Source organism: Phyllobates terribilis, unplaced genomic scaffold (assembly GCF_046119375.1).
Source record: "Phyllobates terribilis strain yellow unplaced genomic scaffold, ASM4611937v1 Scaffold_11__3_contigs__length_659146591, whole genome shotgun sequence".
NCBI lineage: Eukaryota > Metazoa > Chordata > Amphibia > Anura > Dendrobatidae > Phyllobates > Phyllobates terribilis.
The window spans coordinates 116,282,893-116,405,731 of NW_027362771.1; the positions used below are offsets into that span (position 1 = coordinate 116,282,893).

At 43.2% G+C, this 122,839-nt stretch overlaps 2 protein-coding genes across 2 annotated transcripts; one reads left to right on the forward strand and one right to left on the reverse strand.

The window, feature by feature from the left end:
• Positions 1–14,540: 14,540 nt before the first annotated feature.
• On the reverse strand, positions 14,541–95,989 carry LOC141165705 (tetratricopeptide repeat protein 41-like). Its single transcript, XM_073651534.1, has 16 exons — positions 95,796–95,989; positions 92,000–92,888; positions 78,851–79,034; positions 77,073–77,278; positions 75,571–75,734; positions 72,543–72,996; positions 69,215–69,445; positions 68,517–68,715; positions 64,847–64,983; positions 55,622–55,740; positions 42,899–43,079; positions 41,222–41,372; positions 39,345–39,494; positions 38,050–38,183; positions 31,616–31,739; positions 14,541–17,676 (listed from the first exon to the last, which is right to left on the reverse strand). The coding sequence occupies exons 2-16, from the start codon at positions 92,799–92,801 to the stop codon at positions 17,091–17,093; spliced, it is 3,822 nt and encodes a 1,273-aa protein (XP_073507635.1). The 5' UTR covers positions 92,802–92,888; positions 95,796–95,989; the 3' UTR covers positions 14,541–17,090.
• Positions 95,990–96,198: 209 nt separating this feature from the next.
• On the forward strand, positions 96,199–106,373 carry HSP90B1 (heat shock protein 90 beta family member 1). The gene is made up of 18 exons (XM_073651535.1): positions 96,199–96,375; positions 98,392–98,494; positions 98,683–98,824; positions 98,901–99,017; positions 100,515–100,846; positions 101,298–101,409; positions 101,493–101,615; positions 101,763–101,879; positions 101,974–102,111; positions 102,212–102,289; positions 102,590–102,655; positions 102,951–103,220; positions 103,300–103,545; positions 103,638–103,774; positions 103,898–103,976; positions 104,128–104,283; positions 104,897–105,025; positions 105,820–106,373. The coding sequence occupies exons 1-18, from the start codon at positions 96,264–96,266 to the stop codon at positions 105,847–105,849; spliced, it is 2,487 nt and encodes an 828-aa protein (XP_073507636.1). The 5' UTR covers positions 96,199–96,263; the 3' UTR covers positions 105,850–106,373.
• The last annotated feature ends 16,466 nt before the right edge of the window (positions 106,374–122,839 follow it).

The following is a 122,839-nucleotide window of genomic DNA, read 5'->3' on the forward strand; positions in this document are numbered from 1 at the left end:
ATTCTAGGTTCTTCAAAGTAGCCACCTTTTGCTTTGATGACTGCTTTGCACACTCTTGGCATTCTCTTGATGAGCTTCAAGAGGTAGTCACCGGAAATGGTTTTCTCTTCACAGGTGTGCCCTGTCAGGTTTAATAAGTGGGATTTCTTGCCTTATAAATGGGGTTGGGACCATCAGTTGTGTTGTGCAGAAGTCAGGTGGATACACAGCTGATAGTCCTACTGAATAGACTGTTAGAATTGGTATTATGGCAAGAAAAAAGCAGCTAAGTAAAGAAAAACAAGTGGCCATCATTACTTTAAGAAATGAAGGTCAGTCAGTCTGAAAAATTGGGCAAACTTTGAATGTGTCCCCAAGTGCAGTTGCAAAAAACATCAAGCGCTACAAAGAAACTGGCTCACATGAGGACCGCCCCAGGAAAGGAAGACCAAGAGTCACCTCTGCTTCTGAGGATAAGTTTATCCGAGTCACCAGCCTCAGAAATCACAGGTTAACAGCAGCTCAGATTAGAGACCAGGTCAATGCCACACAGAGTTCTAGCAGCAGACACATCTCTTCAACAACTGTTAAGAGGAGACTTTGTGCAGCAGGCCTTCATGGTAAAATAGCTGCTAGGAAACCACTGCTAAGGACAGGCAACAAGCAGAAGAGACTTGTTTGGGCTAAGGAACACAAGGAATGGACATTAGACCAGTGGAAGTCTGTGCTTTGGTCTGATGAGTCCAAATTTGAGAACTTTGGTTCCAACCACAGTGTCTATTTGCAACGCAGAAAAGGTGAACGGATGGATTCTACATGCCTGGTTCCCACCGTGAAGCATGGAGGAGGAGGTGTGATGGCGTGGGGGTGCTTTGCTGGTGACACTGCTGGGGATTTATTCAAAATTGAAGGCATACTGAACCAGCATGACTACCACAGCATCTTGCATCGGCATGCTATTCCATCCGGTTTGCGTTTAGTTGGACCATCATTTTATTTTTCAACAGGACAATGACCCCAAACACACCTCCAGGCTGTGTAAGGGCTATTTGACCAAGAGGGAGAGTGATGGGGTGCTACGCCAGATGACCTGGCCTCCACAGTCACCAGACCTGAACCCAATCGAGATGGTTTGGGGTGAGCTGGACCGCAGAGTGAAGGCAAAAGGGCCAACAAGTGCTAAGCATCTCTGGGAACTCTGGGAACCATTTCCGGTGACTACCTCTTGAAGCTCATCAAGAGAATGCCAAGAGTGTGCAAAGCAGTCATCAAAGCAAAAGGTGGCTACTTTGAAGAACCTAGAATATAAGACATTTTCAGTTGTTTCACACTTTTTTGTTAAGTATATAATTCCACATGTGTTAATTCATAGTTTTGATGCCTTCAGTGTGAATGTACAATTTGCATAGTCATGAAAATACAGAAAAATCTATAAATGAGAAGGTGTGTCCAAACTTTTGGTCTGTACTGTAGGTCTAAAAAAAAAAATCAAATCTTATGCACATCACCTGTATTGCATTTGATTGTAACAGATATATTTCATTTATTAACATAGGAAACTGTATTTGGTCTTGTACATTTTATTTACTGCTGATATATTAAAACCTATGATGCATGGATGTCCTCTGGAAGTATGAAATGGAAATATGGATGACACATAGATGGAATACCGATGACAATATGGATAAAAATTGTCCGGTTTTTTTTCTGGATGTAAATCAGATTTTTTCAGAAACTCAGCTTTATACCGACAGAAAGCCCATTAGCCTGTTAGTACTAAGCTCATGTCTATGGCAGCATCTTTCATTAAATCTTCATGTTAAAAAGAAGAAATCATGCAAATAAACAAGTTATTATGTGACTGATAATAGTGAAGTTTATCACTTGAGAACCTACCTCTTTCGTTTCCTAGAAAATAGTGTAAATCACTTTGCAAAGAGCATGCTAAAAACTCATCAGATTGCCATTGTGTGAATTTCGCACCAATCTCAGAGACATTAGGATCTAATACTGATTTCCCAGAGGCCAAGAACTACAGATCTGAAGAGATATCATTTTCTTCTCAGGACAGGGCCATTACAGTATGTAAAAAAACAGGAAACAGAGAAGAGGAATAACCTGGGACCAGAAGATATTCGACTCAGAGTATGAAACAGTAATGAATAATCTAAGCTGCCTATCGGACAGTGTTATCAAATTGTCACTATCACTGCCAGTAGCACAAAGAGACACCTTGGCAAAGGGACTGAACTTTGTGCCAATACAAAATGTTGACCTTTTTAGCACTATTCTGGATGTAAATAGATGTATTCTGGATGTAAGCTGTTTTTTTTTCCATTTGCTGAAGTTGTTGACCTGGACTATCCTCCGGATAGGTCATCAATATCTGATCTGTGGGGGGCGACATGCATCAGATGGAGGTGTTCAGTTATGAAGCTAAAAGCACAGCTCTGTCAAATGTATTGAATAGGAGGCAGATGTACAGTACCCGACCATGACACTATACAGTTGACAGTGATGTGAACAGCTGATCAGCGGGGGTGCTGGGTGTCGCATCCCAACCAATCACATATTCATCCTACGGACAGGCCATCAATGTAAAATATTTTTTTTCGCTGGAAATGAGGAAAGTGGTATAGTAAACAATGATAAAAATGAAACATTGATAATTATTATAGGGGTGACATTATATACCCTAAATGGAAAAATTAATATGCTGGATATGATGGAAAAATTAATATGGTAAATATGGCCATGTGAGGGCTTATTTTTTGCGGGACGAGTTGTACTTTTGAACGACGTCACTGGTTTTACCATATCATGTACTGGAGAACGGGAAACAAATTCCAAGTGCTGTGAAATTGCAAAAAACTGCAATTCCACAGTTGTTTTTTTTACCACGTTTACTGCTAAAACTGACCTGCTATTATTATTCTCCAGTAAAAAAATATCCAAAGTTTGCTAAAAATATAAAAAATGGCGCCATTTTCCGAGACCCATAGCGTCTCCATTTTTCGTGATCTTGAGCCGGGTGAGGGCTTACTTTTTGTGCACCGAGCTGACGTTTTCATTGATACCATTTTGGAGTAGATCCGATGTTTTAATCGCCCGTTATCGCATTTTATTGCAATGTTGCAGCAACCAAAAAAACGTAATTCTGGCATTTAGAATTTTTTTCTCGTTACACCGTTTACGGATTGGATTCTTTTTTTATATTGAGAGATCAGGCAATTCTGAAAGCGGCGATACCAAATATGTGTGTTTTTTATTGTTTTATTTTGAATGGGGCGAAAGGGGGTGATTTAAACTTTTATTTTTTTTTATATATATTTTTTTTTTATTTTTTTACACTTTTTGCTTGCTTCAATAGTCTCCATAGGAGACTAGAAGCGGCACTTGTCAGATCTCATCTGCTACACACGGGCAATGATCAGATCGCCTGTATGTAGCAGATTTGCTCACTTGCTATGAGCGCCGACCACTGGGCGGGTCTCATAGCAATCTGGCCATGACAACCACAGGGGTCTGCTGCAGACCTCAGGTTGTCATGCCAACCCATCGGTGGCCCGCGATCATGTGACAGGGTCACCAATGGGCTGGGTAAGTGATTCACATACGGTTTGCGCGAGTTAAATGCCGCTGTCAGAGATTGCATCAATTACTGTATTAATGTGGCGTGGCATGGAGGCGATCAGCCTGTGGCACTGCTGAGGTATTATAGAAGCCCAGGTTGCTTTGATAGCAGCCTTCAGCTCATCTGCATTGTTGGGTCTGGTGTCTCTCATCTTCCTCTTGACAATACCCCATAGATTCTCTATGGGGTTAAGGTCAGGCGAGTTTGCTGGCCAATCAAGCACAGTGATACTGTTGTTTTTAAACCAGGTATTGGTACTTTTGGCAGTGTGGACAGGTGCCAAGTCCTGCTGCAGAATGATATTTCCATCTCCAAAAAGCTTGTTGGCACAGGAAAGCATGAAGTGCTATAAAATTTCCTGGTAGACGACCTTGATTTCCAAATGAAATGCAAAATTTACTTTTATCTGAAAACAACACCTTGCGCCACTGAGCATCAGTCCAGGTCTGTTTAGCCTTGGCCCAGGTAAGACTCTTCTGGCATTGTCTATCGGCATTGAGTGGCTTGACACAATGAATGTGACCCTTGTAGCCCATGTCCTGGATACGTCTGTGTGTGGTGGCTCTTGAAGCAATGACTCCAGCAGCAGTCCACTCCTTGTGAATCTCCCCCAAATGTTTGAATGGCCTTTTCTTAACAATCCTTTCAAGGCTGCGGTTATCCCAGTTGCTTGTGCACCTTTTTCTACCACACTTTTTCCTTCCACTCAACTTTCCATTAATATGCTTGGCTACAGCACTCTGTGAACAGCCAACTTCTTTAGCAATGACCCTTTGTTGCTTACCCTCCTTGTGGAGTGTGTCAATGACTGCCTTCTGGACATCTGTCAAGTCAGCAGTCTTCCCCATGATTGTGAAGCCTACTGAAACAGACTAAGGGACCTTTTTAAATGCTTCGGAAGCCTTTGCAGGTGTTTTTTGTTAATTATTCTAATTTACTGAGATAATGACTTTCCATTGGCTGTAAGCCATAATCATTAACATTAACAGAAATAAACACTTGAAATAGATCACTCTGCTTGTAATGACTCTATATAATATGAGTTTCACTTTTTGTATTGAAGAACTGAAATAAATTAACTTTTTGATGATATTCTAATTTAGTGAGAAGCACTTGTATTACTTGCAAGCCAGCTAGAAGCCCGTAGTTTCTTATTGTTGCATAGATGGAAGCGAGCAGATAAGCCCATGTCTTGTACGTCGTCAGATCTTCATGGCAGACCTGAAGGCTTTTGTTAGTCCCCATGCTGCCAAGACAGTTTATCAGCACTGTGTGATCGTGTTGGGCTGTGATGGATTTACAAAGCTAGCTCCTTCCCTCTGTAAATCCTATTAGATGTACTTGTCACTACTGACCATGGTACAGGGGCGGACACAGACTGTAGTGGGCCCCTGTGCAAGAAATTTTTGGGGGCCCCCCCCCCCTGCGCTTCATAAGGCAACAAAGTTATGTAAACATAACCCCCCCATGTGCAGCTCTCATCCCCCCCATGTGCAGCTCACCCCCCCCGATGCATCTCTCATCCCCCCCCGTGCATCTCTCACCCCATGTGCATCTCTCACCCCCCCATGTACATCTCTCACCTCCCCATGTGCATCTCTCACCCCCCCATGTGCATCTCTCACCCCCCCATGTGCATCTCTCACCCCCCATGTGCATCTCTCACCCCCCCATGTGCATCTCTCATCCCCCCCATGTGCATCTCTCATCCCCCCCATGTGCATCTCTCATCCCCCCCCATGTGCATCTCTCATCCCCCCCATGTGCATCTCTCATCCCCCCCATGTGCATCTCTCATCCCCCCCATGTGCATCTCTCATCCCCCCCATGTGCATCTCTCATCCCCCCCATGTGCATCTCTCATCCCCCCCCATGTGCATCTCTCATCCCCCCCATGTGCATCTCTCATCCCCCCCATGTGCATCTCTCATCCCCCCCATGTGCATCTCTCATCCCCCCCATGTGCATCTCTCATCCCCCCCATGTGCATCTCTCATCCCCCCCATGTGCATCTCTCATCCCCCCCATGTGCATCTCTCATCCCCCCCATGTGCATCTCTCATCCCCCCATGTGCATCTCTCATCCCCCCCATGTGCATCTCTCATCCCCCCCATGTGCATCTCTCATCCCCCCCATGTGCATCTCTCATCCCCCCATGTGCATCTCTCATCCCCCCCATGTGCATCTCTCATCCCCCCCATGTGCATCTCTCATCCCCCCCATGTGCATCTCTCATCCCCCCCCATGTGCATCTCTCATCCCCCCCATGTGCATCTCTCATCCCCCCCATGTGCATCTCTCATCCCCCCCATGTGCATCTCTCATCCCCCCCATGTGCATCTCTCATCCCCCCCACTCCTAGTTAATTAATTGTATTTAAGAAAAATAAAACTTGTTATACTTACCCCCATGCGATCCCTGCAGAATCCTGGCGCTCGTCCACGTCGCTGCCACCAGGCTCTCCTGACGTTCGGCCATGTGACGGTGCCACATACATAGCCAACAGCTTTTGTTTTGGCCAAAAGATTTTTAAAGCCGCCACCACGATAAGGTAGACTCTTCTGGCCGGGCCCTACTATAACCTATTAAAATTTTCTTAAAATATCCAATACTCTTTTTAGATATATTTTTATTTAGTTTTCTTTAAGGGAATGTGTCATATACATTTTTTTTTTAAATGACCAATAATACCACATACAGGGAATACCGCCACACCATCACCAGACCACATATTACCACAACATAGTGACCGAATAATACCACACAGAAGGGAGAAAAACTGCCACACCATGACCAGACCACATATTACCACCACATTACTAATATTACCACCACATTACTAATATTACCATAAGTGTCATTATACACGGGAGCTCTATACATGGTATGTATAATGTAAGTGTCCAGGTAATCTAGTGATCACCAGTGACATTATACACAGGAGCTCTGTATATAGTGTCAGTGTACAGGTAATACAGTGATCACCAGTGACATTATACACAGGAGCTCTGTATATAGTGTACAGGTAATACAGTGATCACCAGTGACATTATACACAGGAGCCCGGTACATAGTATATAGTGTAAGTGTACATGTAATGCACTGACTCACTGGTGACGTCTCTAGGTGAAGTCCTTCAGCTACGCTTTTCTCCTTCATCCAGCACAGACCGCCATCACGTCTTCCAGCCAGAACTCGTCTCTGCATAAAATAACACAGTTATCTAGAGCACATTCCCCAACTTCTACATTACGCAGCTGAATACAGACGTGCATCCACCATCAATATATGGTTAGTTATTATGCCACCTACCATTCCAAATATAAATTGTAATCCACCACGGTGCCCCCATTAACTGTAAATAGGCACTTAATATATAATTTAATTAGAACCTCTACTCTATACTTCCTGCTCCCCGCATTCATTATTTACATGCACCCCCTGCCCCAATTCATTATATCATGTCCGTGCTCTCCCCACCCCATCGTCATTTATCATTTACTCTCCCCCACCCCACATTCATTATGTGCAGCTCATTATCCCCCTACTCCCAATTCCCCCATGTGCAGCTCATTTTCTCCCAATTCCCCCATGTGCAGCTATCACCCCCCCATGAGCAGCTCTCACCACCCCCCCATGTGCACATCTCTCATCCCCCTCCCCCACATGTGCCCCTCTCTCATCCCCCTCCCCCACATGTGCCCCTCTCTCATCCCCCTCCCCCACATGTGCCCCTCTCTCATCCCCCCCATGTGCAGCTCTCACCACCCCCCCATGTGCCCCTCTCTCATCCCTCTCCCCCACATGTGCCCCTCTCTCATCCCCCTCCCCCACATGTGCCCCTCTCTCATCCCCCTCCCCCACATGTGCCCCTCTCTCATCCCCCCCATGTGCATCTCTCATCCCCACCATGTGCACATCTCTCATCCCCCTCCCCCACATGTGCACCTCTCTCACCCCCCCATGTGCATCTCTTATCTCCCCCCCATGTGCATCTCTTATCCCCCTCCCCCATGTGCATCTCTTATCCCCCTCCCCCATGTGCATCTCTTATCTCCCCCCCATGTGGATCTCTTATCCCCCCCCCCACATGTGCACCTCTCTCACCACCCCCACCCCATGTGCATCTTTTATCATCCCCCCCCCACGTGCACCTCTCTCATCCCCCTCCCCCCCACGTGCACCTCTCTCATCCCCCTCCCCCCACATGTGCACCTCTCTCATCCCCCCCACCCCATGTGCATCTTTTATCATCTCCCCCCCCCCCCCATGCATCTCTTATCACACACACACACACCTCCCATTCCCCCCACTCCTAGTAAATTGTATTTTGAAAAAAACAAAACTTGTTATACTTACCCCCATGCGATCCCTGCAGAATCCTGGCGCTCGTCCAAATCGCTGACACCAGGTTCTCCTGACTTCCGGCCATGTGACGGCGCCGTCACATGACCGGAAATCAGGGGAATCATGAAGGCGCTGCCGCAGGAGCGCAGCGCAGCGCTGAGATGTCCCGGACCCGGCGCTTAGCATGGGGCCGGGGGCCCCATGAGGAGAGAGACTCACAAGAGGGGGCCCCCAACGGGGCTCCAAGGGGGCCCCTACCGGCTGGGCCCCACACTGGAGTCAGGGCAGATGCGGCCCTGCTGGAGGCTGGAGGGGCCCCCTCTCCCTCGGGGCCCCCGTTCAATGAACCGGCTGCACGGGCGGTAGTTCCGCCCCTGCCATGGTATCTAAAAGGTTAAACAGAGGGATCAAAACTTCGGCTATGCAGCAAGTTGTCGGCTGTATGTCACAAATGACACCTATTGCTGACAGTGCAGGCTCAGCGTCTGAGCCATCTTCACACTGTACATTTAAGGCGCTGGCACAGATCACTACCCGTAGTAAATTCCAATGATTTCCTTCTTTCCTATTTTTCACATCTTTAGTGTAGGGTAGGTTGTATTTTTTGTGTGGTAGAAGTATTTCTTTCATTGTCTGAATTTTGGTCATGTTATATCTCATTCTCTTAAATCGGGAACTTCTCTGTATTTTCGAATATCAATTGCTGTTGGCTGTGAACTTTTCTGATTTTAGGTTTCCTCGTGTGTCATGTTTATCATAAGACCAACACTAACTAAATGTGCTGCTGTCACAAGATATGAATGGACGGCCTATATCTGTGCAACTGAACAGCTATATTAAGTATCTGGTATTTCCCACTGCTAAGTATTAGCCAGGTAACATGAGATTCCTCTTTGCTGTAACACGGGTCCTTCCTAAAGTATCATGTTGCTAAGCAACAACAAGCGTGTCTGACATTAGTCTTTCACAACAAGTAATTTTTGTATCAGTCAGGTCATAGCATGTTACAACTACTGGATTATTTAGCCCCCAATTACAGAACTATTTACATAAAGGGACATTATGTTGTACTGTGATCAAAGTACCAGTATTGATGAATCAAAAGTATCATTAGTGAAAAGATAGGACAGGGAACCTCACTGCATGGACATAAAAAGTGCACTTATATTCACAATGCTAAAGTGATCTTATAGATCGGTGGGATGTGACCACTGGAGTCCACTTCAATTGGAAGAATAGCAAATTTTTATTTAGTAAGAAGTGGCAGTGCACATGGTCGACCACTTATCCAATAATTCTATGGGTCTGCTGAGTGTTGCTGGAGTGGTGCCTGTTGCTCCATTTTGCAATGAGGATAAAAGTGCTCCATCGGGGATAATTACCCATTTTGTCGATCGGTGCGGTCCCCCACAATCAGTAAGTGCCTGCGGATAGGCGTTAAAGCAAACCCCATAAGTATGAGCATCCAGCTAAACTACTGAGAATAAAACTAGCATAAAATAGCAACAAAAGTTTTACAGATACGTCATCAAGTTTTTAAAATTATGACTCTTTATTATGATATATGATGATGCAGCTTAAAGCAAACCTGTCAGCAGGATTTATCTCTATAAACTAAAAGCATGGCTATAATGGCGCTGTGATGCTGATTAATATAATACCTGATGTGAAGGGCTCCACTCAGTGGCTGCTAAATACTGACCTTTTGAAGTTTTCAGAAAATGACGTCTTGTGTGCTTCGGGATGGGATGAGGGGGCAGGGTCATCTTCTCATTCTCCAGCCTCCATCAGCCTGCTCTGTTTCTTGCGCAGGTCACTGATTATTCAGTGACCCCCACCAGCCTCCTAGGTTTTTGGTGCAGGTCACTAATTATTCAGTTACCTGCCTTTTTAAAATTCCGCGCTGCCGCCATCATTGTGTGGTCATCATCTCAGTTCAGAGCCGAAATCTCGATCTGAGCATGTGCCTCCTCCGACACCATTTTATTGAAGTCCTGCACACAGGACGCCTGCTCCCACTATGCATGCGCCGCCCACACAATGATGGCAGCGGCGTGGAATTTCAGAAAGGAGGCCGGTAAAGGAATAATTAGTGACCTAGAACTAGGAGGCTGGAGGGGGTGGGGGGGGCAGAGAATGAGAAGAAGATCCGGCTCGCACTTCCAACCCCGAAACACATTGGAACACACGAGACGTCATCTTCTGAAAACTTCATAAGGTGAGTATTCAGCAGCCACTGAGTGGATCCCTTCGCATCAGCTTTCATATTATTCAGCATCACAGCGCCATTATAGCCATGCCTTTAGTTTATAGGGGTAATTCCTGCTGACAGGTTCGCTTTAAGTTTTTATTGCAGTGCTTGAGTTCCATGGTATAATAGTGGCTATGTCCATGGTCATCAGACAGCTTTAAATAGGGCTTCCACGTACTAGCTTTGCACAAGATACATTGATTATGAGGTCCCAGGGCACCTTCTAGGAAATTAAATTCCTCAACAGCCCACTTGATTGCCAACAATTCACGATTACCGATATCGTAGCTTCTTTCAGCAGATGAAAACTTTCATGAAAAATAGGCACACAGATGTAGTTGATTAAGAGTCTTGTGATAACATTGCACCAACCCCAACCTCTTAGGCATCAACCTCCACTACAAATGGACACTCTAGGTCAGGCTGGACAGGGTCTGATGAGAAGTGTTCCTTCAACTCAGTGAAGGCACAGACTGCCTTAAGTTTCCTATAAACCACATCTGCCCCCTTGTTATTCAAGTCAGTCAATGGTTAAGCAATCTTGAAAACATTTTTAATAAATTGATGACAGCAGTTTGCAACTCAAGAACATGCTGGGTTGCACCCAATCCTTAACAACTTCAACCTTTGAGAGATCCATACAGAAACCTTCAGCGGACAAGATATACCCCAGGAAATTTACTTTTTGAACCAAGAAAACACATTTTTCAAGTTTAGCAAATAAAGAATTGTCTCTGAGTTTTTGGAGTACACTACATACATGTCGGATGTGTGACTTATAGTCAAGTGAATAAACCAAGATGTCAGCCAGAAACACAACCACTGATGACTTCTCTGAATATTTGATTAACTGAATTTAGAAAAACCACTGGGGCATTATTTAGCCCAAAAGACATCACAAGAAACTCGTCATGACCCTCAGATGTGTTAAATGCTATCTTCCACTCATCTTCTTCTCTTAAGCTATATTCACACAAGCGTTTTTTTCAGCCTTCTTTATTGCTTTTTTATGCAAATTTGTACCTTCGTTTTACAGTAGCAGCAAAGTCTATGACATTTCAGAAATCTCATTCATTAGCTTGGTTATTTGTGCAAAACCTTGGTTTTTGCAAAACGCAGCATGTCATTTCTTTCAGCGTTTTTCAGCATTTTTCCCCCATTGAAAGCAATGGGTGGTGGCTGAAAAAACGCAGGTAGGAGGCTATGCCTCCTATTTCCATGGAATTCCTTTTTATCTAATAAAAGATTTTTGCAATTTAGGAAGCTGGAACATACCTCATTTTTCTATTGCTGCAAGTGGTCCGCTGGGTTCCGTGCTTCAGGACACCAAGGAGCGTGGATGAGCTGTTGTCTTTCTTTACTAGAGGTGTGTTCCTGTCTGTGTTCATGCAAGGGGTTAGAGGCAGAGGGGCCATGACCAAGTCAAGGTTGGCAGAAGGAGGGATCTGTACTAACTATGCTAAATAAGGAAGGGAAAAAGGAGAGTCAGCTCACCGGTTTCAGGTGCACCTTGTCAGCTTGAGTCTCATGGCACAGAGCCGCCCTAGTCCAGGCCAGAAATGTAGAAGAACAGAAGAAATTCTCCAACGATGATCAATCAGGTAAGTATAAAACTTCACATGTATTTACATAACATCATATTTGGCAATCCAGACAGACTAAACCATGCGTTTTGGCTTACGACTTAGTCATGGTTTATCTAAATCTCTGCCTTGTTGATCTTATATGTATAAACCCGTTGAATAGTTAACCAACACCTGGGGACCAAAAAAATGTAAACCCTATTCTATGAAAAACAATGCAAATCTATTATAAAAACTAATCAAATCCTATCTGAAACAAGCTAGTTATATTGAAGAATTAAATCTTGTCTAATATTCATTCCCATTGGAATTCTTGTATGGAGAATAAATATCCAGTAAGACTCTCTGTTTAATATTTTCCTTTTTATGTCACCCCCTCTTATAGGTTTGTAAAACTTTTCAATACCTGCAAATCTTAAAGACGTTATTGCATCCCCTTTATGTACCTGTGAAAACTGTTTGAAAACAGCAGACACATTAACCGCTGCGGGATTAGCCGCATCTGACTAATGTCTTCGGCTGGTTGTACATCCTACGTATTGTTTTATGCATGTCACACAATCAATCAATTAGGTATATAACACCAGCCATGTTGCAGTTAACAAAGCTATTTATGGGGAAATATTGTCCTATGTTGAAGGAAATTTTTTTTTTACATTTATATGCATGATTACATGATATGCATTGAGTATGTATACATTTAAAAGGAGAGCCATGTGGACATCATCTTTGGAACTGTACTAACGTCCTTAATTTAAAGTCCAGTATGAAATCGATGGCGAAGGACCTGGTCATTCCGCTGTGAATCTATGGCCTAGCACCGGAACTCAGTACAATATTTTTCACGTCACCCCTGACATAGAGAGGGTGATTTATTCTGCGCTAAAGTTACACAGTCAGGGACATCATACTAGAGCCTAAGGGCCTCAAAGAAAGAGTCCACTGTTGAGTGTTCTGAAGCAATAGGAGATAGCGAAAAGGTCCAAGCCTGGGGGTCACCCTGCAACAGAGAAACAATGAGTCCCACTCTCTTTGTACCAGATGACTTTAGGAGTAGTCTGAAGTACATCCAAAAATTTTCTATAAAAGGTAAAAAAATATTTTCGGGCACCAGAAAATGGTCTAGTAAGTTTTCCTTTGCTTCTGGTCAGCGGTACTTCAGTGGCAGCTTCATAATGCTGAATTAGCACAGCAAGTTCCTGAAACAACTGGCTCAGGATTTGCATTTTTGCATTTGATCAAGCACCGGCGGTGATCCATGATTTTTGGGCCAATTATACAATAGTAGTGATTCTGTCCGTGGTCGCCTGGCAGCTCTAAATAGAGCTTCCACAGACAGGGTTTGTGCAAGCTATCAAGCCCCATTCCTGTTCAGCAGGGGTGGGGAACCTCAGGCTGGGGGCCATTTACAGCCATCGATTAAATTTTATCCGGCCCCCGGGCAGCTTCCCGGGGACCGTAGTGCTTGGGCCGTCAGCTGTATTTTGACGGCCGCTGGCACTTTAATTTCTTTTTGCTCTGTGAGCACGTGCACGCAGTGTTCACTACTGAATTCTGAGGCACGTGCCATGAAAGATTACATCCTGACACCAGTACCAACGTCAGGACGTACTTTGTGGGCGGAGTTAGAGTGCGATTTGTATGGCCCCCGAAGGATGGAATAAATATCCAAATGGCCTTTCGAAGAAAAAAGACTCCCCACCCCTGCTGTACAGGAATGTAGAATTATACCGGGGCCTTGGGTTGAGTTCTCAGAGTAGTACTGGACGGTGGAGTAGGCTGGTAGGAATGGTAAGGTAGCTGGGTCAGAACCAGAAGAGTAGACAAGGGACAAAATCGTGAGTCAGTAAAATGGGCAGTTAATTGGCCGAGGTTAAAAGGAGAATCAGAAAGGCAAAGCAAGAGCATAACACTGAATTCTAAGTAAGCTGGCAGTTTTAGTAGGGTGTGGTCCTGTCCCATTGACCAAATGACGAAGCTGATTACTCCAACTAGACAGCACACACCCATATTGCCAGACTGTATGGTACTACATGTCTCAGCCACCCTAGTTTTTGTAGGTGGACAGAGCCTGCATTGTCAAGAGCATCAGGCTGACATCTCCTCTATCATGAGTGTCACCCACAGAATAAATATGGTGGCACCTAGTGACAGAAGCAGATAACACTGGAGATGTGATAGTTCCCCTCCCTCATAAGAGGTGTCTCTAGACTGTTAGGACCAGGTTTACCTAGAAACAACAGATGAAGCCTCCTGATCAGGTTGTTGAAATGTATATTACTCGCCACAACACAGGATCCCTCCAATACACCATAAGAACCCCCTCACCCTGCAAGGATTTAGAATTTTCTGTACCTCATACTCCACTATGCCTTTGATTATTATGGGAGGATAATCTCTGACAGGGTGAATAGGCGAAATGTCTTGAGTAGGAACTTGCAAGACACATTAGGTATGTGTATGCATGCCTTTTTTTTAACTGTATAGAAAGACCTGAAATACTTTTTCTTATTGGGTACCATACTGCATAGATAAGCGTGATACCACGTCTTTGTAAACAGTTACAAAAAGGCATACAGACACATACCGGCGCTGCATTTGCGAAAGACAATGTGTTGGCATACACAGGATGTGTGGGGGCTTCTTGGCTATCTTTGATAAGTTTGATTTGATTCACACCAAAAAGAGGTGTGAAAAAAGCCTAAATTAACAAGAAATTAGGAGCAAATGAAAAGAAACAGCATAACATGTTTTTTTTTTATATTTTTGTACAATACAGAACAAGTTATTAAGCAACATGAAAGCAAATACAATATATACTATGTAAAGTAAATAAAAAGATACAACTAAGAATATAAAAATGTTCTTCATATGTACCAAGGGAAAAATATTTATATTATTTCGCAAGAAGGGGACAGGAGGGAGAAATTCACAAATCACCCTAGAAACGATTTTACCCTTAAACTTAAAGAGTTGTTGCCCTTCATTATCCAGCCATATCACTTCCTTTATTTTGGGAATGTTCAGGAATTACCAGTAACGAGCTAATGTCCTACGTACTGCATTTAGCTCCCTCAGTGCTACCCTTCTTAAATGTTAATGTTTTGGTATCAGCTTTAAGTTTTAAAATAGTAAGGCCAGCTCGGCTGAGGAGAGATCGGCTGGAGGGTCAGTTTAGAAATAACCACAAAAACATCTATCCAAAACTAAATCATGCAAGGACAGAACTGTCATATATGTAGTATATCCCCAACTTTACCACATTCTCTTCAACATAAGTTCGATCTTGTTGGGTATCACTTAAAGTTGTAGATAGCAGGGATCATACCATCTCTTGTAGTTCTTTCTCCATCTCTAAGAGAGTGTAATATAGACAATCTTACAGCTTGGTACCATTCTAATTCATTGTTTCATACCACTGCCATTTTTAATTTCTCAGCTCTATACATTTGACATACATGCACATCTCATGTCAGAGGAGGTTAAAGTCCCTTTCCGATTTATATATGCTCTCAAATTTACAAGAGTGAGATAAAGTGTTAAAATTCAGTAACACAGACTTGAAAAAAAAAGTAATTATAAGGTCTTAAGGCTTTACTAATAAGGACTCGTTCAGACAAGTGTATAATTTGACCATATCTTGTACATAAGCAAAAAAGATAGCAAACAGCCAGCGCTCTAACCAATGCAAGTCAAAGTGGTAGTTCACATAGACTAATTTACACACAAACTGATAATAGTAAAATAAAATAATTGCAGCACGCACTACTCTAATCCGTTTTTCGTAACAGACTCACTCATGATACTCAATGGGAGCATTAAAATAACAGACAACCATGAATATGGCATTGATTTTGTACTGATCCATTGAAATTAGGGTACTAACATAGGAAACTGTATTTGGCCTTTCACTATTAATTAAATTGTTAATGTAAAAACTGGACAATTTTGCATATGCTTGTCTGAATCCAAACTAAAGTTGAGTGTAGACCAAAAAGTTTTCATCAAATTTGGATAGAGACCATACTCACTTGAGAGTTACTAGCATATGAATATGAAAATCTAATTGCATGAATATCGCAACCTGTCTTAGGTACTAGCTTTCCGCCAGCATTTAATAATTTCTGCAACCGTAACTCAATATGTGAAATCCTCATTACTCAGTTTTGGACACAATTTTACATAAGAAATTCTAGCTTTATATCCCCCCCTCCCAAATAAATGTAAAAAGAGTAGTTTAAGTTTACTTTCCTAAATAGAAACAGATGTGTTTTCTCCAGATTTCTGTCGTAAAACACGTTGAAAAGTCATGGAATTTTTGTGTGACTTTTGGCGTTTTCAAGTCAGTTTCGCCCGGCTCTGCCGAAATGGGCAGAGTTGGGTCAGGATAGGAGCGTGACGTCACACCTCATGTTATGCATGACAAGCTGTGGTGTACCTTATTCCAGAAATCTTATTCCAGTCCTTGACTGAAGTAAGATTTGAGGCGAAGCGCACGCCACTTTTCAGACGCACCTGAGGCATGTGACTCTTAATGAATCAGGGGCATCTGACTCAAACATGACCCCTCATCAAGACCGGAGTTGTTCATGCCAACCTTGATGTATTGGGGCCATAGAGTTTTGGGAATAGTAGATATTTGAATTTAACTGATTCTTGTTATTGATAAGAGACTTATGGATCTCCTTTCAATCAGATCCACAGTCACTACATCTACAAGGACCTTTAGTTTCAATTGGATCTTCTCACAATTACATGTGTTTACATTAATTGGTAGTAGCTGAAATGTCTTTTTTTTATAATTGTTGGCATATGAATGAGGCACATGTTTATCTTTGTAGTATATCTCAAAAAAGAAATGTGAACACAGCCTTAAACAACTGATCAGAGCGTTCAAGTGTATGGGGGAGTTGGGAAAGATAGCTGTAGAGTTCGCTTGACAGTTATATAGGGTGTATGAGCACCCTTTGTGTGATTGCAGAACAGATGAAAGAAGTATAACTGCACGATCAGTTTCTATAGGAGCTGTAAACACAGTGATTGGATATTTATTTTTTTATTGCATTGAAGCAATTTAACAAAATGCATGGAAAGGTGGACATAGCCTTTACAGAATATAAATTAATTGATATAGGAAGAAAAGTAATCAGTTTAATTACTAGAAGGCGATAAAATAGTGGAGCCAAATAATGTTTGATTAACCAGATAGACCTTCGTAGAGATCAGATATATATAACAGGCTACACAACATGTGAGTGACAATTCTGTGACACCGGAAAAACTAAACAAGGAGTGTTAGGTGGCTTTATGGATTTGATGTCTCTTGGGTGGAAAAGGAGATTGCAACGTTGGATAACGTCCAGGAACGTGGTACCAGGCAGACTTATGAACTAACCTACAATGCTCGGATTTTGCTGATGACCCATTAAGAGAAACTAAAGACAGAAGATCACTATGGGGACCTGACATAGAGGCCTGACAAGCACTCTCTGGACGAGAACATAGGCTGTGTGTCAGGCAGCTTGTCACTGACGCAGGCCTTTTTCCGAAAGACTTTAATAATGGAAACACAGAGGCTGCTTCTGAATAGTTGATTTGCTCACATAATATTTCTTCCTCTTGATTAAACTTCAAGTTATGGTTCTTGAGAAGAGAATGAGTCCTGAGTTTTCGGCTGCTATTTCCCCTTATGAAGAAGTCGTCTGATCTACTTTCTGGGGACTTTCTGCCATATTGAGAAGTAAGGTGGCGTCTTATTGGTTGAGCACTGTATGATTTCCTCTGTGTTACTGCACTTTTAACTGGAGGTTCTTTATCATCTTCCACCAATGCAGTCACTTTGCTGAGCCAGTGGGGCCTACAATGCAATTCTTTCAGACAGCTAAACAATAAAACACAATGGTTAGCAATAAAATCCTATAATATAAGGAAATAACACTTAACCAACCACTAGCATCTTTTTTAAATAATTATTATTAATTTAAAATGCATTGTTATAAAATGAATTAGAGAAGACAATCCCCATTGGATTGTTGGTATCACACATCCATAACATATCATAATGAATTTATGCAGCCATTTCTTGTAAAGTGTAATCACAGTATAATGAAAACAGATGTAACATTTTCAACACTTAGGGGAGAAATTACCAAGAACTTTACGTAACTTTTATAGAGTAAAAAGTAAAAAAAAAAATTTGGAGCACACCTTTTTTGTATAAAAAAATTATGACTTTTTATTACTTTCACTCTTATTAATAGTGACCATAAAAAGGGGCTTATAGCAGAAGTAGATTTCAAGTTCAGGAACACATTCAGCGATAAATTTAGAACATACTATTCAACAGCACATCGATTTGAGACTGGCTTCAATTCTCTTTTTAGACAATGAAAACAGGACAATTTCTATCCTGTAGGTTTGCCACATTGCAGGTAAGGCTGAATTCACAATGATGTTCCACAGATCTGTCTCAGATCACAGACAATAGAAAAGGAGGAAAATTCCCATACTTTACCTATGGAAATGTTTTATACGCTTGTCTTTTTTCGTAACACTGACTAGGAGAATGTAACTTCAAAACAATGTGATTGTGGTCTAGATGATATCAGCCCTTGCTTTAAAGAAGCACTCTCATCAAAGTTTTTATCCTCTTAATATATTGCAATCATCATATTATATAGCTCTGTGTACTTACAATTGATCATTTTGCCTTTCTACCCTGATAATTCTTCTGTTTTCTCAGCTTTATGTAGAAACAGGAAGTCTCTTGTGTCTACAGAAATCATCTTCCTCTTCAACTCCTGACTCAGCTGCTCCCTTCTCCCCCTGCCAGGGACTTTTGCAGTTACTGATGAGTCATACAGGGAAGATTGACCTCCTGTTTCTACATAGATTCAGCTAGTCAGTATTTAATCAAGTGGTGTCATAGACCTAATGGAAAAGAGAAGAATTAAATGGGTAAAAGGGCAAAATGAGCAATTGTAAGTACACATAGCCATATAACATGATAACTGTAATACATTAAGAGGATAAACATTTTGATGGGATAACTTTAATGCATATGTATAATGCCTGTGCTTTTTCCACTTTTAATGCATTCACTAGACATCCTCCTCCAGGCCTTAAGGTTTCAACTATAATGTTGTTTGATTTGCTGTTAAGCTCTAAAAACGTGCTGCGATTTAGCTATGAAAATCATTGAAAGCACAGGCAGGTCACATGCAAACATAACGTTTTATGCGATCCAGCAGAGTTGGATTTTTTTGTGATGGTTGTGTCACAGCCTTGGTAATTCGAGGAATGCAACGTGATCCCACTGATAATCATTAGATGCGATTTCACAATTATGCTCCAAGTGTAGCCCTAGGCTTAGTTACTTGTATGAAATACAAATATACAGAATGACACTTATTACTCCATGTGAATTTTATATGTATCTATGTAGACGCCTCAACAGTGAAATTGCAAAACCAAGAAAGAAAAGTCATGGAACTACTGAATTCAGAGGCTGGATAGACATGTTAATGATATGTAAATGATGAAAAAATGGAAATAACATTTTCAAACATCTCGATTTATCCAGTTTCGAGTATGAGCACCAGGAGCAGAAATACATGTATACTTAGATGCCTTGGCATGCTATCAATGAGGTTATTGATGGTGTCTGAGGAAGGTTCTCCCAGGCTGATTGTGCTTTGCTCACACAAATAATAAAGATCCGCTGCTGGCAGCTCCCTTTACAATTGCTGACCAATGACATTACAGATGTGCTCGATGGGATTAGCAACAAAGCATATAAAATGCTATATATACAGGTGCTTCTCACAAAATTAGAAAATCATCAAAAAGTTAATTTATTTCAGCTTTTCAATTCAAAAAGTGAAACTCATATATTATATAGAGTCATTACTAACAGAGTGATCTATTTCAAGTTTTTATTTCTGTTAATGTTGATGATTATGGCTTACAGCCAATGAAAACACAAAAGTCATTATCTCAGTAAATTAGAATAATTAACAAAAGACACCTGCAAAGGATTCCTAAGCGTTTAAAAAGGTCCCTTAGTCTGCTTAAGTATGCTCCACAATCATGGGGAAGACTGCTGACTTGACAGATGTCCAGAAGGCAGTCATTGACACACTCCACAAGGAGGGTAAGCCACAAAAGGTCATTGCTAAAGAAGCTGGCTGTTCACAGAGTGCTGTATCCAAGCATATTAATGGAAAGTTGAGTGGAAGGAAAAAGTGTGGTAGAAAAAGGTGCACAAGCAATCGGGATAACCGCAGCCTTGAAAGGATTGTTAAGAAAAGGCCATTCAAAAATTTGGGGGAGATTCACAAGGAGTGGACTGCTGCTGGAGTCATAGCTTCAAGAGCCACCACACACAGTCGTATCCAGGACATGGGCTACAAGGGTCACATTCATTGTGTCAAGCCATTCATGACCAATAGACAACGCCAGAAGCGTCTTACCTGGGCCAAGGAGAAAAAGACCTGGACTGTTTCTCAGTGGTCCACGGTGTTGTTTTTAGATTAAAGTAAATTTTGCATTTCATTTGGAAATCAAGGTCCCAGAGTCTGGAGGAAGAGCGGAGAGGCCACAATCCAAGCTGCTTGCGGTCTAGTGTGAAGTTTCCACAATCAGTGATGGTTTGGGGAGCCATGTCATCTGCTGGTGTAGGTCCACTGTGTTTTATCAACGTGTTTTATCTCGAGCAGGACTTGGCAGCTGTTCACACTGCCAAAAATACCAATACCTAGTGTAAAAACAACAGTATCACTGTGCTTAATTGGGATGCACACTCGCCTGACCTTAACCTCATAGAGAATCTATGGAGTATTGTCAAGAGGAAGATGAGAGACACCAGACCCAACAATGCAGACGAGCTGAAGGCTACTATCAAAGCAACCTGGGCTTCCATAACACCTCAGCAGTGCCACAGGCTGATCGCTTCCATGCCACGCTGCATTGATGCAGTAATTGATGCAAAAGGAGCCCCGACCAAGTACTGGGTGCATTTACTGAACATACATTTCATTAGGCCAACATTTCGGATTTTAAAAACATTTTCAAGCTGTTGTTATGAAATATTCTAATTTACTGAGATAATAACTTTGGTGCTTTCATTGGCTGTAAGCCATAATCATCAACATTAACAGAAATAAACACTTGAAATAGATCACTCTGTTTGTAATGACTCTATATAATATATGAATTTCACTTTTTGTATTGAAGAACTGAAATAAATTAACTTTGATGATATTCTAATTTTGTGAGAAGCACCTGTATATACCGACTGGTACATACCCAATACAACATATAAATCTTAGAAAAAGGGAAACGTTACCCAAAATATAGAAAATCAATTCATCTTTATTAAATATACAGCTCTGGCAAAAATTAAGAGACCACTGCACAATTTTCTAAAAATCTCCATCTGTACATGTCTGACAGCCATTCCTTTCCAGTGTCAGTTGAATTCCAACCAAAGCCCACCTCATTCTACTTAATGTGCTTCTGATTAGGAGATCACCTGAACCAAATCTCATGTAACAAGGGAAAGTATAAAAAACACTGCTGTGGTCTTCACAATCATTTTGCAATAGGACAAGCTGGATGGCAAAACAAGTGCTAGGAATAGCCCAAAAGTAATTTGAATGAAAAAAATAACTTTTAACCACGCCAAAGAAGTTGAAAAGAAAAGTCTTGAGTGAGGAAAAGAAGAGCTCAATTCTGGCTTTACTAGCAGAGGGATACAGTAAGGCTGTGTGCCCACTATGCGTTTTTTTAAGCGTTTCCGCAGTGGCAATTCCACTGCAGAAACGCTTAAAAAATGCTTGGTAGAAGGCCTGCCATGTTCCCCAATGATAATCCACCTGTGCTGTGCACATGCTGCGGAAATTTCCGCTGCGTATTATTATTTTGTAAAAATAGGCAGCACTACCAATTATTTTGCAGAAGCGCTGCATTTTCACCGCCATTGACTTGCATTGGAACGCATGGAATCCCCATCACTGCATCTGTACATGCGGAATCCAAGCGTTTCAATGTGCGGATGGTACCCGGGTTTGGAGAAGAGGAGACTCTCCTCCGGACCCGGGTACCATAGTACCTGTAAAAAAAAGAATAAAATAAAAAATAAATACTATACTTACCTTCTGATGGCCCCTGGAGTCCTTGTCTCTGCTTGCCGGCAGCTCGCGGTAGACTAAAGGACCTGCGCTGACGTCATTTAGTCATGTGACGGGTCACGCGACCGCTGACGTCGGCAGGTCCTTAAATCTACTGCGAGCTGCCGGCAAGCGGAGACAAGGACTCTGGGGGCCATCAGAAGGTAAGTATATATTTATTTTTTACCATTCTTTTAGTCACACTATATAAATCCATGCTGTTTGCATGGATTTATATAGTGTGACCAAGTTGTCAAGCACTTTCCAAGTGATGCTATAATCGCTTGGAAAGCACTTGACAACCCGCATGCGGAAATGCATGTGAAGAACGCTTCACTTCCGCTTGTCCCTGGCAGGAAAACGCATGTACAATCCGCATGTACAATCCGCAGGCGTTTTTTCTGCCAGGGAGATGCAGAAACACTCAGGAAAAAATCCAGAGCATTTCTGCATTGTGGGCACATAGCCTGAGCATCATGTTGCCTCCATCCTTAAAATTTCGAAGACGGCAGTTTATTACAACAAGGTCAAGCAGCAGACATTGTGGACAACAAAGCTACAGCCCAGCAGAGGGTGAAAGTGACTCTCCACTGACCGGGATGACTGTCATCTTATTCGAATGTCATTCAGCAACCGCAGGATGACATCAAGTGACCTACAAAAGGAATGGCAAATGGCAGCTCGGGTGAAGTGCACGGCAAGAACAGTTCATAACAGGCTCCTAGAGGCAGGCCTCAAGTCATGTAAAGCTAGAAAAAAGTCTTTCATCAATGAGAAGCAAAGGAGAGCCAGGCTGAAGTTTGCCAAAGACCATAAGGATTGGTCCATAGATGACTGGAGTAATGTAATCTTCTCTGATGAGTCTAATTTTTAGCTTTGCGCAACACCTGGTCGTCTAAAGGTTAGACGGAGACCTGGAGAGGCATACAAGTCACAGTGTTTTGCACCCACTGTGAAATTTGGAGGAGGATCGGTGATGATCTGGGGATGCTTCAGCAAGGCTGGAATTGGGCAGGTTAATCTTTGCGAAGGACGTACAAATCGAGCCGCATACAAGGTTACCCTTGAAAAACACTTGCTTCCTTCTGCTCAGGCAATGTTCCCCAACTCTGAGGACTGTTTTTTCCAGCAGGACAATGCCCCATGCCACACAGCTGAGTCAATCAATATGTGGATGAAGGGGCACCATATCAAGACCCTGTCATGGCCAGCCCAATCTCCAGACCTGAACTCAATTGAAAACCTCTGGAATGTAATCAAGAGGAAGATGGATAGTCACAAGCCATCAAACAAAGAAGAACTGCTTAAATATTGTGCCAGGAGCGGCATAAGGTCACCCAAAAGCAGTGTGAAAGACTGGTGGAAAGCATGCCAAGACGCATGAAAGATGGGATTAACAATCATGGTTATTCCACCAAATACTGATTTTCTGAACTCTTCCTGAGTTAAAACATGAGTATTGTTGTTTCTAAATGAATAAGAACTTGTTTTCTTTGCATTATTTGAGGTCTGAAAGCACTGTTTCTTTTTTTAGTATTTATCATTTGCTGCAAATAAATACAAAATTTTTGCTTTGAATTTCGGAGACATGTTGTCAGTAGTTTATAGACTAAAACAACAATGTACATTTTACTCAAAAATATACCTAGAAAGAGAAAAATCTGAGAAACTGAAAATTTTGCAGTGGTCTCTTAATTTTTGCCAGAGCTGTATATGAATAGTAAAAAATAGGGGGGTATTAAACACAAAATAAAATAATCACTAAGTGGGAGATACATCTTCACATAATTATATGCATAATCATCTAGTAGAAACAGTATATAGCTGACACTGAGATATTTAAAGTACACTGAAATCAAGTAAAAAACAAATCCAAGTAATGCATAATGCTAGTTTTGGCACAAAACCTTTTGGCTCTGCAGGCACTCCATTAGCGCAAAACTCATATGTCAACAGTGCATATTATCTATCAGTCATTATGTAGGGAGTATCTATAAAGTGCAAACAGTGCAGCATACAGATAATAAGATGACATAAGCAATAAGACATGTATATGTACAGACCTCACACATAGAACAGACCCCAACGAACATTTCGCAACATTATTGCGCTCCAATAGGAATGCATGGTACTTCCGTTCTACGGGTTGCGCATGCGTTTCAGTTTGGAATGCATGGCACTTCTGGCCCGATGTCATATCCAGGCTAGGTGACACACTCACACAGAGCTACATCTGGGACACAGCTATTCATTGGATCGTTCAGTTAACATGGACAGTTAACAGCTGTTAAGAATCATTCCAATGATGCTATTGGTCCTCCATGAAATACATACCTGGTCCTTTGGTTTTCTGAGCTACTTCCCTTGTAAAAGCCAGGCAGGCAAAACATACCTCGGGATCTGTTCTATGTGTGAGGTCTGTACATATACACTTCTTATTGCTTATGTCATCTTATTATCTGTATGCTGCACTGTTTGCACTTTATAGATACTCCCTACATAATGACTGATAGATAATATGCACTGTTGACATATGAGTTTTGCGCTAATGGAGTGCCTGCAGAGCCAAAAGGTTTTGTGCCAAAACTAGCATTATGCATTATATGGAATTGTTTTTTCCTTGATTTCAGTGTACTTTAAATATCTCAGTGTCAGCTATATACTGTTTCTACTTAATGATTATACATTAATTACGTAAAGATGTACCTCCCACTTAGTGATCATTTTATTTTGTGTGCAAAACCCTTCTTTTTACTATTCATATATATTTAGTAAATATGAACTGATTTTCTACATTTTGGGTAACATTCCCTTTTTGTAGGATTTATATGTGCTCGATGGGAGTCAAGTCTGGAGACGCTGCAGGTCATGGCACACATGCTACACATCCCCGGCTTTCTCTTCCACGCTGTTATACGTGTCCAAAATGACTCAAGGTAATGGATAACTCTTATATTCTTAGCACACTTGATTGAACTGACAGTGCAGTGCGCATGCTTGTATATTATATCCATAGCCTAGAGTTAAAAGAGATTAATCTGTCCATTTGGACAACAGTATTTCCCTGAATATCATTATATTAATTGGCTGGTAGAGTATGCTGACGTTAAGTGGATGCAGGTCTCTTTGCAGGTTTTACTACCTACAGCCTGCCTTTTTAGCTCCCCCCCCCCAACGTTCATCCCTATATCATTAATATTTGAGTGTTTTTGTGAATAAATTATATATTTTATGTCAATAAAAAATATTTACATGGCTAAATCCCTTTTGTATTGTCTTGGAGGAATCTTATATGGTGATTAATTATTATAATTTATTATTTTCCTTCATTACTTTCTTTTTGGCTACATGGCAGAATGTTTAGGCTAAGCAGGCTGCTCACAGTAGCACGAGCAATATGAGGCCTGGTGTTTTCATGTTAAAAATCGGCACCTCTTATACTGTGTATATATACACAGTACTCTGCAAAACGTTTAGGCAGGTGTTGAAAAAATGCTTTAAAGTAAGAATACTTTAAAAAAAACAGTACTGTTCATAGTTTATTTTTATCAATTAACAAAATGCAAAGTAAATTAACAAAAATGACATTTAAATCAAATTTGGTGTGACGATCCTTTGCCTTCAAAACAGCACCATAGCATCAATTCCTCTAGGTACACTTGCACACAGTTTTTGAAGAAGCTTGGCAGGGAGGTTGTTCCAAACATCTTTTTAAACTAACCAAATACCTTCTGTAGACTTATGTTTGCAAAAATCATTCTATCTCTTCATTTAATCCCTCACAGATTCGATGATGTTGAGGGCTCTCTGGGGCCATATCATCACTTCCAGGACTCCTTGTTCTACTTTACGATGAAGATAATTCTTAATGACATTGGCTTTATGTTTGGGGTTGTTGTCCTGCCAAAGAATAGATTTGGAGCCAATCAGATGCCTCCCTGATTGTATTTCATGATGGATAAGTACCTACCTGTATTTCTCAGCATTAAGGACACAATAATCCTGAACAAATCCCCAACTCCATTTGCTGAAATGTAGCCTCAAACTTGCAAGAAACCTCCACAATACTTCATTATTGCCTGCAGTCAGTCATTATTGAACCGCTCTTCAGCCATTTGGCAAAGAGACCATCTTCAGTTACAGCCAAATATTTCACATTTTGACTCATCAGTTCAGAGCACCTGCTGCTATTTTTTTTCACAACCCATTTCCTATGTTTTCATGCATAGTTAAGTTGCTGGGCCTTGTTTCCATGTTGAAGGTTTTTGCCCACAATTCTTCCATGAAGACCACTTTTTGCCAAACTTCTCCGAACAGTAGGTCAGTAGAGAGGTGTAGCTGGGTCCCACTGGTTGCTGCCAGTTTTGAATTGATGGCACTGCTGGACATGATTTAGAAGAGAAGCATGATGTGTCTTTCATGTGCTGCACTAAGTTTCTTTGGTAGATCACAGCATATAGTGCACACAACCTTGATCATTTCTTGGTGTCCTCAATTCTGAGGAATACAGGACGATACTTAAACATCATACAATACCATCAGGGAAGCGTCTGGCTCCAAATTTATTCTGCAGAAAAACAAGGACTCCAAACATACAGCCAATGTGATTAAGAACTATCTTTAGCGTAAAGAAGAACAAGGAGTTCTGGAAGTGATCGTATGGCCCCTAGAGATCGCTTATCTCAATTTCATCGATTGGGATTATATGAAGAGATAGAAAGATTTGCACAAGCCTATATCAACAAAAGATCAGTTAGGTCTTTAAGATGTTTGTCAGAGCACCTCTCTGCTGAATACTGCTTGCCAGTGTACCTAGAAGAATTGATGCTTTGATGCTGTTTTTAAGGCAAAGATGGTCAAATCAAATTGTTTTGATTTAGATTTCTCTTTTGTTCATTTACTTTGCTTTTTGTCAATTGATACAAATAAACTACACTGCTCAAAAAAAATAAAAGGAGCACTCAAGTAACACATCCTAGATCTGAATGAATGAAATATTCTCATTGAATACATTGTTCTGTACAAAGTTGAATGAGCTGACAACAAAATCACACAAAAATCATCAATGGAAATCTAATTTATTAACCAATGGAGGCCTGGATTTGGAGTCACCCCCAAAATTAAAGTGGAAAAACACACTACAGGCTGATCCAACTTTGATGTAATGTCCTTAAAACAAGTCAAAATGAGGCTCAGTATCGTGTGTGGCCTCCACGTGCCTGTATGACCTCCCTACAATGCCTGGGCATGCTCCTGATGAGGTTGCGGATGGTCTCCTGTGGGATCTCCTCCCAGACCTGGACTAAAGCATCCGCCAACCCCTGGACAGTCTGTGGTGCAACTGTTGGTGGATGGAGCGAGACATGATGTCCCAGATGTGTTCAATCGGATTCAGGTCTGGAGAACGGGTGGGCCAGTCCATAGCTTCAATGCCTTCATCTTGCAGGAACTGCTGACACACTCCAGCCACATGAGGTCTGGCATTGTCCTGCATTAGGAGGAACCCAGGGCCAACCGCACCAGCATATGGTCTAACAAGGGGTCTGAGGATCTCATCTCGGTACCTAATGGCAGTCAGGCTACCTCTGGCAAGCACATGGAGGGCTGTGCGGCCCTCCAAACAAATGCCACCCCACACCATTACTAACCCACTGCCAAACCGGTCATGCTGAAGGATGTTGCAGGCAGCGGATCGCTCTCCACGGCGTCTCTAGATTCTGTCACGTCTGTCACATGTGCTCAGTGTGAACCAGCTTTCATCTGTGAAGAGCACAGGGCGCCAGTGGTGACTTTGCCAATCCTGGTGTTCTGTGGCAAATGCCAAGCGTCCTGCACAGTGTTGGCTTGGAGAACAACCCCCATCTGTGGACGTCGGGCCCTCATACCACCCTCATGGAGTCGGTTTCTAACCGTTTGTGCAGACACATGCACATTTATGGTCCGCTGGAGGTCATTTTGCAGGGCTCTGGCAGTGCTCCTCCTGTTTCTCCTTGCACAAAGGCAGAGGTAACGGTCCTGCAGCTGGGTTGTTGCCCTCCTATGGCCCCCTCCAAGTCTCCTGGTGTACTGGCCTGTCACCTGGTAGCACCTCCAGCCTCTGAACACTACGCTGACAGACACAGCAAACCTTCTTGCCACAGCTCACATTGATGTGCCATCCAGGATGAGCTGCAATACCTGAGCAACTTCTGTGGGTTGTAGAGTCCGTCTCATGCTACCACGAGTGTGAAAGCACAACCAACATTCAAAAGTGACCAAAGCATCAGCCAGAAAGCATTGGTACTGAGATGTGGTCTGTGGTCCCCACCTGCAGAACCACTCCTTTATTGAGGGTGTCTTGATAATTGCCAATAATTTCCATCTATTGTTTATTCCATTTGCACAACAGCATGTGAAATTGATTGTCAATCAGTGTTGCTTTCTAAGTGGACAGTTTGATTTCACAGAAGTCTGATTTACTTGGAGTTATATTCTGTTTTGTAAGTGCTCCCTTTATTTTTTTGAGCAGTGTATAAAAACGTCTATATTTGAATATTTGAAAGCATTCTTAGTTTGCAGCTTTTTTTTGCACACTTGCCTAAGTCTTTTGCCTAGTCCTATATATTGCAGTTTTTTTCCATTGGCTACAATAAGAAACAATGCTATTAAAGTGTCCTTTCCTCTGAGCCGCTGTGTTATTAGTCAGTTACATAAAAACGCCACAAGCGCTTTGTGTGAAATTTCACTGTACCATTATAGAAGCTGCACTGTTGGCAGACACAACATAAAGTGCCAAGATAGGATGCACATACATATGGATAACTTACTTATCATACATTATATCCAGTGGAAAATAAAAAAAAAAGGTAGAATTCCCCCCAAAAAACAGAACTCTGTTTCCTAGAAAAGATTTGCTATTTTCTAGAACTGAGGGTACAACACTGTGAAATCTGTAAGCCAGCTTGATTTAATTTCCACCATATGTTGACCAGGTGTTACTGAGTCAGTCATAGTCAGTCATGCATTTAGTAGTTAGTATTACATGTTAAATTAATATCTAAAGGGTTTTATCTGTGAAGGCGAACACAATGGAGAAATGCTCAAAAGGAACATTTGGGGCCTGATTTATTAAGACTGGTATAAGATCTGCCTAATTCATGAAGAGGTGCACATCTTAATGAATTAAGCACATCTTACAAGTGTTGTGCGCCTCTGCCAGAAATGTTACTCCAATTACAGACTGGAGTATGTCTCTGGCATAATTTAGGCCACTGCAATGTCATAGGCTGCGTGCCCACGTTGCGGATTACAAGCGTTTTTGATGCGGAATTTCCGCAGCGGAAACGCTTGTAAAACGCTTGTTAATCCGCACCCAATGGTCCCCAATGGGATTCCGCAAGTTCTATGCCCATGCTGCGGATTTTTCCGCAGCGTTTATGCTGCGTTCAAAAATCCGCAGCATGTCAATTAATTTTGCGTTTCCGCAAGCGGAATTGCCTTTGTCCAATGCATAAAAAACGCAAGGCAATTCCGCATGTGGAAAACGCGCGATAAACGCAAGAAAAACATGCGTTTTTCCGGGAGAGGACTGGCAGAAATGAAGCAGAAATTTTCTGCTTCATTTCTGCAACGTGGGCACATAGCCATAAAGTTAGATAATTTGACTTAAAGTGATTCCTGGGGAATAGATAACAATAAGAAAAATAAAATGTCATTAAGAAACAATTCCTAAAAACCTTTGATTAGCAAATCACACTCATTTTGACTTTAGTATATTAACCCCTTCCTGATAGGACGATTTTCCATTTTTGCTCATTTGTTATTTCCTGCCCTTCTTCCAAGAGCCATAACTTTTTTTATTTATCTGTTGACACAGACATGTTAGGGACAGCTTTTTGCAAGATGAGTTGTACATCTGAACAACAACGTACTGGAAAGAGAGAAAAAAATTCTAAGTGCTGCAAAAAAAAACAAGCAATTCCACCATTGTTCTTTGGGTTTTATTTTTTCAGTACTCATTATAAGATAAAAATTACTTTTCTTCTCTTCTTCTACAACCCCTAACTTTTTTTTTATTTTTCCATCAACATAGCTGCATGATTTTTGCGCAATGAGCTTTATTTTTGAAGGATTTGATTCATTTTACCATACAATGTATTGGAAAACAGGGAAAAAATTCCAAGTAGCATGAATTGATGAAAAAAAGCCATTCTGCTCTTGTTTGTTTTAGTTTTGTTTTTATGTCATTTATTGTGCAGTAAAAATGACCTAGAAACATGATTGTCCAGGTCAGAACAATTACAGTGATACCAAACTTGAATTGATCATTTCTATTTAAATGATGAAAAAAATTCAGAATTTTGTAAAAAAAAAAAAAAGTTCTTGCTTTGTGTCACAATTTTCTGAGGTCCTTAATGTTTTATGTTGATAGAGCTGTGTGGGGGCTTGTGCGTGGTGACTCTAAGTTTTTAGTGATAGAAATTTGGGGTACATACAACAGTTTGTTGGTCTGTTATTGCACTTTTTTTGCACTTTTTTTTAGGGATGTGAGGTGTCCAAACAAAACAATTCTGACAATTGTTTTTTTTCTCATTAAAATGTTTACCACTCGGGTTAATTAACTTTAAATTTTGATAGACCAGACTTTTATGGACATGGCAATACCAAATATGTATTTTTTTCCTTTATTTATTTTCATATCTTTAAAGGCCAGTTTTTTTATTTTTTAGCCCCCTTAGGGGACTTTAACTTGCTATATAATGTATATAGCAAAAATCATGGTCTCCTATCAAGCTCAGCCTATGTCTGAGCTTCACAGGAGTACTAAGATAGCAGGCCACTGGCTGCCATGCTAACCTCGTGGGGGGCCGATGGAAGCCAGTACTATAGGAACCTGCAACTGGCCAATTTAAATGCCATTGCTAGAGATTGACAGTGGTCAATTAAGTGGTTAACAGCAATTGTTAGACAAAGATGCTGGCTATGTAACATAGGCAGCATCTATCGCGTGTGTAGCAGGCTTACCTCCTGAGCCCCTTTCACACTTGCAGAGCTCAGCCCAGGACATTAATTCACGTCATAATGCGGGAAGGGGTCAAAATGTCATAGAAACCTGTCCTAGAATATTGGTAGGACAGGTGTCTGTGAGCATGTGCAGTGAAGGTGATACAGGTATCACTGGGTCACAGCAGCGGAGTTTTCTACTGCACATGCTCATGGGCACCTGATCAATCCTAAAATTCTAAGACAGGTTTCTCTCAATGTAACAAGGCAGTGGCCTTTTAATGTACAGTAATGATTACCTTCCAAGACAAAGTGAGAGTGATTTGCTAATTAAAGGTATTTAGGAATTTATCCATAACGATATTTTATGTGTTTATTTTTTTCATTCCCAGAGAACACCTTTATGGATTAAAGGATTTGTCCCAACTAGACAACTTTTTAAAAAAAAGTGGATGTGATGATCAACTAATCACAATAAACTCCAGAAGTTCCCACCAATTAGCTGACATGTTTAATGGATACGTTCACCTCCGAGAACTACAATACAGTTTACATATATATACTATTACTACTCATAAAGTAGAAAACAAGTAGAAAATTTGTACAAAACACATTGCATAACCTCAAAGTACTAAGCACTGATTTAGGAAACGCTTAAATGAAACTTACAGCTGAACTTCATAGTTCAAAGGGTGATCCGTGCCAAAAATGCTGGTTCTGAGGTCCAGAGATCTCTGAAGCATTTCAACCGACTCTTTCCTGTTTCCTAAATTATCATTTAAAAGTAGCTTTCCTATTGGAATTGATGACAAATAAATTAAAAAGAAATAAATATATGATTGTCTGAAAACATTTTATAAATTACCACGCTAAAAGAGTTCTCCAGTTTAGTGCTGAGTAACCATTGTTTTAATTTTTATTTCATAAATCAATAGTACACATGAAAATGAGCAGCTTTGTAATATATCTTATCAGAGAAATCTGCATGTTTCACTAATTGATCAGTCGTTATCAAAACTCTCAATTAAGAGGTAAAATCTGGATTCAGTGAAGACAGACTTTCCCATTACTGAGATAAGAGATGGCAGCTGCTAATGATGAGATTCTATGTAGGTAGGAGGGAGAGGAGGAGGAGGGAGGAGCTCTGTCTCTATCGCCTCCCTTCTCGCATCTACATAGAATCTCACCAGTAGCAGCTGCCATCTCCTATCTCAGTAATGGGAAAGTCTGTCTTCACTGAATACAGATATTACCTCAATTGAGAATTTTGATAATGATCAATTCTGGTGGAGAAAGAAGCATATTTCTCAGATAAGATTTATTACAAAGTTGCTCATTTTCACGTGTGCTATTGATTTATGAAATAAAAATTAAAATGACAGTTATGCTTTAACCCCTTCGCAACCTTGGGTTTTGTCGTTTTTGCTTTTTCGTTTTTTGCTCCCCTTGTTCCCAGAGCCATAGCGCTTTTATTTTTTGGACAATATGGCCGTGTGAGGGCTTATTTTTTGCGGGACAAGTTGTACTTTTCAACGCCATTACTAGTTTTACCATATCGTGTACGGGAAAACGGGAAAAAAATTCCAAGTGCGGTAAAATTGCAAAAAAAGTGCAATACCACAGTTGTTTTTTTTTTGTTTTTTTTTACCACGTTCACTGAATGCTAAAACTGACCTGCCATTCTTATTCTCCAGGTCATTACGAGTTTGTAGACACCAAACATGTATAGGTTATTTTATATTTAAGTGGTGAAAAAAAATTCCAAAATTTGGTAAAAAAAATAAAAAAAATAGCGCCATTTTCCAAGACCTGTAACGTCTCCATTTTTCGTGATCCGGGGCTGGGTGAGGGCTTATTTTTTGCGCGCCGAGCTGACGTTTTTATTGATAACATTTTGGGGTAGATCCGATGTTTTGATCGCCCGTTATTGCATTTTATTGAAATTTTGCGGCGACCAAAAAACGTAATTCTGGCGTTTAGAATTTTTTTCTCGTTACACCGTTTACCGATCGGATTAATTCTTTTTTTATATTGTTAGATGGGGCGATTCTGAACGCGGCAATACCAAATATGTGTATGTGGTTTTTTTTTTATAGATTTTATTTTCAATGGGGCGAAAGGGGGGTGATTTAAACTTTTATATTTTTTTTATTTTTTTTATATTTTTAAAAACATTTTTTTTTCACTTACTGCATGCTTCAATAGTCTCCATAGGAGACTAGAAGCAGCAGTTGTCTGATCGTCTCTGCTACATACAGGGGACGAGCAGATCCCCTGTATGCAGCAGAAATGGTCCTGTGCTATGAGCGCCGACCACTAGGTGGCGCTCATAGCGACCAGATCATGACAACCACAGGCGTCTGCTGCAGACTCTGGGTTGTCATGCCCACCCATCGGTGACCCGCGATCACGTGACGGGGTCGCCGATGGGCGGGGCTTATGACGCGCAACCCGGAAGCGCACGTTAAATGCCACTGTCGGAGATTGACAGCGGCATTTAACTGGTTAACAGCCGCGGGTGGATCGCGATTCCACCCGCGGCTGTTGCGGGCACATGTCAGCTGTAATAATCAGCTGACATGTGCTCGGTTCAGTGAGGGCTCAGCGCAGCAGCCCTCACTGAAGCGGGGGTACGCAAATGTGCGTACTAATACGGCAAGGGTTGGAAAGGGGTTAAAGCGTGTCGTTTCAATTTTTATCTAATAATAATGTAGAGCAAGCGATTTTAACCCCTTAACCCCTAGGCCATTTCCTGTTTTTGCGCTTTTGTTTTTTGCTCCTCTTCTTCCCAGAGCCATAACTTTTTTATTTTTTGGTCAATATGGCCACGTGAGGGCTTATTTTTTGCATGACAAATTGTTGTTTTGAATGATATGGTTTTACCATATTGTGTACTGGAAAACGGGAAAAAAATTCCAAGTGCGGTGAAATTGCAAAAAAAGTGCAATTCGTGTTTTTTTTTGTTTTTTAACATGTTCACTAAATGGTAAAACTGACTTGCCATTATGATTCTCCAGGTCATTACGAGTTTGTAGATACCAAACATGTATAGGTTCTTTTTTATTTAATTGGCGACGCGTAGCATCTTCATTTTTCGTGATCTGGGGCCAGGTTAGAGATTATTTTTTGCGTGACGAGCTGACGTTTTTATTGATAGCATTTTGGGGTAGATACGATGTTTTGATCGCCTGTTATTACATTTTATTGCAATGTTGCGGCGACCAAAAAAACGTAATTCTAGCGTTTTGATTTTTTTTCTCATTACGATCGGATTAATTCTCCTGCAGACCTGGGGTTGTGATGCCAACTCATCGGTGACCAGCAGTCATGTGACACATGCGCCGATGGGCGGGACTAGTGACATCCTTCCGCTGCGGCCATGTTAAATGCTGCTGTCAGAGAAGGACAGCGGCATTTAACATGTTAACAGCCGCGGGTGGATCGTGATTCCACCCACGGCTGTTAGAGGCACATGACAGCTGATCAGATCAGCTGTCATGTCCCCGGAAAGGTGTGGGCTCATCGCCGGAGCCAGCGCCAAAGGACACGGCCCATGTCGTGAATGGGTTAATGACCATCAATTCCTTCTTTAACTGACCTGAAATATAAGGGACTAGCATCCCCCAATGGGTGACAATCCAGCAGCTGTCAGTTGTACACTATAGCTGACAACTTGCTGCAACAGCCATAATCAGTGTTGGCACCAACCATTGCCGTTTAACCCCTTAGATGCTGCTGTCAAAAGTGACTACAGCACCTAGATGGTTAACAGAGTATGGGGGCTCCCTTTTTTAATCTCACCGGCACCCCGAGATTGTGAATGTGTGCTCCCGATGGTTGCCATGCCAATTCATAGCCAAATAATGGCCTCATAGTCTGCCGGCTATAGCAACCTGTTCAAAAGTTTGCATTATTTAGGTGGTAAAAAAAAAAATTTTCATTCCTTTCATGCCATTTTGCATTAATTCCTGAAAAGCACCTGAAGGGTTAATAAACTACTTGACAGCAGTTTTAAATATGTTGAGGGCACTGTTTTTAAAATGGTATCACTTTTGGGGGTTTTCTAATATATAAGCCCCCCAAGTCACTTCAAAACTGAGCAGGTCCCTAAAAAAGTAGGTTTTGTAAATTTCCTTGAAAAAAATTAAAAATTGCTGCAACATTTTTAAACTTTCTAACATGCTAACAAAATAAAAGAATACTTTACAAACGGTGCTGATCTAAAGCAGACATGGGGGAAATGTGATTTATTAATGTTTTTGTGCGGTATGACTATTGGGATTAAAGGGATAATCATTCAAAGATTGAAAATTGCTAATTTTTTGAAATTTGTCAAATTTCTGATATTTTTATAAAAAAATACAAAAATAACCTGAATGTATCATTATCATAAAGTGCAATGTGTCACAAAGAAACAATCTTAAAATCACTGGGATATGCTGAAGCGTTCCAGAGTTATTACTACATAAAGTGACACTGGTCAGATTTAAAAAAAAACTAACCCGGTTACTAAGGGGTTAATAATCTTTCAGACATACCTTATAAATGAAATCAGAAAGAAAACCTTTCAAAAACCTCCTAGCAGATGTTCCCCTATGCTGTTTCTGAAGCAAATCCATATCCAGCTCCACACACTGAATACACTTTTCTAAGGGTGGGGCGGAGCCTACACAGTGCGCACTCTCCTGGCTGAATCCCATGCACTGTATGTCAGTGCAGCGGCAGGTTACCTCAGTCACACAGTGCACAGTGCTGAGCTCAGTCAGCTGTTGGTTGTGGCACACAGCTCCTCTGCCTGTCAGCTGGTTCCTGTGTGCTCAGTGACATTGGCACTTCTCAGTGTATAGCACAGACACAGAGGACAGTCAGCTGACAGGGCAGAATGAGCTCAGTAACATCGGCACTTCCCCTCAGTGATTACCACACTGCTCCTCATGCCCTGTCAAATGGTTCCCGTGAGTTCAGTGACATCGGCAGTTCTAGTGTTATTCAGGCACCTTTGCTGCCTGTGAGTGATGGAAATTCATGAAAATGTGCCTCAGGACAATGACTAACACAGAAAAGTGCCGATGTCATTGAGCATGCAGAAACCAGCTGACAGGGCAGAAGGGTCTGTGTGATAAACACTGAGGGGAAGTGCCGATGTTACTGCACTCCTTCTGCTCTGTCATCTGATTGTCCTGTGTGTCTGTGCTATACGCTGCGGAAAACTGACATCACTGAGAACACGGGAACCAACTGACAAGCAGAGGAGCTGTGTGCCGACAACCAAGAGCTGACAGAGCTGGAGCACTGTGTGACTGAGGTAACCTGCCGCTGCAGTGACATACAGTGCATGGGTTTCAGCCAGGAGAGCGCATGCTGTGTAGGCTCCAGTGCACCACTAAAAGCTGTATTTAGTGTGTGTGGAACTGAGCACGGATTTGCTTCCGAAACAGCATAGGGGAACATCTGCTAGAAGGTTTTTGAAAGGTTTTCTTTCGGGTTTCATTTATAAGGTGTTTTTGAAAGATTATTAAAATCACCTGCGCTACATTATTTATTTAATAAAAATTAAAACAACAGTTATGCTTTAAGCCCCCTATTCACTTTAGATCAGGGACCTGAACCTGTGGCTTGCTGGCCCATGATGTGTGGCGTGCCACTGTCTGCCAGCTTGGTGCACCTCGTCTAGCAAACAGCTATGAAGAGAAGGTCTACAGATGGTGACTTTGTGAGTAGCCCCACATAGAAGAACAGATCTGGATGCGCATATACTGGCCTTGAGGTGGAGAGATAATTCAAGTAAGTGCTAAGCTGGACATAGATTAGACTGATACTGCCAGATACAGGAGGTAATTGAAGCTGGATGCGATAGTGTGGTGGGAGTGCTTGATGTGAGAATACCCAATGTGGGTAAGGTGGGTATTCCTTGATGCAAGTATATTCCCTTGGAGTGATTTATGTTGGGAAGCTCTGGTTGTCATTATACAAATAATCGGGGCTCTGGGTGTCACTACTGTAGGAGAGGCAGAAGCTAAATGTCACTAGTCGGGAGTGGGGTTGTCTCTGGATGTGGCTTGCAACCCTTTTTAAGAGCTGAATATAGCTTGTAAGGTAAGAAAGGTTGGGGAAAACCGATTTCGATAATTGATGGCCAAATGATGATTCGGCCAATCGTTCGGACAACAGCTATTTCACCCGACTCTCCCACACACAGGGGCACTCTGGCAGTGGTTTATTTCTTAAAGAACAAAAGGATTGGCAATCCGAAATCAGACACGCCTGATCCTTAAATCCCCCAGCCATCATCAGTCAGGGGCCGCCATGCACATTAGACTGTCGGCCAATCTCATCGATACCGGCGGGTTCATCTAATGAGTATAGGAGCATTTAGGTTTTTATTCTCATGATTAGAGACAGTTCCCAAAGTCAGAAAGTGACCGCATTTCATTCCTTATAACATGTCATCACTTTATAATACAGGAATATCCCTGTAAGCAGTGTAATTACTTTAATGTTTGGCGATTTGTACACTATCTGACAAACCACCATTGAGGGGTTCCAACAAAAAGGAACTGCACAAGTCATCATCCAAGATAGGGGACCATATGTACAGTATATTGGCACCTACTCCGAGAGACCTAAACCCCAGAAGACATTTTTACTGCAGTTTTAGGTAGAGATACAGTATGTGTATTTCACAATGCAATGTCTTGTGTTTCATTAAAGTTAATAAATAATAAAAAAAAGCTACCAGATGAAAATCTCTATTACTTATTCTTTGGCTGCTAGGCAAATTGCTTGATATAAAGGTCTGTCATATGTCTGGTATGTTAAACAGGTAGTAATTCATTTCTTAACAAGTATAACTCAAGTCGCATTCTTCAGAAATGATTAACCCAAATCCATCACAGCCTGTGTACTGTGCAGGACTTTCTTAAGATACATGTCCTGCAGACTAGAATTCCAACATAAAATTACACTAACATTTCTGGAACATTGTGTTCTATAAAAATCAGGAGGAAGGTTTTTCTTTCCCAATATACAGTAAATAAATCCTCATCAAGAAAAACATAAGTGAAATATACAGCATTAAAACAAAGTCAAATACTCCATGTTACCTGATTTCACTAATGTATGGCTAAGACTTAACCTGAGATTCTTCCTTATCTCTGGGGATAAAGAGCGGTTTTCGGTCTCTTCCTTGATCTTGATAACATGCCTGTAGTTTTCAATTGCATTTTGCCTTTGCGAGCTGAAAATATAGTAAATTAAACACGTTACAAAATTATTATTAGTCATTGTGGCTGATTTAACTCCTTCTTAATGCAGCCAATTTTCATTTTTGTGCCTCACTTCCCTAATTTCAAGAGCCATAACTTTTTTATTTTGCCATCCACATAGCCATGCGAGGGTTTATTTATTTTTTTTGCAGGGCGAGTTACAATTTTGGACAACACCATTCATTTTAGCAAAAAATGTACTTGAAAATGGAAAAAAATATCCAAGTGCACTAAAATTGTGGGGAAAATAAACGCAACTAAGACAATTGTTTTTTGGGGTTTTTGTTTTTATGGTAAAAATTACCTGGCATCATGATTTTCCAGGTCACCACAATTACGGCAATACTAAATGTGTCCAGTTTTTTATTATTTTAGTAGTAAAAAATAATTTTTGTTTGTGTTAGCATGGCCTTATATTTTTCTTTTGATAGATGTGTGATGGCTTGTTTTTTTAAGGACAAGCTGACATTTTTATTGATACCACTTTGGGGTACATATAATGTTTTTATTGCATTTTTTTTTTACTTATATTTGTAAAAATCATGCTCTTTTATGAAGCAGGCTGGGTTTCACAGGAGAACCATCAAGGCAGACACAAAGGCCTTCAGCAGGCCACCAGCTGGTTTGGCAACCCATCAGTACCTTGCGATCGCATTACAGGTGGCCTGATGAGTGCATAGGATTGGGCACCCTTTGGACCTCGCACTTTAAATACCACTGTCAGAGACTGACAGCGGCATTTAACATGTTACCAGCAATGGGTAGAGCTCAGCTCCACTTGCTCCTGTTGGAGGCAGATGCTGGCTGTTTAACACAGCCAGCAGCTGCCTAGTATGGTGCGGGCTCAGCACCTTAGCCCGCTACAAACACCAGCTCCTGACTTTCGCCGGAAACTCTCCCCCTCCCATTTTGAGAATGAAGGACTGCAGAATTGATTGAGAAGTTTTTCTATGTTGGGAATATCTCCTCAAAAGAAAACAAAAATTTACATGCCATACAGTGTTATTTTTTCCTTCAAAAACAATGTAATCTGCTATGAAGGTTCATGTTATTGAATCGGATGTAAATGCGAACATGGTCTAAAAATGTTTCTTTCAAGCTCACAGATCCGTATACAAACACCAATATCTTACTAGTTCCTGGATCCTAAATGAATTTGTATGTCTGCTATGTACTCCTGGATTTCTCCACACAAGATGTGGTTCTTGCCGTACAGCTTGCGTCTGACCTCCAAACAATCGACCAGACATTTTTCTGATTCAGAAATGTGCCCAATACAAAACCTAAAGAATAAATGTCTGGGTGTAAAAAACAAGTTTTTGATACAAAACATAAAAGCGTAATTCCTGAAATAACAAGTCATCCTCAATCCAGTAATAGGACCCCCAGTGATCCCATGATTGTGGCTCTGGAACACGGGAACCTGCCTCTCCAGAGCCCTGTCCTAAATGGAGGTAGCCTCCGCTCCATTCATTGTCTATGGGACTCTTTGAAAAATATAAGTTATACATAATACAGTTTTATTTAACCGTTTTTAAGTCCAGACTTGGATATTTTGTGCTGAATTGATCTACAGTCTATACTGCTGTCATATCATATTCCTGGCCTAGGGAAAAGTGTAGGGCATTGTGTAATAAAGAAAATTACTAAAGTGGTTAGGGTGTAAAGATACATAGTTAGAAAATACATTTTAGGTGCCGGACTACCTTTTTAAGTGGGTAAGTGGATGGTCCAAATTTTTATGTTGTTCAATTGCATGTTGCATGTTCTACATACTGCAATAGCGCTCACTCAACAGATATAGAAAGATGACAGTAACAGGGGTGTTCAGCGGGCACCTGGCCACCTATGAAAATGTTTGGGACTCCGCAATCATGACTTCAGGGGTTGGAAAGGCACCTGAATGGATGCCTGGGCAGGATTATGCACCTTAAATGTGTCTGTCAAAAATTGACAATGGCATTCAAGGGGTTAAACAGCAGTGATGGACACTAGCTCCAGTCACTGGCTTTTATAAGCAGATGCCAGCTGTATAACTCAGCCAGCGCCTGCTCCATACACCTGTACCTTACATAGGACATCCTGTGACATACTAGGATGGGAAGAGGTTAAACGGAGCCAGTCAGCACAAACGAATAGTATAAACTAAGCACATAGCCTTGTAGCTGATATAGGCACTATAAAAATCACACCTTTAGTTTTATAACTGCTGCTTCCATTCTACAGAAAATGTAGATTGATCAAGTATAGTAATTAGTTGCTCGGTGCCCCCATAGTCTGGCCAAGAGCCTCAGTGATCCAATCCTCCCACAGGATTTACATTTCTGCCTCCTTCACCGGTGACTGACAGGGCTGGTCCAAGCGTTCTCACTCCAGGCAAGCCAGCACTGTCAATCATTAGGGAGGGAGGGATATACTTGCAAAATCAGTGGGAGGAGCGGTGCACTGAGCCCCTTGCTCAAGCCATGGCTGCACCGAGCACACTAATTTGCATGTTTGATCAAACTTTAGTTTTGGAGAATGGAGGCAGCACTAAAGGTGCAATTTGTACTAGAGCGATCTCACCTCCAAGGGTAAATGTTTAGTTGAGTTTGGGCTGACAGATTCCCTTTAATAGGGTCTTTTAAGTTGACAAGTTTACTTTACACTTTACCATTCCCCCCTTCAAAGCAGTTTTGTGCATAATACAAAGGCAAACAAAACTGTAAGAATGCTATAAGAATTGCTTTTTGTGACCGTCTTACCCTACATAAGGAACAAGTGATGAAATGTAGTCCCTTTTATAGTAGTTACATCACCACTCAGCTATGACATCACTACTTAGCAAATGGTCACATCATAGAATATAAAGGGCTTTGTATAATCTACAGGCATCTAGAACCCCATTATAGTGAGTACATAATGCACTGTAAGGCTGCATTTGTAATGAATATTCTGTAATATTTATAATGGTGTAAGGTTTTATTGTCACCTCAGTTAAGCTGTAATCTTATTAGGAAAATAAGCTTACTTGTAGAGACCTTGACAAAGTTTTAGTGCGGCTTGTTCATAAGGCCCTGTTGTGTGGGACTGGAGCTGGTCTGTAGGCTTTTTAAGCATCTTACTCCGATCTTCGTAGCACAGTTTGGCTTCCAATGTTGCTTTTAAACACAACAGCTTACCTAAAGAGTGAGACACGGGAACTAAATACAACTCGAATTTATGTCATTACATGCAAAAAAGAATCTTAGAAGTCATTCTGTGATTCGTTCAAGCTCTTTACGATGTACCTGGCATGTCAATTCTGGATATGTTTATACATTTTTTTACAAGTCTTACATGGGTTTCTTAAAGGGTGTTTTGATATAACATGACTAAATTATCCAATACAAGCACATATACTAATAAGGGCATTTCCATGTTCACAACTGGACACTAATATTACACCAGCAATCAAAGGGTTTTCCAATTAATTTCTTAAAAAATTATCAACATAGCATAAAAAGGGGATACGTCACCAATCCCGACACTGCTGCTCTGTCAGTTTCCATTTCCAGCTAAAGCAATTGTGCCCCAAAACAGGAACCTGCTGCAGCCCATCACTGGAGGAGGTAGGCTACAGCTACAGCCGTTAGTGTTGAATTGATCGAGCGTGTATTGTTAACCCGAGTAGTTTCGGCGCGCTCGGCATCTGTTAGTGTCGCCGCGGTAGCATGTGTCACTGCTGTTAGACAGCTGTGGCACATGCAGGGATGCAGTGGCAGAGCCGAAGAGCCGCCCCACAGTCCCGCCCCGATGCACAAAAAGTTTAGGAATCCAAAACTTCTAATGTCGATTTAACAAAAACCAGGCTGCAGATTTCTACACTGAATCAGAATGACAGCGCCATTATGGCCATACCTTTAGTTTAACATGGCTAATCCTGGCTAAAGGTTCTCTTTAAAAACATCTCTTGGAATAAAAATAAGTTCCACAATTTGATATGTTAAAAAACTGTGTCTGTGCTGAGGTAATCTTATAAATGTGCCGCTGCTGTGTACTGTGTAATGGCTGTGTCTGACAGTGCAGGGATATGGTCTGATCATAGCCCAGCTCCTGGGCAGGGGAGGGAGAAAAAGACTATACAGACAGGACAGCATAGGATATAAGATTATCTCAGCACAGGAACATTTTTTACCCCATCCAATTATGGAAATTATTATTATTCCAAGATCTATTTATTAAAATGTACTTTGTTTGTGGGAAAACCCCTTTAAATGTCTCACAAGAGAAAGCTTGATCTTTGGGACCTTCTCTATGGGCGTGTTCTTTTTTTATCTCTGTATGACACCTCCTGCGTATGATTGATTAAAAAAGTCTTAGAATAAATCAGAATCTAAACTTTATAAGCTAATATCTCTATAACTAAAATGAGAAATTAATTAAAAAATCACAACCTTCATTTTACTCAGCTCTGCAGCCACTATTCCATGATGTAGCCAGATTAACAGCTAAAACTGGTGAAAGGTCCTCTTTAATGGCCATCCGAGGTCATTGGTCATTAAAGGGTAAATTAAATTGAATAGATATTTATTGAAACAATATGTCTAATAAAATTTACATATTTTATATGAATTAGGTCTTTATATTCAACATTCTGTATAATCATTGGGGTATATTGGATCTATTTTTCTCTATTATTTTCTCAAATTATTGAAACAAAGTCTACCTTTGAGTCTCAGCAGTTTGTTATTATTTTTTAGGTTATTCTTGTTAAGACACTGAAGGTTATCTAACGCCTTCTCATAATAAATGATTGCTTCTTGCCAGGAGCCAATGTCTCGATACAGATCTCCAGACATTTTTTGTGACCACATCAAGACTTTATTGTTCCTGTTTTCTGCAGATTCCTAAATAATACAGAAAAGAGAGGTAAAATGAAAAGATATATGAAAATGTCCATACAGTGTTTGTGATCTTTCCATTTGATTCTCAAATTTGAGCAGGATTTCACTTACTCCATATTTTGTGACTGTACTAATTTAGGTGCATGTTACCAGTAGTGTGCTTTTATACTTTGTCGTATGACAGTGATTTTATGTTTGTTTGTTTTTTTAATTCATTGTTGATAGTAATTGTCTGTTACACACTCAACTTAAATAAATAAACAATTTTGGGTCAAACTCCGGTTGGTGTCACTAGATCTGGAACAGTGCCTCGTTTTTTTCTCTGATTATCTGCTGTGGGTGTAACCCCTTCATGCACCCTTGCTGTACATGTACGTCACAGCTAGGGTGCGCATGTATAGAGCAGGCTCAGGAACTGTGCCTGCTCCATACAAGCAAACACCATCTGTAATACATAGTCGGCATCTTTCTGTAACAGCATTGATTGGGGGTAGCCACACTGCTGCTTATTTAACCCCTTCCTGACATGGCCATTTTCCTTTTTTTTTTTTAGTTTTCTTTTCTTCCTCTCCTCCGTCCAAGAGCCATTTACATAGCCATATGAGGGCTTGTTTTTTTGCAGGACGAGTTGTATTTTTGAGTGACACCAGTCATTTTATCATGTGATGAATTGGAAAGCGGGTAAAAAAAATTCCAAGTGTGGCGAAATTCAATATAGGGTAAAAATGACTCAGTAATATGATTCTCCAGATCAGTTTTTTTTATTTCAGTGCTGAAAAAAAATTCAGAAATTTGTAAAAAAATAAATAAATTATGTTGCCATTTTCTTAGACCTGTAACGTTTCAAATTTTTGGTCAATTTAGCTGTGTAAGGGCTTGTTTTTTGCGCCTTGAGTCAATGTTTTTATTGATACAATTTTGGTGTATATATGAAGTTTTGATTGCCCGTTATTCCATTTTTGTGCAGGTTTGCAGTGGCCGGAAAAAAACTTATTTCTGGAGTTTCTATTTTTTTCTTCATTCCGCTGTTTACCGCCGTTACAGACATACAGTAGCAATGCCAAATAGGTGTAATTTTTTTAATTCTTCATTTTTAATAATGGAAAACGAAGTTGATTTGAACTTTTGTATTTTTTTCATATTTTTAAAAACTTTTTTTTTTTCACTTTCTAATGTATTTATTAGTCCCCTAAGGGGACTTGAACCTGTCATCACCAAATCGATTGTACTACTGCTGTGTACAGCGAAAAATCACAGCATGCTTTGAACGTCAGCTACAGGCCGGCTTTCACAGGAGTCCCGTCATGACTGTCACAGACCCCCAGCCATCATGGCAACTCATCACGCCCGGTGATTGTGTCGTGGCAGCGCTGATGGGGGCATATAATGACGCGCCCATTTACCAGTGCGCAGTAAATGCCACTGTTAGAGATTGACAGCAGCATTTAACGGTTAACAGCCATTGGTGGATCGGCCGGACAATAAGGGGATAAGGGAAGCCATCTCCTACCATAGCACGCCCCACCTACATGCTGTTCAAATGCTATTCACAGGATTGTACCAGTCTCTGGCATGACATGGGCTTGTACCTTCAATGGTGCATGTGACAGTTACACCATAACTCTATTCTGGAATTACTCCTGACAACTGACAGCTGCACGCTTGTTGCATGCACACACCAAGACTTGCACATTAAAGAGAATCTGTCAGGTCCCCTAACCATCTGAAACTACCACCATAAAATTAAATATGTCTATCGCTGAACGCCAATACAATCCTATTAACTTTTAATGTTCATCACATGCAAATGAGCAGGACTGGGCCAGCATGGCGTTATTTCCCTCAGATTAGTCGTTCCTCGGATCCTATAATCATGCTGCCCTAAACATGATTGACGTCCTCTATACAGTATAATCCACGTCAAAGTAGTTCCGCAGAAAATCAGAAGCACGGAGTCGTTTTTGCCAGTGACTCTACCATCATGTAGGACAAGTGCAGATTACCTCCCTTACAGCAGCATTTTCTGGAGCATCAAATTGACAGCAAACAGCCATTTATATGATAAAGTTGTATGATAAGGTAGATCATAATACATACAGTGGCATGTAAAAGTTTGGGCACCCCTGGTAAAATTGTTATTGTAAATAGTTAACCAAATTCAAGATGAAAAGGCCTAAAGTTAACCCCTTTACAACCCAAGGTGGTTTGCACGTTAATGACCAGGCCAATTTTTACCATTCTGACCACTGTCACTTTATGAGGTAATTACTCTGGAACGCTTCAACGGATCCCCCTGATTCTGAGAATGTTTTTTCGTGACATATTGTACTTCATGATTGTGGTAAAATTTCTTCGATATCACTTGCATTTATTTGTGAAAAAAATGGAAATTTGGCGAAAATCTTGAAAATTTTGCAATTTTCAAAATTTGAATTTTTATGCCCTTAAATCAGAGAGATATGTCACACAAAATAGTTAATAAATAACATTTCCCACATGTTTACTTTACATCAGCACAATTTTGGAACCAAAATTTTTTTTTGTTATGGAGCTATAAGGGTTAAAGTTGACCAGCGATTTCTCATTTTTCCAACAAAATTTACAAAACCATTTTTCTAGGGACCACATCACATTTGAAGTCACTTTGAGGGGTCTTTATGACAGAAAATACCCAAAAGTGACACCATTCTAAAAACTGCACCCCTCAAGGTGCTCAAAACCACATTCAAGAACTTTATGAACCCTTCAGGTGCTTCACAGGAATTTTTGGAATGTGGAAGAAAAAAATGAACATTTAACTTTTTTCACAAAAATGTTACTTTAGACCCAATTTTTTTTTATTTTCGCAGGGGTAACAGAAAAAAATGGACCCCAAAATTTGTTGTGCAATTTCCCCTGGGCACACATATGGGGTAAAAAACACTGTTTGGGCGCACGGCAGGGCTCGGAAAGGAAGGAGCGCCATTTGAATTTTCGATTGTAAAATTTGCTTGAATAATTAGCGGACGCCATGTTGCGTTTGGAGAGCCCCTGATGTGCCTAAACAGTGGAAACCCCCCACAAATGACCCCATTTTGGAAACTAGACCCCCCTGGGAACTTATCTAGATGGGTGGTGAGCATTTTGAACCTCCAGGTGCTTCACAAATTAATCCGTAAAAATTAAAAAGTATTTTTTTTTCCACTTTTTCATTTTTACGAATCAATTTGTGAAGCACCTGGGGGTTCCAAGTGCTCACTATGCATCTAGATAGGTGCCTTTGGGGGTCTAGTTTCCAAAATGGGGTCACTTGTGGGGGAGCTCCAATGTTTAGGCACATAGGGGCTCTCCAAACGCGACATGGTGTCCGCTAACAAATTGAATGGAAAATCGGCTCAAATTGTTAGCGGACACCATGTTGCGTTTGGAGAGCCCCTGTGTGCCTAAACATTGGAGCTCCCCCACAAGTGACCCCATTTTAGAAACTAGACCCCCAAGGCACCTATCTAGATGCATAGTGAGCACTTGGAACCCCCAGGTGCTTCACAAATTGATTCATAAAAATGAAAAAGTGGAAAAAAAAACACTTTTTTATTTTTACGGATTAATTTGTGAAGCACCTGGGGGTTCCAAGTGCTCACTATGCATCTAGATAGGTGCCTTTGGGGGTCTAATTTCCAAAATGGGGTCACTTGTGGGGGAGCTCCAATGTTTAGGCACACAGGGGCTCTCCAAACGCGACATGGTGTCCGCTAACAAATTGGAACCATGTCGCGTTTGGAGAGCCCCTGTGTGTCTAAACATTGGAGCTCCCCCACAAGTGACCCCATTTTGGAAACTAGACCCCCCAAGGCACCTATCTAGATGCATAGTGAGCACTTGGAACCCCCAGGTGCTTCACAAATTGATTCTTAAAAATGAAAAAGTATTTTTTTTTCCACTTTTTCATTTTTACGAATCAATTTGTGAAGCACCTGGGGGTTCCAAGTGCTCACTATGCATCTAGATAGGTGCCTTGGGGGGTCTAGTTTCCAAAATGGGGTCACTTGTGGGGGAGCTCCAATGTTTAGGCACACAGGGGCTCTCCAAACGCAACATAGTGTCCGCTAACAATTTGAGCCGATTTTCCATTCAATTTGTTAGCGGACACCATGCCGCGTTTGGAGGGCCCCTGTGTGCCTAAACAGTGGAAACACCCACAAGTGACCCCATTTTGGAAACTAGACCCCTCAAGGATTTTATCAAGGGGTATACACTGTGTTCCAAATTATTATGCAAATAATATTTTCTCAGATTTTCCCAAATTACCTATATGAATTGCAGTCATTGTAATTTTCCAGTCAAATAACTATTAGAGTACAATTGAAAGGTTTTTGTACAAACTGCCTATGATAACAGCATATTTTAAAAAAAATAAAAAAACTCAAACTGCACTCAAAATGCATGTTCCAAATTATTATGCACAGCAGAGTTTTCAACCTTTTCATTTTAATAAAGAACAAAAAAATTATCATTTTTGAAATTATAAGCATTAGCAGGTTATTACAAACTGAAATCAAACAGTTTTCAACTCAAAACTTTATTCTAGGTGATGTTACATTTGCACATAGGACCGCTTGTTCGAAAGGAGCTTCTGAACTCTCTCGTCCATTGAATTTGTCAGGTTTTGGATGGTTTCTGCTTCAATTGTTTTGCATGAGGACAGAATACCCTCCCAGAGCTGTTGCTTAGATGTGAACTGCCTCCCGCCATCATAGACACTCCTTTTGATGATGCTCCAGAGGTTCTCAATGGGGTTGAGGTCAGGGGAGCATGGGTGCCACACCATAAGTTTGTCCCCTTTTATGCCCACAGCAGCCAGAGATGCAGATGTGTTATGTGCAGCATGAAACGGGGCATTATCATGCATGAAAATGATCTTGCTGCGGAATGCACGGTTCTTCTTCTTGAATCATGGAAGGAAGTGCTGTTTGAGAAACTCAACATACATTATGGAGTTCATCTTTACCCCTTCAGGGATCCTAAAAGGGCCAACAATCTCTCTCCCCATGATTCCAGCCCAAAACATTACTCCACCTCCTCCTTGTTAGCGCCGTAGCCGTGTTTGCATGGGGTGTCCATCAACCAGCCATCCTCCACTCCATCCATCTGGACCATCGAGATCATTTCATGCATGATAATGCCCCGTCTCATGCTGCACATAACACATCTGCATCTCTGGCTGCTGTGGGCATAAAAGGGGACAAACTTATGGTGTGGCACCCATGCTCCCCTGACCTCAACCCCATTGAGAACCTCTGGAGCATCATCAAAAGGAGTGTCTATGATGGCGGGAGGCAGTTCACATCTAAGCAACAGCACTGGGAGGGTATTCTGTCCTCATGCAAAACAAAGCAGAAACCATCCAAAACCTGACAAATTCAATGGACGAGAGAGTTCAGAAGCTCCTTTCGAACAAGGGGTCCTATGTGCAAATGTAACATCACCTAGAATAAAGTTTTGAGTTGAAAACTGTTTGATTTCAGTTTGTAATAACCAGCTAATGCTTATAATTTCAAAAATGACAATTTTTTTTTTTCATTATTAAAATGAAAAGGTTGAAAACTCTGCTGTGCATAATAATTTGGAACATGCATTTTGAGTGCAGTTTGAGTTTTTTATTTTTTAAAAAATAAACTGTTATCATTGGCAGTTTGTACAAAAACCTTTCAATTGTACTCTAATAGTTATTTGACTGGAAAATTACAATGACTGCAATTCATATAGGTATTTTGGGAAAATCTGAGAAAATATTATTTGCATAATAATTTGGAACACAGTGTAGTGAACATTTTGAGCCCAGAGGTACGACAAAGAATTTGATAACATTAGGTCATCATATTGAATAAGTTGTCATTAGTCTTGAGCGCAAGTGCTCGCTACTTGAGTTTGCATCGGATACTCAGGTATGCACCATGTACTGTGTGTGCTCGAGTGACATGCTCGAGTCCCTGCCCCGCATGTTTCACGGTTATTAGACACCCAAAAAAAACCATGCGGGGATCGCTCGTGCATGGCAGGCAATCCCCGCAAAGTTTTTTTGTCTGCGAAGCATATGGGGCGGAGACTCGAGCATGTCACTCAAATACCCACGATACTCAATGCATACCAGAGCACCCAATGCAAATTCAAGTAGCGAGCACTTGCGTTCAACACTAGTCGCCATATCGTCATCTTTTTTTCTTACTTTTGAAAAAAATCCCAACCCCAGCCCTAACCCTAGCCCTAGCACAACCCTAACCCTAGCACAACCCTAACCCGAGAGTTTATTTTTTACGCCGTTCCTCGTGCGGTATAAGTGATTAGACGACTTTATTCTTCGGGTCGGTGCGATTACAGCGATACCAGAATCATATGGGGTTTTTATGATTGACAGCTGTCACACACTAAAAGACGCATTTTTTGTAAAATCTAGTTTTTGCATAGCCATATTTTGAGAGCTATAGTTTTTCCATATTTTGGCAGACAGAGTCATGTGATGGCTTGTTTTTTGCGGGATGAGTTGACGTTTTTATTGATGCCATTTTCAGGCACGTGACATGTTTTGATCGCTTTCTATTCCGATTTTTGGGAGGCAGAATAAACAAAAACCACCAATTCAGGAATTGTTTTTTTTTTTTTTTTTTTTTTATTCTGTTCCGCGTGTGGTAAAATTGATAAGGGAGCTTTATTCTTCGGGTCAGTACGTTTACAACGGTACCACATTTATATCGTTTTTCTATGTTTTGGCGCTTTTACACAATAAAAGCTATTTTATAGAAAAAATAATTTTTTTGCATCGCTTTATTCTGAGAGCTATAACTTTTTGATTTTTCGGATGATGGAGCTGTATAGCGGCTTGTTTTTTTGCGGGACACGATGATGTTTTCAGCGGTATCATTTTTATTTATATTCGTCTTTTTGATCGCGTGTTATTCCATTTTTGTTTGGCGGTATGGTGATAAAGCATTGTTTTTTGCTTTGTTTTTTATTTTTATTTTTTTACCGTGTTCACTGAAGGGATTAACTAGTGGGACAGTTTTATAGGTCAGGTCGTTCCAGACGCGGCGATACCAAATATGTGTACTTTTATTGTTTGTTTGCTTTTTTTTCATAATAATATTTATTGATGGGTACATTATATTTTTATTTTTGGTGGATTATTTTTTTTAAAATATTTTTACAATTTTTTTTTTTTTTTTCACTTTCTGGGAGTTTTTACACTTTTTTACTTTGTCCCACTCTGGGACTTTCACTTTCTTTATTATGATCGCCTGCATAGCATAGGGATGGAGCACCATCCCTGTGCCATGCAGGCAGTCAGCGCTGCACAGTGAGAACATTGTTTGGTCGTGCACTGCGCATGACCAAACAATGTTCCTGCTGTCTGGTGACCCGGATGTTGTCATGACGACATCGGGTCGTCATGGCAACACCCGGGAAGCCGCGGCAGACAGCGCTGGAGGCCGGAAGAGGAGGTGAGTATACCGCTCCCTGCACATAGTACCGGGTGTCAGCTGTGACAATCAGCTGACACCCGGCGGCAATCGCGCCCGCACAGCCTGTGTGCGCGCACAATCGTGATGACGTACTAATACGGGTCAGGCTCTTAAAGCCCAGGGCACAGACGCGTATTAGTACGTCATGGGCTGTAAAGGGGTTAAAGATGACATATTTCCTTAAAATTTTAGGCCAAAAAAAATATTTTCATCTTTTACATTTTAAAAATTACAAAAAAGGAAAATGGGCAGATGTAAATGCTTGGACCCACTGCATGGTTAGTACCTAGTAGCATTCCCTTTAGCAAGTATCACAGCTTGTAAACGCTTTTTGTAGCCAGACAATAGTCTTTCAATTCTTGTTTGAGGGATTTTCATCCATTCTTCCTTGGGAAATTCTTCCAGTTCTGTGAGATTCCTGGGTCATCTTGCATGCACTGCTATTTTGAGGTCTAGCCACAGATTTTCAATAATGTTCATATCAGGGGACTGTGAGGGCCATTGTAAAACCTTCAGCTGGCGCCTTTTGAGGTAGTCTTTTTGTCATGTGTTTAAGATCATTATCCATTTGTAGAAGCAATCCTCTTTTCAACTTCAGCTTTTTTACAGATGGTGTTATGTTTGCATCAAGAATTTGTTGAAATTTCATTGAATCCATTGTTCCCTCTACCCATGAAATGTTCCCCGTGCCATTGGCAGCAACACAACCCGAAAGCATGATCCACCCCCATGCTTAAAGGGCACCTGAAAGATGCAGAGAGATGCTACAGCGCAAGCACAGTCGGCAGCGCCATATTGCTGCAGCCAAATTTTATTTCCTTCAGCAAAATGGTGCCTGTGGGTACACAGTAGCATCTATCGCTTGCCGATAGATGATACTAGGCAAGCGCCACTAGGGTGCCGTTTTGTTGGAGGAAAAAATGAGCCTGCAGCAATATGGCGCCACCGGTCACACTTGCGCAGTAGCATCTATGGGCAAGCGATAGATGCTACTGCGCACGTGCGGGCACCATTTTGCTAAAGGAAAAAAAAATTGGATACAACAATATGGCACCACAAGTCGCGCTTGCGCAGCAGCATCTCTTGGCAACCAAGAGATGCTACTGCGCATGCGTGGGTGGCAGGGCTATTTTGCTGCATGTAAATTTCTGGATTTGTATCACAGAATTACACATGCAGTATTTAAAATAGGAGGCAGGTCACTGAAGGCACAGAGACTTGTCAGAAGGAATATAGTGGAATACATAAGAAGAGCACCAGATAAAGGCCCCCCGAAGCACGAGAATATCATTATCTCAAAACTGAAAATAAAGATTAAGAAAGAACCACGGGACGGATTTCATCATCCAGGGTATCATTTTAATCAGTGTAACGGCACCAACCTGACACTGAATGTGGTTTACTGAGCACAATCCTGCTGACAGGTGCACTTTAATGATTGACGAGATGTTCTTTTCCTGAAATTCTGTGCCCTTTTTTCTCCACACATACCTTTGATCATTGTGGCCAAATTGTTCTATTTTAACCTCATTGGTCCACAGGACTAGTTTCCAAAATGCATCAGGCTTGTTTAGATGTTATTTTGCATGCGTCTGACGCTGAATTTTATGATGAAGATGCAGGAGAGGTTTTCTTCTGATGACTCTTCCATGAAGGCCATATTTGTTCAGGTGTCTCTGAACAGTAAAACAATGTACCACAACTCCAGAGTCTGCTAAATTTTTCTGAAGATCTTTTGCAGTCAAGCGAGGGTTCTGATTTGCCTCTCTAGCAATCCTACAAGCAGCTCTCACTGAAATTTAGCTTGGTCTTGCAGACCTTATCTTCACCTCTACTGTTCCTGTTAACTTAATTACATTTCAAACTGAGGAAAAGGGCAACTTGAAAATGCTTTGCTATCTTCTTATAGCCTTCTCCTGCTTTGTGGGCCTCCACCATTTTCATTTTCAGAGTGCTAGGTAGCTGCTTAGAAGAACCCATGACTTCTGTTTTTGGCACAAGGTTAGAGGAGGCTGGGTTTTTATAAAGTTGGGAAATTTGCATCACCTGGTCTTTCCTGATGATGATAGTGAACAAGCCATAACCCTACAGCCTAATTAAGGTCTGATACCTTGGTCAAAGTTATCTGAACACACAAATCTCCAAGGGTGCTCAAACTTTTGCATCGGCCCATTTTCCTTTTTGTAATTTTTAAAATGTAAAAGATTAAAATATTTTTTTTGCCTAAAATACAAAGGAAATGTGTCATCACTTTAGGCCTTTTAGAGATCATTTCATTTTCAGCTTGCTTAAAGAGGTTGTCCACTACCTTTACATTGATTGCCTATCCTTAAGATAGGTCAGCAATGTCTTATCGGCCGGGGCCAACATCCGACACCCCCGCTGATAAGCTGTTATTGGTGGTGGCGGCGGCCGCCAGTACTTATTTGCGGAGCTGGCCGTCTACTTGTAGTGGCTTCTGCAGGGTACTGCACATCTGCCTTGATTAGAATAGGAGGCAGATGTGTAGCACTAAGCCTCAGCCACTACAATTAGACGGCCAGCTCAGCAAGTAAGTACTTTCGGCTGACGGCCGCCATCGCCACCGATAACGGCTGATTGGTGGGGGTGCCAAGTGTCGGACCCTGGCCGATCAGACATTGATGACATATCTTAAGGATAGGCCATTAATGTAAAAGTAGAGAACAACTTATTTAACTGTTCACAGTTACAATAATTTTGACCAGGGGTGCCCAAACTTTTACATGCCACTGTACCAATATACTGCTATATACAGTCAGATACAAGGTTTAAGGTGCACACAGCAAAAGTGATTCATCTAGATTGGCATTTCTACGTCAGTCCTCTTTCAAGGTATGCTGGGGTATGATGCTTCAAATTCAATAACAGATGTGCACCTCTCACTGAATTTGGTGGATCTTTCAGCTGCCATCTGCCAGAAGGTACTCCAGTCATGGATTGGAGTACATTTCTGTTTTAATTTACACCACATTTGTCTGATGATGATTCTAACTGTGAATAACGTTTTTCAAGTGGAGTTTAAAGAGGTTGTCCACTACTTTAGCACTGATGACCTGTCCTCAGGATAGGTCATCAATGTCTCATCGGTCGGGTCCGAAATCTAGCACCCCTGCCGATCAGCTCTTATCGGAGTCGGCGGTCGGAAGTATCCACTTCGGGAGCTGCTCCGTCTTCTGATAGTGATCGCCGCAGGGACCACTGATTTGAATAGGAGGCAGATGTGTAGTACCAAGCCTCGGCCACTATCAGAACACGGTCAGCTCCGCAAGTGAGTACTTCTGGCTGGCGGCCTCCGCAGCCGACACCGATGGCAGCTGATCGGCAGGATAGGACATCAATGTTAAAAATAGTGGACAACCTCTTTAACAAAGAATGATCACTTTAGACAACTGATAGCGCGCTACCATCTGAAACGAAGTTGGCCATGCCTGAATTTTTCTCTTGATGCACAAACAATTGTTTCATGAAAAATTCATTTTCTCTTGTATAATGAATGTCGCTTACTTGTCAGTGTAATTGAACATGTATGACAGCTTTGATCAATTACAACGGCGAGCATCAAATAAAATGTATAAGGTTGCAAAGGTGGAATGATTGTTTACGAGATGAAAGTTTGATCAGCGTTTCTTCAACCATCAACCAATTTCTGTGTAATGTGTATTATGTAAAGGTTACATTCAACCATTAAAACTGGGACTCTCAGCACGAGGCTGACATTATCTGGTTTCCTACAGCATATACTACATATCTATTAGGATACAGGCAGCACTATCCTGGGGTAAAGCATTATCCTAAACTGACATATCAGCGCCATCTAGAGGACATATGGTGTTACTAAGAAGAATTCACAACATCGGGTATGAGCACACATTGAGTATTTGCAGCAGAAAAACACTGAAAGAATTGACTTGGTGTTCAATTGAAACATCTTCAAATCTGAAAGAAAAATATAAGCAACATGTGCATGAGATTTCAGACATCTCATTTACTTTCCTGGTACTGTAATAATTTTCTCACAGTAAAAATGCAACATGTAAACATACACACATGTATTCATTTATCTTCCTTTCTCTAATTTTGCTAGAAAAAAACTAGTTGATAATTACTAGTGATGACCGTGTGTGTATTGTTAACCCTTTTGGCAAGCATGCTCAGATGCTCGCCGAGTATTTTTGGCGTGCTCAGAATCTATGTTAGTGTCGCCGCGGCTGCATGTGTCACGGCTGTTAGACAGCTGTGACACATGCAGTGATTGCCTAACAAACAGGCAATCCCTGCACGTGTCACGGCTGTCTAACAGCCGTGACACATGCAGCCGCGGCGACACTAACATAGATTCTGAGCACGCCAAAAATACTCGACGAGCACCCGAGCGTGCTTGCCGAAAGGGTTAACAATACACACTCGATCATCACTAGTAATTACAAGTAACTGAGCATTTCTAAACTTCTGAGCCGGAAATCCACCTTAGTATGCAGTAATAAGCGCCCAGATCACATATCACAGTATGACTAGGAGATTCCACATTTAGACGTCTGAAGAAATGGGGTGAAAAAAAAATGTTGTTTTTTCAACATGATCAATCAATAAAAAGTAACAATTTACAATCAGATACTAAAAAGGCCAATACAAAAGTGCTAACCAATATAACTGCACTGTGCAAGTGTGGATGCGTTCTGTGAAAACTGTTGAAGTGGCAAATAGCTGCTGATGCAATATATGAAGGCACTACTGCAATTATTGCTGTATATTCCTTATATTCCATAGGGAAAACAAGCAATCTGATACTAACTTAAGAGACAGACTGTACTGATACCTAAAATCAGATATCACCACCATCCCCTCTATATGGTTCTGGCAGATGCCTATGACGTCATTCACCAGCACCTGCCTGTTGCTTCATCTGCAGCATCAAGGTGAACAAGTACTGGCTGACGAAGACCTGTTACTTACCTAGGAAATAATTGCATTTCATGCTAAACAAAGAATCGCTTATTCAATGTAACTTCTTCAATGTAGATTACTCACCAGTTGATGTTCAATGGAGGAGAGGATAGAGCCAGCTTCTATGGTCCTACCAATATCTTTAAGGCACTGTGCAGCAAATAATATCACTCTGCACTGAGCAGTCAGATCAGTGGCATTCTCTGTAACAACCAATAGCACATTACACAATATCACTAATAAACCTTCACCATAGTCAAAATAGAACGGTTTTCAAAGTTTTTTTTGTTTTTTTTTCATTTTCATAGATTACTAAAGTGGTTTCTCCCATCTACAATCATTGCGGAAAGTGTTGGCCCCTTGAAAAATTGTTCCAGAAAATGTATTTCTCCCAGAAAATTATTGCCATTGCACATGTTTTGTTATACACATGTTTATTTCCTTTGTGTGTATTGGAACACAATTGGGCAAATTGGACATAATTTCACACAAAATGCCATAAATGGGGTCTGTAGGTAGAGGAACACCCTACAGTGCCTTGAAAAAGGATTCATACCCCATAAAGGTTTACACATTTTTTTCATGTTCTACCCATAAACTTAAATGTATTTTATTGGGATTTTATGTGATAAACCAACACAAAGTAGCAAGTATTTGTGAAGTATAAAAGAAATGATACATGGTTTTCTATATATTTTAAAAATATAAACCTGGAAATTGTGAGGTGCATTTTTATTCTGCCCGATACCCAACTGCCTCAGGAAGTCACATAATTACTAAACTGATCCCACCTGTGTGTAATTTATTCTCAGTATAACTACATGTAACATCCCTGGTGGCGTGCTTGCATGGTGCACCACCTCCCACCATGCAAGACCGCAATCTTACCTGTCAGACCATGCTGCACTCTTTGCTCCAGTACCTGCTCTGTCCATGTCTCTTGTCTGATTGCTTAGGGCGTCGGCGCGGCTTTCTGCTTGTTTCTTATAGCTACTGTGTGCACAGTCCTAATGCGTCCCCAGCCTATTGCTGTGAGGCACTGGATACTTAAACCCCCTCCACCCAGTAGGAGGTGCCTGAGCAACACTTTCACTCAGTTTGTCTTTTGCAACTGAATTGCCAGGTCCTGTCCTGTATCTTGTCTGTTCTGCCACCCTGGGGGCTGAGTACCCAGGGCCACTACCTGTATCTCTGACTTCTAGTCTGTTTCCGCCACCCTGGGGGCTGAGTTCCCCGGCTCGTTCCTGTATATTGTTCCCGGTTCAGTTCCTGTCTGAACAGTGTCCTAGCCCGTTACTTGTTTCTCTCTATGTCCGTACCTTCCCTTTTCCTGCAGTGTCTGAACCTGCACCTAGCTCCAACTCGTTGTCTCTGTACTTCTGTTTGTGAGTTTTGTGTCCACTCGCTACTTCATTGTAAGTACCTTGTGTGTATCTGGTTCTGCTTGTCCCCTTTCCCTGCCTCCGTATCTACCTCCTGTGTTCTAACCATCTTCCTGTATTTTCCAGTCTGTTCCATGTGAAAGAGCCCTGTCCTGTCTGCCTTCACCTTCTGCTCTGTTCTGCTCTGCTTGTTCACCGCTCCGGCGGTTCCGCTCTGCTCCGCTTGTTTACCGCACCTGCGGTTCTGTTCTGCTCTGCTTGTTCACAGCGCCGGCGGTTCCGCTCTGTTCCGCTTGTTTACCGCACCTGCGGTTCTGTTCTGCCCTTCTTGTTCACCGCTCCGGCGGTTCCGCTCGGCTTCGCTTGCTTACCGCACCTGCGGTTTTGCTCCGCTCTGCTTGCTCACCGCACCTGCGGTTTTGCTCTGCTCTGCTTGTTCACCGCTCGTGCGGTTTTGCTCCGCTCTGCTTGTTTACCGCACCTGCGGTTTTGCTCTGCTCTGCTTGTTTACCGCACCTGCGATTTTGCTCCGCTCTGCTTGTTTACCGCACCTGCGGTTTTGCTCCGCTCTGCTTGTTCACCACACCTGCGGTTTTATTCCACTCTGCTTGTTCACCGCTCCTGCATTTTTGCTCTGCTAGTCCACCGCACCTGCGGCTCTGTTCCGGTATCCCAGTCTGTACTGGTCCCTATCCAGCCTGCGTTCATACCTGCCAGTATCTGCCTGTCTGCATTCCAGCTGTGCCTGCCAGTACCCACCTGCCTTCATACCAGCCGTGCCTGCTAAGTACCCACCTGCTGTCATACCAGCCGTGCCTGCCAGTACCCACCTGTCTGCATACCAGCTAACCTGCCTGTTCCTGCATTCCTGGGTGTGGGTCAACAGCTGTGACCGGGGTCTGACCTGGAGTAGCACCTGGTCCCTCTGCTCGGTTCCTCCCTGGTTCACGGAGTCGACTGAGCCGCGTGTGCGACCTTGGTCGGACCGGGTTGATACTTAGTTATGCCCCTCCACGCACTCCTCGGTTCATGGTACAGTGGGATCACTAATCACGCTCACGCCAGTCAGTCCGGCGTGAGCGTAACAGTTTGCTCAGGTCATGGTTCCTGTTGAGCCCCACGGCCCTTCGCTCTCAGAGACATTTTGAATCCTTGTCTGGTGAATACGTGCACCAAGAAAAAATTTTTTCTCAAGCTGTGGACCAGGCGATTTACGCACCAGCCCAAATGGATCTATCAGCACTCGTTCCTGCAGATCCACCACGGTACTATGGGGATCCAAAACGAAGCCGTGCATTTGTGGAGCAATGCATGCTGCATTTCAAGTTCTATGCTCACTATTTTCCTACTGATCAGGTTAAAGTAGCATTCATGATGTCCTACCTAGCGGGTGATGCCTTGAAATAGATCACCCCTCTATGGGAAGCATGGGATCCTATCGTCTTTGACCTGCAGGCCTTCCTGGTGGCCTTTCTAATGGTCTTCGATGACCCTAACCCTGAGGCTTCTGCTAAAGCTTCCCTTCCCAGTATCCCGGAGCAGCCCCGATGGGTAAGGTGTGTAGGTAGCCTACCAGTTCTCCAGCCTGAAGAGTCTGCTGCCCACACAGAATACACACAGGATAACAATGCTCCACAGAATACTTCCCTTCCCAACTTCAAGAGGCAGTCCAGACGTGCAAGGCATAGCGGTAAACCGTCACGCCAGGTTCTGTCCTCCCAAAGACCTCCTGTTCCCCAGCCTGTAGAGGCAGCTCTCCGCACAGAATCCATGAAGGATGACTATGTTCGTCAGGCAAAGCAGAGGCCAGAACTCAGTCACAAAATCGGATTGCGGTCCCGCTGCGGTTGTTTGGGACCCCCTGACGGTCTTTATCCAGCGAAGGTTGGAGAATCCCAAGACATTAGGCCTGTAGGAGAGGCTGCCCTTGGCGTTACTGTTTCCTCTCCACAGATGACCATGACTGTCTACGTGGCAAGTAAAAGCCTCGGATTCACCGTAAGTTTCGGGCGTAAAGCCTTGAAGAGTCAGTGTCTGATTCCCGTCCGACAACTCCAGAAGCCGGTTTGGGCATTGTCAGCGGAAGGACGAGCCCTACTCAGAAACAGTCAAAATATGTCTGTACAAATTAAGCTCCAGATTGGAGCATTACACATGAAGAAGTTCACATTCCAGGTGCTGTCTGGTTTACCCACAGGTCGTCCAGAGCCGAGAGATCTAGTGCCCGCTCAGGTCTGGAGATCCTGCATGGTGTTTCCTGGGGGACTGCTGAGGTGCAAGGGGTGTCCAGTCCCCATATCTGCAGGACTGTCAGCAGTTTCTTCTTCTTCTTCACCAGATCTGCTAGTCGCTGACTCGCTGTGCGCAGAAGACTCCGAAGGAAGGGAAGAGGAGGCATTGTCCCCACACAGTCTCGACGATTGTACCAATGATCTGGCTTTAGGCATCGCCACGCCTCGCAGACGTGTCATCTCAGAAACCAGACTGAGGTTGGTCCCTAACAAATCTGGCAATAAGTTCATCAAGGCGGTGGCTACCTCCAAGTCTCTGCACCCCTCCAACCAGGCGGAGGACCTCCAGTTGCCTCCTGAATCCTCCGGGGTGCTATCTGATAACAAATGTAGAGAGACTTTTCTGCACCCTGTACCTGGTACTTCGCCCACTTCATCCAGTAAGCTTGGCAAAGTATCTGTCAAGGCGGTGGTTACCCCCGAGTCTCTGCACCCCCCCAACCAGGCGGAGGACTTCCAGTTGTCTCCTGAATCCTCCGGGGTGCTACCTGATAACAAATGGAGAGAGACTTTTCTGCACCCTGTACCTGGTACTTCGCCCACTTCATCCAGTAAGCTTGGCAAAGTGTACGTTAAAGCGGTGGTTTCCTCCGAGTCTCTGCACCCCTCCAACCCGGTGGAGGATCTCTAGTTGTCCCGTGAATCCTTTAGGGTGCTAACCGATATTATTAAGTGGAGAAAGACTTTCCTGTGTCCGGTTCCTGACACCTCGCCCACTTCATCTGTTGCTGAGGATGGCCCTATGGAAGGAAGCATTCTAGTTACCAAGATGATGAGACCAGCTTTGTTCCCTCTAGTGGACAGAAGAGGAAATCTTCTTGAGGAGAAGGATCGGTCTCCAAATTCTCTGCAGAAAATCCTTGCTGGCTGGAGGAAGAGGGGGCGTAAAGGGGGGGGGGGTACTGTAACATCCATGGCGGCATGCTTGCATGGTGCACCACCTCCCACCATGCAAGACCGCAATCTTACCTGTCAGTCCATGCTGCACTCTTTGCTCCAGTACCTGCTCTGTCCATGTCTCTTGTCTTATTGCTTAGGGCGTCGGCGCAGCTTTCTGCTTGTTTCTTATAGCTACTGTGTGCACAGTCCTGATGCGTCCCCAGCCTATTGCTGTGAGGCACTGGATACTTAAACCCCCTCCACGCGGTAGGAGGTGCCTGAGCAACACTTTCACTCAGTTTGTCTTTTGCAACTGAATTGCCAGGTCCTGTCCTGTATCTTGTTCCCGGTTCAGTTCCAGTCTGAACAGTGTCCTAGCCCGTTACTTGTTTCTCTCTATGTCCGTACCTTCCCTTTTCCTGCAGTGTCTGAACCTGCACCTAACTCCAACTCGTCTCTGTACTTCTGTTTGTGAGTTTTGTGTCCACTTGCTACTTCATTGTAAGTACCTTGTGTGTATCTGGTTCTGCTTGTCCCCTTTCCCTGCCTCCGTATCTACCTCCTGTGTTCTAACCATCTTCCTGTATTTTCCAGTCTGTTCCATGTGAACAGAGCCCTGTCCTGTCTGCCTTCACCTTCTGCTCTGTTCTGCTCTGCTTGTTCACCGCTCCGGCGGTTCCGCTCTTCCCGCTTGTTTACCGCACCTGCGGTTCTGTTCTGCTCTGCTTGTTCACCGTTCCGGCGGTTCCGCTCTGCTCCACTTGCTTACCGCACCTGCGGTTCTGTTCTGCTTGTTCACCGCTCCCGCAGTAAAGCTCTGCTCCGCTTGTTTACCGCACCTGCGGTTCTGTTCTGCCCTTCTTGTTCACCGCTCCGGCGGTTCCGCTCTGCTCCGCTTGCTTACCGCACCTGCGGTTTTGCTCCGCTCTGCTTGTTCACCGCACCTGCGGTTCTGCTCCGCTCTGCTTGTTCACCGCACCTGCGGTTTTGCTCCGCTCTGCTTGTTTACCGCACCTGCGGTTCTGTTCTTCTCTGCTTGTTCACCGCTCCGGCGGTTCCGCTCTGCTCCACTTGTTTACCGCACCTGCGGTTCTGTTCAGCTTGTTCACCGCTCCGGCGGTTCCGCTCTGCTCCACTTGTTTACCGCACCTGCGGTTCTGTTCAGCTTGTTCACCGCTCCGGCGGTTTAGCTCTGCTCCGCTTGTTTACCGCACCTGCGGTTCTGTTCTGCCCTTCTTGTTCACCGCTCCGGCGGTTCCGCTCTGCTCCGCTTGCTTACCGCACCTGCGGTTTTGCTCCGCTCCGCTTGTTCACCGCACCTGCGGTTCTGCTCCGCTCTGCTTGTTCACCGCACCTGCGGTTTTGCTCCGCTCTGCTTGTTCACCGCACCTGCGGCTTTGCTCCGCTCTGCTTGCTCACCGCACTTGCGGTTTTGCTCCGCTCTGCTTGTTCACCGCACCTGCGGTTTTGCTCCGCTCTGCTTGTTCACCGCACCTGCGGTTTTGCTCCGCTCTGCTTGCTCACCTCACCTGCGGTTTTGCTCCGCTCTGCTTGCTCACCGCACCTGCAGTTTTGCTCCACTCTGCTTGTTTACCGCACCTGGGGTTTTGCTCCGCTCTGCTTGTTTACCGCACCTGGGGTTTTGCTCCGCTCTGCTTGTTTACCGCACCTGCGGTTTTGCTCCGCTCTGCTTGTTCACCGCACCTGCGGTTTTGCTCCGCTCTGCTTGTTCACCGCTCCTGCGGTTTTGCTCCGCTCTGCTTGTTCACCGCACCTGCGGTTCTGCTCCGCTCTGCTTGTTCACCGCTCCTGCGGTTTTGCTCCGCTCTGCTTGTTCACCGCACCTGCGGTTCTGCTCCGCTCTGCTTGTTCACCGCACCTGCGGTTTTGCTCCGCTCTGCTTGTTCACCGCACCTGCGGTTTTGCTCCGCTCTGCTTGCTCACCGCACCTGCGGTTTTGCTCCGCTCTGCTTGCTCACCGCACCTGCGGTTTTGCTCCGCTCTGCTTGTTCACCGCACCTGCGGTTTTGCTCCGCTCTGCTTGTTTACCGCACCGGCGGTTTTGCTCCGCTCTGCTTGTTCACCGCTCCTGCGGTTTTGCTCCGCTCTGCTTGTTCACCGCACCTGCGGTTTTGCTCCGCTCTGCTTGTTCACCGCTCCTGCGGTTTTGCTCTGCTAGTCCACCGCACCTGCGGCTCTGTTCCTGTATCCCAGTCTGTACTGGTCCCTATCCAGCTTGCGTTCATACCTGCCAGTATCTGCCTGTCTGCATTCCAGCCGTGCCTGTCAGCACCCGCCTGTCTGCATACCAGCCGTGCCTGCCAGTACCCACCTGTCTTCATACTAGCCGTGCCTGCTAAATACCCACCTGCTGTCATACCAGCCGTGCCTGCCAGTACCCACCTGTCTGCATACCAGCTAACCTGCCTGTTCCTGCATTCCCCGTTGTGGTTCAACAGCTGTGACCGGGGTCTGACCTGGAGTAGCACCTGGTCCCTCTGCTCAGTTCCTCCCTGGTTCACGGAGTCGACTGAGCCGCCATGCGACCTTGGTTGGATCGGGTTGATACTTAGTTATGCCCCTCCAGGCACTCTTCGGTTCATGGTACAGTGGGATCACTAATCACGCTCACGCCAGTCAGTCCGAGCGTGAGCGTAACACTACAGCTGTTCTGTGAAGGCCTCAGAGGTTTGTTTGCGAACATTAGGGATCAAACACCATCATGAAAACCAAGGAACACACCAGACACGTCAGGGATTAATTTGTGTAGAAGAGTAAAGCAGGGTTGGGTTATAAAAAAAAAATACCCCAAGCTCTGAACATCTCACAGAGCACTGTTCAATCCATCATCCAAAAATGGAAGAAGTATGGCACAACTGCAAACCTACCAAGCAGCCAAGAGGCCCATTGTCAAACTAGAGGAGCTGCAGAGATCCATAGCTGAAATGGGAAAATCTCTCCACAGGACAACTATTAGTTGTATAATCCACAAATCTGGCGTTTATGGAAGAGTGGAAAGAAGAAAGCAATTTTTGAAAGCAAGCTATAAGAAGTCCAGTTTGCATTTTTCAAAAAGCCATGTAGGGGACACAGTTAGCATGTGGAAGAAGGTGCTCTGGTCAGATGAGACCAAAGTAGAACTTTTTAGGCTAAATGCAAAACACTCTATGTCAAAAAACTTACATTGCACATCACCTTGAGAACACATCTCCATCAAACATGGTGGTAGCAGCATCATGCTGTGGGGAGGCTTTTCTTCAGCAGGGACCGAAAAACTGGTCAGAGTTGATGGGGAGATGAATGGAGCTAAAATCAGGGCAATCCTTGAGTAAAACCTGTTAGAGGCTGCAAAAGACTTGAGACTTGGGCGAAGGTTCAACTTCCAGCAGGACAACAACTCTAAAGATACCACCAGAGCTACAATGGAATGGTTTAGATCAAACCATATTCACGTGTCAGAGTGGCCCAGTCAATGTCCAGACCTAGATCCCACTGAGAATCTGTGAGGAGACTTGAAAATGGATGTTCACAGACCCTCTTCTATCCAATCTCTGAGCTAGAGCTAGTTTGCAAAGAATAGGCATAAAAATTCAGTCTCTAGATGTGCAAAGCTAACCCAAAAGACTTGCAGCAGTAATTGAAGCAGAAGCTGGCTCTACAAAGTATTGATTGAGGGCGGCTGAATACAAATGCACATCACAATTTCCAGATTTATATTTTTTAAATAATTAGAAAACCATGTATAATTTCCTTCACACTTCAGAAATACTTGCTACTTTGAGTTGATATATCATATAAAATCCAAATAAAAAATATTTAAATGGAACCTGTCATGTAATTTCAAGCATCTAAACTGTCGCCAGTGCATTGTTAGTGATGCAATGTGCATCACTAACACGTTATTTTCATTAAAAATGGGGCTCTAATCATGTCCCAAAAGCACTTTATATAGTTATATTGTACCTGCTCATTTAGTCATAGGGGTGTGCTTAATTTTCATGCCGTCATGGGTGTCACCGCCCACTCAATTTGACTGATTGCCCAGGAAGCGTCGAGGTCACTCAAAATCGTTGCAAAATCCCACACTTGCGCAGTGTGGTGCATGGAGTGTGAAGCCGCACTTGCGCAGTGCTGAGATCAGGCAGCAGCACGTGCAATGTGTAGCTTTGAGTTGCGCTTGCTCAGTGTGTAGCTTGGAGCCGCGCTTGCATAATGTCGAGCGGGGAGTTGCTGGTCACGGCGCAAGTGCGGGGAGCTGCTGGTCACGGCGCAAGTGCGGGGAGCTGCTGGTCACGGCGCAAGTGCGGGGAGCCGCTCGTCACGGAGCATGCCTGGCTTCCCGATTGACACTGTGCAATAAATCTGTTCAGCTGACAAAGTCTGAAGCTTTCCTGCTTTGATGATCTCAGCTGATTAGTATAGGCCACTCCCCTCTGCTATTTATACTCGCCTCTGCCAATCAGGAATGCCAGTGTTAGTTTCATACTGCCTGGTGTGGAGCTGAAGGTGTTTTTGAAGAGGCGTTTGGAGTGTTGATCTAAAGACTGTTGCTTGGTGATTTTTCTGTGTGCATATACTCATTATCTCCTATTTGGTTGTTCCTTCCTTCTACTTGAGTGTGCGGTGAGTCACTTTCCACTAGTTGTGTGGCTACATCCCACTTCACCAGCACCTCGCACTTACCAAACAGAGTGCACGCCATTCTTCTTCTCTTCATGTCACTATAAAATAGCATGTTGTAGATAATGGTAATTTACCTGCTAAATTCTGTAGCAATATCTGACAGTCCACTGCTGGATCCCTTCCTGAACATAACAGCACTTGCCAATAGTTTATGAGATCCATTTTCATTTGATAGCCATGCTTCATATTTCTACACATCAAGTGTAGTGTCCTGAGATATAAGAAGGAAATTAGATAAGTCATACAGTATATGTGGACAACAGCTATTCAACATTTATAACAGTTTAAAGAGGTTGTCCACTACTTTTACACTGATGGCCTATGCTTAGGATAAGTCATCAATGTCTGATCGTCCGGGTCCCGACACCCGGCACCCCTTCCGATCAGCCGTTATCAGTGGCGGCAGCCGCTGGCCGGAATCGCTCGCTTGCCGAGCTGCTCCGTCTACTTGTAGTGGCCGCCGCAGGGTTTTGCACATCTGCCTCCTATTCAAATCAATACAAGTAGACGGAGCAGCTCGGCGAGTGAGTACTTCCGACCGGCAGCCGCCACCACCAATAACAGCTGATTGATGGGGGTGCCATGTGTCAGACTCGGCCCGATCAGAAATTGATGACCTATCCTGAGGAAAGGCCATCAGTGTAAAAGTAGTGGACAACCCCTTTAAGAGAATCTGTCAGCAAAAAATGACTGATTAAACAAAGCAGACATGCTCAGCGTACTCTTGGCATGGCCGAGCAGTTCAGTGTCAGTGTACTTTCCCACCTACTTTTTTTCCATCAGACTCCATGTTCCTCTGACTCCTGAAAAGCCAAAGTTATCAGATAAGGAAGAGGGGGCAGAGATAGACGGAAAACAAGTAGATGGGCAGATGCAGTGAACTGATCAGCCATGCCAAGGAGGCACCAGGTGCCTGTAGTTGGTTTGAACAGCCATTTAATGCTGACAGACCCTTTAAAGGGAACTTGAAATCAGCAAATCAGCTATTAATATGACCCCATGCTCATATAATAACAATGGTGTTTCTAGCTAAGCTGTACGATCAGTCATTGTGCCAAGTTTGTAAATTAAAATTTGACTCCTTGTGTGAAAAAACGTTACCCTGAGCCATTGGTGTGCTACAGCATCCAGGCCGAGTCACAGAGTCATCCTTGGAAACACATCTATTCTCTTTTGATTGATCACTCCAGGGTATGGTGATGTCAGGCCAGTTGTCTTTGAATTCCTGCTCATGCACTTTTAGGGTCCAGGCTAAGAACGCCTCTGTCATGCGCAGTGAGCCGAGGTGTATACACCTCAGCAAACCTATGCGCATGATCTCTCCCCTGCACCAGCAGAAGTGGTGGTCTCTGGACTGGCACGCGGGAGAGGTTGTGTACAGTAAGCTTGGTGAGGCTGAGGTGTATACACTTTGGCTTCGCATGACAGAGGCGTTCTGAGTCTGAACCCTAAAAGAGCATGTGCAGTAGCCCCTGCTCACCCCAACTCCCTGATCTGGAATGGGGCTTATAATCCTCCTTCAATAGACCTATTAGGTCCAATGATGCATACCAGAAATATATGGAGGGTCTGCTTTAAAAAATTAATTCTGGCATCAAAGAATTCCGCTTTTCTTTCCTTTTCCATTCAAATTTCCCTGAAAGTCCTCTCCATTCTCTTTCGTTATTCCAATATATTAAGATTCTCATAATTATTCCATGATCTGCAGACCTCCATTCCTACCTCCTTCGCTAGACTGTGCAAGAATAGTTCAACAAGAAGAGGTTTAATATCTAGTATTTACAATATTCTATAGACTCCAGACAGATTCCTTAACTAGACACTCTTATATGCTCAAATGGGAGGAATACCTGGGTAATACACTAACCGTGGTAGATTGGAGAACTGTTTGGACCAGAGCAGCTAAGACTGCATCTTTTATTTCATACAAAGAAAATCAGTGCAAAATTCTTCATCTCTGGTACCAAAAGCCTGAATTTTTACATAAAATGGACCTATCTATTCCTTTCCTTTGAGGTGTTGCTTCCCGTCTAGAGGTTCTATTTTTCATATTTTTTGCGACTGTGGCTGCTGGGTTGTGGGCAAAGTTACCCAGCACGTCACACCCAGCATCCACTGCGCGCTTTCCCAATGAATGGGGAGAGGGAGAACGCACGGTGCATGCTGGGTGTGACATAGTTTATAAGGCCGAAAAAAGACAAGCGTTCATCCAGTTTAGCCTATTTCTTGTGCACTGCAGCTATTCCGCAGCGTTGATCCAGGGGAAGGCAAAAAAAAAAAAACATGCGGTGTAGGCCAATTTACATCATTAAGGAAAAATTCACTTCCCGACTCCAATCTGGCAGTCAGATTAAATCCCTGGATTAATTAACTATCACTAAGCATAAGATGTAATTTTATTGTTCTCAAGAAAGGCGTCCAGGCCTCTCTTGAACTCATTAAGTGAGTTGGACATCACCACTTCCTCTCCCAGAGAGTTCCAGAGTCTCACGGCTCTGACCGTAAAGAATCCCCTTCTATGCTGGTGCAGGAACCTCCTTTCCTCCAGACGCATAGTGTGCCCCCTCGTCTTTGTCACCATCCTTGGTATAAACAGGTCATGGGAGAGATCTCTGTACTGCCCCCTGATGTATTTATACATGTTTATGAGGTCTCCCCTAAGCCTTCTCTTTTCCAACGTAAATAGGCCTAATTTTGACAACCTCTCTGGGTATTCTAGTCCCTCCATTCCCTTTATTACCTTAGTCGCCCTCCTGTGAAGCGGGGGTAACCCCACCCACAACCCAGCAACCACCGTGGAACGCAGAAGAGAGAGACCCCTGGCTGCATGGGAATCATGATGTGACATCAGCGGATGTCAGAGCCGGCTGCAGCCGGGCGGGGGTGACGTGATGCCTGTGAACGGCCAATGATAGCGCCGCTCACAGGCAGAAACAGCAGCGGGAGGTAATTAGAAAGAAGCTTCTTTTCATCATAAAAACACATTGGGCTATTTTGACAATACTGTAGAGAGATTTAACCTTATTTGGTCTCCTTGGGATTCCTTTTGGGCCATGTTAAATATATGACCTCTATGAGATGGATATAAATAGGTCATAACATTCCATATAATTTCCCCCCCTTTCCTTTTGTCTTAGTCTATGTGTTTGTTTGTAAGCTTTTACTCTTTATATACTTGAAAATGTTTAACTGAAAGTTAAAGTATTACGATAGTATAAGAATGGATGACAACCTATAAATGATAGTGAAAAATGTAAAATGGCTAATTTTATTTTCCTGTAAAAATAAAAAAATGTATTTCAATAAAAATTTCATTTTTTTTTTTAAAAATGAGCATCTGCAGGATTTCAAAGATATCTGCTCTGACATCGACATACCATGAAGCGATCAATCAAAAGAGAACGGAGTGTTTCCAAGGATGACTTGGTGACACAGCCAGGATGCTATACCCCCAGATATCTCAGTGTAAAAGTTTTTCACACTAGGTGGCAAATTTTTAATTTATAAGAATTGTACAATTACTGATCGTACAGCTTACCTTGAAACACCATTGTTACTATCATTCAATTGCCCACAGGAGCATGGGGTTAGATTAATAGCCGATATGCTGATGTAAGGTTCCCTTTAAGATAGTCTACAAAACATTTGTTTCATTGTGTCCATCACTACATGGCGGCTGTGTTAATAACAGTTTTCTACCAATGACAGTAGTCAATATTATACAGAATATGATGGATTATTTACCATTGGTTTAATAGATAACTATACAAATCATGGAGCATGCCAGTCATCTTCAGGTGCCATGGCACTTCTTCATACACCTGTCGAGAAAGTTCCATCTGCTGAAAATACTTGAGAAGAAGGTGATGAAAATGTTTTCTTTTACGACTCCCAGTGGTCTGAAAAGTAGAATCCAGACTTTCACCACCTGGCATAGTTGCACCTGCATGTAAAAGGACTGGGTAAGACACACAAGGCAGATCACCGGTACTGATGGAAGAATGATCACCAATGGGAGTCGGTGGAACAGTCAGGCTGGGACTAGTATTCATAATATGAAGGTGCAGAAACTTGTGTAAAATTGGCCAGACTTTTTTCTGCCTGCAGAGGCAATGCTATGACAACTGCTGGAGAAGCTGGCATATCCACAATTATAAGGTTCATACTGTCCTCATAGTTTTGTCATGTCTGGCTTTGGTTTCTCCTGACAAGTCCAACTAGACTAGCATCATGGTCTTGCTTCTTATAGAAGCAAGATGTATAAAGGGGGTGTCTTATCTTATTAAAATGTACCTCTTAGTAAAAATCCTATTTTTAATTCTATAGTTTACTGCTCATTGCCAAGGACACTGGCCACCACGGAGATGGAGGGTTTCTTAGGAAATCTGCATGCTTGCAAGCTGTTTGTATAGATGGATATTGAATAAAGAGATCTTACTTACCGAATATTACATAGACAATAGCATCGTGGAATGATTGGTGGTGAATTTGCAACAACCCATCTGGTTTTTCACAAATCCATTTTGCAGTTGCCAGTCGGAAGGCCGCCCAGTGTAGAGGAGTCACTTCATACTGGTTTTTGTATCCCATTTTTTTCAGCAAATGAAGAATGTCATCTTCATGCAAACCACAGCGTGAGGTGGTAAGTAAGCTCAAGACATCTACCACCCACCCTATAAACCGGGGCACAAATACAATGTCACCTCAAAGTAAGTAAACATTTTAATCCCATGCAAAAAATGTAAAGAAAAGAAGAAATATATATTAACAGCATAAAATCATATCCTGCATAAAAGAACCATTAACTTGGCCTTTTCCTAAACTACTAAATTACTAATAAAAATCTAAGAGGATACTACGATCACAGCTGCGGTCTACTGAAACTGAGCCTTCACAACACAAACTGTATACATTAGTAACCCTTTAACAACCGGGAATTTTTTTTTATATTTGGGCTTTTATTTTTACCTTCCAAGACACATAATTATTTTATCTTTCAACTAGTTTTTTTTTTCTTTGCTGGAGTAATTGTAATTTTGAATGACAACATTTAATTTGCCATATAATATTCTGAAAAAATGGGAAAAATACACATATACACATACACATATATATACAGTGCCTACAAGTAGTATTCAACCCCCTGCAGTTTTAGCTGGTTGACACATGCGGAATTAACTTGGCATTGTGACATTTGTACTGTAGATCAGCCTGGAAGTGGGAAATGCACAGCAGCAAATTTTATTTTTGTTTTTGTTTTTTAAAACGTTAAAAGTTAATTCAGAGTGTCATTTATTATTCAACCCCTCAAACCACAAGAATTCTGTTTGGTCCCCCTAAAGTATTAAGAAGTAGTTCAGGCACCAAGAATAATGAGCTTCACATGTGTGGATTAAAGATCTCTTTTGCCAGCCTTTTCTGACTATTTAAGACCCTCCCCAAACTTGTGAACAGCACTCAGACATGGTCAACATGGGAATGACAAAGGAGCATTCCAAGGCCATCAGAGACAAGATCGTGGAGGGTCACAAGGCTGGCAAGGGGTACAAAACCCTTTCCAAGGAGTTGGGCCTACCTGTCTCCACTGTTGGGAGCATCATCCGTAAGTGGAAGGCTTATGGAACTACTGTTAGCCTTCCACGGCCTGGACAGCCTTTGAAAGTGTCCTCCCGTGCCGAGGCCAGGCTTGTCCGAAGAGTCAAGGCTAACCCAAGGACAACAAGGAAGGAGCTCCGGGAAGATCTCATGGCAGTGGGGACATTGGTTTCAGTCAATACCATAAGTAACGTACTCCACCGCAATGGTCTCCGTTCCAGACGAGCCCGTAAGGTACCTTTACTTTCAAAGCGTCATGTCAAGGCTCGTCTACAGTTTGCTCATGATCACTTGGAGGACTCTGAGACAGACTGGTTCAAGGTTCTATGGTCTGATGAGACCAAGATCGAGATCTTTGGTGCCAACCACACACGTGACGTTTGGAGACTGGATGGCACTGCATACGACCCCAAGAATACCATCCCTACAGTCAAGCATGGTGGTGGCAGCATCATGCTGTGGGGCTGTTTCTCTGCCAAGGGGCCTGGCCATCTGGTCCGCATCCATGGGAAGATGGATAGCACGGCCTACCTGGAGATTTTGGCCAAGAACCTCCGCTCCTCCATCAAGGATCTTAAGATGGGTCGTAATTTCATCTTCCAACAAGACAACGACCCAAAGCACACAGCCAAGAAAACCAAGGCCTGGTTCAAGAGGGAAAAAGTCAAGGTGTTGGAGTGGCCTAGTCAGTCTCCTGACCTTAACCCAATTGAAAACTTGTGGAAGGAGCTCAAGAATAAAGTCCACATGAGACACCCAAAGAACCTAGATAACTTGGAGAAGATCTGCATGGAGGAGTGGGCCAAGATAACTCCACAGACCTGTGCCGGCCTGATCAGGTCTTATAAAAGACGATTATTAGTTGTAATTGCAAACAAGGGTTATTCCACAAAATATTAAACATATGGGTTGAATAATAATTGACCCACACTTTAATGTTTAAAAATTAATAAAATTCAACTGATCAACATAACTTTTTGGTTTGTAAGATTTATGCTTCTGTTCATAAAACCTTCTCTCGTTTGCAGTTTGAAGGCTCTAACTTATTTGCATCTTATCAAACCAGCTAAATCTGCAGGGGGTTGAATACTACTTGTAGGCACTGTATATATATATATATATATATATATATATATATATATATATATATATATATATATATATATATATATATACGTACACACACACATGTATATTAGTGGTTAAAAAAAATTATTTACAACAATTTCTGGGACCAATAACCTTTTAATTTTTTTGTTGACGGACTGGTATGAGGGTTGTTTTTTTGCGCGCTGAGCTAATGTTTTAATTGATTATGTTTTGACATACATACAATATTTTGATCACTTCCTATTGCACTTTGGGAGGGAATTGTGGCAACCAAAAAACAGTAATTCTGGTGTTTCAATTCTTCTAATCTTTTGGCATTCATCATGTGGAATAAATACTTTTATATTTTACTAGTTCAGGAAATTACACATGCAACATTACTAAATATGTTAATTTTTTATTTATCTATTTATAGTTTGTTTGGGAAAGAGGGGGTTGATATAAACTGTTATAGTTTAGTTTTTTTTATAGTCCATCTATAGTATGAAATAGCTCATGAGTCCAAGTTTATTTATTCTCTGCTCACGGAGCCTACCTGCCAGCTGCAGCTTGTACTGAGCAGTGCGAGATCTCAGCAGCAGGATTGTCAACTATTTTGACATAGATTTTCAAAGTAGATACAGTCTCCGTATCAGGTCGAAGAGATCTATTTACTAATTTTTGCAGTTTGTATTGTGAAATCTGGTGACAGATCCGCATTATTACCTTTAATGCATTCAGTAATCTCCCCCTAGGGGTGGCTGTAGCCAAAGAGAATTATATCTGTGAGTTCTGTACACAAAAATGGAGCTCTAGCCCTATAAAGATTTACAAATATATCTGCACAGAATTATGGACCCATTTAATTAAAAGGAAAAAGAAATGGCGTGGCCAAGGGTGGCTATTCACTACAGGTCATGGTGGCTATTCGATATAGGTCTTAATAGACTAATGAATTTTGCCAAATTCTACTAGGCATGACCTTCTAGTGGAGTTACCTTCTGTCTGCACATAGCTTTATATACACTGGTGCAGGAACCAAATATTTCAGTAGCTTGGCTTTCTGTTTTATATTCACCAATTTACCTGAATTATGAATATCACTGCCAAAAGCTGCCTTGAGAGTTTTACTCTTCTTTTTCCCTTCGCAAGGCCAGCTGTAGTGCTTAACCCAATGCTTTATGAGCAATGACCAGAGCTGTTCTGTGGACAGTACTTCTAGGGGACTATCGATGCAGTAGGCCACATCTGGGCAGGTACGGAGCTCGCCGGCCAGAGCTGCAAGCTGAAGAGGACTGATTTTTCTTTTCTTGTTTTCAAAGCTCTCCATCAAACAAGGTGGCACTTTTCTGCTTGGCATTGCTAAGTGCTTATGAAATATGCCCAAACGTTCATCTCTATCGGACGTAATTTCCAACTCTTCTATCTGGACATATGAACGTGACATTAGGCATTTGTATGATAGATGGGAATTCCTGGTTGTCATGATGATTTTGCAATGTTGGGGTAATGTGGCTGGTAGCCATTCAAAACCTTTTGCCTAGGATTGAAATAAAATGGTGTCAGAATAGAATGCAATCTATACTAACCTTAGTACCTTTGTATTCCAACCTGATAGAAATCATTGTATTAGGCGAGGGGTTATGTTAATTTCTCTGCAGGAAATTTTAGACAAATACCGTATTATTCGGACTATAAGACACACCGGACCATAAGATGCACCTGGATTTTAGAGGAGGAAAATAGAAAAAAATTGAAGCAAACAATGTGGTCATGATCCACTGTTATGGGGGGAATCTGCTGCTGACACTGTTATAGGGGTAAAGTCCCCCAATTCTGTACTAATATCCCCCATCTTGGTAGATATATGTCCCCACCCTGGTATACATGCCCCCCCCAATCCTGGTATACATAGCCCCCCTAATCCTGGTATACATGGGCCCCCCAATCCCATCCCCATTCTGGTATACATGGCCTCTATCCCATCCTCATCCTGGTGCACACATTAAAAAAAAAAAAAAATACTCACCTTCCCTCTGCTCCCTCGCAGCGCTGCGTCCTGTTCTGATGTCAACAGATGATTTCAGGGTGAAAGCAACGCATGACGTCACTGCCATGCACCCTCACACGCTGAGGTCAGCTGCCGGAATAATCACTGCTCCCCACGCCCAGGACTATAGATGCAGCTGCCGGCTCCTGCAGCGGCAGGGCGATCACATGTGCCCGCTTTAAAGAGAATGAATATTCACTGCTCTCCACTCCCATAGTCCCGCCCACCTCTCTGCCCCGGCTTCAGTGCATAGAGATGGGAGGGACTATGGGCTTGTGGAGCAGTGAATATTCATTATCTTTAATAGCAGGCACACGTGATCTCCCAGCCGCTGCAGGAGCTGGCAGCTGCGGCTAACAGTGTGCCCGCTATTAAATAAAATTAATATTCACTGCTTCACACGCCCATAGTCCCTCCCACCTCTTGGCACCAGCTTCAGTGCATAGAGGTGGGAGGGACTATGGGTGTGGGGATCAGTGAATATTATTTTTTTTTAACAGCAGGCACAGTCTTAGCTGCAGCAGCTGGCTCCTGCCTTCTGTGGCCCGTTCCTCCACCGCTGCCGCTCTCCTCCTCTTGTGAAAAACAAGTAGGTGGGAAGGTGCACTTTAAATGTTTGGCCACTCCAAAGGTGCGTGGCCTGTACTTAGTTTTAAGTTATTCTGTGCTGATAGAGTGTCTATAATGTTATTAAGGCATTGGCAGCACTGTGCAGAAATTAAATGTAAGTTCTCAAAAACTGCTGCACATTAATACATAAGTGACAGGCTGCTGAAATTGGAGATGGGTGGTGATAGGAATCAAGGAGTGCTCTTTCAACATCAGTGGACTACATTGGATCGGCTCGTGAATTTTTTTGTTAATAAATTGGTGAACGAGGGAAAGTGTCGAAGAGTGTTAACATCCACGATCATGCCGTCTGAATAGTAGGTGCAGCGAGTGTACTAATGTGCACCACCTCCTGGATGATGGATGAGACTGTTCCATCTCTATAACCTTTTAGGCTGCTTAAGTCTGTGACATTATTGGTGGGTAAACTTTGGGTAGCATACCGTATCACATATGAGTATACATACTACTATTGACTTGACTAAGGTTGTGGACACACACTGCTAGTCATTATATTGTGGGCTATGTTATTATGTGATTGATCACCAAACTACATACCGCAGACTGTTGGGATTTGTGCTGTATATATAACATAGCCACTGGTCTTGATACATTTATACTAGGATATGCCAGGTACTACAGTAAAATTCCCATGATTGCTATGCAGGCAATATTGTTGAATGGATGACCATTTTTTTTTCTAAACTAATTAGCATATTATAGGATCTCAGCATAATGAAGGGTCCTACGTCTAAGTCAATAAAACACAACGTGGAATGGAGATAGGTTGTGTTTTGTGTATTGAGCACACTATTGGGCAGTGTTATATATGACTAGAGCCTAGTGAAAGCCTCTGCTGGATATAGAGACAGAGACATTTACAGCCAATTATATAAGGCGTGTTGTAGGACATCATTATGTTTGGGTCCTTTTATTCTCTATTCTAGCTTGCTCTTACAGTCACTGGGTTGCCACACTGCCTTGTTCACCTCCTTGTTTGTGGGTCCTATCTTTATTAGGGTGGAATAGCTGGTTAGGTCAATCCATTATACTGGCTCTCATCTGTTATTGCACAGTGCACCTTGTTAGTGTTGGCTTGTAGCCATATGAGTTTTTTTTATCTATTATTAGTAAATAAAAGTTATATTTTATCCTCTTGCTTATGATATCGGTTAATCTTTGGGGCTATCACATACCTGGCTCCTTAAACAGGTTCCCTTTAATGCAAAGCTCAGTGGATCACTATTTTGTGAGTTAGAATTTTACATCAGATTTCTCTATAGCATCTACTGTAAAGCCTACCCTATCCAGAGAATACCATAACATGCTCCATACAGAAACTGCACAAGTAGTGAATCTGGGACATGTGAGCTCAGAAGTGTGCAAAATTCTGAATGCAGCATATATCGGCATAATATATCTATCTCACTTAGGTAAAGATAAAAAGATCTATACCTGCTGCGCATTTATACCATGAATTCCCGATAACTCATCCACTCCATCTAGAACAAGGACACAAGGTTTAAGTGCAACAGCTGCCAGGAAAGTCTCCACAAGTAGCGCAAAGTCCCACAGGTCATTAATGTTCTCACTGGAATACACATCATCCGTCTGGATATCTGAGAAGAAAGGGTCCCAGAATCAAGACATATTCTTGTTAATTTACCTTGAAAAACTTAAAGTGTTAACTCCTTCATTCCTCTTCATATGTAACAAGGCCAGGAGGACAGAGGCGCACAGGGATGCAAATCAGAATAGGAAACATCATCAGAATTGCTGGTTGGTATTGATTTAGCAGTGGGAAGTGGAAATATGTGGCAGAGATGTTTTGGATATAGGGATCTGGAATGCAAATTACACAAAGGATGGTCTAAACCATTTACCCTACCTTAAAGGGGATACTTTATCTAGAAAAACACTTTTTAGGATAAAGCCACTCTGGTCATCTACTGAAAACTACAGCACTGGCTTCTCTAAAGCTGGCCCTCCACATTAGATAGCTGCCGGTGGACCGATTGTCTGACAGCTATCTATCCCAACTCTCCAATGAACAGGAATGCTTGGCTAGTTCCTGTTTTCTTTATGAGAGAGCTGCTCCCAGACCGTTAAAATTCAGCAGCCAGATCCTTCTCTCCCAACATCCAGGTGAGTCAGGAGCCCCCATTCACTTTCACGGTCGACCGATCCGGCAGAAATTGGTGGGTTAGGACTACTTTTATCTAATGTTTATCGGGGCCTTAAAGAGAATCTGTCAGCGGGTTTTTGCTACCTCACCTGAGAGTAGCCTAAGGTAAGCAAACAGACAAATAGACCCTGGATCCAACGATGTATCACTTGGATTGCTGGGTGCTGCCGTTTTGACAAAATCAGAGTTTTTAGATTTAGCAATGCAGCAGAGCTGGAAAGCTTCCCTCCACCCACACCAGGCTCTGTATATTCAATGTCAATAGACAGTGAGCTGCTTATCACAGAAGGAGATTAATTCTTCAGTCTAAGCAAACAACAGCACACAGCCGGACATGTGACACATCGTTGAGTTCAGCGTTTTAACCCCTACCTCGTGCTGTCCTCAGATTACACAGCAAACACCTACTGACAGATTCCCTTTAACCCAAACTAAACAGTTATGTGTGAGGGGAAGCTCCGTATGGTCGTGCCGATGAAAGGATGAACATTTAATACATTGTTGACTTCAGTCCTTCACAGTGATAGCAACTAATTTAAGTATCTCTCCACCCTGGTACATAGGGAGGCACCCACTATATGATGTGAATGCGCTTTAGAATAGTATAACAGATTGTTGACAATATGTGACAAGCAAAGGTTCCAGAGAAAAGTGGGATCTTCTGGAATACAGGATCAATAGGTTATACTTCACAGTAAATTAAAATTATGTAAAGCCTAATGTATATCAAGAATTCAATGACTAAATTCCAACCAATAATAATATTAGTTACCAAAGTAATCACACTGAAGGAAAATGATGCAATGTCGCAAGAAGCACATGATGTCATCACTACGGCCACTACTTCCAACAAAATAGGAGATTACTGAGCCATTGGGGTGGTATCCTTTAAATGAGTGGAGCCATTTTGCAACTGCAGTGGACTTTCCACTGCCTCTCACTCCATGTAAGAGCAGAATGGACTTCTCCATCTCCAAGCTGTGGGTAAGGAAGCATAGCCGGAGCAGAGATTAGAATTTTATTTGTTGTGATATACAATTATAAAGAAATGTAAATCTACAAAATCAACACATAAAATGTTTGCAATCTTCAGCGCTCTGAACAATGCCAATAAATCTTTTCCAGATGTTTGATTTTACTGAAACATAAAAAGTCATAATTTACCAAAACTGTAGAATTCACCGCAGCCCCTGGGCTCTGTTGACAGGCTGCAGCAGTGACACCACGACTACAGCATGTGACCACAGCAGTCAATTACTGGGCTCAGTGGTCTGATGCCACTGCATCGGCACTACCGCTGAACCCAGTTATTGGCTGAAGTGATCAAACGCTGTAGTCGTGGTGTCACTGCTGCAGCTTGTCAACAAATGCAGCAGAGATGCAGTGCTGGAGCAGCAGTGGAGAAGTACACTGCAGTGGTGAGCTCACTACATAGCGTGATCACTGTAATCACTCCCCAGCACACTTATTGACAGCCTGCTCTGCAGCATATGTGTGCAGCTTGTGGGTGCAAAGCAGGCTTTCAATCAAAGTGCTGAGGAGTGGTTACAGTGTGCTCACTGTTTAGTGATTGGTGACTGTAATCGCTCACTGATGATTGGAAGCGAGCGGCTGCAGGGAAAATATAATTTTATTTTCTCCCTTTAGCCACTGCTTCATTAAGCTAACTAAACAGGATTTAAATGCTAACTTGGGTTCATATTACAAACTAAGACAATTTAAAGTGTTTGTCTGGTGAAAACAATTTATCACTTACCTGCAGGGACCCGCACTGATTGGTAGAACGGGACACTCTTATCACCATTAGAATGGTGCGGAAGCTGGAATGCTGCTCCATTCACTACCTACCAGGCTGCCGAGCACAGTGTTCAGCTTTTTCCGGAAGTCCCATAGAAAATGGTGGGGTGATTGGACATCCAACCTGGTGCTCCATTTTGTAACGGGGATAAAAAAAATCTCCACTCTGCCAATTAGAGGGGGTCCCAGTGGACATACCCCCACGAATCAGTAATATACCACCTATCCTGTTGATAGGTGATGAATTGTTGTCACTGGACCACCACTAGTGAGCTCACTAGGGAACTAACTAATTGCCATTCTAGAACAGAGTATTTGCAGTGCAGAGGTGAGAAACACATTGCCAATCCATCACTTAACTGAAATCAAAAAGTTTTGTTATTGAAACCTTTCTACTGTACTGTTTGGGTCTATAGGGAGTTTTAGATACAGAGGAACCAACAAAAGGTCATAGGCAGCCACCCACTAGATACATGCAATGGTTTCCCATCACTTAGGATTCATATGGATAGAAAACATATATAGACAGGAGAAAAATCAGGAAGTCCACGTTCACATGTTCAGTATTTGGTCAGTATTTTATATCAGTATGTGAGGAACAATCAGAGGAGACGTATAATAGAAACACATCACCACTTCTGTATTTATCACCCATTCCTGGTTGTGGCTTACACATACTGAGGTAAAGAACTGAATAAATACTGAACGTGTGAACGTGGCCTAAGATGAAGGTTTTTTTTTCAAAGATTATACCTTGAAGATGCTGCATTAGGATACTCAGCCCTTGGGTTGTCTGACTGCTCCTTCCTCAGGTTTCCACAAACAAATATATCCATTACTGCGAAGAGCTTGTTCAACCCCTGTGAGGCCACAAAATCTTTACAAAGCCTTTCAGCGTGAGCTTGGTGGTAGGCTTGAGCAAGGTTGTGTTCATGACCTTAAATACATAATATAATAAGAACCATTATCTCACTGTTAGATAAAGAACCTACGGTATGGAAAACCTTATCAGAACTAGTAAACTCTGCTTCCTGATTAATGAAAAGACCAACAATTCCAATCTTCAGCTGAACTGTAATATAAGAAGTGTAAAATTATTATATTTCATAACTGTAACAATCCGTCAGCTCAAAGCAAGCTCTCCCGGTCAGGCTTGGTGATGACCACTCTGTTTTCACTCTGCAGCTTGTACTGAGCAGTGTGATGTCTCAGCAGCAATAAGGAACTGTCAATCACGGACGGAGATTGAGCTGAAACATTTACAAATGATTACATAGCCTCTCTGAGAATGCCAGTCTTACCAGGTCTAAAATATCTATATAATACTGTATGCAGTATGTATTGTGAAATCTGGTGAAATATCTGTTTTATAGGGGCTTTCCGGTGACAACCAATATGCTCCCATTACAGCTCTCACAGAAGATGACATGGCAAATCTGCACAGTAAAGTAGTGATGTATCTTCATGGAGTGGACCAGAAAAGAGTAAGTTAGATTTGACAAAAAAGTAGAACAACAAATCTGTGGAAGTTGTAAGCGTCATATTATCACAGTTTTCTAATATGTACAGTACAGACCAAAAGTTTGGACACACCTTCTCATTTAAAGATTTTTCTGTATTTTCATGATTATGAAAATTGTACATTCACACTGAAGGCATCAAAACTATGAATTAGCACATGTGGAATTATATACTTATCAAAAAAGTGTGAAACAACTGAAAATATGTCTTATAAATTCTAGGTTCTTCAAAGTAGCCACCTTTTGCTTTGATGACTGCTTTGCACACTCTTGGCATTCTCTTGATGAGCTTCAAGAGGTAGTCACCGGAAATGGTCTTACAACAATCTTGAAGGAGTTCCCAGAGATGCTTAGCACTTGTTGGCCCTTTTGCCTTCACTCTGCGGTCCAGCTCACCCCAAACCATCTCGATTGGGTTCAGGTCTGGTGACTGTGGAGGCCAGGTCATCTGGCGTAGCACCCCATCACTCTCCTCCTTGGTCAAATAGCCCTTACACAGCCTGGAGGTGTGTTTGGGGTCAATGTCCTGTTGAAAAATAAATGATGGTCAAACTAAACGCAAACCGGATGGAATAGCATGCCGCTGCAAGATGCTGTGGTAGCCATGCTGGTTCAATATGTCTTCAATTTTGAATAAATCCCCAACAGTGTCACCAGCAAAGCACCCCCACACCATCACACCTCCTCCTCCATGCTTCACGGTGGGAACCAGGCATGTAGAGTCCATCCGTTCACCTTTTCTGCGTCGCACAAAGACACGGTGATTGGAACCAAAGATCTCAAATTTGGACTCATCAGACCAAAGCACAGAATTCCACTGGTCTAATGTCCATTCCTTGTGCTCTTTAGCCCAAACAAGTCTCTTCTGCTTGTTGCCTGTCCTTAGCAGTGGTTTCCTAGCAGCTATTTTACCATGAAGGCCTGCTGCACAAAGTCTCCTCTTAACAGTTGTTGAAGAGATGTGTCTGCTGCTACAACTCTGTGTGGCATTGATCTGGTCTCTAATCTGAGCTGCTGTTAACCTGCGATTTCTGAGGCTGGTGACTCGGATAAACTTATCCTCAGAAGCAGAGGTGACTCTTGGTCTTCCTTTCCTGGGGCGGTCCTCATGTGAGCCAGTTTCTTTGTAGCGCTTGATGGTTTTTGCAACTGCACTTGGGGACACTTTCAAGGTTTTCCCAATTTTTCGCACTGACTGACCTTCATTTCTTAAAGTAATGATGGCCACTCGTTTTTCTTTACTTAGCTGCTTTTTTCTTGCCATAATACAAATTCTAACAGTCTATTCAGTAGAACTATCAGCTGTGTATCCACCTGACTTCTGCACAACACAACTGATGGTTCCAACCCCATTTATAAGTCAAGAAATACCACTTATTAAACCTGACGAGGCACACCTGTGAAGTGAAAACCATTTCTGGTGACTACCTCTTGAAGCTCATCAAGAGAATGCCAAGAGTGTGCAAAGCAGTCATCAAAGCAAAAGGTGGCTACTTTGAAGAACCTAGAATATAAGATATATTTTCAGTTGTTTCACACTTTTTTGTTAACTATATAATTCCACATGTGTTAATTCATAGTTTTGATGCCTTCAGTGTGAATGTACAATTTTCATAGTCATGAAAATACAGAAAAATCTTTAAATGAGAAAGTGTGTCCAAACTTTTGGTCTGTACTGTATGTGCATAAAACAAAAAAAAAACTTAAAAGGGGTATTCCCATCTCCAAGATCCTATCCCAATATGTAGGAGGTGTAATAATAATAATATTAGCAAATACCTCCAATTAGAAATGTAGTATAGTTTTTCTGATTCTCTATGTATCTTTCCTCAAGTGCAGGACCTTAGGTATCCATGGTTACGACCATTGATATAGTGACACTTGGTTAGCTAGCTGCTAGTGGCCATAACCATCGATACCCTAGGTCCTGCAATGCCTGCACATGAGGAAAGAGACATAACAAATCCTAATAACTATACTTCATTTCTAATTGGAAGTATTTGATAATATTATTATTATTACACCTACTACATATTGGGATAGGATTTTGGAGATGGGAATACCCCTTTAAGGGTTAATAGCTCCCACCCTAATTACAGCTGTGAATGTAATGTCGTCAATGTATCCTGCATGGACAGTGTGGACACCTTAATCATCCAATCAGCATATACCAAGTGTACTGGTAAGGAACAGCTGCCAATCCCAATATGCCTTATTATAGGTATTAGCACTGACGTTCTTTTCTTTTTCACCACGACCACTAGTGACAATTACACAGTTGAATAGTACAACTGAAAAAAAACAGATGACCATCAAGATCAACCAAGGGATGGGAGAGTATAAATGGAAGGGGTATAGGTAAAGCCATAATGCATGAAACCATCTACCCTAAAAGTTAATTCTTTCAGCCTGACCCCCAGTGTTGACAGACTGAATCAACATTCAGAACAAGAATTTTATACATTTACATAAGTATTTATGTTATTTTCTTCTAAAATGGGTATACAGTGCCATGTAAAAGTTTGGGCACCCCTGGTCAAAATTACTGTTATTGTGGACAGTTAAGCAAGTTGAAGATGAAATGATCTCTAAAAAGCCTAAAGTTAAAGATGACACATTTCCTTTGTATTTTAGGAGAAAATATATTTATTTTCATTTTTTAAATTTTAAAAAATACAAAAAGGAAAATGGGCTGATGGAAAAGTTTGGGCTCCCTTGGAGATTTGTGCGCTCCGATAACATTGACCAAAGTTTCAATTAGCCTGTTAGGGTTATGGCTTGTTCACTATGATCAATAGGAAAGGCCAGGTTATGCAAGTTTCTCAGCTTTATAAAAACTCAGCCTCCTCTAACCTTGTGCCAAAAAACAGCAGCCATGGGTTCTTCTAAGCAGCTGCTTAGCACTCTGAAAATGAAAATGGTGGAGGCCTACAAAGCAGGAGAAGGCTATAAAAAGATATCAAAGCGTTTTCAAGTTGCCCTTTCTTCAGTTCGAAATGAAATTAAAAAATGTCAGTTAACAGAAACAGTGGAGGTCAAGTTAAGGTCTGGAAGACCAAGCAAAATTTCAGTAAGAGCTGCTCGTAGGATTGCTAGAGAGGCAAATCATAACCCATGCTTAACTGCAAAAAACCTTCACAAAGATTTAGCAGACTCTGGAGTTGTAGCACATTGTTCTAATGTTCAGAGACACCAGCACAAATATGGCCAGGGCAGGCGTCAGCCCTTAGGAAGCGGGGGGCCCACTCGCTGTCAGGGACCCCAGCACGCTATGGGCCCGGTGACTCGGGAAAGCCCAGTGCCAATGCCCACGTGTGGGCCCCCCCCCCACTTCCTCAGGGCCTCAGCACTTGCCATACTTATCTCTTCTCAATCCTTCGCAGCTCCTGTGTCTTCCGCATCTCCTGACTCTGTGATGTGTCAGGGCAGAGGGCGCGATGACATCAGTACAGTACGCCCTCTGATGACAGTGCAGAGTGCGAGAAGACACTGAGGAGTCCTGACCTGCCGCCAGAGAGGAGAGGTATTTAATGGGTTTTTTTTAATATATGGGGTCCAATATTCCGTATTTGCCATTATATGGGGGCCCATTATTCTGCATGGAGCAATATATGGGGTCCAATATTCTGTATGCAGCATTATAAGGAGTCCAATATTCTGTATGCAGCATTATATGGAGTCCATTCTGTATGGAGCAATATATGGTGTCCATTATTCTGTATGGAGCAATATATAAGGCCCATTATTCTGTATGGAGAAATATATGGGGTCCATTATTCTGTATAGCGCATTATATCGGGTCCATTATTCTGTATGGAGCATTATATGCAGTCCATTATTCTGTATGGAGTATTATATGGGGTCCATTATTTTGTATGGAGCATTATCTGGAGCCCATTATTCTTATGGAGCAATACATGGGGTCCAATATTCTGTATGGAGCATTATATGGGGTCCATTATTCAGTATGGATCATTATTTGGGGTCCATTATTCTGTATGGATCATTATTTGGGGTCCATTATTCTGTATGGAGCATTATATGGGGTCCATTATTCAGTATGGAGCATTGTATGGGGTCCAATATTCTGTATGGAGCATTGTATGCGGTCCATTATTCTGTATGGAGTATTATATGGGGTCCATTATTCTGTATGCAGCATTATATGGGATCCATTATTCTGTATAGAGCATTATATGGGGTCCATTGCTCTGTATAGATCATTATTTGGAGTCCCTTATTCTGTATGGAGCAATACATGGGGCTCATTATTCTGTATGGAGCAATATATGGGGTCCATTATTCTGTATGGATCATCATATGGGGCTCATTATACTGTGTGGAAGAAAATATGGGGCTCATTATACTGTATGGAGGACTATGTGATGCCCATAATACTATATGGAAAACTATACTGTCGAGTCTAAAATGAAAACTTTTGAATCCCCCGAGGCACGCACTGTGCGCTGCGAGGATTCGCCGGTTTCTGAGCTATTGTAGAATTTACAATAGATATCACTCATGTAATGTAGTAAGTGAAATCTTTGGCATTTTACTATACCTATATTTCTCTGCCGTATCTGGGCAACATGAACCGTGGTATGTGAGACTCTTTCACCCGGGGCCCACAAAAACCTAGAGCCGGCCCTGAATATGGCCTTCACGGAAGAGTCATCAGAAAAAACTTCTCCTACATCCTCACCATAAAATTTAGCATCAGAAGTTTGCAAAAGAACATCTAAACAATCCTGATGCATTTTGGAAACAAGTCATGTGGACTGATGAGGTTAAAATAGAACTCTTGGCCACAATGATCAAAAGCTTTATGTGGAGAAAAAAGAGCACAGAATTTCAGGAAAAGAACATCTAGCCAACCATTAAGCATGGGGGTGGATCAGTCATGCTTTGTGTTATGTTCTGCTACCAGAGCTAAGGAAAGAGAGGAGATCTGTCCCTACGATAGAACTCAGCTGAATCCCTACGATGTAACAGGGAACCTGATCCTGCGATCAGACCTGCTAAAGTCCTAAGCTAGTCTGTACGGAGACCTATAGATGTGGGGAAGGAATCCCTACAAGTACTAAGGACTGGGAGGAAAATGGGACACCTCCTAACAGAAATAGTAGCAGACAGACAAACAAACAAAATATATAGAACAAAGAGGTCCGTAGACCAAGCAAACTAACAGAGTTAGATACAGAGCACAGGCTAGCTAGAAAGTAGTTATACAATGGAGTCCAGCAAAGCCAGAAGGGCGGAGCAGGATTAAATAGGCCAACGAGGTCATGTGACCAGCAAAGGAAAAAACCTAAGAGCAAGGTTCTAACAGCACACCCCCTTCTAAGAGGATCCTCCGGATCCCCTAGGACCAGGCTTATCAGGAAATCTCCTGTGAAACGCTCTGATAAGTCTGGACGCGGAAACATCATCTGACCTCACCCAAGAGTTATCCTCGGGTCCGAAACCTTTCCAGGCCACCAGATACTGCAAACTACCTCTATACCGTCTAGAGTTAAGGATGCGAGAAATTTCATATTCCCCGTCCTCCACCACCGGAGGAACAGAGGCAGAGGCGTCACCATCCGACACAACAGCTTTTTTCAACAGAGAGACATGAAATACCGGATTAATTCTCCAGGAGGTAGGAACCTCCAACCTAACAGCAGATTGGTTGACAACCTGAAGCACCTTAAAGGGCCCTACAAACTTGGGACCCAATTTCTTAGAAGGAATCCTCAACCGCAGATTCCTAGAGGACAACCAAACCATGTCACCAACAGCGAACAAAACCTCCTGTCGTTTCCTATCAAAGTAGTCTTTAGATTTTCTGTTGGCCTCCTGAAGATTACCACGCACATCCGTCCAAACTCTCTCCAAATCACCGGAAAAATTCTCCTCCTCAGGCACGGCAGATCCCAACTTGGAGAACGACCCAAACAACGGATGTCTCCCAGAACAACAAAAAAAAAGCGAACAACCAGCAGAAGAAGATGTATGATTGTTCAAAGCAAATTCAGCAAGTGGCAGAAACTCAGACCACCCCTCTTGATTGTCTGCCACAAAACAACGCAAGAACTGCTCAACATCCTGGTTTTTCCTTTCTGTCTGGCCATTAGATTCAGGATGATATCCGGACGAGAACGACAGATGAACTCCCAACCTGTCACAAAAGGCACGCCAAAAACGAGCCACGAACTGAGGACCCCTATCAGAAACAATGTCAGTAGGAACGCCATGAAGTCTGACAATTTCCTTGACAAAGGCCTTAGCGAGAGTTTTAGCGCAGGGCAGTTTGACGAAGGGAACCAAGTGACACATCTTGCTAAAACGGTCCACGACCACCCAGATGACAGTAAAACCCTCAGAGGGGGGAAGGTCAGTTATAAAGTCCATAGCCAAATGTGTCCAAGGAGCACTAGGAACCTCCAAAGGACAAAGCAACCCCGCAGCAGGAGTATGTGAGGACTTAGATCTAGCACATATAGTACATTGACACACCCACTTAATGACTTCCTTCTGCCATCCAGGCCACCAAAAACTGCGACCCACCAGTCTCTTGGTCTCAGAGATTCCGGGATGACCTGCCAACCGAGATTCGTGACACTCAATAAACAAATCTCTCCTAAAGGTCCCAGGCACAAACAACCTCCCATGAGGAGTGTTAGATGGGGCATTCTCCTGTGCTTTAAGAATCTCATTTTCCAAAACGGAGTCCAAAGCAGCTATCACAACACCTTCTTGTAAAATGTTCTCCTCTTTCTCAGCACCGACTATGGGAGAAAAACTGCGAGACAAGGCATCCGCCTTAACATTCTTAGTACCAGGGATGTAAGTAACGGAGAAATTAAACCGCGAGAAAAACAGTGCCCACCTAGCCTGACGGGCATTCAGGCGCTTGGCAGCATCAAGATATATCAGATTTTTATGATCCGTAAGAACCTGAACGGGAAATTCCGCACCTTCCAAGAAGTGGCGCCAGTGTTCAAATGCGAGTTTAATAGCCAATAATTCCCGATTACCAATATTGTAATTCAGTTCAGTCTCCGAAAATTTTTTTGAAAAAAAGGCACAGGGATGTAATCCATCCCCGTTATCCTGAGACAATACTGCGCCAACCCCCACCGAAGAAGCATCAACCTCAACCAAAAACGGCTTAGTCACATCAGGCTGCATAAGGATGGGAGCAGAGGTGAACCTCTCCTTGAGATACACAAAAGCTTCAATGGCCTCAGAAGACCACTGAACCGCATCAGCACCTTTCCTGGTGAGATCGGTCAGAGGTTTGACAATACTAGAAAAATTTTTTATGAATTTTCTGTAATAATTGGCGAAACCTAAAAACCTCTGTATCGATTTCAAACCAATAGGCCTAGGCCATTCCTGTACAGCTTGAACTTTAACCGGGTCCATCTCAAAACCTTCGCTGGAGATAATGTAACCCAAAAAACTAATTCTCTGTACAGCGAACTCACATTTCTCCAGCTTAGCAAAAAGCGAATTGTCCATTAACAATTGTAATACCTCACGTACGCTCCGCCAATGAGACTCCAGATCCGGCGAATAAATCAAAATGTCATCCAAATACACAACCACATTTTTGCCGATCAAAGGTCTAAGAATGTCATTAATAAGATTCTGAAAAAATGCAGGAGCATTAGTAAGACCAAAAGGCATAACCAGATTCTCAAAATGACCCACAGGAGTGTTAAAAGCAGTCTTCCATTCGTCACCCTCCTTCATGCGCAACAGATTGTATGCCCCCTTAAGGTCAATTTTAGAGAACCACTTGGCCCCCATTAACTGGTTAAACAGATCAGGAATCAATGGCAGTGGGTAAGGATTGCGTACAGTAATTTTGTTAATCTCACGAAAATCCAGACAAGGACGTAAACCGCCGTCCTTTTTTTTTACAAAAAAAAATCCAACCGCCACAGGAGACTTAGAGGGCCTAATGTGACCGGCGGCCAAACTTGTCTGTATGTATTCCTCCAAAGCCTTCCTCTCAGGAATAGTAAGGTTAAATAAACGACTTTTAGGAAGAGTCGCTCCAGGGACAAATTCAATAGAACAATCATAGTCTCTATGGGGAGGCAAAACCTGCGATTCCTTCTCAGAAAAAACTCTCCAAAAATCCTGAATAGGAACAGGCAATTCTCCCCTATCCAAAGCTGCAATACGCCCATTACAACACTTGTCATAACATTTATGGCTCCAGGATTTAATTTCATTGGTAGACCAATCCAGTACAGGATTGTGAAATTTTAACCAGGGCAATCCCAATATTACTGGAGAAGGCAAGTTATTCAAAACTACCAAATCCAATTTCTCATGGTGAACACCATTAATAGTGAGAGGAAATTCACAGACCTTGAGAGTAATATTCTTCAAAGGGGAACCATCCACAGAAACCACAGCAATGGGGGATGATAAAGGTTCGGGTTTTAAATTGAGTCTTTCCAAGAATCCCCCATCAATTACATTCAGAGTAGATCCACAATCAACAAACACCCGAAATTCCATTAATTTTTCCTGAGCAATCGTGGAAGCAGCTAAAAATACACCCTTGGAATTTAAACAGGCAATACGGGCATGACTGACCATTTTTTTTTCTTTCTTCATACGAAGCTCACAGCCTTTAATCAAATGACCAGATTTTCCGCAATAGAAACACAAGCCTTCAGAAAATCGACGGTCTTTTTCTTGAGAGCGAGGTGCCACCGATCCAATCTCCATCGATTCACCACTGTTAGTACACACATTCTCATAACCAGAAACTGACATAGCAGAGGATTTGCTCTCATTAACCCTTGCACGCAGTCTCCTATCCACCCGTATAGCTAATTGCATAGCCTGTTGCAAATCTTCAGGTGTAGGATAAGCAATTAGCAGTAGACTTTTCAGAGCAGAATCGTTCCACCCTGTTTGAGTAGACCAACGACGGAAATGAGTACAATATTTTTCCACATTACCTGATCCCTGTCTCAAACGTCTTAACTCCGTCTCAGCAGATGCGACACGGTCAGGATCATCATATAATAGTCCCAAAGCAGAAAAAAAACTATCCACTGATCTGAAGCATGTATCACTAGGTTGCAAAGAAAAGGCCCACTCCTGAGGCTCTTTGCGCAAAAGTGACATTATGAACCCTATGCGCTGGGATTCATTCCCAGAGGACTTGGGTCTCAAACGAAAATACAATAAGCAAGCATTTTTAAATGAAAAAAATTCTCGGTGTTCACCAAAAAATAAATCCGGCAAACATACCTTAGGCTCCAAGAAATGTGCTCCAGGACAGTTACTCACGTGCTGACGGAGCTCGGCCACCTCCAGAGAGAGTCCCTGCAGGCGATGAGCCAAATCCTGAACCGACACCATGATGGAACAGAAAAATCTTTCCTTAGAGAATATGCTTGACTGGACTTACTGTTATGTTCTGCTACCAGAGCTAAGGAAAGAGAGGAGATCTGTCCCTACGATAGAACTCAGCTGAATCCCTACGATGTAACAGGGAACCTGATCCTGCGATCAGACCTGCTAAAGTCCTAAGCTAGTCTGTACGGAGACCTATAGATGTGGGGAAGGAATCCCTACAAGTACTAAGGACTGGGAGGAAAATGGGACACCTCCTAACAGAAATAGTAGCAGACAGACAAACAAACAAAATATATAGAACAAAGAGGTCCATAGACCAAGCAAACTAACAGAGTTAGATACAGAGCACAGGCTAGCTAGAAAGTAGTTATACAATGGAGTCCAGCAAAGCCAGAAGGGCGGAGCAGGATTAAATAGGCCAACGAGGTCATGTGACCAGCAAAGGAAAAAACCTAAGAGCAAGGTTCTAACACTTTGGGGTTGTGTTGCAGCCAATGGAACAGAGAGCATTTCACAGGTAGAGGGAAGAATGGATTCAATGAAATTTCAACAAATTCTTGATGCAAACATTACACCATCTGTAAAAAAGCTGAAGTTGAAAAGAGGATTGCTTCTATAGATGGATAATGATCCTAAACACACGTCAAAATCCACAATAGACTACCTCAAAAGGCGCAAGCTGAAGGTTTTACAATGGCCCTCACAGTCCTCTGATCTGAAAATCATTGAAAATCTGTGGCTGAACCTCAAAATAGAAGGGCATGCAAGACGACCCAGGAATTTCACAGAACTTGAAGAATTTTCCAAGGAACAATGGATGAAAATCCCTCAAACAAGAATTGAAAGACTCTTGGCTGGCTATAAAAAGAGTTTACAAGCTGTGATACTTGAAAAAGGGGGTGCTACTAGGTACTAACCATGCAGGGTGCCCAAACTTTAAAATCGGCCCATTTTCGCTTTTGTAATTTTTAAAATGTAAAAAATGACATTTTCTTTTTTATGCCTAAAATACAAAGGAAATGTGCCATCTTTAACTTTAGGCCTTTTAGAGATCATTTCATCTTCAACTTGCTTAACTGTTAACAATAACAGTAATTTTGACCAAGGGTGCCCAAACTTTTACGCCACTGTATGCCTTTTCTTTTCAAACCATTGACGGTTCCTGCTACAACTAGGTAGGCTGTTCCACAGATTAATAGTTCTCATAGTAAAGAAAGCCTGTCTCATCAAATGAATAGAAGCTTATCTGCAATATCTGGCAGAGGCCAATAAACAGTGTGATGGAGCTGCGCTATTCTGCGCATTGTGTCCTTCCAGCTGCTGGCGTAGCTAATAACAGCCAATTGGTGGGGGTGCCAGGTGTTGGACCTCCACCGACCTGATATTCATGAACTAACCTCTAGGACTTATGGGTAGCACCCATTAGCTGCCACAAGAAGATTCTTCTCTACAGCTGATAGATGAGCCTCATGTGATAGACTAGCAGAACTAGTGGATGCTTGGACATGGCCCTGTTATGCAAATGTTCTATAGGTATAAACAAGTATGCATATAAGAAAGGGGGAAAAAACTGGTAAAGGTATTATCCAGGACTTTTATTGTTATGTATTGAGCTAATAACTAACAGGCAGTTAGTTGCTAACTATCTGCCTGTTCTGCACGGGGACAATATCTGCCGATTTCCCTGCTTCATTTCACCTCTCGTCAACAGGCGACGAGGCGTCACTTGCGTCATGCTGATTGACAGGCGGCTCCCCGCTGTTAGGTAGTGGGGAACCAGTTGTCAATCTGCATGAGTATGACATCGGCATAGATGCCCTATCAACAGAAGAAAAGATGCTTCCTTGTCAACATGATGTCAGCTGAAGCAGGGTAATCACCGGCATGAGCAATCAGTGACCAATCTGAGCCAGCAGAATTTGTTGACAGGAAAAACAGGTAGGTAGTTAGCAACTATTCCTGGATAACCCCTTCAATCTAATCCAAACACAAAAGATTGGAAAGGAGTGATAAAATCAAAAAGCTTTATTGGAGCTTTTAAAAGGTTTAGAAAAAAGTTTAAAAAAAAAAAAATGACTCGTTTCTGGCGCTAGTACTGCACCCTTAGTCATAGTGATCTATGACTAAGGACGCAGTACTAGCGCTAGAAACGCGTCAGACTGTTTTTTTTCAACCTTATAAGATGATCCAATAAAGCTTTTTGTTTTTACACGTTAGAGAGCCGACCATCCCTCCTTTCCAATTTTTTGCTATTTGCTGTGCTCACCAGTGGGACAGGCACCCTCCATTGAAGCATGTCTCCTTTGGTGTTGGATTCAGCGTGAAGCTCCCCGACTCTCCCCCTCGTCTAATCCAAACACAACTTGACCTGAAATCCACATTTTTAGATCTTTTTTTCTGTTTGCCTCTTGAGATCGAAAGGCTTAAATGAAGTCATCGAGCAACAAAGAGGTGATCAAGATTTCAGTGAAATAAGGATAGGTCATCAATATCATAGAATTGGACAACCTTCTTAACTCCCTAGGCTCTAGCTGTCTTTCCTGTTATGCATGGCATAAGCAACGTTCCAGAGAATACTACTAGTGATGAGCGAGCGTGCTTGTTTAACCCTTTAAATGAGCACACTCGAGTAGTTTTGGCGTGCTCAGCATTTTAGTAACAGCCGCCACGGCTGCATGTATCACATCGGTTAGATAGCTGTGACACATGTAGGGATAGCCTGTCAAATAGGCTATCCCTGCATGTGTCACAGCTGTCTAACAGATGTGACACATGCAGCCGCGGCGGCTATTACTGAAATGCCGAGCTCGTCAAAACTACTCGGTGAGTAGCCGAGCATGCTCGTTTAAAGGAGTTTCTACTCCTTCATTTTAGTGATCAATGGGAGTCTCTGCACACAGACGCCAAAAGATCAAAACTTTTGACATGTCACTATGACATGTCAAATGTTTTATGAAACAACAGTAACATATTATTTTACATATTATTTGCATATACAAATCCAACTGACCTATCTTTACAGGTGTGGTGCTGAGGGGATATAGTTTCTCAATGACATCACACCAGTCTTTAAGAATCAAAGTCCCAAGTTCTTCTTTTGTCTTAAAAAACCTCACGGGTAACCCTCTGTCAACAATGCTGGCTTTAAGTTCCCATATCCTTAATTCTTCCAATTCATTTTCACTTGCAAAAGACGATAAAACGCTCCACTTGTCATTCTTATTAGCTTGCTGTAATTTGTCTTCTACAAACTGATAGTCTCTGAAGTAGAAGTATTGAGACTGAGGGTCTTTTAAAAATAAAGCTTGAATAACCTCAAGTTCTGTAACACTACATGTCTTGTTAATTCCGTCTACAACCCATGGGTAACCCCCATTAGCTGCCACATGAAGATTCTTCTCTACTTCCGATAGACCATCATCATTGGATAGACCAGCAGAACCAGTGGATGTGTGGATCTGGCTCTCTTGTACAAACTCTCCATAGGTATGACCAAGTATGCATATAAGAAAGGGAGAAGAACTGTTAACATAATCCAAACATAACTTTAATTGCTGCTGTGTTATATGATGATGGACGTGAGACCTGAAATCCACATTTTTAGATCTTTTTTCTGTTTGCCACTTGAGATCCACAGGTTTAAATGAAGTCCCACGGGTAAGACAGAGGTGATCAAGCTGAGGGAATATTGTTTCAGTCAAATAATTTCTCTCTTCTATAAAATCTATTGGTGTTGAGCAGACATATGGGCGGATAGGTGGTCTGCTGGTAAAATAATACCGATGACCATTCTTTGTAGTATATGTTGGCATGGTATGTGCTTACGACTGAGATGATTGGTCCAAATGTACGATAACTAGAGCTTTGGAAAGAGTTTTTTCCACGTTTTTCTTCATTGCCTAAAGAAAACAGTAAAAGAAAAAAGTTTTACATTAATACTGGGGTAACTAAAGGTTTTCCAAAGGACTATTGCTATGTTCTGCCACCTATTACAGATGTGGTGTGATATCAGCTAAACATCTGCTGTAAATAATAAAAAAAATTGAAGGTGACATCTTTGGAGTAAAAAAAAAAGTATGTATGATCTGCAATTGCTTTCCCAGCTTTACTCTGTCTTCGGGTCAGTAGAATAGGTACACTAGGTGCAGAAGTGACAACAGAGACCCTCTTCCTGGGGATTACTACATGTGATACACAAGAAAAAGGAAGCATTATATAAAAACATAGAATAAGTTATCATGCAGATGGTGACAAAGACGAGGGGGCACACTATGCGTCTGGAGGAAAGGAGGTTCCTGCACCAGCATAGAAGGGGATTCTTTACGGTCAGAGCCGTGAGACTCTGGAACTCTCTGGGAGAGGAAGTGGTGATGTCCAACTCACTTAATGAGTTCAAGAGAGGCCTGGACGCCTTTCTTGAGAACAATAAAATTACATCTTATGCTTAGTTAATTAATCCAGGGATTTAATCTGACTGCCAGATTGGTGTCGGGAAGTGAATTTTTCCTCAATGATGTAAATTGGCCTATACCGCATGGTTTTTTGTTGCCTTCCCCTGGATCAACGCTGCGGAATAGCTGCAGTGCACAAGAAATAGGCTGAACTGGATGGACGCTTGTCTTTTTTCGGCCTTATAAACTATGTAACTATGTAACTATGCAGATTACACAGCTATGTGATTTTGCTACACAGTTTTGGGTAAATTGTTATGTAAAATGTAGCCATACACATTTAGAGGGAATCTGTCAGTAAGAAAATTTTTGTTTAAATCAGGTTTTTGTGTTGCACATATTTTTTTTTCCTTTTAATATCATGATCTTTATAAGAAAAAAAACAGTAATTAGGATTAAAATGACAGATAACACTTCTATACACTGCTGATATACAGGATCCACCATTCACAATAGGTGATGTCACAGCTGACCCTGCTTCCCCTCCCTTCACAATGACCTTTGCACAAGCTCATTAGAAACTTCAATACAAAAGATAAGGTCTGTTCATTGTGGCCATGTACATGTGTTGTTTCCTGAAACAACGGGAAGTTAGGAGTCTTGCAAGAGTTCTATTTGTTTTGTTTTTTTTTTAATAAGATTGTGATATGTAGAAAAAAAAAACATTGCCAAATTTTTAAAAAATACATTTAACACAAAAACTTGATTTAAACAATAGGTCATTTTCTGATGACATATTCCCTTTAAGGCCCCTTTCACGTTACGTTCTTGCTCACGTTCAGTGGTTGCGTCCAAACCAGTCGCAAAACGTGATTCAGGCATATGCACCGATGCGTCCGTTAACTATAATGGTACCGACAGAGTCAACATGTGCTCTGTCATGCATCATTTTCGGGCGTATATGCACGGCACCATTATAGTCAATGGCCAAGTCGGCGCATACGTCTGAATCCCGTTTTGCGGAGGGGGGTTCAGACACAAGCCCTGACAGGACCATTGAACGTGAGCAAGAAGGCAATGTGAAAGGGGTCTAACGCAAGGCATGATTTTAGCCAGGAATGTTTGTCTCTGAGGCGTTTCAGAGAAAAACATACTTTAAAAGCCACTGGGGACTGAGTCCACAAGAGACGAATCGGACAGGTGGATCTCTGGTGACTTCACCTCGCCCCCTGACAGTGACTAGCAGGTGTCTCCCTATACACACAGGAAGAGACCTGTCACTCCAGGACAGCAAGAACTTGCCGGGGACTAGGCCTTTCTGACTGGTTCCGCATAGACTTGATCTCTGGCGACTTTTAAAGTATGTTTTAATGTGAAATGCCGCAGTGCTTCAAACATATCTGGCTGAGATCATACAGTCAGTGCCTAATCCATGTTGCCTGTAGATCAGGCAGCATGTATCAGATGTCAGGTTCCCTTTAAAAGAAGGTTTGCTGAGGCTCTTCATTTGGCAAAATATAGTGTACAAAAGTAAAAAAAAATGCCTTTTCCTTCATTGACTCTGAAAGAATTTTCTCAACTTATTTGTCTCAATCTAAAGAAGCTGCACTCCTGGTATTCTCCATAAAGGCACCAGTCATTTCCATCCTAACAGAGGGGAGCTGACTGATGCTTAGTGTGCACTGTATGCAATGACCATGGTCCTTCTCTGACTGATTAGAGGGCGCCACCTGTCACCTGAGCTCTAAGTCAGTTCACAGCTGCTGGGCATCCAGGGTGGAGTCACTTGTGACTGATTCGCTGCAGAAATATCTGCGACTCTCCTATTCATCTGAATGGTGCTAGACACTTAACTCCCCTGTTGCATCGATGTCGGCACTACAACATTATGTCAAGTGACCACTGCAGCCAATCATCAGCAACTGATTGGCTGCAGCTCTTTAGTATTCCATCAGAGCAGAAGTCCTTAATTAGCGCTTTTATTTTGTGATGGGCACTGTGGAGCAATTAGTAAGGTGTGTCCAGAAGTGAACAACCCCTTTACTACATCCCAATGAGATGAATGGAACGGATTGACAGTCCCATCCCCCTGGAGACATCCCGCTTCTCCCGTTGCCTCTCGTCACTGATCACACACGTCATCACGTCACACAGTTTATGACATTTGACTTTTATCTCCGTCATTCGCTGCTGAGCCCCAGAGGGGTCGGGGACCTCTGCAGGGGGCTTCTGTGGCTTATGAGTGGACGCTCTAGTGCACATCACACCATAATACTGCATGTTGTGCAGACTGAGCTTTGCCATTACAGGTTAGCCCAGATTACTATAGTTTTGCCCATCGGTCAGACATTAGGGCCCCTCATGATTACAGAGAAGCACCACCCTATAGCCTACTATGTCTACAGAGGGAAATACCGGCGCATGTCACAGCTCACGACCTCCTCTTCCCTCTCCGCTGCCACTTGTGACTCCAGTGAACGCCACTGTCACACACAGGAAGGCGTCCTATCCCCATAGCAACCCCAGCCGCCATGTAACTATGGTAAACCACACTGCTGCAGCCCCGGAAGCACTTCCGGGTGACACTCCACCCACTCCCTGCACTGTGACTCCTCCCACCAGGCATTTCCTGCCCTCTTTTTATAACGGGGCCCTGATATCCGCGTTCACCCATTGTGCGGAGAACGCCGGGCACGTCAGCCAATCACAGCGAGACACGCTCCTAGCGCTCGGCGCCGTACATGGAGGAAGCCTATTGGCCGGCAGTGACAGCGACACAGGAGTTCATTGGCTGCTTATTGTGCGTGGTCGGCTGCCATTGGAGGACGCTTGGAGTCCGCCCGGTGCCTGTCAGGGGAAGATATTAAAGCTTGGAGGCGGTCCATGAGCTGCAGTTGTCTGTGGAGAAGCAGCGAGGCTTGTGTCGGTGTGTCCGTAGCTGTCACCATGAAGAAGTTGTGGGCTATTGGCCTGTGCTTTGTCCTCTTGGCATGTGGTGAGTGCACCTTTAAGGGAAGTGCTGGGGCAGCCCTGCTCATAGTGGTCTTTCTAGAAGCTTCCTGCCCGGCGTAGGCGGAGAGCAGCTTTTTGAATGGATTGCATACAGTGCACCCCTCCCCTTCCTATTATTGGGGGCTCCCTGTATGGGGCTTGGAACAAGGAGCTGCTTGTTTGGCAGTCATGGGCTCCTCACTCCACATGTCATGGTCTATAGCTGAGCTGCCATGCCCTCTATGGCAGTGCAGCCAGCCTGAACCATGGGCAGCCTGATCCATGGCCCCCTTAGCTGTCAGCTCTGTCCAAGCCTGATTACAATGTGAGTTAAGATCTGACTATACCTTGGGGTCCTCAGTCAGGAGCACTGGCTGTGTTTCATTTAAAGGGTCTCTCCACCTGACGCAAGCTATCCCCATCCTCCACTACTGTGTGCAACTTAGTTCTCTTTATTACAAGTTGTTGGAAATGAGTCTGACTATGGGGTTCAGAAATATCCAGGAGCTGATGATTTCTAGATGGGAACAAGTTGTTCAAATATTTCACTTAGCAAGTTCTATCTTTATTATCCATCCTTGAACAAAATGATAGATTAATATCTTAAGAGCAATCCCTAGAATAGGGAGATCTTTCTGATCGCTGGGGGGACCGACCACTCAGATCAGGGAACCTGGATCTGCAGAGTCCCTTCTAGAATGAAACGGAAGTGCACATGCTCGATCTCTACTCCATTGATTATGGGACTGTAGCTGAGCACTGCACATGGCAGTCCTATAAACAGTAAGTGTAGCGGAGGTTAGGCATGTGCCTGTCTTCTGCATTCTATATGGGGCTCTGCAAAGCCCTGATCTCATCATTGTAGTGGCCTCCAGCGATCCATAAGTTATCCCCCTGGCCTATTGTTAGGGGACAATGTAATATATTGGGAAGAACCCCTTTAAGGCTATCTACATTTGACTGGACTGTAATGGTAATAGACATCAATGAACCATACTTTAAACCTTGTGAATTGCAGGCATGTGATGGCTACTGTATTGTAAGAATTTATCTGTTTTAGTAAATGCTTGTACACCTCTTGAAATATAAATTTCTGAAGCATTTTCTAAGAACTCTTCATTGTGCTGGTCCTCCTGTCGTTCCTTCTGGAAGTATATAAACTAGGTGTTACTGGATGAGGGAGTGACATGTTCTCTTTAAAGGGAACTGGTCGTGTTGAAAATGGTATCTGATCTGCCGGCAGGAGGAGCTGATCAGAATGATATACGTTTTTGACGTTTCAGTAAAACATTTTAGTCATTGCAGTCCTTGGTGTTTCTAGATAGGAGTCCTGTGGGCTGTGCTTTTTAATGGTTGACAGTCTTCACTGTATGACTGTACATGCAGATTTAGCTGTCAATCACAAGTAGGACCGCCCACTGGGCACCAGGATTTCAGGGACTAAAATACAAGTTATACTGAAACTTTTCCAGCAAACTATCATTCTGCTCAGCTTCTCTGTAATATGCTGTCCACAGATCAGACTGCATGTACAACATGACAGGTTCCCTTTAAAGGCTATTTTCTCCCACTGGGCCAGATGGCTGGAAGTGTTTAGTCGTCTTGGACGCATCTTGTGCCGTTGCATTTAGAACTTCATAACGAAATATAGTAATACAACTACGGCCATACGAGAGATGCCTTACATCTGTGGCCAGAAACCTCTGTGAAATTACAAGTCCAGCAGTAATATGGTAGTTGTCGGCTTGTCTGCCATGTTGGTTGTAAGTTTGGGGGGAGAAACATGTGGTGGTTCCTGGCATTGCAGTCCATACACAGACTGTAATATGTGCTCATGTGAACCCGGCCTTGCACAGCAGCCATAGAGCCACTAATAGCTTTCTGCTTCACAACAGTACACTGATACCATGACTTCATCGCCTTCCACCATACTGAACACTCACTATATTTCTGCTTTTAAACTGCACACTTTTCAAGGACCAATAACTAAGCTATTGCTTAAATTAAAATTGTCTTTCAGTGTCTGTCAGAGCGGAGGATGATGTAGACATCGATGGAGCTGTGGAGGATGACCTGGGAAAAAGCAGAGATGGTTCACGGACGGATGATGAAGTAGTAAGCAGGTCTGTTCTCGTGAAATTAACTGCTATTACATATGCTCTTTAGCATTGCAAATCTCTCGCAGCTCCTATGAGTACATAGGCAAATCTAATGTTAGAAAATAGTTGTTAGGTCCCATTATGGTAGAGAACATGTACAATCTTGGCTGAGAATTTAAGAATGACTTTCCATTACTTTGTTTGTTCCATAGAGAGGAGGAAGCCATTCAACTAGACGGACTCAATGCTGCCCAAATTAAGGAGATCCGAGAGAAATCTGAAAAGTTTGCGTTTCAGGCAGAAGTGAACAGGATGATGAAACTGATTATAAACTCTCTGTACAAGAACAAAGAGGTAACATTCTGGTCTTCTGTGTATCATTTCAGCCTTGATAATGGCAACTATACTGATACAATTTCCCACTCCCCAGATTTTCCTTAGGGAGTTAATCTCCAATGCTTCAGATGCCCTTGACAAGATCCGTTTGATGTCTTTGACTGATGAGAATGCCCTAGCTGCTAATGAAGAATTGACTATTAAAATCAAGGTAAGTTGTGATTTTGTCAGATGCTTACCTAGTGTGGAACCTTTAAAGGGAATCTGTTGCCAGGTTTTTGCTATCCCGTATCTGCCCCTACATCATGCACCTGTCGGATTAGATGGCAGAAACCTAGTGACCGATTCCCTTTTACGAGTGATTACTTATCGTTACGTCATAGTCAGGGACCCGACCATTGTCCAGCACTAAGCCTGCATCTTTCCCTGCATATGACAGCTGATCAGATCATCTAACAGCTGCAGGTGGAGCACAAATCCACCCGCGGCTATTAAGTTAAATGCCGCTGTCAATCTCTGAAAGCGGCATTTAACACACGCTGGCCGGAAGCACATCATAAGACACTCCCATCAGCGCCCCTGTCGCGTGATCATGAGGTGTTGATGGGTTGTCGTGAAAGCTGGGGGTCTGCAGAAGACCCCGTGCCTGTCGTAATGCCCTGTCAATTTCACCGCACTTGAATTTTTTTTTTTTCATGATTTATGCCACACATACCAGGGCCCTGCTATGTGTAGCACAGGTGATCGGTTCACGGCTTCAAGTCTCCTAACGGGACTATTGAAGCCATTAAAAAAATAAAAAAAACACAAGTTCCAATCATCACCTCTTTTGCCCCATTCCAAATTAAAACGACTGAAATTTTTCTGATCGGTAAACGGCGTAACAAGATAAAAAATTGAAAAGCCAGAATTCTTTTTTTTTTTTTCTTTTTTTTTTTGGTCACCACAACATCACATGTACCCCAAAATTATATCAATAAAAATGTCAGCTTGATATGCAAAAAAATAAGCTCTCACCCAGCCCTGAATCCTGAAAAATGGCGATGCTTCAAGTCTTGGAAAATGGCACTTTTTTCACCATTTCAATTAAAAACTATAAAAAAAAGTGCTTGTAATGGCAGGTCAGATTTAGCATTTAGTGAACATGGTGTTTAAAAAAAAAAAAAAATCGTGAAATTGCACTTTATTTTCAATTTCAATGTACTTGGAATTTTTTTGTCACGTTTTCAAGTACACGATATGGTAAAACCAAGCCCTTATATGGCCATATTGACGGAAAAATAAGTTATAGCTCTGGGAAGAAGCGATCAAGTGACATGGGCGGGGTTTGTGACTCTTCTGGCGATCAAGTTAAATGCCGCTGTCAGATATTAAGCGGCAATTAACATGTTAACGGCTGTGGGTGGATCTCTATGCCACCTGTGGCTGTTAGGGTCACATAACAGCTGATCAAATCAGCTATCAGGTGCCAGAAAAGATTTGGGCTCAGCGCTGGAGCCCGCATCAAATACCGAGACACAACATATGACATATCTATACGTCATAGTTCGTGAAGGGGTTAAGCTTATGAGGAAGCGGTCACAAATGGCGTATACATTATGGGCTCGACTTATTGAACATATAATTCGCAACAATGTAAGCTTATAACAGATTAAGTTGTTAATCAGCCTTCAATCTTGTTTGTATTATCTCTGTATCTTTCCCTTAGTGTGATAAAGAAAAGAATATGCTGCATATTACAGATACTGGCATTGGCATGACCAAGGATGAGCTTGTAAAGAATTTGGGAACAATTGCTAAATCTGGCACTAGTGAATTTTTGAATAAGCTCACAGAAGCCCAAGATGATGGCCAGTCTACATCTGAGCTCATCGGCCAGTTTGGTGTTGGCTTCTATTCTGCTTTCCTAGTTGCAGATCGTGTGATCGTAACATCAAAACATAACAATGATACACAACACATCTGGGAGTCTGACTCCAATGAGTTCTTTGTGACAGATGATCCTCGTGGTGACACACTGGGCAGAGGCACAACAATAACGTAAGCTGTGTATTTTGGATATTAAAATGACTATTTGCTACTGATGCCAGTTAGCAGTGTGCTGAACAGGTTCTGCATCTTACAGGATAATTTCATACTTGATATTCCTTCAGTACAGGGGAACCTGATAAAGCCATATTACTATACAAGGTTTTTGTTTGTACAATGTTTTGATTCATCACAATTTTTAAGACCTTTGCTTTTGGGGTTTCTGACTCACTAAATGCAGATCATTATCAAAATGAGCCCCACATTTGCAGGAATGGTAACCACAACTTATGTCTCCACAACAATACTATTAAACTGAATATACATACAATAGAAGAAACTGACTAGTTCTTGGTCAGCAATGCAATCAACTAGGATATAGACTAGTTCTGGCAAACTCTAAATAGGTGTGAAAACTACCTCCTTCTCAATGGTATTAATAAAATAATTAATCTCTTATCAGCTTGGTCTTGAAGGAGGAAGCAACTGATTATCTTGAACTTGAAACCGTTAAGTCTCTTGTGAGGAAATATTCCCAGTTTATCAATTTCCCAATTTATGTCTGGAGCAGTAAGGTAAGGATATGTTTAATGCATCTTAACTGTGCTGTTTATGCATACTCCTTCTTACTCAATGGGCTCCTTCTGATCTGGTCTAGACTGAGACTGTAGAAGAGCCAATTGATGAAGAAGAAGAAGCCACAAAGGAGGAAAAGGAAGAGACGGATGAAGAAGCTGCTGTTGAAGAGGAAGATGAGGAAAAGAAGCCAAAGACTAAAAAGGTCAGAGCTCTAGTGCAGACTAAATAGAACTTCAACTCTATTGTGTGAAGTTGCCTGAATTTTAATGGTGATGCAGCAGCAACATCCAGTCATGTCTTCCTCAATGTTGCATAGGATACAAGAGCTAACGCATATATTTCCACACAGGTTGAGAAAACTATTTGGGACTGGGAGCTTATGAATGACATCAAGCCAATCTGGCAAAGGCCATCAAAGGAAGTTGAGGAGAATGAATACAAAGCCTTCTACAAATCATTCTCCAAGGTGAGCTAATTTGCAGCCCTTACACTTCAGCCCAATAGCATTTCTAATCCCAATATCCTAATGTTGAAATGCAACACTTCTATTTCTCTCCCAGGAAAGTGATGAACCCATGGCTCACATCCACTTCACTGCAGAAGGAGAAGTCACTTTCAAGTCAATCTTGTTTATCCCTGCCAGTGCCCCACGAGGACTGTTTGATGAATACGGGTCAAAGAAGAGTGACTTTATTAAGGTAAATTTTAATTCTTGAAATGATATACAGTTTGCTGTTGATTTACTAGACCCCCGAAGAGAGTACTTGTTTCTAAGTTTCAACTGTGTGTGTTTTTTAGCTTTTTGTCAGAAGAGTCTTTATCACTGATGACTTCCATGACATGATGCCAAAATACTTGAACTTTGTCAAGGGAGTGGTAAGCTGGCCCTTATATTTTATGCTTCTTTTTCTCACTCTAAGACTGGTTTTGCACATCCTCGAAACGCGTATTGTGCTCAGATTGGAGTACCCCAGCCAGACTGCCATATTTCCTGACCTGAGTAAACTATCTCCATAGGCATATATGAAGCAGTTGCTTTGGGTCAGGAGAACCGGGTGGTTGGGCTGGGTCTTCATATCTAAGTACAGTCTATTTCAGATGTGGGAAACCTTCCTAGTCTTTCCCTCCAACCGCCCAATTCGTAAAAATCTGAATATTTTTTTTTGGATAAAACAGGTTGACTCTGATGACTTGCCTCTCAATGTATCCAGAGAAACACTACAGCAGCATAAACTTCTAAAGGTATGCATTTAATGTTTTTGACTCTACCATTATGGATGCTTCATTTATACAATTAACATTAAATGAAGAAAAATATGAAATATCTTGGTGTCTATAACATACCAATAAATAAGTAAAATAACACTATTTGCCAAAGTGTACTAAACCCTGTACAAAATAAGTCACTGAGATATGGGGCCAGTAGCCCAACAAAAATGTATATTATCAGTGTGCATACAATGCATACAATTGAACTATTGTCCATTTTTCTGAAGCTTTGCATATCTCCATTCACTTTTAATGTTCTTTTTTTAAGGTTATAAGAAAGAAATTGGTGCGCAAGACCCTAGATATGATGAAGAAAATTGCAGAAGACCAATACAATGATAAATTCTGGAAAGAATTTGGTACCAATGTTAAACTTGGTGTGATTGAAGACCATTCTAACCGAACCAGACTGGCCAAGCTTCTCAGATTCCAGTCTTCCAACCACAAGACAGAGTTGACCAGCTTGGAGCAGTATGTGGAAAGAATGAAGGAGAAACAAGATAAAATTTACTTTATGGCTGGCACAAGCAGACAGGAGGTGAGATGTGCAGTCCTGCATTTGCCTTCATATTGCAGTTGGGATGGATATGGGAGATCACTCTGGTTTTATTTCTTAGGCGGAGTCTTCTCCATTTGTTGAGCGTCTACTGAAGAAGGGTTATGAAGTGGTCTTCCTCATTGAGCCTGTGGATGAATACTGCATACAGGCATTACCAGAGTTTGATGGCAAGAGGTTCCAAAATGTTGCCAAAGAAGGGCTGAAGTTTGACGAGAGTGAAAAAGCAAAAGAAGCCCGTGAAGCTTTGGAGAAGGAATATGAGCCTTTATTAACTTGGATGAAGGAAAAATCTCTTAAAGATCAGGTAGCCTTAATACTTTAGCACATTCGTTTTATTGATCTCTTATTTGTGGGAGGAAAGCTACCTTCTATATTTTCTTACCTTTCCCTCTTAAGATTGAAAAGGCAGTCTTATCTCAGCGTTTGACACAATCACCATGTGCCCTTGTAGCAAGCCAGTATGGCTGGTCTGGCAATATGGAGAGGATAATGAAGGCTCAAGCATACCAGACTGGAAAAGACATTTCAACTAGGTCTGTCCCTTTAATATCTAAAAAGGCATATTCATTGTAGATCAGTGGTTTAACCTTCTAGACTATCCTGTTGAAGGCATGTTCTGAATGGTCTTTGCCTGATTTATGTAATTTTCATTTCAGTTATTACGCAAGCCAGAAGAAGACTCTTGAGGTTAATCCCAGGCATCCACTTATTAAAGATATGTTGAAAAGAGTTAAGGTGAGCAATCTGCTAGAACTGGCGTTTCTTCATTGTCTGTCAATCCTTCCTTTAGAATACAAGGCAATGATTTGACATTCTAAAATGTCTTACCTGAGATCCACGTGTTTGTCTAATGATTAAGGAACTGAATCTGGTACTTTAATTGCAGGAGAATGAAGATGACCAAACTGTGGCTGACCTTGCAGTTGTACTACTGGAGACTGCCACGTTGCGGTCTGGATATCAGTTACCAGACACTAAAGCATACGGAGACAGAATTGAAAGGATGTTGCGGCTAAGCTTAAATATTGACCTTGATGCTAAGGTAATGGCTTTAGAATTTATATGAAGGTCTTGCTATAGAAATTGAAGTTTTGGTACCCTAAGCAAATTTAACCCCCTCCCCACATATAAAATGCACTTTGCATTTGCCATATCCACCAGGAAAACTTGTATTGACCCTTTATTTACGACCACTTCATGGATGGTATGAGGATGTGGTCAAGATAAAAGTCAAGCTAACAATGAAGCATGGCTTCATAGATAAAATGGCACAGAACTTTAAAAAAAGTATATACTCTGAAAAGGAAGTGACAGTTGTGACAGCAGAGCTGATGCCAGGGGACAGGGGGTGAAACCTGAAAATTGGTTTAAAAAAAAAAAAAAAAAAAAAGCATATAGGAGGATTTGGAGCCATTATCCTTAGTAAAGTCAGGGTAGTTAACAAACTCTTTATTGCTGGGAAAACACGCTTCCTCACGCCCCCCCTGGCAGTGTTTTTTTTTTTTTTTCTTAATTGCAAAGAGTTAATAACCTTCCAAATTTAACTGTAAGCGAATGTACCCAATTATGCCTTGGTGCAGTCTTGCATCATTGCTTTTGGAGTGTTAGTGGTTGAGTACTGTTCAGTGTAATTTAATGAAAATGCTTGGCAATAGGTGGAAGAGGAGCCGGAGGAGGAAGAGGCGGCAGAAGAAACGGAACAAGAAGATTCAGAAGACATTGAAGAAGTTGATGCAGAGGAAGATACTGAAAAGCCAGACATTGAGGATCAGACAGACAAACAGGTAAGTGCTTATGTTCCAGAACCTCTCATTCATTTTATATACTCCTCGAAAGAAGCCCACATGCTCAGTGTGACTATACCTTTTTATAGTATTTTTCTGGGTTTTTTAGCAGAAACTGTTCAAAAACCAAAAATTTTGACTTGGTTTCTGCTCTGGGGAGAGGGGGGTGTGGAAACTTGGCATGAATTTGCCTTCAAAGAGAAACCGGTCATCTACAAAGACTGCAATTTACCCGTAGATCTAATGGTAAATGGTGGTATTTTATTCATGTTTAATGGTTTGTGCAACTAGAACAGCAATTACAAGGAGAAAATTATATTCTCCCTACAACCGCACTCTTCCAGTCATTGGGGGATTGCAGGGGGCTCTCACTGACACCGGCTCACTACACAATAAATGATATACATGCTGTTATCGCTCCCTCTACAGCCTGCCCTGAAGCATGTGTGCCCAGAGTTGGCGGTCACCTTGCCAAGGCAGAAAACAGTAGTTTCTCACATCTTCTGTCTTATGCTACATAGTAGTAAATGAAGACATCAGCAATAATGCTGTTATTGAGCACCTCAGTCACATGATTCCCATGTATCTTCTGGCCAAAGCAGAGCTAGCTGGTGTTTGCTGACCCAGATGATTTCTACCAGTGAGGTGTAGCTTTTTTGTTCTGTGACCGACTTCCATCAAAAAAAAATTGTAACCGGAAGACTTATTAAATAACAATGTAAAACATAAGAAATGTGATTTAAAAAAAATTAGTATTTATTTGTAAGTACTCATTTATGTTTCTTTTTTTTTAGGAATCCACACATATAAAAGATGAATTCTAAATGCCACATTGCAGCTGTTTAGGGGGGGTTGGGTTTTTTGACAGTGTTGGGAGGGTTTTTTAGTTTGTTTTTGTTTTTTTAAGACATTCCTCATGAATGTAAATTTGTACTATTTATGAGTGTATGGTTGTAACATCTTTCACATGAACACAAGACTTAGGCAATTCCATTTAACTCAAAGCACTGCACGGTGTAACTTTAACTTGGATGATGGAGGGATATCTCGGACAACCTGCACTTACCAGATATGGACTGGATATTTAATCTTTACTGCTCTCCGGTCACCATGCTGATCAAAGGATTGGATTTTGGCACAAATGTGAAACTTACAGCGTAACCGTTATAAATATTTTTTGTGTGTGTAAATTGTTAATGTCTCATTGGAGAAGAAGCCCTAACTTACCGGCCACAAGATGCAGCATCTTGTATGCCCTTTCCAGTTACCTGTTGTCACAATGTTGCCGTCAATCTCCACAGCAATCTTGCCTTTCCAAAATAAAGTTGTACGTGACTTTGTTATTCAACTGTTTGAGGGTCGAGTGGTTAATTTGTAGTGTTTTTTGTGAAGGGCCATTTGGCTATTTACACCTTCATTTGCAGGACATACAAAATTTTCAACTTAAAAATTAGCCTGTTATATTTGGTCATACATTTAATTACCCTTTGCTCATAATGTGGTGGCTGGAATTGCCTTTCTTTGGGAAGATGTATGATGTTAGGTGATAGTGATTATCCTACTTGCAAGCAACTTCTTTTCCAGGTTTTGTGTCCTTCAGGCTGGAGCAGTCAACTATTTGCAATGGCAAGCGAGTTGTTCTGACTCTTCTTTCAGGGAATGTCTTGGCAAAGTGGGAACTGCATCACTGCTTAAGTAACATTTCTGGAGCTTAAGCAGTAGGTCTGCTGTATACATCCTAAACCATACTGTAGGGGACGGGAGTTGGCAGTGCTAATAAATAACCCACATAGCATGTCCTAGCACTGGTAATCTACTGTTGCATGCGGTGTTTATTAGTGAACGCAGCAAATGTGTTCTCATTAAAAAAAAAACTGCTAGGTGAACTAGGCTGGTGGCCCTAGAACAGCTGCCGTCTAGGAATCTGAGGTCTAACTAAATATTGCAGTTCCTCACACCTGCTGTATAAATTTTAAAAAGTACCTGTGTTGTGCAAAACTTCACTGAGACTGAAATTAAACTGTCTCATTTAGTAATGGTTGTAGTACTTTATGAAAGTGACACAAAAGTGCTCTATTTTAACAGCTGTGAGTGTGCAGCATGTAGACATAAGGGAGATCTGTGCTGCTGCTTCATGCTTATGCAGTTATGTAAATAGACATACAAGATGAATTTCTATCTATTTTGGAGCAGCAGTGAAGCTAAAAAATAACATTCAGCAGCTTCTTGGTTAAAACACACAAACTGTTCATGTTGTGACTCTTAACCATTTACAGGTAGCAGATTCCTCTACTTGCAGATGAGACTGTATGAACTAAAATTCTTGCCCCTTATCGAAGATGAGAAGCCATCACTCATTCTGCAAATTTGCTGCCCATCAGGATGCATTGGTGAAATATTTCAATATGCGTGTGTTCCTTTATTGGCAAAGTTATAAGAATACAAGTTAAATAAATTCTCATTATATTCTATGGCCCAGGAAGATGGCAAGACATGTAAAATCCTGCCAGATCTGGGCACAGCACCATAGCAAAACTACATAGAATCTGCTCCTTAGGGCTCGCTCTCACTTAATTAAATCGGATTACATTTGTACCAATTTAATCCTATGATGGTATGCTCAGTGGCTTTATTTTTTTTTTAAGCTCTGATCCAACCAAAAAAAAAAAAAAAAATTGCAGTATGAAACATCACACTGCACTCAGATATGACCTGAGTGCAGTGAGATTCCCGCAGATGCCAGCAACAGAGGAGATTGAGAAAGTAACTTCTCAGTCTCCTCCACAGTGGTGCTGTGATCCTCTGTGCAAGAGGATCAGAGCACTGCCACTCGGCTTCTGCTCGCAGCAGAGTGTCATTAGCATCTCTCATCTGATGCCATACGCTAGCGGGACCCTGGCCTTAGTCTCACATTTGGTGCCTCCCAGAAAAGTGAATCTGAACCTGCAGTACTGCAAGGGCAGCTTCACATGAGTGTATTTGGGGTCCAAGTGCTGTCCTGGGTTTAAAAAAAAAAAAAAAAAAATTCAATTGGGCTGTTCAGATGTTTGTTTTTCACACTGATTCTTCTCAAGGTGAAAGAGGGATTTTTGATACTCACTGTAAAATCTTGGAGCCTTCATTGGGGGGCACAGGTAGCCATGGGTGTATGCTGCTGACACTAGGCTACAAAAAGTTAGTGCAAAGCAGTAGGAGAAGCATAGTACAACCCCTGGCAAAAATTATGGTATCACGAGACTCTGAGGATGTTCAATCAGTTGTTTAATGTTGAAAAAAGCAGATCACAGACATGGCATAGGGCTTTAAGGAACACTAAAAGAAAGCAAGATAAAAAAATGTGGTACTCAGTAAGGGTAACTTTTTTCAGACTAAGTAGAGGGGAAAAAATTATGGAATTAGCCTGCATCTAAAAAGGAGTGATCACACCTTGGAGAGCTGTTGTACCAAGTGGACTGACATGAATCATGGCTCCAACACGAGAGATGTCAATTGAAACAAAGGAAAGGATTATCAAACTCTTAAAAGAAGGTGAATCACACTATGTTGCAAAAGATGCTGGTTGTTCAGTCAGCTGTGTCTAAAATCTGGACCAAATACAAACATGGGAAGGTTGTTAAAAGGCGAACATACTGGTAGACCAAGGAAGACATAAAAGCGGCAAGACCGGAAACTTTAAGCAATATGTCTCCATATTCCACAGGAAATGCACAACAAAACAAATGGGAGGAAACCGGAGTCAATGTCTATGCCCAAACTAACAAACCACCTAAAGGAAATAGGATTTACATATAGAAACATAATCCATCATTAACACCTAAACCGAAAAAAAACAAGGTTACAATGGGCTAAGGAAAAGCAATCGGTCTGTGGATGACTGGATGAAAGTCATATTCAGTGATGAATCGTGAATCTGCATTGGGCAAGGTGATGATGCTGGAACTTTTGTTTGGTGCCCTTCCAATGAGATTTATAAAGATGACTGCATGAAGAGAACATGCAAATTTCCACAGTCATTGATGATATGGGGCTGCATGTCAGGTAAAGGCACTGGGGAGATGGCTGTCATTACATCTTTAATAAATGCCCAAGTTTACATTGGTATTTTGGACAGTTATCCCATCAATTGAATGGATGTTTGGGGATGATGACATTTTTCAAGATAATGCATCCTGCCATAGAGCAAAAACTGTGAAAACATTCCTTGAAAGAAGACACATAAGGTCAATGTCATGGCCTGCAAATAGTCCGGATCTCAATCCAATTGAAAATCTTTGGTGGAAGTTGAAGAAAATGGTCCATGACAAGGCTCCAACCTGCAAAGCTGATCTGGCAACAGCAATCAGAGAAAGTTGGAGCCAGATTGATGAAGAGTACTGTTTGTCACTCATTAAGTCCATGCCTCAGAGACTGCAAGCTGTTATTAAAGCCAGAGGTGGTAAAACAAAATACTAGTGATGTATTGGAGTGTTCTTTTGTGTGTTTGTCATGATTCCATAATTTTTTCCCTCAGCTTGGTCTGAAAAAAATGACCCTTACTGAGTACCACATTTTTAATCTGGATTTCTTTTAGTGTTTCTTAAAGCCATAAAGTTGCCATTTGAAATGACTTTAGTTTTGTGCCATGTCTGTGATCTGCTTTTTTTCAACAACATTAAACAACTGAATGAACATCTTTTGAGCCCGGTGATTCCATAATTTTTGCCAGGGGTTGTATAACATGGCAACGAGCCAAACATCGACCTATAGGCCAAACACTAGTCACACTAGCCAGAAACGAATACACTAAAACAGACATAGGCACAAAAACAGGGCGAGTGCTGTGTCTCTCAAAGAAGACTCCAAGAAAGATTTTACGGTGAGTACCAAAAATCCCTCTATCACCTCATTTGGGGACAAAGGTAACCATGGGACGCCCCAAGGCGATGAGGGGGTGGGGGGAGCGGCACCAATCAGGTTGGACGACCGGCGATCGCTGCCTGCAGCACTTTACCTAGTCTGGCATCCGCCGAGGAGTAGGTGTGAACCTTATAGAATTTTGTAAAGGTATGCAGAGATGACCAGGTAGCCGCCTTGCAAACCTGCAAGGCTGAAGCCTGATGGCGAACAGCCCAAAATGCACCCAGCGCCCAGGTGAAATGAGTTCTTACGCCCGAAGGGGGCAATTTGTTCTTTACTTGATAAGCGTACAAGATCGTTGAGCGAATCCAGCGAGCGATGGTGGATTTAAAAGTAGGTAGACCCTTGCGACAACCTTCAGAGATGACGAACAGGGAGTCAGAACACCTGAAAGAAGCATACCTTGAGAGGTAGCAACGCAAAGCTCTAACCAAATCCAGGTTATGAGGGCCTTTTCCAGTGGATATGCAGGATAAGGGAAAAGGGAAGGCAATACAATGTCCTCATTTATGTGGAAGGCACAGACCACCTTGGGCAAAAAAGAAGGTACTGGCCTAAGAACTACCTTATCCTGATGAGAAACGGAGAACGACAGGAAAGCTGCCAATTCAGAAACCCTTCTGATGGATGTGATGGCTATCAGGAATGTGACCTTCAAGGAAAGTAGGGACAAAGAAATTTCCTGAATTGGTTCGAAAGGCAGGGCCTGAAGAACACCTAACACCAAATTCAGATCCAAAGGATCTACTGGCTGACGATACAATGGAGCTAAGTGAGCAACACCCTGAAGGAAAGTCTTCATCTGAGGCCGAGCAGCCAGATTACACTGAAACAGGATGGAAAAAGCGGAAACCTGACCCTTGAGCGTACTGAGGGATAAACCAGCAACAAGGCCCGCCTGAAGAAAGGCCAGGATGGAAGGACATTAGAGCTGAATGGTTCTCCTCACACCATCGAAAAAAGGCTTTCCAGGTACGGTGATATATACGAGAAGAAGTGAGTTTTCTCGCACTGATCATGGTCTGTATGACCTGGGGGGAGAAACCCGCCTCCTTCAGCACCATGGCTTCAATGGCCATACCATTAAACTGAGATACCGAGAATTCGGGTGGAAAAGTGGACCCTGAAAGAGCAGATCTGCTTGCTCTGGAAGTCTCCAAGGCATGTCTGCAAGCAGATTGACCAGTTCTGAATACCAGACCCTTCTGGGCCAGTCTGGGGCCACCAGTAGAACCGGAACTCCCTCCAGCTTGATCTTCTTGATGACTCTGGGAATCAGCAGGAGGGGCGGAAAGAGATAAGGAAGGTGAACCATGGGATGTCTAGAGCATCGTAACCGATTGTCAGAGGGTCGCAAGACCTGGCTACGAAGTGAGGAACCTTCCAATTCACCCATGACACCATTAGATCGACATCGAGAGTGCTCCATTTTTGACAAATCTGAGCGAACACCTCTGGGTGAAGAGACCACTCACCAGAGGATAGGCCCAGACGACTGAGGAAGTCTACGGCCCAGTTTTCCACAACAGGGTATGTGAACTGCTGATATTGCTGACACTTGGCGTTCGGCCCAGAGTAGAATCCGCGAGACTTTAGAGAGAGTGGACTTGCTTCGAGTGCCAGCCTGATGATTTATATAAGCCACAGCCGTGGCATTATTGGACTGGGTCCAGACTGGCTGGCCCGAAAGAAGGTCCTGCCAATGAAGGAGAGAGAGTTAGATAGCTCTGATTTCCAGCAAGTTGTTGGGAAGAGAAGTCTCTAGGGTATTCCAGCGGCCCTGAACTGTGGGGTGAAGGAAAACCGCTCCCCATCCTAGAAGGCTGGCGTCCGTCGTGACCACTAACCATCTGAGAGGGAGGAAGGACCTCCCGAGGTGGATGGAGGAGGATAGGATCCACCAAGTCAAGGATTGTCTGACTCGAGGAGGCAAGAAAATGGGATGATCCAAGGAGGAGGTCCTCTTGTCCCAAGCTGACAGGAGAGCCAGTTGGAGGGGGCGGGTATGGAACTGGGCAAAGGGAACAGCCTCCATGGCCGCGACCATTTTCCCCAGAACTCACAAGCAGAGTCCCAGAGGGATGGGAGAAGGACGTCTTAGAGCATGGATCCCCACAACTGAGGGCTGTGATTTTGTCCTCTGGGAGAAGAACCTTGGCCTGGGAGGAGTTGAACATCATGTCCAGGAAGATCAGAGGCTGAGACGGGATAAGGGAAGACTTGGTCCTGTTCACTATCCAGCCGAGACGGGAGAGAATGTTCAAAGTGATCTGGATGCTCTGGTAGCAGTCGTGGTAGGACAGCCCCTTGATCAACAGGTCGTCCAAATAGGGAATGATGACTGTCAGGGATTCACAGCGACAGGGGCGACACCGGGGAGATCACACAATATCCCACCGCTGCCACCACTTTGTCAGGGATTCACAGAGACAGGGGCGACACCGGGGAGATCACACAATATCTTACTGTTGCCGTCATGCTGTCACAGATTTCTTCAGGGATAAGCAGGCACACGATCCCGATTACTCACTACGTAGGTATCGCCAAGCGACCAGTGAGCCTTTGGCGTCACACCTCCGGATTCCAACACATGGAATATGCGTATACGGCCCCCATACAGTCACTATCAGCTTCACAATAGCCCAATTATTATTTGCTGCCACCACTGGCCAAGTTTGAAATATAATGCAGGCCAGACCGGATGCCTGCGTTCTGGTAGCATATATGGCTTCGGGGGAGGGAACGATTACAGGACAAAAGAAACAGAACTATTAAATTTTATATTTAATCCAAAAGGGAGGCAGTGTTTAGGAAAAATATATACAAGGATTTTACAAAGGAGACATTACAATACATAAGCACTTACACAAAATAATGATTAAAGCAGAAACTTACTATCCGATCGCTGAGCCAATTCAATACAGGTGGATGGGAGACACTCTGCTTGATTAGACTGTTACGGAACAGGATCCGTTGCATATAGTACATATATCTCCTGCAATGAATATGGATCAACCTTCAATTGGCTCTTTTATGCCTAAGGGGAGATCTGCCCACACACCCCTGTGGTGACACCATGTGGGCTCGGGCTTCACCCTTCATGTTTTTATTAAAATAACTAACTTCCGCTATAACATCCATGGTTGCTCACAGAAGCCCAAAAGTGATACCATATTTTCTATTATGATATTACGTTCATTTAGAGACCACGCATGGCGTACCTGCGATACGTTATTCTGGTGCTTTTGTGCTACAGCTCCAAGGAGGGGTTCACAACGACAGGAAAATATCCCTATCGTTCCCTAGCTGACCCTGTCACTAAAAATATGGGTCCCATCATTATCGGATGTATGGAACTTTAGTTATTCCATATTTTGTTTCGGCTCTGAAGGGCCTAGAGACTTATTAAACTCTCTTTGAAGTTTCAACAGGTATCTGTAGATTTATCGCAAGCCTGCGTCCAATTGTCCCCTGCCTTTACCAGGGGAAATCTACTCGCATTTTAAGTAGGTTGGTGGCACCTCTCTTGCCAGCATTTGTTTACAGGGCCTTACTCATGAGTGTGTTAATTGGGTTTTTGTGCTGAGATTTACATGGAGACAGCTCTTGTACGGACAAGTGGTCGATTGTTGGCTTTTGTCTTGTGACAAAGGTGGATAAGGGAGGGGTGAGAGGGGCTTCAGGTGAAGAAAGAATATTTTCAATATTTCCCTGACAATGACAATTCCCTTGGAACGAAGAATGGCCATGACGATTGCCATCACCTTGGTGAATACTCTGGGGGCCGAGGCTAAGCCGAACAGAAGAGCCATAAACTGGTAACGGTTGCTCTGGGTCGCAAATCGGAGAAACCTTTGATGAGACTCACAAATTGGGATATGGAGGTAAGCATCCTGAATGTCCATTGGGGAGAGGAACTCCTCGGGTTCCATGGAAGAGATAACAGAGCGGAGGGACTCCATCCTGAATTGAAGGAGCCGCACCCGCCGGTTCAGGAGCTTGAGGTCCAAGATCAGATGGAGAGAACCGTCCTTCTTTGGGTCCACGGAAAGCTTGGAATAAAAACCCTTGAAGCGCTCTTCTGAAGGAAAGGGAATGATGACTCCTGTTGACAGAAGAGAATTGATGGCTTGGAAAAAAAACTGAAACGTGAGCCGTTTCCCTTGGAGAACGTGGCAAGAAAAAGTGATAATGAGGAATGGAGGAAAATTCTATTTTGTAGCCTGTGGAGACTATTTCCCTGACCAAGGCGTCATCAATCGCCGCTAGCCATGCGTCCCGGAAAAGAAGGAGACGGCCACGCACCCTGAGAGGATTCACAGGTGTGGATGTCCCGTCATGCAGAAGAGAATCTGCTAAACGGGATCCTGAGGTCTTGTTGGGGTGTCCCTTTCTGCGCCAGGATGGAGCAGGCTTGTATGAAGGCTTCCTTCTTTCTCTTTGGACTGGAGATCGGTCGCGCTGAGGTGGGAACCTGGTAGACGAGAAGGGATGAAAGGAGCGAAACTGCGGAGTCTGCCCAGGGTTGAACGGACGTTTGGGCTTAGGCTAGGGAAGAGAGGTGCTCTTGCCCCCAGTGGCGTCCAAAATGAGCTGGTCTAGCTGAGCCCAAAGAGTCAGGAACCCTGAAAGGGGAGACTAAAGGGACTTTTTGGAAGGCGGGTCAGCATTCCAGGCCTTAAGCCAGAGGATCCTATGTATGGCTATGATGTTGCTGCTGGCCCAAGCAGAACAATTGGAGGCGTCTAGGGACACAGATAAAAGATATTTCCCCGCGTGGACAAGCTGGTCCGCCATCCCCTCTGGAGGGTGTAATGCAGCGGCATTACTGCAATGGTCAAGGGTGTGTTTTGGCTGACCATGTACCTCCCCCTCAGGTGACTGATCACATGACTGTGACATCAGCTCAGTTCCTATGTGCACTGAAAGATATATAAACCCTGGTACTTTTGAAACAGGTGTGTGAGAGGCGTGAGGCCTGATCCCTGTGTGTGGGACACCATTAGCCAGGAGAAGCTGGAAGTGAGAGGCGTGAGGCCTGATCCCTGTGTGTGGGACACCATTAGCCTGGAGAGGCTGGAAGAGAGAGGCCTGGTGAAGCCTTAAAGACCCAGCAAGTTGCAGAACTGAGCTGAGTGAAGCAGCTAAAACCCGACAAAGGTAAAAATGCTGCTTGATGTGGACATTTATATTGTTACCTAGCTGAAGGCTGTATCTGGAGCCAAGTGGACATATCTGTTACTGCAAAGGCTCTTGGACATTATATGTGTAATATGCCGGTGAGCCACTGAGATGGACTATGTTATGTGCAGTTTATGATGTGTAATAAACTGCTGGACTGTGAAATACCGGAAAGACGTTGCATGTGTGCTTTAATTGACCCGGTGAAGCGAGTGTCCCCCAGCGTGATGAATAACGCTACCGTACAAGTGGTTAGAGAATGCGGGCAACGGCAGCCTGGTTGCTAGGGGCAACGGCAGCCTGGTTGCTAGGGGCAAAGGCACAGGACGACGAGTGTGGATGCAAGCATCTTGCTGTGGCTCGGAGGGGTCACGAAGATTAAAGCATCTTGCTGTAACTCGGCGGGGTTACGAAAATTGTCGTCGCACCCAAACCTGGTTTGCTGTGGCTCGGCGGGGTCACGAAGATTAAAGCATCTTGCTGTAACTCGGCGGGGTTACGAAAATTTTCGTCGCACCCAAACCTGGTTTTGCTGTTGCTCGACGGGGCTAAGAAAATTTTTCCGGGGAGAGCGGTGTGAAGTGTCTAGTGTAAACAGCGTACCGCGATGGCTGTGAACGGAGTAGCAAATGAGACTGAAGCTATTGAGCGATTAAAGTGTCGGTTAAAATCGCAGCAGGTGTTTGAGAAACGTCTACAGGACATGGTGCAGGAACGGCAGGAGCTGTTGGCACCGTATAGACTGGCGGCAGTGGACCATTCTGTGAACTCTCCGGGGGCGCCAGTATTGTCCCAGACTGCCTGGGGAGGTGGTAAGAGATGTTGTGAACTGAGTCCTAAGACTGTTGCGGGTTTTTTTGTTAAAGTACCCCCTTTAGGTGTGGTTGTCCAAAAGGGGATTGAGTCTAAAAAGGGGGCGGATTCTCAAAAGAGCGTGGAGTATAGAAAACCAAAATTTGTTACTGGTTGTGGGTTGGTACGGCCTAAAAATGACAATTTGACCGTTGATAACGGGGTAGCTCCACTAGAAAGGGTTGACGTCAAGGTGGGAGGTGACTTGTTGGTCCACGACACCATGGGGAGTGACGCAGACCCCACAACTGACGGTGACGCTATGAAAGTAGAAAGAGAGTTCAGTCAGGAGGGGCTAGACGAGGGGAGAAAGTCCCCCACTCGTCGACTGTGCAAGGGCCACAAAAAGGTTGCTCCTGTATTCATTGCTGAAAGTGAAAATAAAGAAAATGTAATGCTGTGTGCCTTTGTTCCAAGTGTGGATCCTCCTTTAGAGGCAGAAGAGAAGGTGACGTTGCCAGTAGCAACCTCCGGTACAGTACTGAGACAGAAGGATCAGGAACCAACAGCCCTGAAAGAGGAGGTGGCCAGTCATGACCAAGAGCTGGAGCCTATCAGGCAGCAGTGTCAGAGTGATGGGCAGCAAAAACTGGAGGAAAGCAACGAGGAAATCAACAAATGGAAGGAGATGTTCCAGAAAATTAAAGAGGACCTCCGCAGAATCCAAGAGGAGGTTGTTCGGTTGCAGTTTGACAAAGCGATGTCTGAAGATGAGCTATGCGAGATGAAAGATCATTTCTCCCTGGTACAGTTAGAGCTGATGCAGGAGAAGCAAAGGCTGGATGAGGGTCTACACCAGAGGGATAGGGAGCTATCTGCCTTAAAAGGGGCGCTGCAGGATGAAGTTTCTGGACGTGATCAAGACCTAGAACGAACGCGCGAACAATTCAACCGGGAGCTGTGTGAATCCAAGAAGGAGCATGGTGAACTCATGAGGGAGCTGCAGCAATTCCAGGACCAAGTAAAGCCTCTAATGCAGGAGAAGGAGCGGCTGGTGGACTCTGTACCAGCGAGACCGGGAGCTATCCGCCCTGGAAGAGGCAGAAAAGAGGCATGAAAAGTTCAATAGGGAACTGCAACAAACTAAGAGAGACTATGAGGATCTCCTCAAGGTTAAGGAAATACTAAAGGATGATAAGGCGGATGCAGAGCACAGGCGTCAAGTGATTGAGACCACTCTGCAGGACACGCGTGATGTAAATGATGATCTCCGCAGAAAGACCCTAGGTCTGGAAGCTGAGGTGAAGGAGCTGCAGACGTTCTATGATAATCTCCAGAGGGCAGAGTCGTGCCTTAAGAAAAGAATCAGCAAGATGGAAGCTGAGCGGAAAAAGATGAAGGAGTCTATCGGAGAAGCCACAGACCAGGGCCAGGAGTTGGCCAGTGGAGATGGGAGGTATGAAGCAAATACCTCCTCGAATAAGGCGAGCTCGGATGATTCGGTGGATGTTAGAGCCGAGATCAATGAGCTCAAGGAGACGCTACAAGCCCATTTGAAGCAAGAGAAGTTTGAGAGACTGGCTGTTGAGAGCCGAGTGGGCGCATTGGAGACAGAGAGGTCTGAGAGAACTCTACTGTTAAAGGAGCAGTTGAAGCAGGAAGAGCTTCAGAGATGGGCTGCTGAGAGGCGAGTAGCTGAGCTAGAGGAAGAAGTTTTCGAGCTCAAAAGGTCGCCTGGCAAAGTATCACTCAGTGAACGAGGCCTCCTTGGAGAAGGAAAAGGGCAAACAAGTTGCACTTACTCCTTTATACCATGAGAAGGTGGACCTGAGGAGAGCTAAGAGAGTGTTAACAGAAGATAAGTATGAAATGGAAGTGGTCAAGATGAAAATTCTTGAAGTGGTAGCTGTGAGTCCGCTCAGGTGAAGCATACAGGGTGAAGAAGCTGAAAGTCAGTTGCCCCTGAAACCTGAGCCAGATGATCGTTTGGAGACCACTGGTGAGACAGAAACCTCTCGTTACAAGTGCCTCATAGATGTACCCGAGGATTTGAGAGAAGAATGCACCAGTGAGTCCATGCATTAAGAGTTTAAGAAGGCTGTGGGAGCCCGTAAGGTGTACTTGACCTCAGAAGCTAAACAGCTGCTGGTCCTGTCCACAACCGAAGTCACAGTGAAGAGGGTGGCTATCCTAAGTGACATGCACTGGCGATGTATTCACACGAAGCGGTTTCTCCAGTTGAAGACGGACCAAGCAGTTAGACAACTGGAGCTTATGAGCAAAGCTCAAAGTCTGCATGAAGAGGTCATCCGGGTGCCTGAGGCTCTGGTAACAAAGCTCATTGGGAGAAATGGCCGAGCCATGCAGATGATGGTAAAGAAGTCTGGTGTGATGAGAGTAAGCAGTCCACGTGATCAACAGGACTGGATACCAGATGAAGACGGCATGGTGTCATTCTCCGCTGTAGGAACGGAAGAAAGTCTTGCATATATATGCATGCTGATGGAATACCGAGTGACCCACCTGCGAGAGGTAGAACAGTTGAATCTCGCTAGACTGCGAGTGGAAAGACAGAATCGCCTGAGCGGCAGAAGGTGGCAGCCGTCTAGAAATTGTGAGACCAGACAGAGAAAGGGCCCCCTAAATAACAGAACAGCTACAGCTGAAGTTAGGGACCTTTCATGATGTCCTGAGAGTAGTGGGCATGGGTTGAGAGGTAGTGAGACCTCCGGTAACTCAGGTTTGAGTGGCCCATACAAACGACCCAATAGAGTACGGGACAGTACGGAGTCTAACCGGACCTTAGATACTAGGGCGTGTGAGTTACACTGCTGTATTGACCGCTGGGAGCGGTGGAGGTGCGACAAGGTTACGACCTGGAAATGTGACTTGACAAAGTCAGTGACATTGACAAATGGTAGGTCCCTAAGGAACAGGCTAATGTCGATGACTAATGTTCCAGGGGCTGAGCAGCGCAATTGTCAAGTACATGGTCTCGGTGTGAACTGTGGGTTATAATGTGATTGTGTATATTATGTGTTCAACCCTACAAGTTTGAACAGAGGGGGGGGATATGTAATGCAGCGGCATTACTGTAATGGTCCAGGGTGTGTTTTGGCTGACCATGTACTTCCCCCTCAGGTGACTGATCACATGACTGTGACATCAGCTCAGGTCCTATGTGCACTGAAAGATATATAAACCCTGGTAGTTTTGAAACAGGTGTGTGAGAGGCGTGAGGCCTGATCCCTGTGTGTGGGACACCATTAGCCTGGAGAAGCTGGAAGTGAGAGGCGTGAGGCCTGATCCCTGTGTGTGGGACACCATGAGCCTGGAGAGGCTGGAAGAGAGAGGCCTGGTGAAGCCTTAAAGCCCCAGCAAGTGGCAGAACCGAGCTGAGTGAAGCAGCTAAAACCCGACAAAGGTAAAAACGCTGCTTGATGTGGACATTTATATTGTTACCTTGCTGAAGGCTGTATCTGGAGCCAAGTGGACATATCTGTTACTGCAAAGGCTCTTGGACATTATATATGTAATATGCCGGTGAGCCACTGAGATGGATTGGTTATGTGCAGTTTATGATGTGTAATAAACTGCTGGACTGTGAAATACCGTAAAGACGTTGCATGTCTGCTTTAATTGACCCGGTGAAGCGAGTGTCCCCAGCGTGATGAATAGCGCTACCTTACAAGGGGCTAAGGAAGTAAGACCCTGACAGAGGAGTTTATCCCAAGCGGAAATAGACTTGGCCACCCATGTGGAAGCGAAGAGAGGGCAGAAGGAAGCACCAGCGGTCTCAAATACTGACTTGGCAAGGGATTCCACCTGTCAGTCTGTGGTGTCCTTAAGGGAAGAACCATCTGGCAGTGATAAAATGGTCTTAGAGGAGAGACACGGATACCGGTGGGTCGACGGATGGGGACTCTGACCACCGGCTGACTAGCTCTGAACTGAAGGGATAAAGGATGTCTCGTTGTCTCTTCCCAGAAAAACGCTTGTCAGGATAACCCCAGTGCTTAGAGTGGACTCCTTCGAATTCCTTATGACTGGAAAACGTCCGAGGGGGACGCTTGTTTTTTTTTGAAGGAGACGGCATGGACCGGAGGGGAGCATTCGTCCTCCTTGATGTTGAGCATCTGGTTGACAGCTGTGATGAGACTGTCAACCATATTCTGCAGCTTGGAATTTTGGTCCTTATCATAGTCTGACTCGGAGTCTGACTCAGGAACGAATCCGGGTGACCTCTCAGGAGAGGACAGACCCGAAGGCAACTTAGAAGACGTGGATGGTGATAGAGATCTAAAAGAGGAAGTCCCCGATTTGTTCCTGTAAGCACGGCAGCTGGGTGCCTGCGAATCTTGCTGAGGAACGCTCAGAGCGGTGGAAGCAACCGTTAGAACGGGTAAACGTTCCATAACCTGGACCAAGGATTGTGAAACTTTGGTGAGGTCTGATACGGACTGAGAAAGGGCAACAGCCCACTCTGGAGGAGGGGGTTGTAATGCACACGCCCGAACTGACTGGCGTGTGCGTGTTTATGTAGTGATTCCACTGTGCCATGAACCGGAGAGTGCCTGGAGGGGCGTAACTAAGTATCTGCCCGATCCGACCAAGGTCGTACGACGGCATACGACGGCAGTGCACCAGGGAGGAACCGAGCAGAGGAACCAGGGTCTACTCCAGGTCAGACACTCAGACACGGCTGTTGACCCACACCGGGGAATACAGGAACAGGCAGACTAGAGCACAGGCTGGGTAGGGTCCAGTACAGACTGGGAGACAAATTCGAAACCGCAGACGCGGTAGACAGAGCTGAGCAAAGCGAAAACCGCAGACGCGGCGGACAGAGCTGAGCAAAGCGAAAACCGCAGACGCGGCGGACAGAGCAGAGCAAAGCGAAAACCGCAGACGCGGCGGACAGAGCAGAGCAAAGCGAAAACCGCAGACGCGGCGGACAGAGCAGAGCAAAGCGAAAACCGCAGACGCGGCGGACAGAGCAGAGCAAAGCGAAAACCGCAGACGCGGCGGACAGAGCAGAGCAAAGCGAAAACCGCAGACGCGGCGGACAGAGCAGAGCAAAGCGAAAACCGCAGACGCGGCGGACAGAGCAGAGCAAAGCGAAAACCGCAGACGCGGCGGACAGAGCAGAGCAAAGCGAAAACCGCAGACGCGGCGGACAGAGCAGAGCAAAGCGAAAACCGCAGACGCGGCGGACAGAGCAGAGCAAAGCGAAAACCGCAGACGCGGCGGACAGAGCAGAGCAAAGCGAAAACCGCAGACGCAGCGGACAGAGCAGAGCAAAGCGAAAACCGCAGACGCGGCGGACAGAGCTCTGTTCACACGGAACAGACTAGAAGGGAAAGGCAGAACCAGATACCCACAGGGTACTTGCAGAGAAGTAGCGAGTGGACCACAAACTCACAAACGGAAGTACAGTGACAACTAGCAGGAGTTAGGTACGAGTTCAGACTCTGCAGAAAAAGGAAGGGAACGGACATAGAGGCAAAACAGGTAAAGGATAGGAGAGAGTTCAGACTGGAACTGAGTGTACGGAGGAGACCGACACTGCAGCGGAATACAGGAGCGGGTCTGGGAATACGGCCCCAGAAGGCGGGAGGAACAGGCTAGGAGCGTGTTCAGACAGGACAGACAAGATACAGGAACGGATCTAGGTAATCGGCCCCTAGAAGGCGGGAGGAACAGGCTAGGAGCGTCTTCAGACAGGCCTAGAAATACAGCCTCCAGGATAGGCAGACAAGAGAACACAGACAGGACTCAGTTCAGACACGGGAACTGATACCGCAAGGCAGGAGACAAAGACAGGACTCAGTTCAGACAGGGGAACTGATACCGCAAGGCAGGAGACAGACAGGACTCAGTTCAGACACGGGAACTGATACCGCAAGGCAGGTAACAGACAGGACCTGGCATGTCAGAGACAAAAGCCAACTGACAGGGCAAGATGCTCCGGCATCAGTTAATTGGGGCAGCTGGTTTAAATACCAGGTGACAGACAGCAATAGGCTGAGGACGCACAAGGGGTGTGCCTGCAGCAGGTACAAAAAGCAGGAAGTGATCGGGCGCCGCCCTTAAGCAGCAGACACAGAAGCAAACAGACAGCATGGAGGGAAGCCAGAGAAACACCCTGGACTGGAGATCAAGTGCGCGCTCTTGCACAGTGGGAGATGGACCACTATGCAAGGACGCCGCCAGGTATGTTACAGTACCCCCCCCCCCCTTACGCCCCCTCTTCTTCAGGCCTGCCAGAATGTTCCGCAGGGAATTCGAGGGCCAATCCTTTACTTCAAGGAGATCACTTCCACTGTCCACTGGAGAAACTGGTCTCATCTGGTTAGCTAGGATGCTACCTCCTATCCAGCCATCCTCAGCAACAGACGAAACGGGTGGAGTACCAGGAACAGCACACAGGGAAGTCTCTCTCCACTTATTATCAGGTAGCACCCCAGAGGGTTCAGGAGACAACTGGAAGTCCTCCGCCGGGTTGGAGGAGTGCAGAGACTCGGGGGTAACCTCTGCTTCGGGGTACATCTTGTCAAACTCACAGGATGAAATGGGCGAGGTATCAGGTACAAGGTGTAGAAAAGTCCCTGTTACCTTGTTATCTGGTGGCACCCAGGAGGATTCAGAAAACAACTGGGGGTCCTCCGCCGGGTCGGAATAGTGCAGAGACTCGGGGGTAACCTCTGCTTCGGAGTACACTAGGTCGGACTCGCTGGATGAAGCGGGCGAGGTATCAGGTACCGAATATAGAAGAGTACCTGTCCATTCGTTATCAGGTAGCACCCCGAAGGGTTCAGGAGACAACTGGAGGTCCTCCGCATGGTCAGAGGGGTGTAGAGACTCGGGGATAACCTCTGCTTCGAGGTACATCTTGTCAAATTCACAGGAAGAAATAGACGGGTTATCAGGTACAGGGTGAGAAAA

Excerpts from the sequence above, each read along its gene's own strand:
- LOC141165705 (XM_073651534.1), bottom strand. The coding sequence starts at position 92,801 with ATGCCAACATATACTACAAAGAATGGTCATCGGTATTATTTTACCAGC. Across the intron at positions 72,997-75,570 it reads ATGGTATAAATGCGCAGCAG|GCAAAAGGTTTTGAATGGCT; the intron begins GTATAGATCTTT and ends TTTCAATCCTAG. Across the intron at positions 64,984-68,516 it reads AGTTATCTATTAAACCAATG|GACACTACACTTGATGTGTA; the intron begins GTAAATAATCCA and ends CTTATATCTCAG.
- HSP90B1 (XM_073651535.1), top strand. The coding sequence starts at position 96,264 with ATGAGCTGCAGTTGTCTGTGGAGAAGCAGCGAGGCTTGTGTCGGTGTG. Across the intron at positions 103,546-103,637 it reads AAAAATCTCTTAAAGATCAG|ATTGAAAAGGCAGTCTTATC; the intron begins GTAGCCTTAATA and ends TTCCCTCTTAAG. Across the intron at positions 103,775-103,897 it reads GGAAAAGACATTTCAACTAG|TTATTACGCAAGCCAGAAGA; the intron begins GTCTGTCCCTTT and ends TTTTCATTTCAG.